Source organism: Chionomys nivalis, chromosome 7, assembly GCF_950005125.1.
Source record: "Chionomys nivalis chromosome 7, mChiNiv1.1, whole genome shotgun sequence".
Classification (NCBI taxonomy): Eukaryota; Metazoa; Chordata; class Mammalia; order Rodentia; family Cricetidae; genus Chionomys; species Chionomys nivalis.
In genome coordinates this window covers 12,468,883-12,604,451 of record NC_080092.1, presented here as the reverse complement: position 1 = coordinate 12,604,451, position 135,569 = coordinate 12,468,883, and the positions used below count along the sequence as shown (strand labels likewise).

Genomic DNA, 135,569 nt, shown 5'->3' with positions numbered 1-135,569 from the left:
AGGACAAAGGGACAGAAAGTAATAACGCAGTGAGCTTTGTATGGCTGTGAGAACAATGAAAATAGCCCTCCCGGAGACTGCTTCTGTGAGGCAACCGCTTTATTCCAGAATGTAGGGGGTCTATAGGATTGGGGACAGTAACTGGGGATCCCCAAATTTGCATTAAGTGGCACACTCCTATCATATAGCTGGGTTAACAGCAGCACACTCCTATCATATAGCTGGATTAACAGCAGCACACTCCTATCAAAATAGCTAGGGCATGGGCTGGAGAGATGGCTCAGTGGTTAAGAGCATTGCCTGTTCTTCCAAAGGTCCTGAGTTCAATTCCCAGCAACCACATGGTGGCTCACAACCATCTGTAAAGAGGTCTGGCGCCCTCTTCTGGCCTTCAGGCATACACACAGACAGAATATTGTATACATAATAAATAAATAAATAAATATTTTTAAAAAAATAGCTAGGGCATGTCATCTAACTACCATATGGGCAGCAGGGGAAGAACATTTTCAGGGCACTGTGTCAAGGATCACACTAGTGACATGTCAGGCATCCAGGTCTAGAGACATCCTCCAAATAAGGCTATATAGAGAACACGAAGCCTTTGCTGGGAGAAGGGAGTCATCCATATTGTGCCAAGCTCAGAGAGAGCTTCTAAGCCATGGTAGACTCCAATCTCTGACTAGCAGGGCTCCCAAAAGTGGTACACACATTTAAGTTCCAGCCCTCAGGGAGGGGTCCTGGGTGGGGTCCTACCACAGGACCAGGACATTAAGGAAGCCTAAGTTAGCAACGAACTTTGTTTTGTGATAACCAATATAAAGTTCTTATTTTTTTAAAGTTTATTTTTATTTATGTGTATGTGTGTACGTACACACGTGCATACACCAGTGTGAGACCATTGGATGCCCTGGAGCAGGAGTTACAGGCAGTCGTGAGCTGCCTGACTTGGGTGCAGGGAACAGAATTTGGGTCCTCTGGAAGAGTAACAAGTGCTCTTAACCCCTGAGGATCTCTGCAACCCCTAAAGCTGCTAATTATAGCATGTGTCACAGTTCTAATGTGACATCGGTAGCCGGGGACAAACAGTGAAGCCTGTGGAAACGTTGAGCTAGCGTCTCAAGTTTTCTGTTACTCTAAAACTGTTCTCTTTTTTATGTTTTTAGGGTCTATGTTTATTACAAAAAGCTCTTCAGAACCTTTTATCATTTGCTTGTTGTCTCAAACTATTCTTTAAAACAGCTTCTAGTTTTAAAGATTCTATTAGGCAGTTCTGACATGAATTGTATGCATAAGGCTAAAAATTCTGAGAGCCTACATGTTTCCTTAAGAATGTATAATGTACAATATACCAGTGGTGGCTCATGCCTGTAATTCCAGGTCATTCAAGACTGAGGCAGGGGGATTGCTGAAAATGCCAAATATAGCACAATGAGTTTTCACAAAGAGCATCATTTTCCATCGCTCAGCAAGGAACAGTCACGGGCACCCCAAAGTCCCCTTGTGCCTCTTCTCACCCTTTCCCCTGCCATGGTTAAGCACAGTCCTGACTACTAGTCCCAGGGCTTAATTTCCCCCATTTTTGAACTTGATATACATGAATCGTAGACTACCTTATATGACATTTTAATAGACACTGCTATTCTCATCGCTAAGGTTTTTCTAAACTTCCCAAATGCTTGCAGATGTGAGAAAAAGCCATTCTTTTACACTTCACTGTGTCAGACTTCCTTGGCGGAGTTTCCAAATCGCTGAGAGCCAGGAATCGTCTGCAGTTTGCTCTAACTTGGCAGGCATGCACACGGTTGGTCATGTCTATTTCATCTAATGAGAACTAAGGACAGAAGAGGGCCAGTGACCTGACCTAGCTGGTGAAGGAGCTTGTCCTACAAGCAAGCCAGGTTTCCTGACAACCTGAGGAATTCCCAAACCAGTGGTGGAAAAGAGAAATGGCTTCTGGGGTCCATGCACCCACACACTCTCTCTCTCATGATAATAATATAAGAAAATAAAAGTTATTGTCTCCCGGCTTTTTGAAAATATTACAAAACAGCCGGGAAGATTCAATTCATTCCATGTGATGTTTTGAAATTCATCCTAACTGTATGTCTGAGAGATGTGTAGGCTGGAGAGATCACCAAATCCAGAAGCTTCAAGGGTTCCCTTTTGATCTTCAGATCCACCTCAGTGCTCACCCAGCCCACAGCTAAGACCTCGGGAACTTGTTATCTCTCCTCTCTCCTCCTGAAACTTGGTGGAAATACCTCCCCTTGGCCCTCTCTGAATCCAGGTCTTCAGATGTGTGACATAGCCCGCCACCTGTGTGACATAGCCTGCTACCTTGTGACATAGCCTGCTACCTTGTGACATAGCCTGCTACCTTGTGACATAGCCTGCCACCTTGTGACATAGCCTTCCACCTTGTTGGGGAGTTTCTTGCTTGCTCTCCTTGCACAAGCGCTGGCTGGTGTGGAAATTGTTACACAGGCATGAACAGGACTTCTCTGTGATGACCTAGGCTACCTTCTTCTCATCTTTGGTGAAAAGGGGTCTGTTTTGGCAGGCCCCGGTAAAAGAGCTAAATTAAAATCTAAGGGATAGAAAACCAATCATGAATTTGCAAAGAATTTTTCTTACATCCTTTGAATAAGCTATTGGACTATATTCGTTTTTGTAGAAATAAAATTCACACTTGGTGGTGGTGGCACACGCCTTAATCCCAGCACTTAGGAGGCAGAGGCAGGCAGATCTCTGTGAGTTTGAGGAGGCCAGCCTGGTCTACAAGCCCTAGTTCTAGGAAAGGCTCCAAAGCTACAGAGAAACCCTGTCTCGAAAAAAGAAAAGAAATAAAATTCACTATGAAAACTACCTCTTCACTATTCTAAGTTTTGTATAGCCAGGTCGTGATGGTGCACACCTTTAACCCCAGCACTCAGGAAGTAGAGGCAGGTGAATCTCTGTGAGTTCGAGGCCAGCCTGGTCTACAGAGTAAGTTCCAGGACAGCTAGGGCTGTAACACAGAGAAACCCTGTCTTGGGAAGAAAAAAAAAGTTTTGTATATATACTGTGAAAATGTACTTCTTAATTCATGCTTAAAATTCAAGATTTAGGGGACTGAGGAGATGGCTCAGAGTTTGAGAGCCCTTGCTGCTCCTTTAGACCAAGTTCAGTTCTGAGAACCCTCGGCAAGTGCCTTGTAAAACTGATGGAAACTCCAGACTCAGAGGATCTAACACCCTTGTCTGGACATCACAGATATCCATGTACATATGCAGCACACACTTATACACACACACACATACACACAAACACACATACACAATTTTGAAAATTAAATGTTATTTTGGTACTTGAATCTTGCCTCATTGGGCCAGAAACTGGTCTGTAGCATGACTTCACTTATTGTTTTACAGAAAGTCTGTTTCCATGTGTTGACTCTAACTTCAGAAGACTGTAGAGTAGAATTCAGGACTCTTGGCCTTTGTTGGCGTCCTAGCTTACGATTTTCGTGATGTTTGGGCTGATTTGCTCACAGTCCCCAGCCTTAGAGCCAGCCGTGCCCAAGACCACAATGGTGAAGAAGTCCGTTGACTAAGAACAAAATAAGTCAACCGCATCGCTCACGCTGTAAACGTCTTTTCCTCTTTAATGGTCATCTTAGGAGTCAAGGTCACGGCTAGGACAAACTTTTATTGTGACTTGACAGATGGCTGCGTTTGCTCGGCATTGCACAATCTTCAATTAAATAAGTGGGAATGGACGCCACCTGGCAGCCCCTTTTATGATGTCAATAAAGCTCATTATAATTACCCTGTGCCATTGACGAATGGCCTGCCGGGGAGCCGGTGGATATTTTTAGGTCGCCCTCTCACAGAATGCCAACGACACATGAAATGGTTTCAGAGGCTTTGGCCACTCATCAATAAAGACCTCGAATGTTGTGTTTCCGTCCGTGTCACGCCAGCTCTCCAGTGAGCGGGACTTCGTCATTCTCTGTGCATCTGCAAGGCAGTCGAGAAAACTAAACGAAACAATGTTCTAGAGCAAAACTTGTGAACAGCAATCCACTCACAAATCTACTTTCTTCTTTTCTTTTTTTCTTTCTTTCTTTCTTTTTTTTTTTTGGCAGGGTCTCATAGAATCAATCAAACTCCCTATGTAGCCAGGATGACCTTGAACCCATGACCCTTCTACCTCCGCTTCTGGGGTGCTGGGATTACAAATGTACATCACTAAAACTGATTTATTGTCAGTGGAGCTGGAACTTGCAAAGTAGCAGAGGATGATGTTGAACTTCTGGTCATCCTGCCTCCACATGCCTGAGACAGGGACAACCACAGCCAGTGTAGGTGATGCTGGGAATCAAGTCAGAGATACACAGAGAAACCCTGTCTTGAAAACTGAAAAATCATAATAACAGTAATAGTAATAATAAACTTTAACTATTACAAGGGATGAGTGAAAGCAAAGACCAGCCCAAGGAAAGGAATGGGGTCCATGGTGATGGAGGAGGTCAGGCAGGACCCCTGCTGGCCAGTGGGTCTGGGAAGTGGAGTTAATACTGTGGACAGTGCTGACGTGCTTACAAGCTATCTATGCTAACTGCCAAGCCACTGTTCACATTAAAATGGTTAATGCTTAGCCAGGTGGTGGCGCTGGTCTTTAATCCCAGCACTCCGGAGACAGAGGCAGGTGGTTCTCTGTGACTTCAAGGCCGGCCTGGTCTACTGGTCTACAGAGGGAGTTCCAGGACAGTGAAACCCTGTCTCAAAAAACAAAAACAAACAAACAAACAAACAAAAAAGATGTCTCAAGGGTAAAGACACTTGCCACCAAGTCTAAGGATTTGAACTCAGACCCTGGGGATCCACATAGTGGAAGGAGAGAACCAACTCTTGTAATCTGTTCTCTGATTTCTCATATTTGCTATGGCTTATGCTTGAGCAGACTTGAGAGCACACACGATACATAGATAGATGATAGATAGATGATTGATAGATAGATAGATGATTGATAGATAGATAGATGATTGATAGATGATAGATGATTGATAGATAAATGATAGCTAAAAGATTAATAATAGATGATAGATATATAGATTTTTTTTTTCTTTTTCGAGACAGGGTTTCTCTGTGGTTTTGGAGCCTGTCCTGAAACTAGCTCTTGTAGACCAGGCTGGTCTCAAACTCACAGAGATCCGCCTGCCTCTGCCTCCCGAGTGCTGGGATTAAAGGCATGCGCCACCACTGCCCGGCGATAGATGTTTTTAAATGGCTTCAAAATAGAGGCTGGGCGTAGTGGAACTTGCCTGTCGTCCCAGCATTTGGAAAGTAGAGACAGAAGAATCTAAAGTTCAAGGTCATCTTCAGCTATGTGAGGAGTTTAAGGCCCACCTGGACCACGTGAGTCTCTGTCTCAAAATAAGGGATGGGGAGATAAAGTCAGTAAAGCGCAGTGTCCTGGGGCACTTCTGTGGCAGCCACCACTCTCCGCCACAATGGCCTTTCAGTAATGGTTCCTTGCTACTTTTGCAAATCTGTGTGAGTCTATGAACAAGAGACCAAGAACCTAGAAACTCCTGCCCAGACCTCTACCAGTAACAGGATGTCCAGTTGAATTTGGATTTCAGGAAAATAATGAGTCATTTTTAACATGTTTCTAGAAATTCAAGGAGCATGCTTATACTAAACACTTTTTTTTTTTTTGAGACACAGTATCATACATCCCAGGCTGGCCTCAAAGTCCCTGTGTGGCAAAGAATGACACTGAACTTTCAATGCCCCTGCCTTTACCACCTCAGTATTGGGATTACAGGTGTATATTAGCACATCTGAGTTACTTTTTGTTTTTTGTTTGTTTGTTTGTTTTTGTTTGTTTGTTTTATTTTTTTGGTTTTTCTCTCTGTAGCTTTGGTGCCGTCCCGGAACTAGCTTTTGTAGACCAGGCTGACCTCGAACTCCCAGAGATCCGCCTGCCTCTGCCTCCCGAATGCTGGGATTAAAGGCGTGCGCCACCACCGCCCAGATATATATATATATTTTATGTTTTAATTTAACTTTTATTTTATGTGCATTAGTGCGAAGGTGTCAGATCCCCTGGAACTGGATCTTCAGACAGTTGTGAGCTGCCATGTGGGTGCTGGGAATTGAACCCAGGTCCTCTGGAAGAGCAGTCAGTGCTCTTAACCACTGAGCCATCTCTCCAGCCCCCTCTGAGTTACTGTGTGTGTGTGTGTGTGTGTGTGTGTTTTGAGACAGGGTTTCTCTGTAGCTTTGGAGCCTGTCCTAGAACTAGCTCTTGTAGAACAGGCTGGCCTCGAACTCACAGACATCCACCTACCTCTGCCTCCCGAGTGCTGGGATTAAAGGCGCATGCCACCACCCCCGGCTCTGGATTACTTTTATATGAAGTTAGAGATTGAACCCAGGGCTTCGCACATACCGAGCCAGCATTCTGCCGACTGAGCTACATTCCTAGCCAGAAATTTTATTTCCTGCTCCTCCGAAGTTTAACTGGGAGTCTTACATTTTGTCAACCGCGCAAGCTCAGGATCCCCTCAACGCATCATGAGCCAAACTGACCCCACCTCTCCTCCCAGCCTCTCTTTTCACTTTGAGTTCACCAAGCCCAGCATTCCAGGTTTCCTATAGGAAACTAGGAACAGTTCGAGTTGCTTCCTACCCCACAGCCTTTGCACGCCTTACAACTCTATATCTACACGCCTGACTCCCTCTGAGCCACAGAGTCTCTGTTTATGAATTTCCTTCCTGCGGGCTGGAGAGATGGCTCAGCTGTTACGAGCACTTGCTGCTCTTATAGAGGACCCAGGTTCGGTTTGGGTGGCTCACAGCCCGACATCTGTAACTCCCACCCTCTTCTGGCCTCCATGGGCACCAGGAATGTACACACATACCTGAAGGAAAAACAGTCATTCACATAAAATAAAAATAAACAAATTTTCTCTATTAGGTTTTTTAGGTTTTAGGGTTTCTCAATAGACCAGGCTGGCCTCGAACTCACAGAGATCCGCCTGCCTCTGCCTCCCAAGTGCTAGGATTAAAGGCGTGTGCCACCACTGCTTGGCAACAAATATTTTTATAAACACTCCCCCCGGCCAATCTGTGGCTCGGCAGCAGCTCTTCACCTCCCGTGATTTTGTGCGTTAATGACTTTATCGCATGACATTGGTCATATAATCATTTGGGTTATCAATTTTTGAATTTCTATATTTATCTGCTACCCTCTTCGAATACCAACAATGGCTATTTATTTTGCTTTTCATACTCAATCTTTTTTTCCCCTCAAACAGGGTCTTGGTCTCCTGTAGCCCAGGTTGGCCTTGAACTCACTATGTAGCCAAGGATGATCTCAAACTTTTTAAAGATTTATCTGTTTTTATTATTTCATGTGCATGAGTGCTTTGCCTGCATGTATGCCTGTGCCCACGTGCAGGCCTGGGAAAAAGCATCGGCTCCCCTGGAACTGGAGTTATGGATGGTTGTGAGTCCTCAGGTGGGTGCTAGAATTGAAGTTGGGCCCTCTGCAAGAGCAACAAGTGCTCTTAAACTCTCCAGTACAATCTTTCAGGAATTCAAAACCCAGGCAAGTCAAGTGTGGTGGTGGTGGCATGTTCCTGTGATCCCAGCACTCAGGAGGCTGAAGTTGGTATCAGCCATTAATCAATGGCACAATACTGTTGTGTTACCTGTCAAGGGTGCCACCCAAGGTCCAGGTCACAGCCTTCTTTTTTTTATTATTTATTTATTTATTTATTTATTTATTTATTTATTTATTTATTTATTATGTATACAATGTTCTGTCTGTGTGTATGCCTGCAGGCCAGAAGAGTAGGTCACAGCCTTCTCCAGGGCGCTCTGTGCCATGACTTTCTGGAACCAATTGCTCATTTTTTGTCCTCAGTGGAGGAAGCCAAGCTTTGTTCATGGGGCCCTGGGCTGTGCTAGACATGTCTGAGATTTAGTAGTATTCTTAAAATTAATTCAGGGACTTTTGCTGTAAGCCTTCCTATGTGACTTGTTGGAGGTATAATTATACACCATGATGAATTACTAAAAAAAAAAATTAAATTATGTTCCAATTATATTTTCCTAGGCATCCAGAACCTTCTACAGTGATTGCATGGTAAGGGAAACACCTCACTATCCTCCTGGCAATCCTCTTCTTTGGAAAGCCTGCACTGCCAATCACACTCCTAGCTAAAAATAAACACACCTTCCACACTCCTCAGAAACTCCTCTCCTCAGATTCCACACCTTCCACACTCCTCAGAAACTCCTCTACGCAGATGCTGAGTGAGCGACTTCCCAGGGCAAGGGTTAAAGTCAAGGCATTGTGTGCACAGAAAGAGGAGCAAAGGGGTTATCTGGAGAAATCAGAGTGGATGAAATGGGTTTGGGATCTGAAATTCTCTTTATTCTCTCTGTAGGGGACAAAGCTGGAGGCACATGTATGCAATGGGTCCTACACTGCTTGCAGTATATACATATACATATATATAATTTTTGGTTTTTTGAGACAGAGTTTCTCTATGCAACTTTGGAGCCTGTTCTGGAACTTGCGCTGTAGACCAGGCTGACCTCGAACCCATGGAGATCTGCCTGCCTCTGCCTCCTGAGTGCTGGGATTAAAGGCGTGCGTCACTATTCAGTGAGATGTATATATTTTAATTTGTTTGGGGACTGTTAGAAACAGTGTTTATTTCTGGGCATGGTGGAGCGTGACTTTAATTCCAGCACTGGGGGTTGGGGGCACAGGAGGCAGGCCGATCTCTGTGAGTTCTTGGCCAGCCTGATCTACAAAGTGAGTTCCAGGACAGCCACAGCTATACAGAGAAACCCTGTCTCAGGAAGAAAAAAAAAAGTGTTTATTATTCCTTTAAATAGCTCAGTTTTAACCAGGTATGGTGGCGCAGGCCTTTAATCCCAGAACTTGGGAAATAAAGGAAATTGGACTCTGAGTTCAAGGTAAACCTGATCTACATAGCCAGTTCCAGGCTATCCCATGCTACATAGTGAGATCCTGTTCCAAATAAATAAATAGTTTAGCCAGTTGGTGGTGGTGCACACCTTTAATCCAAGCACACAGGAGGCATAGACAAGTGGATCTCAGTAGTTCGAGGCCAGCCTGGTCTACAGAGCAATTTCCAGGACATCCAGAGCTACACAGAGAAACTCTGTCTCAGAAAAAAAAATTAATAAATCATTTAACTATCTCAACCTTGGGGCTAAGGACATAGCGCAGGGACAGAGGTGCTATTCTAGCGTGTATGAAGTCCTGAGTTCAGTCTCTGGCAATGACAGAAACAAAACAAAACAAGGTTCACAAACGGCTCAGGGGCTGAGGTTTTCTTTGTTTGTTGTTTGGATGTTTTAAAACTGTATTTCCTCTTTTCTGGTTCCAGCATTTCCTTCTTCTCAGAGATGTAGAGGTCTGGGTGGGAAGAACAGAGGGAGGCTGAGAGAGTTTAAGAGAAGACAGCAGGCTCACCAAATGCTTTGGGAATTGCCAGTCAGAAGACATCCTTGACCTCCTCTGCAATGCACAGGATAGGCCCTGCAAGAAACCCGTGGTCTGTCTCCCAGAGTTATATCCCCCTCGTGACTCAGATACGCTAGATTATGTGGCACTGTTGGATGTTGTCTGAGTCCATTTTCAGAGATCACTGCATGTGTGTGAGCTCTGCCCTAATGTATGTGTGTGCACCACATGCATGTATGGTGTGCATGGCGGTCAGGTCCCCTGCGGTCGAGGTTGAGCCACCATCTGGGCGCTGGGAATTGAACCCAGGTCTTCTGCAAGAGCGACAAATACTCTTAACTGCTAAGTCATCTCTCCATTCCCTATCTTCCACAGATATTTTCCAGGTTTTGTTTTGGCTTGCTTTGCTTGTTTGTTTTTTTCAAGACAGGGTTTCTGTGTGTAGCCCTGGCTGTCCTGGGACTCACTAGGTTGGCCTCAAACTCAGAAATCCACCTGCCTCTCCTCCTGAGTGCTGGGATTAAAGGTGTGCACCACCACTACCATCACCTAGTGATACTTCTCTCTCTCTCTCTCTCTCTCTTTTTCCTAACCTTTGAAACAGGGTCTTACATACTCCATGATGACCGTGAACTTAGTCTGTAGCTGAGGATGACCTTGAACTCCTGATCCTCCTGCCTCCACCTACAGAGTGCTGAAATTACAGCCTGCATCGTCACACACAAATTATTTGATGGACCCCAGTACTTCCTACATGCCAGGCAAATTCTCTACCCACCGAGCTGCAACTCCAGCCCTCTGCAGAGATTTCCTTGTAAGCCCAATGAGCAGGTCTTTACAGAAGAAATTCTGCTACGTCTGAGTTGTTTGGGCCAAGGGGATATGGAGCTGAACTAAAGAAATCTCAGCCCTGAATTGTTAGATCTTGCTCTGCCTGTTCTGAGAGCTCTAGAGCTGACCGCCTGGGCAGAAAGCAGCACTTCCTCTTTTGGTCCAGCCTCAGTGACCCGGCAGGGAGGAGAAGGGTGATGTCCTAGTTGGACACCTATTGCATGAAACACCACCACCAAAGCAACTTGGGGAGAAAATGTTCATTCAGCTTACACTTGCATCACTGAGGGAAGCCAGAGCAGGAACTCAAGAGGGCAGAAACCTGGAGGCAGGAGCTGATGCAGAGGCCATGCAGGGAAGTTGTTTACTGGTTTGTTCCACGTGGCTTGCTCAGCCTGCTTTCTTATAGAATCCAGGACCACAAGCTCAAGGATGGCACCACCCACAATGGACAGGGCCCTCCTACGTCAATCACTAATTAAGAAAATGCCTTATAGCCAGATCTTAAGGAGGCATTCTCTCTACTGAGGTTCCCTCCTTTCAGATAACACTAACTTGTGTCAAGTTGATATAAAAGTAGCCAGTGCAGGTGGGATGCACAAGTGTGTTCTCACATGTAACCAACACTGATGAGGATGTCTAGTTATTGGGGTGCTGATATTATTGATGCTTTATAAAGGTAAACGAGGCTGGGATATAGCTGAAATTAGCAGATATTTAGCTGGCATGCAAAAGGCCCTGGGTTTAATACCCAGCACTGCATGAATGATTGGGAACAGAAAGAATTATAAATAACAACAACAAAACAACAAAAACAAAAGTGAACCACTAGCCACTTAGCACTATCACTCTTTACTGTCTGGTCTGCAGAATGAAATTATCACAGCACAACTGAAGAGCATCTGGCTTGTGTTCTCCTTGGAAGCTATCCGCATAATCATGCTGTTTTGGATGATAGATTCTTATCAAATTTCAAAGTGGTGGACCTTCCACTCCCTCGACAACTTCAGGTTTCAGAGAAGGGACTCTCAGATCTTAATGCACCCATTCTATTCTGGAGATAGTCAATAAGACTAGTACCTGGGCAGTTACCCCTTTTGTTCCTTAAAAAGAAATGTTTGGTTAGAGCTTTCCCCACTGGTTAGAAAATGGCTCTACGGATAGGTGTCCTCTTGTCCATGAACTCAGCTGAGCATTCCCTGCTCTTGGGAGCCAGCGCCTGCTGGCCTTGAGGAACCTGGGGTGGAGAGGAGCCTCCCATGGCTCCAGGTGTCTTTCTTGGTTCCTGTTAGGCAGTAACAACGATACTAAGGAAAAAACGAGGGCTTGGCCTAGCACCAATTCCAACCTGCTTATCCTCCACAGAAGAGAGTCGCATTGTGGTAAGTGACATAAGACATAAGCCAGACACATGAAGACAAATGTCATGCGCTCTCCCTGGAGGAGAGAGCAGAATAACAGATAACGATTACTACAGCCGGAGGAGGGAGACAGGTGTTGTAATGTCAAGGCCAGCCATGGGTGAGGTCCTTTCTAAAAAATTAAATTTTTTTTTAAGTCTGAAGTAGTAAATCACACCTATAATCCCAGTTCTCTGGAGGCTAAGGTAGAATTGTTGTGAGTTCAAGGCCAGCCTGGGCTACATAATTAGACCTTGCCTCAAATAAATACATAAATAGAAAATTTAGAAGTAAAAGCCACTGAGCAGCAGTGGCGCACGCCTTTAATCCCAGCACTTGGGAGGCAGAGGCAGGTGGACCTCTGTGAGTTTGAGACCAGCCGGCTCTGTACTGTAAATATGTTTTATCTGGTATTAAAGAAGCTGTTTCGACCAGTGGCTTAGTAGAGTAAAGCCAGGTGGAAAAATTTGAACAGAGATATAGAGAGAAAGTAGGTGGAGTCAGTGAGACGCCATGTAGCTGCTGAAGGAGAAAATCGACGCCATCAGCCAGACCTTACTGTAGGCCATAGCCTCATGGTGATACACAGATTAATACAAATTGGTTAATTTAAGATTTAAGAGTTAGCTAAAAATATGCCAAAGCTATTGGCCAAACAGTGTTGTAATTAATATAGTTTCTGTGTTATTATTCGGGTCTGGGCAGCCGGAAAATGAACAAGCAGCTGCCATCTATACTGGTCTACAAAGTAAGTTTCAGGACAGCCAGACTTACATATTGAGACCCTATCTCAGGGTAAAACAACAACAACAATCAATCAATCAATAAAATACCAAAAAGTCTTCTACACAAGGACCAGGTTGTGCACTGATCAGTTGATGAAAGTGTTATGAGAACCCTCAACCCTAAAAATGACCTGAAAATGACCCTGAACTCTTGATCCTCCTGCCTTCACCCCAGAGTGCTGATATTCCAGATGTGTTCCACCACGGCCAGCTGTGCTATGCATCTTCCAGGTGTGCTCCACCACAGCCAGCTGTGCTGTGCATCTTCCAGGTGTGCTCCACCAAGCCAGCTGTGCTATGCATCTTCCAGGTGTGCTCCACCACAGCCAGCTGTGCTGTGCATCTTCCAGGTGTGCTCCACCACGGCCAGCTGTGCTGTGCATCTTCCAGGTGTGCTCCACAACGGCCAGCTGTGTTATGCATCTTCCAGGTGTGCTCCACCATGGCCAGCTGTGCTGTGCATCTTCCAGGTATGCTCCACCACAGCCAGCTGTGCTATGCATCTTCCAGGTGTGCTCCACCACAGCCAGTTGTGCTGTACATCTTCCCACGTGTAGGAACATCCAGTAGTCTTGTTATAGGGTCGATTCTGATTCTACAACCTGGGAGGAGCCTAGGGCCTGAGTCTGGCAAACTTCCCAGCAGGGGAGAAGCCAACAGCAGGAAGCCCTCCTTGCCCATAGGCCTCCCTCGACTGTTTTCCCAACGTTGTACCTAAGAGATTCCAGGTGTGATGTGCAGGAACACGGAGCTTGCCCCTCCCCGCTGCTTTTCCTCCTGGGCTCAGCCTCCTCTTCACTCCTCTTGAAAGACCTCTTTGACCCTGCTCTCTCCTCTCTTAGGACTCTCAAGCTTGAGGAACAGGCCCTCAGCCAGGGCTGCAGTGGGAATCACCCAAGAGCTTGAGAGGGCCACGCCACACCTAGACCAATCAAACCAGAATTTCTGGGGTAGGATCAAATATAGGCTTCTTGAAAAGTAGGTCACAGGTGTGCGTTATACAAAATACCTGTAACGTTTCACCAGCCTCAAACAACTCTCAAACCTGTTGGTAAGCATTGAACTATGCTGAACGCTTCCCAGTGTTACATAAAAAGCACCCAGACGACCATAGTGGCTCATTCCTGCAATCCTAACACTCAGGGGGCTAAAGCAAGAGGATGGAGATTTCAAGGCCTGTCTGGCTTATATATTATGATCCTGTCTCAGCTCCGCCCCTAAAAAAGATCAAAGGCAAGCCAGGTAAGGTGGCTCACTCCTGCAATTCCGGCACTTGGGAATCCAAGGCAAGAGAATTGTCATGACTTGAGGCCAGCCTCGGTTAAAGAGAAAGACTTTGTCTAAAATAATTTTTTAACATTTAGTGTGTGTGTGTGTGTGTGTGAGAGAGAGAGAGAGAGAGAGAGAGAGAGAGAGTATGTATGTGTGTGTGTGGTGTGTGTGGTGTGGTGTGTATGTGGTGTGTGTGTGGTTATGTGTGTGGTGTGTGTGTGTATATGTGTGTATATGTGGGGGGGTATGTGTGTGGTGTGTGTGTGTATGTGTGGTGTGCTGTGTGGTGTGTGTGTGTAGGTCAGAGGAAGCTTGTGGGAATCAGTTCTCTTCCCTACCACATAGGTCCTGGCGAATCAAACTCAGGTCAGACTTGGCAGCAAATGCTCTTGCCTTCTAAGCTATCTCAATGGCCCCCAAAACAACAAAATATTTATTAAACAAGGAGTTAAAGACATGGCTTAGTAATTAGGAGCATCTCGGAGTTCAAGACCATCCTGGTCTACAGAGTGAGTTCCAGAACAGCCAGGGCTACATAGAAAAACCCTGTATCAAAAACAAATAACAAACAACAAACAAATGAAAAAAAGTGGGAGGAATAGGGGCTCTTTTGACCAAGTGGTATTTCTTTCCAAGAGTCCATTTGGTTTATACTGCCTTGGATAAATAGAGCTGGGGTAGAATTTGTGTTTATATTTAATCTCTCTCGCTCTCTCTTTTGTTTTGTTTGGCTGTTTTGGAATTCTCTCTATAGGCCTGGCCGACCTTGAATTTAGAGATTCCCCTGCATCTGCCTCCTAAGTGCTGGGATCAAAGGCCTGCGCCACCACTCACTGCCCCGTTTATATTTAATTTCTTATCCTAATTGGTGTTTCTTTTGAGTTAAAAAAAATAAGTATTTCATGTTTGCTTTCTTTAGAATAAAAAGGGGGAAGGTAAAGATGGGGCTGATGAGATGGCTCGGCAGATGAAGGTGTCTGAAGCCTGGTTAGACCTGAGCTCAATGCCTAGGGCCCACGTGATGGAAGGGGACAACAAATACCTGCAAGTTAGCCTCGGTCTTCCACAAGTGGAGTACACACTCACACCCCGTCTCCTGCCCAATAAATTCACATACACACATGAGCATAGGCACAAATACATGTAAGCATGCAACTGTACATGCACACACATGTATGTGTACACACACACACAATTCAGCTCTTAGTCAAGCCTTGCCATAGGCTCCGGAGATAAACGACACAGACTCACGATCTCTGTCCCACTGCCTCATGTTGATGCCCTCAGGCTGTGGGGCAGAGGAACAAACTTCACCCTGCAAGAGGTCCAACACCCCTGAACCTGACTGGTAGAACAATTCAGGAATTGGGCTCAGGCACCCATTCGGTCACTGGCTGAGATGGAAAACCCCTGTGCTGTCATGAATGGGCAAAAACAAGCCTCATAACTGGAGATCCTGCCTCCCCACATGCATGGAGCCGAGCCATGGGAGAAAAACATTGCTTAATCGCTGGGCTGTGCCTCTGGGGCTGCATTTCTGTTAGCACTGTTTTCTTAAGTCATTTTACATGCCAGGGGAGAGTGAGGACAAAGCAAATATTAGCAGCAAAAGATATGCCCTGTGTTCTCTTTGCATAAGACCCAGGTGTGCATGGCAGAGCAAAGGCTACAAGGAGTGAGCTCTGCAACGGCACAGAGGATGACATTTCACAAAGGTCCCCAAAGGTGTAGAAAACAGGACCTGAGGGGCACAGATTCCAGAAATGATTGTCACCAATCAATGGGACATATGTTTTTGCTGTGCGACGGATATCTGGAGTGTTCGTTATAATTGGTTCCCAGTCAGCCATGCCTCCTCTATTAATTGCATACATTCCTTTTGACAAAAGTGACACGCTGGTGGCAGCGCTGTGGGCTCGAAGACCAGGGTGACTTTCCATCTAAAATCACAGTTGTGACCAGAGCCTCAGACAGGGAGCAGAGCCCAGAGGTCATTTCCCGCTCTCGTCCAGGGATATACGGATGGGGGAAGGACTTGTTGGAACTGCACGCATCATTGTGTCATCTGAACATGGCCATTTAGGTTTCTTGGGTCTCCTATATCACAGTCTCTTTAGAAAGACTGCCTGAGCCAAGCCTGGTGGCACAGGTCTAAAATACCAGCCCAGGGAAGGCTAAAGCAGAAAGAATCCAAGACCAAGGGCAACCAGGGCTGCAGAGTGAGGCCAAGACGCCCTGGGACAACTAAGCAATATCCTGTCTCATAATAACTGATCAGATGCCTGGGAGATGTAACTCAGTGGCAGAGTGCTTGCCTCAACAGTGCAAGTCCCCATGTGAAATTTCTGGCACTGCAGAGAGAGAGAGGCAAGGGGGATGGAGGGAAGGAGGGAGGGAAGATTTGGAGGGTCCTCTTCAGTGCAAGTCTCCAAGAGCTTACACAGAACTCAGACAGAAGCCTCAGCCCGCTGGTGAATGCTGAGTTCATGAATGACCCCTTAAAAGGAAACAGAACATGTGCGTTGCAGTGGAGCACAACCCCGCCCCCAGTGTTGTTAATCACAAAGCTTTAGAGATGGTGAGGGACCAAGAGGAAGGCGATCCGTGTAGACGCTCAAGCCTGTGCTCTGAGCACTTGGGAGGCTGAGGCAGAAGGATCCCTGCCAGCCGAAGCTTCAGATGAGAGAAAAAGGAAATAGGAGGTGTCTGGAGGAGAAAGCTGTGAGCACAGGAATAAGCGACAACAGCAACTTCACTTCCATCCCCAAGTCTAACATTCCTCCACAGTCACTACTGGCCTCTTGACTACGAAACTCCTTAAGAAAAAGTTGTGTTGTGGTTTTGTTTAATTTTTGAGAGAATCTCCCTACATAATCCTGGCTGATCTGGAATTGGCTATGAAGACCAGACTGGCCACATTCACAGAGATTCACCTGCCTCTGCTGGCTGGAATTAAAGGTGTGGTATACCAGCACACCTGGCTCTGTGTGTACGTGTGTGTGTGTGTATGCGTGTGTGTGTGCTTGTGTGTGTGTGTGTGTTTGAAGGGAGCTGGAGAGATGCTCAGCAGTTAAGAGTGCATAGTACTTTTGTAAAGAAATGTTACCAGGGGCTCACAAAAGCCTGTGACTCCTGCTCCAGGGTATCCAGCACCCTCTGCTGGTCTCTGGGTGTCTGTAGACACCCACATGCCTGTGGTGTATACTCACACAGACACACATTTGTAAATGAAACAATGTTCTTTTTCTTTTTTCTTTTTTTTATATATTAGATCCCCTAGAACTGGAATTACAGACAGTTGTGAGCTGCCATGTAGGTGCTAGGAATTGAACCCCGGTCCCTTGGAAAAACAGCCAGTGCTCTTAACCATTGAGCCATCAATCTAGCCCTCCCCCCCCCACCAATGTTTTAAATCATAAAGTGTAACAAAAAAAGAGAGAGAGAGAGAGAGAAAAGCTTAGCCCCCTCCCCCACCCCTGCAGCCCCACAAGCTGGCTGCTAGGCTCCAGGAAGCGGCTCTGGGGACCCTGGCTGTCACTTGTCTTCCCCACATTTCATCCCTATAACTGTTAAATCGATAGCTACATCTTCATAGAGAACAATCGTGCTTGTGGTATTTTAATGGTCTCCTGTTCTGGAGTTGTCAGGAACATTGTCAGCAAAGCCAAGCCATTGATTTCCTGCCCATCCACTCAAGGCACAAAAGGACAAGCTCCCCTGCAGCCTGGACTCAAGGATCAGAATTAGGAAAACTTCTCCTGGGCCCTCAGCAAGGGTGTTTAAACATTCCCTTTTTAACACACACTTCCATTGCAGCTTAGCCACCAAAAGATAGAGGGAAACCCCCTTTTCAGTCCAATAGATCTTCCTGGGGGCTGGGAGAACAGCTCTGTGGCTAAAGTACTTGCCATGCAAACCTTTGTCAGACCACAGTACCCACACAAATGCAGGGTGTAGTGGTACACAGACATAATCCCACCACTGGAGGGGGGAGACAAGAGGATCCCTGGGGCCAGCTGAACTGGTCAGTTCCAAGTTCAATATATATGGTAAGATCCTGACTTAAAATATAAGGTGGATGGGGCAGGGGGATGCTTCCCTGAATAAAGGTGCTGTCCCCAAGCCTGATGACCTGAGTTCCCTTCCCAGAACCCACATAGAGGAAGGAGAGGGCCAACTCCTGAAGGTTGCCCTCTGAACTTTACAAGTATTCTGTGGCATTTGAGAACATACATATACACACATATACACACATACACACACACATATATACACATACACACACATACACACATACATATACATATACACACATACACACACATACACACACATCACAAAATAAGTAAGGTGGAGAGCAATCAGAAAATATATTCAGCCAGGCAGTGATGGCGCACACCTTTAATCCCAGCAATCAGGAGGCAGAAGCAGGTGGATCTCTGTGAGTTTGAGACCAGCCTGGTCTACAGAGTGAGTTCCAGGATAGGCTCCAGAACTACACAAAGAAACCCTGTCTTGAAAAACCAAAATACAAAAAATAAAATACACACATTAAGCATCAACCTGTGGCCGCAGAAAGCACATAGGCTTACTCTCAAAGAATCCTCCCCTCCAGGAATGAGAGATCAAGCCCAGGGCCTTTTGCATGCTCTGAACGTTGTCTTAGAACGTCATCGTAGCTTTCCTTGCTGCAGCGATTGGAACCTGAGCAAGAGCAGCAGACGGGCATTGTCACAGACAGAACAAAAGACAATGCAGCAAGTTACAGACTGGCAAGGAAACTCAGCCAGTGCTTTTTCCTGTGCCGCAGAGCACTGGACTGATAAATGCAGGTCTTCCCCTGACCAACTGTGAACTGTACCTTCCAATTGTGTGTTTCCATCCGTGCACAGAACATTGCGTGCCCTTAATTACTCTTAAAATAGAGCCTTGTGTGTGTGCACGCTGTGTAGGGGAGCATAAACAGTGCCAGTGCCCAGGGGAGCGGGGAGAACAAACAGAACAAAGTGTATAAGACACACTCTTCCTAAATTCAGCTTTCCATCAACAGCAGCCCCAAGGGACCTGGCAGCAGCTGGCTGGGCCAACCACAAATATTTGCACAGGTGAACTCCATCCAGAAATGGCAATCAGCTGCAGCCCTGGAGGAGAGCGAGAGAGAGGAACAACTCCACCTAGCTCCAGGCTCCGATAGCTGAAGTAGACGCAGTCCCATGCTCATTCATGGATGTCACATCCATCCTGGGGTGCCCTGCAAACCAGCTAAGGAAAGTGTGCTCCTTCTGTACAGCTCTTGTGGAACTGCCATGGCTTCGTAGGACGCACCATCATGTGTTTCATGAATATCCGAAAGCAAAAATGCCCAGAACGGCCCCACTGCCAACTCCCCTCCCTAATCTCCATCTGAGATAGGAGCAGCAGCCAGCAACTGTGTAAATCCAGCTACACATGGCTCCTCCCTGTTTCTGAGCAAGGCTCCCAAAGCATCTGTATCCTGAAAGATACAGGGGCACCTGCAGTCCTGCTGCTTCCCCTGCTCCCCAGAGCCACCCCCTAGGTGCTGTTGCTCTGTGGTGTCCGCTCTGGACCATGAGTCATGTAACTAGTCACCACTGTATATCTCATCTGTCCACAACAAGGATTCCACCCTCGCCAGTGAGTGAATGAGAGGTGACTGGACGGGGCTCCATGCCACTAAATCCACCTGACAGCCAGTGGGGTTTTGTTGCTCCTCTCACCATGGGACAGCTGGAGGCACCATTAGGTGTCCTTGGGGGAGTGCCGCTGGTCTCTATCAGGTAGCAGCTGAAGAAAGTGTTAAACATCCTTCACTGTGCAGGTTAGCCACAAACATCCACAGTGCCAAGGGTGAGATGCCCGCACTATACCGATGGGTTAACCCCAGTGCTGCCACCTCCCACCTTCTCCAGGGCCTTTCCCTTGGAGCCCAGGGAAGCACTCTCCCGATTGCTCCCCTGTTAGCTCCTGGCTGGCTGCCCTACTGCAGTATCTGACTCTCACTGAGGTGCAGGGGAGGGGCTGTTCAAGGATGCTGTATCTTCCTTTCTTCTGCTGTGTGCCTTCTCTCCTTGGATTAGAGACAACAGCTCCATGGTCCGTGGTGCTCCCAAGATAAAACCCAAGAAAAAAACCAAAAGACCGCCTCTCCTCAGCCATCAAGCTCCACTTCTGACTGGACACGTTATCTGGATGTCCGCAGAAGCAGAGCCAGTCCCTTCTGCCACTGTGCCCGCTCCTTCCACAGCTTCCCTGATGTGGGAAACGGTTCTCACTTCCTAATAAGAGCTCCTAACCCAGTTAATAGAAATGCCATCTATTTTACTTACTGTGTAAAATTTAGTGTTAACCTGGTTAGTTTTATGTCAACTTGACACAAGCTAGAATCATTTGAAAGATTGGGATTGAAAAAAAAATGCCCCACAAGATCTGCCTGTAGGCAAGTCTGTAGTGCATTTTCTTGATTAGTGATGGATGGGGGGGTGTCTGACCTAACTGTGGGCAATGCCATCTCTGGGCAGGTGGTCTTGGATTGCTGCTCAGCCTTAATACAAGGGGAGGTGTTTAGTCTTTAGTCACACTGCAACTTCGTGTGCCATGGCTGGTTGCTATCAATGGGAGGCCTGCCCTTCTCTGAATAGAAATGAAGGGGTGGGTTGGAGGATGGGCAGAAGGGAGATGTAGGGGAGGGGCTTGGAGGAGAGGAGGGAGGGGAAACTGAAGTCAGGATGTAAAATAAGGAAATAAAAAAGAACCTGGCAGTGGTGGCGCCTTTAATCCCTGCACTCAGGAGACAAAAGCAGGTGAATCCCTGTGAGTCTGAGGCCAGCCTGGTCTACAAGAGCTAGTTCCAGGACAGCCAGGACTGCTATACAGAGAAACCCTGTCTCGAAAAAAACACAAAAAGAAAGGAAGGAAGGAAGGAAGGAAGGAAGGAAGGAAGGAAGGAAGGAAGGAAGGAAGGAAGGAAAGCAATCTGAGTGAGCACAGAGAGAGAGAGAGAGCAAGCCATAGATAGCACCCCTCGGTGCCTCTCCTTTGGTTCCTAACTCCAGATGCCTGCTGAGTTCCTGCCCTGGCTCTCTCAGTAAAGGACTGCAAACTGTAAGGTGAAATAAACCCTCTCCTTTTCAAGTTGCTTCTGGTCAGAATGTTTTATCACAGCTATAAAAAGCAAACTAGAGCCAGGCAGTGGTGGCGCACACCTTTAATCCCAGCACTTGGGAGGCAGAGGCAGGCAGATCTCTGAGTTTTAGACCAGTCTGGTCTACAGAGCGAGTTCCAGGACAGCCGGGACTGTTATACAGAGAAACCCTGCCTCAAAGAACCAAAAAGAACGAAAGAAGGAAGGAAGAAAGGAAAAAGAAAAAGCAAGCCACTGGGACACCTGCCTACCACGCACAAGGCCCTTAGTTCCGTCACCAGAACATGAAAGGGAAAAGCATGAGGTCATTACAGGTGTGTCACAGAAGCAGAAATATTGCTAAGGTGGTGTATACTGTATGCCACCCTCCAAGGACACAGCCACGCTCTGCCATCCCATAGGGATATCACACCAGAGTAAGGGCATGGTCTGTGAGTTGGTTTGTCTTGTTATTTGTTGAGATAACTCACACTAGCCTTGAACTTTCTTTCCTGTGCTGGGATTGAATTCAGGGCCTCGCACGCACGTGCTGGTCGAGCAGCTCTGATCTGCCTCCGTTTCTAAGAGAGGACATTACAGGCATAAGCCTGAACACCCAGCTGAGGCATGGCTTTTCTTAGCCCTAGCCACCCTTCCTTCCAGCCAGGTGGCTCCCCGTGTGGGCATGTCTGCAGGGACCTCTAAAACACCCTTCCCGTCTCCTTCTGTAGACCAGGCTTCATCTTTTACAATAGGATAGAGAAGAAACGTTGGCTTCCAACCAGAAGTAATACTGAGCCGATGGGATTTAATAAAAACAGAACTGCACCTCTGTCTGGGGTCCTGCCCAGTGGGGCACCAGCTGGGAACAGTGTTGGGGGAGGTGTTGCAGGCAGGTGATCTGGGAGAGCCGTCACTATGTAGGCCCATGAACAAAAGCTACCGGCATGAAAGGATTCACCACCCAAGACTTTCCAGTTCCTCCCCACATCTCATCTCATCACTGAAGATCTGCTCTTTTTTTCCAGAACATTCTTCCTGGTTGGCTTACCCTATTGCTTGAGTTTTCTATGCTGTCTAACAAATGATCAAAAATTCAGACATTTTTGTTTTGTTTGCTTGTTTTTTTTTTTTTTTTTAAACAGCATCCATTTATTCTCGTTTGCTGGGGGGTCGTGAATTCTAGATGGCTGAATGACGTTTCCTGCTGCGGTCCAGGAGTTGGTCAGGGTTATGGTGACTATGAGGCTATGACTCTCTTCAGACTCACTCAGTTGAGGGAAGAATTTAATTCCTTGCACTGTAGGCCGAGAGTCCCTTTGTGCTTGGTAGCTGATAGTCCTGAGCCTCTTTCTGCTCTTAGAAACTGACTGCTTCCTCTGGGCCAGCAGATCTCTAACACCTTCTGCCACTTTTTAGTTATTTTTATACAGGCAATAGTCGTATTACATAAAACTAACCACTCAAGAGTGCACGGCTCAGTGGCATTTAGTACAGTCACACTAGTGTTCAAGCGTTACCCCTGAAAGTCCCAGAACATTCTTACTGCCCCCAAAAGGAGACTCCCTTAGAAGAGCACACCTCATCAGGTAGGCTTGCCTGGGAGCTGCTCCCTTAGGAGGAATTCAACAATCAAATCGCTTGAGTGACAGCCATCAAATGTGCAGTCACCCACATTCAGGGGCAGAGTATTTTACAGAGGTCCTGCTGTTTTACCTCCTACATCTATGCCCTGGAGAGCTTGACCCAAGGGATGCTCTCTCCCTCTGCTCCACAGGGCCAATATGCGTGCATACCGTGGATAAATAAACCTGAGTAACTTGACCCCTTCTCGCCCTTGGCTTACTCATTCGTAATTAAAGGTGCTAGCATAGTTACTTGACATAAGTACCACTGACTGAGCATCTGTGTAGCACCAAATGTTTTAAAAGCATTCAGTGGAAATTGTCACCACTACCATAACAATCACCGTTATCACTACCATCACCACCTTTGCCATCATCCGAATCTTCATCAATAAAAATCATCACCTCCTCATTGGGTTGGTTCCTCCCGTCCTGGGGTTTATTTCTGCAGATACCATGAGGATCTAGTAAACTCCTTAAGATTGGCACTGTCTGGCTTCAGGTCCCGTGTCTTGCCCACCATATTCCTATCTCCATGTCTCTCCTCTCTCTTAACCCATACAGGACTAGCTAGTGAAGAAACATGAGAGCCTCTTCTGTCATTCCTGCTAAAGCACCATCCCTGCCCCCCTTTCCAATTCAAGTCCAGACAGTGAGACCAAGGGGCCAGACAGTCTCCGGATGCTCCCCCACCCCAACCGTTGTGGTTGGCAGAATCCCCCCCTGCTGTACAGCCTCTGAGTTCCTCTATGAGGGACAGGCTTTCCCCGCGGCAGTCAGAGCCTTTGTCTCGGGATCAGCTTCCCATCAGATATCCTGTCCTCCCTCATAGACGACGGAAGAAGGAAGATAGGATCTGACCGTGGGAGGCTGTCAAGTCAGACCAGCTCTCTCTTCCAGTGAGGGGCCCGGTGCAGAGCTCTGGGAGCAGAAAGACAGCGAGAACAAGATCTCTGATTGTTCTCAATTGCCTGACTGGAGATCTCGTTTTCCCCTTAATCAGAAGGCTCGTGTATGAAATGCTTCTGGCAACAGTTTTGCATTAACTGTTTTGGTTGACTGACTGTTTCTGTACTGCTCTTCCAGCCAAAAGCACGCACAATGTGGCTCAGATTAGGCAGTATGAAAGGAATTCTCGGCCTCGAAGCCAGAAGTTTGGTTTTAAACTAGAGATGGGTCCTTGCCTTATGTCCCAGAAGCCTCGACCAGAGTCTGTTGCTGGGCACCACATTTAGATAGGCTCATCGTTTCTGAAAAGCCAGGGCCAAATGTCCCTTGGCAGCAGGCTGTGCAGCAGGGCTTAATGGCCTGCATCTACCTGAGGGTCTTCCCAGCCTCCTTGGTGGCAGAAACAGCCCAAATTCCCAAAAGCCAGGCCTTCAGCTGTGCTCCTGGTTAGGCCCTGCCCACAGCCCATCTGGAGAAGAAGCATGTGGTCAAACTCGACAGAGGGTGTGGTCCTGCCTCTGAACCCCAGCAGACTGGCTAGCCTCCAGAGCCATCAAGAGCCCTGCATAGCCTTCCCATCCTCAGCCCACTAGGATTTTGAGCAAACCTTTTACCCAGACCAGTTTGTTCTGGATCTCCCACGGATCTGTTGCTGAAGAAGGAACAGTACCTGGAGTGAACCACTGTCCTTGGAGGTGCTACAGCACCTACCAGTGGGTCTTAGCACCACACCAACACAGAGCTACTGCAGGCTGGGACCCAGAATGAACCAGAACACAGCTTGCATCTGAGGCAAGTCCCAAGACAGGACGGCAGCTGCACAGTTTGTAGACGGGCTGGTCTATAGTGGGAAGAGCCTTTGCCTGAAGCCTAAGATGAAAAGCCCATACTCTCATTCTCTTAGACTCTGTTCTTGTCTTATTTTGTGTTTGTTCATCTGTTGAGACCGGGTCTCGAGTAGCCCAGGCTAGCCTCAGACTATTTATGTAGCTGAGAATGATCTTGAACTCTTGTTTTTTGGGTTGTTTGTTTGTTTGTTTTGGGTTTGGGTTTTCGAGACAGGGTTTATCTGTGTAGGCCTGGCTATTCTGGAACTCACTCTGTAGACCGGGTTGATCTCAAACTCAGAGATCCAACTGCCTCTGCCTCCCAAGTGCAGACACTACCACTACCTGGCAACCTTGAACTCTTGATCCTCCTATGTCCACCTCCCAAGCGCTGGGAGTGTAGGTGAGTGCCACCACACCTCTCGCTTCTTCACATACAAGCATGCGCACACACCGTACAGTCATTTGTTTCTCACACACCTGGAGTTCTCTCTGCTCCCACTTTTGACCAAGATGGAATGACAAGGACTGGCCTGGCCTTTCTGCTTAAAGCAAGCAAAAAGCAAAGTGAGGGAAAAGGTGAAATAAGCTTTCTCCTGCCACGCCTTTCTAAAAATCTGAGATGTGCCAGGAGTAGTGGTGCATGCCTTTAATCCCAGCACTCAGGAGGCAGAGACAGGCAGATCTCTGTGAGTTTGAGACTGGTCTGGTCTACAAGAGCTAGTTCCAGGACAGGAACCAAAAACTACGGAGAAACCCTGTCTCGAAAAATCCAAAAAAAAAAAAAAAAATGGGTTAATTTAAATGTAAGAGCTGGTTAGTAATAAGCGTGAGCTATTGGCCAAGCATTTGTAATTATATTAATTCAGAAGTCAGTTATTTGGGAACAGGCAGTCAGGACAGGAAAATTGCTACTTTATAACTATAATTTTGGGGCTGGAGAGATGGCTCAGAGGTTAAGAGCATTGCTAGCTCTTCCAAAGGTCCTGAGTTCAATTCCCAGCAACCACATGGTGGCTCACAACCATCTGTAATGGTGTCTGATGCCCTCTTCTGGCCTGCAGGCATACACACAGACAGAATATTGTATACATAATAAATAAATAAATATTTTTAAAAAATAACTATAATTTTGCTATCGTTATGAATAGTAATATAAATATCTATGGTTTTTTTTTTTTTTTGGTTTTTCGAGACAGGGTTTCTCTGTGGTTTTGGAGCCTGTCCTGGAACTAGCTCTTGTAGACCAGGCTGGTCTCGAACTCACAGAGATCCGCCTGCCTCTGCCTCCCAAGTGCTGGGATTAAAGGCGTGCGCCACCACCGCCCGGCCAATATCTATGTTTTTTGATGGTCTTAGGGGACCCCTGTTAAAGGGTCATCAGAGTTGAGACCCATAGGTTGAGAACTAAGGCAGTCAGAACAATTCTCCCTAGGTGGCACTCCCTACTCAGGTGATCCTAATCTATGGCAAATTGACATTAAAACTAACCATCGCCCTGCCCAAAGCTGTGCCAGGACCATGCTTTTATCTCACCCGCTAATCTCCACTTGGGGTCATCCAATTTGTGAGGAACCTCCTAGAAATGGGGAGCCCTGTAGGTTCATTGTGATGGCTAAGGAAAACTCCATTCTGTGCTGGACACAAAGTTCCTAAAAGATAAGCTCCTGGCAACCCGGACTCCTGACCGCCTCCCCAGGATTGTAAACCTGCTTACCGCTAGGGATCAGGGGGTGAGAGCGAGCACCTCACCAGCTGAGGGGGGCAAAGCGGTTTCTCACTCAGCTGCATATTCCAGAAAAACGAGATGACTGTCATCTCCACCTTAAAAACAAACAAAAAACCCTCAAGCTCCTTCTGCATGGTTGCACATCTTTGATTTGGCTTTAAGGCTGTCCTGCTAACAGTAACAATAAACTCATTTCATTGTGACTTGGATGAGTCTGTGGTCTTTTCCATAGATTCAAAGTCTGTAACATTCAAGATGGCAGCATAGTCCCAGTCCTCCCCAGTCCTCCCCACACAGTGCCAGGAATTGCACTGAAAACTTCAAGGGTGGCTGTGCAAACTAAAGCATCAAAGGCCTTCACGCTGGCCCCGGGAAGGCCTTTGACCCTGGGAAGGCCTTCATGCTGGCCCCGGAAAGGCCTTCACACTAACCCCGGAAAGGCTTTCTCTCTGGCCCTGGCCTGTCTTCAGCTGCACTGAAGTGCTGTAGAGACTTCTTAGAAAACAATGGAGAGATGACTCAGCGGTTAAGAGCACTGGTTGCCCTTCCAGAGGATCCAGGTTCAATTCCCAGCACCCACATGGCAGCTCCCAACTGTCTCTAACTCGAAGATCTGACACCCACTCACAGACATATTTAGACATACTTACAGGGAAAACACTAATGCACATAAAAATAAAATAAATATAAAAAATATTTTTAAAAAAAGAAAGAAAGAATCCCAGCACTTGGGAGGCAGAGGCAGGCGGATCTCTGTGAGTTCGGGACCAGCCTGGTCTACAAGAGCTAGTTCCAGGACAGGCTCCAAAACCACAGAGAAACCCTGTCTCGAAAAAAAAAAAAAAAAAGAAAGGAAGGAAGGAAGGAAGGAAGGAAGGAAGGAAGAAAGAAAGAAAGAAAGAAAGAAAGAAAGAAAGAAAGAAAGATCACAATATGGCGGCAGCTCCCTAGCAGAAGCAAACACCCAGGGCAGGCTGACTCGGGCATAGGGATCCTGGACAGTTGGGGAGGTTGAATCACTCAGGTCCTCTGAGGGTGACCTCTAGATCAGACTTGTACACCATAAGCCACTAGAATGTCAGCTGTGAGGACCAATAGAATAAGACCTGTCCCCAAAGCAGCCCTCCACCTGGGCTGCAGGGACTCATAGGTGTTCCCTCAGTAATGAAAGGGGCACAAATTTGGCTCCTCCTTTCTTTCCTAGCCCTGCCCTGCCCTTGGGAGGAAGCAAGCCAGGGGCTGCCTCCCTCTGACCCTCTAACCGTGCCCTGACCACGGAGGCTGGCCCAGCCCTTTGAAGAGAGACCACCCACAACTAGAGACCTCAGGCTCACCTCACTAGCAGGAGGGAGGGGTCATGGAGTACAGCCTTGCTCTGTTCAGAGAACTCCCAGATCCTTTCTTGGCCTTGACCCACTCCGGAATGGGTGAGATGGTAATGGCCCTTCCAGGAGACTGACAAAGGAGAAGGGTGGGCAAGGTGCCAGCATTTTGTAGGTACCCGAGGATAAGTAAGGAAAGTGTATCCAGGCAACAGAGAAGTAGGTCCAGGTGCTGTCTCTCCCTTCCCCCGCCTTGACCTTGGGCATTAAGGCCAGCGTCTGCTCAGGATCTCAGTACCTGCTGTATACAATACCACAAAGTCAGGAGCAAGAACACTGGGCTGGCCTAGCAACCCCTGCTAGGTATGGCCAGGAAACTGGGGCAGGATGCTCCTACAGATAAAAGCAGCCTCATCCCAAGGTGTCTCCAAGCCCATTCTTGGACCCAGGGCAGTGGGGAGCCCTGTCCCCTCCTACTCCAGCCTTGTCTAAGAGCTGGAGAAAGGCCACTTCTCCCCTGGTCAAGACAGGAAGAAGGTAATTGAATCAGCACTTCTCTCTCCATCTGGAACATTCCAACATGGAAAACCCACAGAGCAGCTGGGGAAGCAATTTAGGGACTTTAATTAAAGGCTGATGACTCCCCCCAAGGAGCTCCACCTCCACACAGCCTGTAAGACCCACCACATCTGCCCACAACGTGTTCTGAGGCCCAGCTGGGCACCTCACACTGGGCGTTGGCCCTCAGGCTAAGTTTCCATTGGGCGGGTGTGAGCAGAACACACCAGTCCAGCTTTCTCCTTGCTGCATCTAGAAACGGTCCTTAGAGCCTGGGTCCAGGCGAGCAAGTGCCCTCCTCACACTGCACCCAACAAAGCTCCATGGAGGGAAAATACTCACCTCAGAGGCCTCAGACAGAGAGCTCTAAACATGGGGAGAGAAGCAGGAAAACCAGACTGGGGGGATAGTTGCCCAGCTCAGGGCTGTCCCTGACTCTCGTGCCACTCGGCTTCTATCTGATTCATCTGCACAGAGGCCATGGGGCCGAGAAAACAGTAGATCCAAAGCCTGGGAAGGTAGAAACAGCATAACAGAGAGTTGCAGCTGGCAGGGGCAGGAGGGCAGGAACTTAGAGCTGAGGAGGTTCTAAAGGGTTTTAACAGTTAGCGGTGGTGGCACACGCCTTTAATCCCAGCACTTGGGAGGCAGAGGCAGGTGGATCTCTGTGAGTTCGAGGTCAGCCTGGTCTACAGGTGAGTTCTAGGGTAGCCAGGGTTACACAGAGAGACCCTATCTTGACAACAAAAATAAGGGGGGCTGGGGTGCAGTGCTGGAGAGTTGAACATCTGCAAGTGAGCTTCTAGGCCTTATCCTAGAACTCTAGAAGTAGTGGGGCGGGGCTGGGAATGAGAACAGTTTAAAATCATGGGATCTTCTGAAGACACCATTCCAGTAAAGGACAATAGTGGATCAGGGTGATGGTGAGGGTCCTGGGACTGTCCAGGGAGAAACCAGATGTGAGTGCAATGGGCTGGCAACTGACCCAGGAGCTAAGGGGTTTCCTGCCCTCCTTCCCACCTCTGGCCCAGGAAATAAAGACAGTCACCAATCTCATTAGGTCCCATCCACCAAGGCCAGGTGTGGACTATAGCTCCCTTCACCCACGTCACCCTGCGTCCGGAGGAGACTGTACATTCCTCTCATCTGCATCTAGACCAAACATCTGTCCAGAATATTGCCATGGTAGCTGCCCTGTAGGTACTGGAAGGAAAGCCCAGTACCAGCTCCCAACCCCACTATCCTGGCCCAGGGCAACACAGCTGGAGAAAGCACCAGCCCCTCAGGGCAGCCCCAGCCAGGAGTGTGAGCTCAGAAGCACTGGAGTGAAGGCAGGGCCCTGCAGCCCTGAGCCTCTTTTTGGCAGAGACTTTAATAGACCCTGTGTCCATACTGCCGATGGGGTCATGTGACCCGCAGAACCTTTGCTTCGCAGTGAACCTTGACACTCAGGTGAGGCAGATGCTAACAGACTATCCTCATCCCCAGGAAATCTTTTACTCCCTAAGTATCTCTGAGAGGGAAAATCCAAGGACAGGCCCCGAGACCCAAGGAGTCCCAGATGCAAAGGCCATAGCCAGGCCCTTAGGCAGGCCTGGGACAGTAGAGGTAAGATGTGGCTTAAGTGGCCTCTGAGGTCATTATCAGGACAGCTGGGCATCTGGAGTGCGGGAGAGTACCTGGCCTCTTTTGGCTAAGAATGAGCAAGGGCTACTGATGGGCACTGGTTCCTGCTCTGCCCTGCTGAGGGTGTGTAGAATAGAGGCAGGAGATCTGGAGAGCAGGCACGGCATTGTGGGAGTGGCGCCCGGTGGGCAGTGCCAGAGTGTGGCTGCACTGGAACCACGTGGTGGCTGCTAGAAGGACTTGCTCACCGGCTACCTACTACCCAGCCACACCATTAGGCTCCCAGGTGGGGCTAAGGACCACACGAAGCGGTGGTTACGGCACACACAGTTGGTCAAACCAGCTTTGTCTTGCTCTGTCGCTCAGGAGCCTGGAGCCTGTTTTCAACCTAGACATAGGAGCAACCCTCCTCAGCCTCCTAGGGCTGAAAACAGTAGCTGTGGACACCCTCCAGAGCCACCTGTGTGTCACTGGGCAGGTGCTCAACCTCGCTAGGCTCACACGGTCATCTGAGACGTGGGACCGAGGACACTGACTGCCTCCCAGGGCACGACGCCATTCAAACAGTGTCCACCCCCACCCCCAACGTCAAGCCCAAGTGGAAGAAAACAGATCTGGGCTTTATTTCTTAAATACTCTCTCAACACAGCATGTGTAGCGCCTGCTACGGCCAGGCAGACAAACATAAATTAAAGTTACTGGGCGTCCAGAGAAAGGCTGAGCTGGACGTTCATCAGTCCCAGCCAAAGTCCTGGCCAGTCATCTGGTAGAACTTGCGGTTGAAGGGCCGGTAGAAAGCCTGCAGCCGCTGAACCACAGCCTCCGGCACTCGGGGGTGAGGCCGGCCCTTGGATTTACCCAGGCAGCGGGGGCGACCACTGCCCTGGGCCTTTTTGAGGCAGGGGAAGCCTTTGGTAGCATTGAAGTAGAAATGCTTGTCAGTGACCACCCGCTTGAGGCCCAGGAAGTCCTGTACCCGGCCCACTTCACCGGCTGGATCAGTGACCAGGCGCTCTCCACTGACAAACAGGAAGTGGGACAGAGGGAAGTATCGAAGCCAGTTGTCCAAGTGCTGGGCATAGAGGCCAATACGCACAGCGCTCCAGGCTGTGTCCACGGGACCCAGGCCACGGCGGAAGGCCAGGGCACGGAAGCTAGGCAGGCCTGGGGTCTTGGAGAGTGTCTGGGCATAATCAGAGATGGCCCGGGTCACAGGGTTCCGCACCACCACAATCAGCTTGGTGTCTGGGGACATGCTATGGATCCGGCGGGGAGCCTCCTGAGTCACAAAGTAGCTGGGGGTTTTCTCCATGGTGATCTGCCCATCCAGGGTACGTGGCATCAGACCCCTGTGGAATGGCAGAGAGTAACTGAGTGATCGATCATAACACACACTCTTCCAAAGCCATTTATTTCCCTTCCCAGATAGCTCAACCCTCGGGGACCAGGCAACCTCTCCTCCTCTGAGAGAAGCCCAGGCTAAGGTGGGCTATCCTTCTCCCCTCTTAGATTCACCCTCCTGAAGTCCTGGGGTACCCAACCCAGTGTGGGCCTGCAGTGGAGCCCAAAGCCAGGGCTGCCCTAGTCAGTACAGCTCTAGGGTAAAAAAAAGTGACAGCCCCGGAGGGCAACGGCCACTAAGATATTCTTCAAGTTTTATGACCCTTCTCCCTGAAGTTTCGCCTCGATGGAGTCCAAGCCAGTCCCACACCAGAGACCAACCCACCCCTTTCAAGGCTGCTCTGCCTATCCTTGACCAGGCACCCCGAGGCTGGCCAGCACAGACCCTTCAGGCCTCTTTACTGTAATCATTGACCATGAACTAGGTCATCGATTATGCAGCTACCAAAGTCTGGCCTGCCTCCCTCCCTCCCTCCCTCCCTCCTCTAAATTCAATTACTTCCCCTCTTGACCTTCAGTTGTCTCTCTGGACCCAGTGAAGAACACCAAACAGTCACCAGCAGAGTCTAGCATCCTTAAGAAAGTCGGGGATGTGGCCTGATCCACCTGGGGCCTATCCCCAAGTCCTGTAGTAGCCTCAGGGTGCCAAGAGCCAGCGCTTCTGAAATTTCCTTCATTCTGGAGAAAGAGTGTTGGCCTAATCCAAATATTCAGAGAAAGTCGGCAGACTAGAGTCAAGCCCGAAACTGAGGGGAGCCCACACAGAGCCCAGGCAGGCCCAGGCACCCTGAGAAGTGGCCTCAGGCTGTGCCTGCCAGCCAGTTAGTACACAGTGAGGTAGGGCAGGGTGGGGCGGGTAAGTTAAGCAAACAGCTCTAAAGAAAAGCCAAGAACTGGGTCAACAGAGGCAGAGGCAGCGGGGCTTAGAGAGAGAGACACCTGTCCAGTCGTGACTCCCATCCTCTTGGGGACACTGTCTACCCCTCACTGACCACCCCTAGAACTCACTCTGGTCAAGCTGACACACTGGACTAAGCCCATCTTTACTGAGTCACAGGTCTTCATTCTCCTCTCTCTGTTCAGGCTCCCAGGCAAATACAGGCAATGCACAGGTGCCATGCTGGGGTGCTTGGTTTGGGGGTGCTGATAATGGACAAGGGATATGTGCATCTACCCCATTAGACAAAAATGAGATCAGGCCTAGATATGGTGGTACATGTTTATTATCTAAAACTCTGGGGACTGAGGCAGACAGGATAGAGAGTCTGAAAACAGGCTAAACTATACAAGATCTTGTTGGAGAGAGAGAGAGAGAGAGAGAGAGAGAGAGAGAGAGAGAGAGAGAGAGAGAGAGGAGAAAAAGAGGGAGAGAGAGAGACCCCCAGCAATACCAGGCTCCTGACATCATCCATGACCAAAGCTGAGAGAGGTGAGTGACATGTGGGAAGCCCTGCAGAGCAAGGATCCAGGCAAAGCTGGTCCGTAGAAGTTATAAGGATTTGTGTCTCGGTCCTCCACCTGGATGACAGGGTGAACCGGGAAAACTCCCCCATTTGATAGGAAGGAATCTTACTTAAGACTGAGAAAGAACAAGAAGGACTGAGGAGAAACAAGAGGCCTCAGGCCTCCTCCCGGCCCACCTTGGATTCCACAGGATTTCTGTTCCCAGAGTCCCTGTCCCCAGTACTCTGTCTTGTACAATCAGGATCCACATACTGTCAGGGGAAGTTCAGTGAGCTTAGGCTACAACTCTAAGGTCTGAGAACCAGTCCCAAGCCCTTCTGCAACCTGACATCTTAGGCATCAGTGATCCTCCGTGAGCCTCAGGAGCGAGTGAGCGTGGAGAGAAGAGAGCAGTGTGTTTGGAAGGTGAGGTCGAGCAGAGCAGAGTTCTGTCAAGCTGCCCTATAAACCTTCCCTCTCTCCTGTTGCATTCACCCCATCTGGTCTGCATTTCTCCGTGGCTCCCAGCCAGCCTGAGACCACGCCCCCTGTTTGCCCAGCCCCTCCAGAACCACCACTGTATCCCATACCTCATTTGGGTCAGTTCCAAGGGGACCTTATCCCAGTGTTAGAGAGTGCTAGGAACCAAGTCCCCAGTCACAGGAGGGAAGACAGCTCAGCTCCTCCCCCTGCATACCCAGGCACACCCACCTATGACCTGATCTTAAACCCCAGGAGCTACAGGGATTCCCCTACCTGTATCCCTCCTTACCCTTTCTTGCTTTTTCAGAAAATATCACTGACTGACACCCCAAATCTTCAATAAATGAGGGAGAGTGGGCTAGTAAATGCTGCATGGTTTTGAGAGTGGCCAGGGGCCATGGCCCCCAAGAGAAAAGACCCTGAAAAGCCTAAGAAGCTAGGAATGTAACTCAGTTGATACAGTATTTGCCTAATGTGCACAGGTCCTGAGTTCAGCTCTTAGAACCGCATACAAACCAGCCATAGGCTGGGCGTGGTGGCATTCGCCTGGATCTCTTTGAGTTTGCAGCTGGCCTGGTCTGCACATCTGCACAAGTTCTAGGCCAGGCAGAACTGCAGAAATGGGACCCTGCCTCAAAAAATAAAAACAAAAATAAACAAAGTAAGTCCTCTTGGTTTGATGACATGGCTCCGCAAGTAAGGACACTTGCTGTGCAAACCTGGTGACTAAATTCAGTCCCTAGATTGGGATTGGGAGGAGAGAAGACTCCTGAATTAGCCTCTGACCTACATGCTCATAGCAGCATTCTCTCTCTCTCTCTCTCTCTCTCTCTCTCTCTCTCTCTCTCTCCTCTCTCTCTCTCCTCTCTCTCTCTCTCCTCTCTCTCTCTCTCTCTCCCTCTCTCTCTCACACACACACATGCACATGCGCGTACACACACACACACACATGCCACAGTGGTGCCTGTACTAGAGATTCCATTAATCATTCCCTACACTCATGAGGTATAGGCAAGAAGTTCAACATTATCCTTGGCCACACAGGGAATTTGAGGCCAACCTGAGCTACAAGAGACCCCAAAACAACAACAAAGTCAAAGAAATGATCTAATGGAGAAGCAGGGAGAGGCAACCCAGGCCCCCTCTGCTGAGTCCAGGGGCTGGTCAGGTCACTGCCGGAATGAGGCAGCTCACAGCCCAGTGCGAGCAATATTCCAAAACCTCACCAGTGCCTGCTCCTTTCCTCAACCCATACCCGGACAGAGTTCTGCAGGTTCTGGGGGCTCAGCCCAGGTCCTGTGACTGGAGATACTGAGTCAGAGGTGCTCATTCTCAGAGGCTCGGTGGTATACACGAGAACACTACCTGAGGAGCGGTTACTAGAGAGGACAGCAGCCCTTGTGAAGACGCTAAGCTGCACAGTCCCGAAGCCCACCAGGGCTACTCTGCTCACCCCAAGCTTCTGATTAATGGGATGAGGCCATGGGTTCCACTCCTCCCCAGCATCCTATGCTTCCAGATGGACTCTACAAATACGGTATGCTGTCCTCACACTCCCTACAACTATGCCAGGAACATCCGTGTTTCCGAGAGCCTCTCCTCAGGTAGTACAACCCTGCAGAGCTGGGAGCTTATCTCCCAAATCCAACAGTCTCAATGCAAGTTAACAAATGGAAGGAAGGAAGGACCTGGGAAACAGAAGCTGGTGTGCCTGGGCCACCCTCACTAATCCTCCAGGTGACTTTAACTCAGCACGGACTTGCAGATGAGGCAAGCCAATCCGTGAACCCTCATTTTCCCACAGGACGGGAAGGGGTACCTAGAGGCCTGCAAAGTTGCAGGAGGCAGTGGGTGGGGCCTGCCTCCAGCCTCTAATACCAAACTCAGCAGGGGAGGGGCTGATCATCCACCAGGACCTATTGCTGGGGCGGTGCTCCCCACATTCCACTGCTGCACCCCAAGTCTGTCCTGGGTGGAGAGAGGACAGCTACAGGAAGCTGTATGCCAATATTCCAATCCCCACCCTTGGGCTGCTCTGAAGGGCAGGGTCTCCCTCTCCAAAGACCAAACCTAACTTTCTCCAGATTCCAGCAGTCAAGAAAGGCTCACCTGATGAAGGGTGGGGGAGGTTCGCGGGGGTAGGAACTTTCTAGAGAGCGTCTAGAAACCTGAAGATCCTTCCTAATATACTTGACTAGTGGTCAGATAATTACCCATACTTACTCAGACTTATAATTGGGGGGCGGGCACGAAGGGATGATAAGGTGCCTAAACTCCAAGTATTTCTAAGGCTCCCAAATAATCCCACTGGGGCTATATTATATATTAATAGTTTAGTGGTGGAATACTTGTTTAGTACATATGAGGCTCCAGGTTCAGTCCCCAGTACCCGACCCTTTAAAAAGGCAAGTCTCACTGGCTTGAAAATACTTCCCAGCTAGGATCACACCTTGCCGAGTCCCTCAGCCCACCCAACAGGAGAACGGGGTTTTCCCTGAGGTTTTCTAATCCCTGGGGCCCTTGGCTATAAAAGGCCTTTCTTTGGGCGTCTCATCCACGAGGTCAAGTTTGTTTCTCTAACAGGCTTATTTCAGACCCTATTTGTCCTGGGTTCCGGGATCGCACGACGCCCCTGAGCTAAAAGCACAGTCCGTGGCGCACACAAACGCTGAAGGGGCAGACCAGCAGGGGCGCTCACCGGTACCAGGCGAGCCCGCGTTCGTAGCACCTGTCGAAGAAGTGGGGTTCAGAACCAAGTGCACGGACGTCAGGGTGTAACCGCAGGAACTCCAGCAACGCGCGCGTGCCGCCTTTCTTCACACCCACGATGAGCGCCTGTGGGAAGCGCCGGCGCCCCGGGCCGCTGGCCACCGGCAGATCTGGCGCTCCCAGACGGCGGGAGGAATGGTGAGGCTCGGCGGGCGCGGGAACCGGTGCAGGGGCACGGGCGACAGGTGGACAGCGGCCCGGGAGGGCAAAAAGGCAGTAGGCGCCTAGCAACAGAGCTACGAACGCCAGCGGAGCACGGGGAGCACGCAGTGCAGCCCCCTGCCCCGACCCGGCGCTCTGGAGGTCCCCAGCTCCCCCGCCTAGACCGCCGCTACCTGCCATCGGGTCGCGCGGCGCCCAGGTCTGGGAGCGGGGATAGCAGACAGGAGCGCATCCCGGCTGTTGCACGCTCAGCCCGTGGGCTCCGGGCTTCTGGGTTGAGCTCAGCAGCCCAGCCGCCCGAGAGTTGGAGAAGGATGGGGGCGGGGCGGGGCCGAGATGCCCCTCCCTGTCCCGAGCTCAGGCCACGCCTGGAACTCGCAGACTCCCGCTAACTTCGAGCTCGACTGGATGCCATTCGGGCTACCCCCAACACTCTTAAGCTGGTCTCCGGCTCACTTGACTCCAAAGTCTTCGCTCTCAGACTACGGGAATGCGGTGGCAGGGAGAGACACAAAGCAGCGACAAGGACTTGGCGAATGAGAGATCCAGGGCGACAGGTGTGCGGTCTCAACCCTGGTTTCCTGAAGCCGGAGCCTCATCGCTGGGCGAGTCGGCAGACACGGGGTCCAGGATTCCGCCCGTGCTGGGAGAATGAAGCCCGGCGGGCATCCGGCGCAAAATGGGGGGTCCCCAATCCTGAGCTTGTGGCAGGAATGCTCACTCCTTGCCGGCAGTCCACCTAGCCATCCACCAGAGTGGGAGCCCTGCTCCGGGGAGAGAACTTATTAAATGGTCTGGTGACCATTTCAGAGTCCAGGTGACAGATAGAGCTGGGCTCCCCAAGATGTCAGTGATCCCCTCGAGAAATTGCAAAGTGGCTCCCCCAGAAATTGGAGAGACCTGTACTCGGAGGCAGAGAAGGCAGGCACCTAGCCTCTGTCTGTGGAGCTTCCTCTAAGTATGGAGAGGTCCCTGGGCTCCTACATGTGTGGAACTTGTCAGTCGAAGACAGTTCTCCCCCATCTCCTGTTCCAGGTTCACCAGGTGCTTGCTAGAAAGGCGGCGGGGAAAGGAGACTCCAGGAGGGTGAATAAGTCATCCCGACCCAGGGGAAGGGTAACTATGCCTAGGGCTTCTTTCTGCCTTGGTCCAACTTCCTGGCTGCTAGGTCCAGTCCCTGACCCCACCAAAGAACCTCAGCCCCATTCCCCAGCCTCCCTGGGCCTCGAGGCATCTGAAAGTTTCTCATCATTGTGGGCTGTCTCTGAGGGGGGCAGAGAACTTCAAATGACCCACAGACATTTAGTTCCCACACCCAGGGCAGCTGGGTCCAAGGAGTCACCCAAATCCAGTCCCAGACACCAGGCTACCTTTGCTTGTCAGGGCAAGCTGGTGCCAGCAGTCCTGTGGGCGGGTTTTTAGCCCAGCACTGTCTGGGAAGCGTGTCAGTACATGCAAGATCCCAGGAAGTTCTTCTTCAGGTCTAGCTGTAAATGGGATTTGTTGCAGGCGTGTTGGTCCTCAGAGCCCTCCTAGGGAGGTCCCACACTGCAGTATTGCACCAACACAGTCCAAACTGTCGCCACTTGGGACTCTAAATCCCTACACTCATTCCCAAATGTATTCCCTAGTAACTCTCCATCTTCCCAGCACTGGCTAAGTTCCCACCTCCTGCCCTTGGTTCTCCTGTTTCCTCTGCAGGGGGCCTTTTCCATAGGGCTGAAGATTTCCCAGGAGACACTGGCCCAACAGCAAGATGAGTTGAGCATTTGGAAGCTGACCCCCTTCTCTACTTTCTCTCTGGCTCTGTTGGTGGAAATGGTACAAATCTGGGAACATCCTGGGTGACACGAATGGCCAAGGTCTCCCAAGCACCTAATGTGGATCCTAGCGCTCAATGAGTACTTAATAAATCTGATTAGTGAGGAGTTAAGGAAGACTTTCCGGGGTGAAGGCAAGGAGGTAAATACATTCCAGGCAGAAGAGAGAGTGAGGTGGTGGTAGGTGTACAGGCTCCACAGTGGAATACATCTGAAGGAGACCAGAAGTGGGCATGCAAACTCATCCTTTAGAGAAGTAGGGGAGGGCCTACTTCCTCTAGCCTTATGGCCACAGACTCTGGCTACCTCCAAGATCCTGACCCAGGGTCTTTGGGAAAACAGCTTTATGGAGGTACAAGTCACATACTATCCAAAGCCAGAGGTCACTGACTTCCAGTTTTTCATCATGCTGTGCAATCATGACTATCATCAATTTTAAGTTTTATTCTGTTTTAACTGTATGAGTGTTTTGCCTGCATGTATATATGTATGAGTACTGCATGTGCCTGGTGCGTGAGGTCAGAAAGTCTGGTTCCCTGGGACTGGAGTTACAAACAGTTATGAGATACTATGTGGGTGCCAGAAATTAAGCCCAAGTCATATGGAAAAATCAGTCATTATCTTTTGGGGAGTTGAGGGGGGTTGTTTATTTCTCAAAACCAGATTTCTTTCTTTTTTTTTTTTTTTTTTTGGTTTTTTCGAGACACGGTTTCTCTGTGGTTTTGGAGCCTGTCCTGGAACTAGCTCTTGTAGACCAGGCTGGTCTTCAAAACCAGATTTCTTTGTGTAGCCTTAGAGACCAGGGTGGCCTCGAACTCAGAGATCTGCCCCCCTCTGCCTCCAGAGCGCTGGGTTTAAAGGTGTGCGCCACCACCGCCTGGCTGTAGTCAGTGCTCTTAACCACTGATCAACTCTCACTTTTATCCAGCTTTGAACATTTTTATCGCTCTCAAAAGGAAGCCTAGACCCGTTAGCAGTCATTCCGCGTTATCTCTTCCCAGATGTGCCTGGTGGCAAGCCACCAAAGCATTTCTCCTCTCTACTGGCGGGCCAATCGGATCATCGTTGTCTGTCAGTTTGCCTCCGTCTTCTCGCGGGCTCTTCCACTGTGCTGCACACTGGGGCTCCATCCTGCAGGGTCTTTCAGTTCCTTCGTGTGGGAACTTCATATAGTTCCCTGTCTCCCTTCGACCACTGCAGAACCCGTGGATAGTGTCCACTTTCTGGATATAACTATTTCTGGTTATAAACAGCCATCTACAAGGTCTTGGGATTTTGCTTTGGAGGAGAATTTCTAGGTCTTAAGGTAACTCCATTTAATACTTTGGGAAGAGTCTCCTACTTATTTTTCTTTCCTTTTAAAGATTTATCATTTTAATTCCGTGTATGTGTGTGGACCTGTATGTGAATCTATGTGTGTGTCAGTGCCCAAGGAGGCCGGAGGCATTGTGTTCATCTGGAGCTGAAGTCAAAGGCAGTTGTGAGCTCCCTAACATGGGTTCTAGGACCTGGATTAAGGTCCTCTGCAAAAGCAATTATACACTCTTAACTAATGAGCCATTTCTCTAGCTCCAAAGAACCTCATTTTGAAAAACCTTCTTAATGCTGGGGAGTGGAGGCGCACACCTTTAATCCCAGCACTCAGAAGGCAGAGGCAGGTGAATCTCTGAGTTCAAAGTCAGCCTGGTCTACAGACAGATCCAAGACAACCAGGGCTATAAAGAGAAACAAAACAAAAAGAAGAAAGAGAAGAAGGAAAAGAAAAGCTTTATTTGTTTGTTTTGAGTGTGACGACTTATTGTGTGCACATATGGATGCCAAAGAACAAAGGCATCTTTTGTCTTTCAGCCTTTACATGGGTCCCAGGGTTTGAACTCGGGTTACTAGGCTTGCACAGAAAGCACCTTTACCCACTGAGCCATTTTGACAACCCAGAAATGCCTCTTTGAAGGTAAAAGTTGATTCCAGAAACATCCTCTGTGTTTCTCAACAATATGATTACCCGCCTCCCTCCCTTGGGACGTCAAGGCTGGTCCTCGGCCTGGCTCCTGGCCTGCTTTGCTGCCAGGACCCAGCCCCAGATCTTTGCTGCCAGGTCCCGGACCCAGCCCCAGAACTTTGCTAACGTCCTCCTGTGTGACCGACCTATGGACAGTGGATCCCACCTCTCAGCCGTGGAGTCCTGGGAGGGTGACTTGCTTCCTGCTGTCTGGTTCTACCTCTTTTGCTCAGAATTAAACACGAAGTTCCTGAGGAGTCTTCATCTTAAGAGTCTCACACATAATTTCAGCACCTAGGAGGCAGATCATCCCAGGCCAAGGCCATACCCTCTCTGAGGAGTGGACGGGTTGGGAGGGTAGAGGGGAACTGGGATTGATATGTAAAATTTAAAGATAAAATTTTTTTTAAAAAGATGGAGGTAGAGGTTGAGCAGTGTGTCTGCCTTTAGTCCCAGCACTCGGGAGACAGAGGCAGACGGATCTCTGGGTTTGAGGCCAGCCTGGTCTACAGAGCGAGTTCCAGGACAACCAGAGCTACACAGAGAAACCCTGTCCCCCAAAAAAGATTGGCGATAATGGGAGAAGGCTCAGTGGCTTAGAGTGCTTGCTCCTCTTTCAGAGGACCCAAATTCAGTTCCCAGCGCCCACACTGGGCGGCTCATACCTACTGTAAGTCCAGCTCCAGGAGACCCGATGCCCCTCTTGTGGCCTCCATGTGCCCTCACCCACACATGTAGCCTATACTTATACACACACACCATATAAATATAAATAGATCTTTTCTTTCTTTTTTTTTTTTTTTTTTTTGGTTTTTCGAGACAGGGTTTCTCTGTGGCTTTGGAGCCTGTCCTGGAACTAGCTCTGTAGACCAGGCTGGTCTTGAACTCACAGAGATCCGCCTGCCTCTGCCTCCCGAGTGCTGGGATTAAAGGCGTGCGCCACCATCGCCCGGCTCAGATCTTTTCTTTTTTAATGGAGGTAATGGCAGACTCTCTTTCTGGAGCAGTTCTGAGGATTTATTGATAGAAATGAATATTTACAAGAAATAAAGTGGGATAATTGGGAGTCCAAGGTCATCCTCAGGTACATAGTGAATTTGAAGTTATCGTGGATTACATGAAACCCTGTCTCAAAAAAAAAATACTCAGGGTGTGGCAGAGTTCCTACATAACCCAAGCTGGAGGGAACCCATGTTTCGCTAATTTTGTCAAGGCAGGACAGCCAGGCAGGTGGTAGGTAGTGTAGGTAGTCTCTGAGACGTGGGCCAGCCAGCGTGTGGGTAGTTCAGCTTGGTGTTGAGGATGGAAGGGAGAGGCCTAGGACGCAGGCCCGTGAGCATGCCCCTGGGGAAGAAAACTGACCAGGGCAGTCATGGACAGATGGAAATGCCAGCCACCTACCTCTGCCTATGCTCCCATCAGAGACTGATTAGTTCTTTGTGTGTGGTTTGTTTTTCAGTGCTAGGGATAGGCTTTGCCCATGTTAGCCAAGTGTCCTGTGAGTTACACCTCATCAAGGTTTATAGGTAATTCTGACCCGTTTACCTTGACTTCACAATCAGTTCCAAAAGGCAGAAATGAGCATCGTCAGGACCCCTTTGGGGCTCCAAACCTAAGCATGGTGGACACTCGTCTGTGCTTTTAGTGTGACTGTGTGTCTTTCTGTCTGATTTGTCAGCCTCTTTTGCAGTCTGGACCCCTCTTCACAGTGGGTACCCCTAGTCTGGGCCCCCACAGCAGCAGAGCTGCCCTGCCCCTCTCTGGAAGATGATTAATAACATTGCTCAGTCTCTCCCTCCATGGGGGACTGCTGGGGGCATTGAGCACATGTGAGAGCCCCAAGACCTCCTCCCTTCAAACCACACCCTTCACCCCCAGATCCACTCTTGCAGCCTGCAGAGCCCAAGCCTGAAGGGAGTGATGGGGAGGGGCTGAGACCAGAGGGTGGGCCCAGATGTCCTTGATTTGTGTGGGGTTTTTCCACTTTGGAGGCCGGATATGGCTCCATCCCAGGGAGGAGCCCTTGAGAGAGACCCACCCCATCCACCCAGCCCTAGAGAGTTCGCTTTAGTTCACCCTGGTGGGAAAGGAGGCCAGGCAAGAGCCCACTCTGGGGACAGAGAAGGACAATGCTGACAATACAAAGTATCTAGGAGCTTTCTCTGCCTTTCCCATAGGTGACCTTGACAGAGATTCAGCCCCCTGAACCTTCCTTTCCTACTTTATTAAAAGAGAACTCTAGCCTGCTGTGATGGCGCAGGCCTTTAATCCCAGCACTCAAGAAACAGAGGCAGGTGGATCTCTTTGAGTTCGAGGCCAGCCTGGTCTACAGAGTGAGTTCCAGGACAGTCAAGGCTATACAGAGAAACCCTGTCTCAAAAAACAAAAAATTAAAACAGACAAAAACAAGATCCCAGCCCCCACTTGGCTTCCAGTCATCAGAGGGTGGAAGTGAAAAGCACCTGCTTTTGCTCTGATCAGCCAAGTTCCTCATTTTCTTTATTTATCTTCAGACAGGGCTTCCCTCCTGGTTCCCAGAATCTATAACTAGGAACTATAATTGCTTCTTGCAATTAAAAAAAAAAACAGATCATCTTGGTTTTGTTGTTGTTGTTTGTTTGTTTTTCAGACAAGGTCTTACTGTGTAGCCCTGACTGGTCTGCAGTGTCCTTTTGTAGATCCGCCTGCCTCTGCTTCCCAAGTGCTGGCGTTAAAGGCATGTGCCACGGCATCCAACCCAATCCAACTTTTAACAGTGTAGTGCTTCCAAGTTTTCAGTACCGACTCAGAGCAGTGAGACTGGTGATCTTTAGATAATTAGGTTAGGGTTAGGGTTAGGATGGGTGGATGATCGGGAAGAAGGGGATTCTCCCCGCCTACTCCACTCTTCCAGTGTCCTAGCCCCACCCATGTTGCCATGGATACCCTTCAACACCATGGGAGGGCTGAACATATCTAAAGGATTTCACAGCTGACTACTCTATGACCCAATCTATCCACCTATCTATCCCCAGCGATGACCCCAAGGATTAGAAGGTGAACAACAGAAGCAAGATACCTGGATCCACGCTCTGAGGATGACACGCTGTTACCAATTCACTGACTTGGGTCCTCTGGCTCTAGGGGTAGAAATGGACAGAAACTGTGAGACATCAAGAAGCTAGTGCTTGGGGGCTGGAGAGATGGCTCAGAGGTTAAGAGCATTGCCTGCTCTTCCAAAGGTCCTGAGTTCAATTCCCGGCAACCACATGGTGGCTCACAACCATCTGTAAAGAGGTCTGGTGCCCTCTTCTGGCCTGCAGATATGCACACAGACAGAATATTGTATACATAATAAATAAATATTTCAAAAAAAATCTTTTAAAAAAAAAAAAAAAGAAGGCCGGGCGATGGTGGCGCACGCCTTTAATCCCAGCACTCGGGAGGCAGAGGCAGGCGGATCTCTGTGAGTTCAAGACCAGCCTGGTCTACAGAGCTAGTTCCAGGACAGGCTCCAAAGCCACAGAGAAACCCTGTCTCGAAAAAAAAAAGAAGAAGAAGAAGCTAGCGCTTCACGGGCAATCAGGGGCCAAGCACTATAGTCCTCCGAATTTGACAGCAGGGAGCTGTGTGAACTAGTGGCGCCCTCTAGTGTTAGCTCTTGCTTACTTGCAGCTTGTGGGTAGGCATTCCAGTCCTCTCCTTCAGCCCTTGCTTCACTCTTCCCAGGGCAACCGGAGCTGCCTTGACGCTGTCTGCTGCCGCCCATGCTGCCCTTTGAAAAGCAGCTACTGCTAGACTCTTCCCTCCTGTTTCTCATGTTTTAGCTGAAGTTAGAGTTGTCAAGCAGCCTCGGCCCCTCTGCTTCTGCAGCTCGGGCTGCCACGCCTCTCTGCCTTTGCTCCACTATTCCTGCCACTTTCTCTTCGTTTTCAGCTCAGCCTGCACTGCTAACTGTGAGCAAGATAAGACAGCAACAGAAGCCTCTTGTTGGGCCTCATGTAGTAACACTAAGGCAAATAGCACAAGACTGAGCCTTCCAGCCAATTCGCTGAGTGGAACGCCTTGCTTATATAGAGCAAGAAAGTGTACCAGTCACAGCACACCTCCTGTGCAAATGACAATTTGTTCTTGCACCAGTCACAGCCTGCTTCTCTCTTAACATTTTGTGCTCATATTTATTACACGTGTTTGAGTGTATTGCGCCGTGTGCTTGTCTGGTGCCCATGGAAGTCAAAAGAGGGGACTGGATCCCCTGGCCACCGTGTGGATGATGGAAACCAAACCCAGGTCCCCCGCAAGAGCCACAAGTGCTCTCAGGCACTGAGTCATCATCACTCAAGCCTCTGCCTCCTGTTGCTTAGCACCCATCACTGCAGTCCTCTGCATCCCTCTGCCAGGCCACCAAAAGCAGCTCTCCTTCTCTGACCTGGGTATAAACAGTTGTAGGACCATCTAGAATCTAGAGGTTGGTGACAGCAAAATGTCTGGTGTGAACTGTTTCAAACACCCTTAACTGAAGCCGAGCCTTCAGGAGCCTGGAACAATCAACTTTGATCATCCTGGAGTTTGCTCTAGACAGTCACAGAATGTTCGAGACAGCCAGTGCTGGTGTAAGGACGGTAGTCTGACAGGCTATTTGTCTGACAGTCCTTTTGCTCAAGGCAGCCAGGGTAGCAAGGGAGAGCCCCATAGCTGCCAATTAGGGGGTCAATTAGGAAAATTATAGGAACACAGACATGAGAAGATGTACTTAGGCCAAGGACTCATGGTTAACACTAATAATAGTAGCTTTTCAGAGTTTAACAGTACTGAACATCTGTTCAGTGCTCCAGGCAAGGAGCACCTGCTGGAGGCTGAAGAGGGTCAGAGGTCCTGCGCCAAGGTACACTTACCTCTCCCTCAATATAGAAAACCCAGAGCATGAACTCTCCCCTCCCCCAATATCAAGACTGGGACCATTGAGGCCATTGAGAATGTCAAGTCTCAGCTGATCAGCAGATAGCATCATCAGAGAAGGCACCACCTCCTGGGGCATCTCAACAGTGGGCCAGACAGGCACAGCAGTCAGTTTTAGTAATGGGAAGCCCCAAGCCCAGTCTCTCCACACAAATGCTTCAAACTCCTGCAGGCCTGGACCCTGCCAGACTCCTCCAAGCTTCAAGACCATCAACCCTGACCTACGCTGCCTTCCCACAGACTGAGGAATCTTCCTCCTGGCTCAGAGGCAGGTGAGCGAGGTCCACCTGTTCCTGAGACTCTGGGCAGGTGTTCGCCATGTTTACGACACCCTTTCCCTCCTGCTGGATTGCCTCGTCCAAGCCTTTATAGGAGGGTTTGTGCTTACTCTTATTGCATCTTGTCACGCTAGGTTAGGTTGATATCACTAAGAGGCCTGCTCATTTCTGAAGGGAAATGCAGGGGCGGTGGATCTGAGGGAGGGGGGAGGTGGTCGTGACGGGCACCTGAGAGGAGGGAGTGGAGGCTGCAGTTGGAATGTATGAGAGAATAAAGAAGCACCCTGTTTAAATCAAGTCAAGAGTGGCGGCACATATAATCCTAGTTCAACCCCCAGCACTGCAGTAAATAAATAAATGTAGCAACCAGTCCAGGCTTCATGTTTATTGATTTCCAATTGATTACTCCAGAAAGGATTCAAGATGGGGTGAGTTTCAGCATCACCCATGCTCCCAGATGTCAAGAGCTCCCAAGCACATACAGCAAGGTACAGTGGCTTTATCTCAGGAAGGGACACCCCTGCAGGTATGAACTGGAGGGAGCGATGAGATCAAGGCCCCTGCTACACTGGTCAGGTAACGGGTCAACAGCCATTTTCCCAAGTCAGAGTGAGGCAAGATGGATCCGGATTGTGAAACAGAGTTCTGCTTTCTCTGCCAGAAGACAAGGGTCCAAGAGTCCATGACATCAGCCTTGGTCCACTCCCCTCCCTGAAGGTCACAGGTCATCACGACCCTGGCTGACTTAGGATTTAACCAGAGCAGATCATGCGGTGACCAAGGTTGGAGTAGGTGGCCAGGGAAGCCCCAGTGTTATTCCATCTGCTGCATAGGCTGGAGGAGATAGGCACAAGCTTTAGTGAAGGCCACACTCAGAACTGAGCCCCATAGGGGTGACTGTGGACAGCCAAGAAGATGGATAGCAGGATGAGAGCAAGAGAAGGCTTGGGCACTGATGTTGGAGGTCCTTCTGTATATGTGTTGCTTTTATTGGTTGATGAATAAAGCTATTTCAGCCAATGACTTAGCAGAGCAAAGCCAGGCAGGAAATCTGAACAGAGATTGATAGAGAGAGTAGGCGGAGTCAGAGAGACACCATGTAGCTGCCAAAGGAGCCGGTCACCAGAACTTTACCCAGTAAGCCACAGCCTAGTGGCGAGACACAGAAAAATAGAAATGGGTTATTTTAAGATATAAGAGCTAGCCAATAATAAGCCTGAGATAATAGGCCAGTGTTACAATTAATACAGTGTCTGTGCAATTATTTGGATCTCAGTGGCCAGGAAACAAAAGAGCAGTCTCCAAATGGAGTGCCAGCATGGGCAACTACAACCACACAAAACCTGAGAGAGAGTGAGAAGGAATTCTGGATACAAGAGAACAGAGGTAAGCACAGCTTCTTGATAGCAGCATTTTCTCAGGTGCACTCTGTTTGCTGGTGGCAGGCAGAGGCGTGGCTCCTTTAAGAGTTTCCTGACTCGGCACTAGCAGCAAAAACTGTGCTTCCTGGTTCCTGCCTCTGGTCCTACACATAAATGGGGTCTGTGAGCAGCATGCTACTAGTTGCTTAAGGGCGACAGAGACCTGCTGCATCCCTGGAGCTGGGGTAGTGAGCATGGCTCACAGAGGCGGTGAACATGCGTCCGCCTTGTTGGACTGAGCAGGACCAATAGGCAGGGCCTCTGAATTGGTCCTAGCCATGCCCAGTTAGCATTTAAAAACAAAAAAGAAGGGGGCTGGAGAGATGGCTCAGCGGTTAAGAGCATTGCCTGCTCTTCGAAAGGTCCTGAGTTCAATTCCCAGCAACCACATGGTGGCTCACAACCATCTGTAATGAGGTCTGGTGCCCTCTTCTGGCCTGCAGGCATACATATTGACAGAATATTGTCATACATAATAAATAAATAAAAGAAAAAAAAAACAAAAACAAAAACAAAAAAGAAGGAGGCACTCCTGGTCAGAAAATGATTATAGATAGGCATAAAGACAGTTCAGATAAAAATAAACCTCTGAATGGGTCAGTGTTAGATAAATGTACATAGGCTTAGGAGAGAGAAGAAAAAAAGAGTACAGAGAGTTATAAAAAGAAAGAGGTTTTTTTGGGTTTTGTTGTTTTTTGGGGGGGGGGGTTTCGAGACGGGGTTTCCCTGTGTAACAGTCCTAACTGTCCTGGAACTAACTCTGTAGACCAGGCCTTGAGCCCTTGAACTCACCAGTGATTCACCTGCCTCTGCCTTCCGAGTGCTGGGATTAAAGGCGTGAGCCACCACTGCCCGGCAAAATAAATAGTTTTAAAAAATAAAACAAAGTCTTTAAAGAGACAGTAAAAGTTAAAGTAATATAAAAGAGTACAGACCGTCACAGATTAAAGGAGTAAAGAGCCGGGCGGTGGTGGCGCACACCTTTAATCCCAGCACTCGGGAGGCAGAGGCAGGCGGATCTCTGTGAGTTCGAGGCCAGCCTGGTCTAGTTCCAGCACAGGAACCAAAAAGCTACGGAGAAACCCTGTCTTGAAAATCAAAAAAAAAAAAAAAAAAAAAAAAAAGGAATCCTGAGCTAATAGGCCAAACAGTGTTGTAATTAATATATTTTCTGTGTGATTATTCAGGTCTGGGTAGCAGGGAAACAAAACAGCAGTCTCCGCCTACAGGGTACAATGTCATTCAGAGATGAGCTAAACCCAGAGTCTCTTACAGACTCAAACAGCTAATGGTTTAACGCCATCCCCAGGACCATCATGGTAGAACAGTAGACTTTCCAAAGGTGCTCCATCTAAGGTGATTCCATTCAGAGCCAGGGCACTGGGAGCCTTCCTGATGCTTCAACCACCTCCTCCCAGCCTCCCAGTCTGAATGTCCAGGGTTCCAACACTAAAGTGGGGCTGCCCGACAGTGGGCATGCCCATCTGGAAGGACAGCTGCTCACCTTGTGCCCCTGGGGAGCAGGAGTTTCTCCGCCTGGAAAAGAGAGGAGAGAAAACACATCATTGTTAAGTCAAGCTTCATCTGGTGTGATGGTTCCTAGCTGCAAGCCCAGCATTCCAGAGGAAGGAGGTTCAGGAGGCGCGGTCAGAAAGGGCTGTATGGTAAATTCCAGGCCACTATGGGCCACAGTGACACCTATCTCGAAATATTAAAACCTATTAGGAGACTGAGGCAGTAGATCTCTGTGAACTCAAGGATAGCCAGGGCTATATAGCAAGACCCTGTCTTTGTTTTCTCTGTGAAACAGCCCTGTCTGGTTTGGAACTCACAGAGATCTGCCTACCTCTGCCTCCCAAGTACTGGGATTAAAGGTGTGTGTCGCCACTGCCCAGCACAAGATCCTGTCTTAAAAAACAAAAACCTGGGCTGGAGAGATGGCTCAGTGGTTAAGAGCATTGCCTGTTCTTCCAAAGGTCCTGAGTTCAATTCCCGGCAACCATATGGTGGCTCACAACCATATGTAATTAGGTCTGGTGCCCTCTTCTGGCCTGCAGACATACACACAGACAGAACATTGTATACATAATAAATAAATAATAAATATTTAAAAACAAAACAAAACAAAATAAAAAACCTGCCAGGCGGTGGTGGCGCACGCCTTTAATCCCAGCACTCGGGATGCAGAGGCAGGCAGATCTCTGTGAGTTCGAGGTCAGCCTGGTCTACAAGAGCTAGTTCCAGGACAGGCTCCAAAACCAAAAAAAAAAAAAAAAACCTAAAACCAGGGATAGATAGTTCAGTGGGTAAAGGCACTTGCCATCCAAGCCTAAGACCCTGAACTTGATACCCAGGTTGAAAGTGGAAGACTGAGAACCAATTCCCGTATCTGTCCTCTGATGGCCACACATGTACTGGCATGTACACACCCACAAGTACACTAAGTGAATAAACTAAAATGTATTTTTGTCAGGGAGCTGGAAAGATGGGCTGCTCATCCAGAGGACCCAGGATCTGTCCCCAGCCCCCACATGGCGGCTAACACCATCTGTAACTCCAGCCCCAAGGATCCAATGCACTCTTCTGGCTCCTCCAGCACTGTACACACATGGTACATAGAAATACGTGCAGGCAATGGATGGAAATAGAAAACACTATCCTGAGTGAGGTAACCCAGACCCAAAAAGATGAACATGGGATGTACTCACTCATAGTTGGTTTCTAGCCATAAATAAAGGACATTGAGCCTATAATTTGTGATCCTAGAGAAGCTAAATAAGAAGGTGAACCCAAAGAAAAACATATAGTTATCCTCCTGGATATTGGAAGTAGACAAGATTGCCGGGCAAAAATTGGGAACTTGGGGGTGGGGTGGGATGGGGGTAAGGGGAAATGGGGAGAGAAAAGTGAGAAGGGGAGGATGGGGGGAACTTGGGGGAATGGGATGGTTGGGATAAAGGAAGGGTGGATATGAGAACAGGGAAGTATATATCCTAATTAAGTGAGCCATCTTAGGGTTGGCAAGAGACTTGACTCTAGAGGGGCTCACAGGTGTCCAGGGAGATGTCCCCAGTTAGTTCCTTGGGCAGCTGAGGAGAGGGAACCTGAAATGGCCCTATCCTATAGCCATACTGATGAATATCTTGCATATCACCATAGAACCTTCATCAGGCGATGGATGGAGATAGAGACAGAGACCCACATTGGAACACCAGACTGAGCTCCCAAGGTCCAAATGAGGAGCAGAAGGAGGGAGAACATGAGCAAGGAAGTCAGGACTGCGAGGGGTGCACCCACCCACTGAGACAGTGGGGCTGATCTATTGGGAGCTCACTAAGGCCAGCTGGACTGGGACTGAAAAAGCATGAGATAAAACCGGACTCTCTGAACATGGCGGACAATGAGGGCTGATGAGAAGCCAAGGACAATGGCACTGGGTTTTGATCCTACCACATGAACTGGCTTTGTGGGAGCCTAGACTGTTTGGATGCTCACCTTCCTAGACCTGGATGGAGGGGGGAGGACCTTGGACTTCCCACAGGGCAGGGAACCCTGACTGCTCCTCAGACTGGAGAGGGAGGGGGGAAGAAGTGGGGGGTGGGGAGTGGGGGGAGGGGGGAAGGAGTGGTGGGAAGGGGAGGGAAATGGGAGGCGGAGAGGAGGTGGAAATTTTTTCAATTAAAAAAAAAAAAAGAAAGAAGGCCGGGCGATGGTGGCGCACGCCTTTAATCCCAGCACTCGGGAGGCAGAGGCAGGATCTCTGTGAGTTCAAGACCAGCCTGGTCTACAGAGCTAGTTCCAGGACAGGCTCCAAAGCCACAGAGAAACCCTGTCTCGAAAAACCAAAAAAAAAAAAAAAAAAAAAAAAAAGAAATACATGCAGGCAACTGCCCATATACATAGTATAAAAGTAAAAAGAGAGCGGGGGGGGGGGGGGGTAGTGGCACATGCCCATGCCTTCCCAGCACTTTGGAAGCAGAAGCAGGTGGCGCTGATCTCTGAGTTCAAGGCCAGCCTAATCTACAGAGCAAGTTCCTGGATTAAACACACACACAAATAAATAAGTGAAGGAAAATGTACTTTATGTACTTTTTCTGAAAAGTCCTAAGACCAAACATGAGTCAGCAGACTCCAGGCCAGGTGGAAGGCCCAGGGAGCCAGCACAAAGGAGTGTGCGCACTGCTCATTTCCTGAGATCTACAGGACACACAGTCTCTTCTTCCTTCACCAGACACAGAGAACAAAGAGGACAGCAGGGTCACAAATATCACCATAGCTCAGTGTGTTCCCGGCCTTCCAGACTGCCATTAACCCCGCAGTGAAGACTGTCAGCTGCCCTCAGCCTTCCAGACTGCTCACTAACCACTGCCCCCCCCCTGCTCCATTTTGCAGATCAAGAAACTGGATAAAGGGGGCTGGAGAGATGGCTCAGTGGTTAAGAGCACTGACTGCTCTTCCAGAGGTCCTGAGTTCAATTCCCAGCAACCACATGGTGGCTCACAGCCATCTATAATGAGACCTGGCGCCCCCTTCTGACTTGCGGGCATACATGGAAGGAATGCTGTACACATAATAAATAAATAAATATAAAAAAAAAAAAAAAAAAGAAACTGGATAAAGGGTCTGGCCCTTGACCACTACTGAAAAGGTTGATAAAGGAGCAGTTTTATTGAGTTGTTACTATGTGCTAGGCCCTAGGGGTACCATATCACATTCAGTTGTCCCAGCAGTCCTGGGATAGAAAATATGCTACCATGGCCACTATGCAGAGGAATGATAGGCACTCAGGTTCAGAAGCAAGCCTTTGGTCACATGGCCCACCAGGTCCTCAGCCTTCACCCGCCCCTACAATCAACCGAAGATTCCAGGCACATGGAAAGGCCAGGCCTTGTACAGAGAGAACCTCACGCCATGCTCTCCCCGAAATGGGCCCGTATGAGACACCCTAGACGCTAGCCTCCTAGTCCTGTCCTTCAGCCAGTTTTTGAGGTGCATTTTGCAACAGTCGACAGACAAACCTCCACCACGTGCCTCCCCGCTGCATCTTCCTCAGTGACAACAGGATGTCCCCGCCACTAAAGGTGCTCACCTTTAGGGATGAACTTCAACGAGCTGCTAAATATTCAGAATCGGGATTGTCCTCGCTTGGGGCCATCATTCAGGAACTCGTGGCCCAACCCATTGCCACACTTACCACAGGACACCTGGGAAAATCCAAACACAGTTAGTGGCCCTGCCTGCTGCAGATAAATAATGCTTCCACCATCTGCCCGTTTCCCAAGCTAACTATAGCTCTGAGGGGTGGGGCCTGTGCAAGGAAGCTGTCCTAAAGCTCACTCTCTCTCAGATTACAAGCACTCTCAAAATCCACGTGTGGCGACTTTAGTCCCAGCTCAGGAGGCAGGGGCAGATGGATCTCTGAGTTTGAGGCCAGCCTGCACTACAGAGCAGGACAGCCAGGGCTACACAGAGAAACCCATGTCTCAAACAACAACAAAAAAATCTTAGGCGCCAGCGTCCCAGCTGAAGATGGAGACTTGGAATAGCCTGAGGGAGCAAGGAAGAAACGGGTAACTGGTTCCAAGACCCTCCCTGGCCGGCACTCACCAGGACGATTGCACCCACCTTTAAAGCTTCGGGTCGGTTCTTCTCAGGGCACTTGGTCACACTGTCTGCATAGACGGTTTCAGTGAACGCTGGCCATGGGGAGGAGTGTGCATACTTGGAGCGGCTGGAGAACAGCTCATAGCCACACTTGGCGCACACATAGACGCCTGCCGCAGAGGAAGAACAAGCACAGAGTCACCCGTCAGTTCCATCTGTCTGTACAGTTTTCCTTGTCTTTGGACCCAGGAAACGACAACACTAGCACCGTCCCATCGTGGTGGTAGAACACCCGTCCCCATGTACCCCTACTCATAGCCTATTGATTGGCTCTGGGAGACCCAGCAAGGCCTGGCTGAGTCACAGGAGACGAGGAATCATTCTCTGGGCTCATTTCTGCTACTCTCCGTGGCCCCGTGATGAAATCTTTAACCTTTTAATTATTTAGTTTCGGATGTTTTAAGACTTTACTTTATGCATATGGCTATTTTGCCTGCATGTACTACATGTATGCAGTGCCCACAGACACTGGAAGGGTCAGATTCCCTGAGACTGGAGTGAACCATCATGTGGGAATAAAACCCCGGCCCTTTTGCAGCCCCCTTGGGGGTTTGTTTAGTTTGTTCTGAGACAACATCTTGTGCAGTTAATTTGTGTGGTCAGTTTCTGTTAACTTGAAACAAACTGGAGTTGCCCAGGAAGAGGACTCCAGACGAGGCCTTACCTGATCAAACTGGTCTGTGGGCATGTCTACGGGGGCATTTTCTTGATTAATGACGGCTGTGGGAGGGCCCAGCTCACTGTGGGTGGTACCATCCCTAAGTAAGTGGGTCTAGACTAGCTATAGAAGAAAGGTAGCTGAGGCAGGTGTGGTGGTGCACACTTTTAACCCCAGCACTGGAGAGGCAGAAGCAGGAAGATCTCTGAGTTCGAGGTGAGTTCCAGGACAGCCAAGGCTACAAAGAGAAATCCTGTCTTGGAAAAAAAAGAAAAAGAAAAAATGAAAAGGAAGAAAAGGAAGGAAGGAAGCTGAGCAAGCTAGGGCAGCAAATCAGTAAGTAGCATTTCTCTGTGGTCTCTGCTAAGTTCCTGCCTCTGGGTTCCTAACTTGGCTTCCCTCGATGATGGACAGTGACTTGCAAACTGAAATAAACTCTTTCCTCCCCGGACCGGTTTTGGCCAGTGTTATCACAACAGAGATACAAACTAGGACACGTCTCACACTGTAGCCCAGGCTAGCCTGAAACTCTGTAATCCAGACTGGCCTCAGATCTAAGGCAATGCCCTGGGTGGTAATGGCGCACGCCTTTAATCCCAGCACTCAGGAGGCAGAGACAGGTAGATCTCTGTGAGTTTGAGGCCTACAGAGAGAGTTCCAGGACAGGTTCCAAAGCTACAGAGAAACCCTGTCTCGAGAAACTTAAAAAAATAAATAAATAAATAAAGGCAATGCTTCTGCCTGAGCTTCCTATACCCTGGGATTACAGATGTGAACCATACTTGGCTGACATATCCATGTATGGGCAAGAAGATGGAAGGCTGGTGTTGCGGACACACAATAAGGTATGTGGCCAAGAGAGAACCCTAAATACCTGATGATGGCCTTCCTTTACCCCTGGATAAGATCCACGCAGCAGGGCCCCTAACACTGCCAGCGTAACCATTTGGTCTCCCTCGAGTGGGCATCTCTGCTACTCTACAAAGTTTCAAACTGGATACCCAGCCATGGGCCTGCTCTCTGAGCAGGAACAGACTAGCCTTAGGGAACAGTCTTCCAAGCCAAAAGGGAACCCCATAAGAACAACTGCTCAGAAGAAAGGTTTCAACCTGTCCCCAAAAGATCACCTGAGTGGAAGGAGTCTTTAAGGTTACAAAACTGAATTGCATAACTACTTGAAAGACTAAAAAATGGGAAGTTGCAGGGTACTGAATCACCCACCACCCACCCCTTGAGGGGTGTGAACTGTTCAGACTGTACCGGGAACTGGAGAGGAGGCAAAACATAGTGGAGTATTCAGCTTGCCAGGGCAGCCTGGGAGCATCTGGAGTCCTGCAGCCAAGATGGACTCAAGGGAGTGGCCCTGTATTACAGCTGGCATATACAGATGCCCAGTGTCACAGCTCAGCCCTCTGGAGAACAGACATCCAACAAATTCCGCCCCGGGAATGCCAATGCCATAGTTTTACCAAATTAGTCGCGCATCAGCAGAAGGGGACTCACCAGTCTCTCCCAGCCTGGGTCTACTGCGCCTAGGCTGGACGGGTTACACTTCACTGACAGCTAACAGAGAGGTCTGGGAGACACCCGGACAGGCACATTCAGGACTTAACGGAAAGTGCCGAACGAGTCCAGGAAGGAACACACAACAGGGAACCTTGGACCACAAATCCTCGTAATCCCGCTCCACTCTGAAACCATATGGATAGTACCACCCCAAAGACTCGGCCCAGAGGGTCCCCAGTGAGATCTACACAGAGGTTCAAGGCCTGCCCCCCACGAAAACAGATATTACTGGAATGCCCCTTCTCCTCTCAAGTCCTCCTGCTCCAGCCCTCGCCAACCCCTTCTCCTAGTCCTTCTTTCCCAAGCTCGCTTCTCCTCAGCAGCCACGGTCGCCCCATCCTGGCTCGGGGACTCCACCACCATCCAGAAGGCGATGCCTGCTTTAATGCCACAGGCTGTACCTGGCTCGAAGTGATTCTGGAAAACCTCGCCCCCAAAGAAGCTGCAGAACGACATGGCCGCAATGGGACAAACCAAAGCACCGCTCCGGAACACGAAATCCCTCAGCTCTAGACGCAAACCCGCCCCCTTCCTAATGACCAATCACGTACAGGTCTGCTCTAAGCCCCGCCCCTAGAGGAGAATCACTCCAGGATTTCCCACCCCTAGAAGCCCCGCCCTCAACCTGTCTGTCTTTCCTCCGGTAGGTCCTAAACCCCACCCGTCCAACCAATCCCTCCCAGGAACCAGGTTTCCCACTTCCTCCTCCCGGAGGCCCCGCTCGGAGATCCTCTTCCGTGGAGCCTCTCTCCTTCAGCAGAAGCCGGGGTTAAGCCAGGGCTCCAGTAGACCTCAGGACCCCAGTGGTAATGGCTCGGGACTGGAGTGGAAGCACATCCACCCAGCTGCATGCCTAGTCCGCCGTAATCTGGCCGTAAACCTTGCGCCTTGAGACATCGGCCCGCCTTTTGGCGCCCCCAACACCACCCTGCAACCCTCTGACCCAGGTTTAAGTGTTGCCTCAGTACTTTATTAGATAAAAACGACAGGACGCGCAGCAGAAGCACTCCCTAGTGTGCTCCATTCCAGGCATCTTATATGTTTCCCGAGGTCTCCCTAGTGTGCTCCATCCCAGGCATCTTATATGTTTCCCGAGGTCTCCGGCTTCTCTTTCTCCAGATGCTTCTTTTGGGGGCCCTGGTTCAAGTGGAGGGACAGAAGGAGTGTTAGTCATGAGAATCAATCAAGAAATACTCCGGGGCCGGGCGATGGTGGCGCACGCCTTTAATCCCAGCACTCGGGAGGCAGAGGCAGGCGGATATCTGTGAGTTCGAGACCAGCCTGGTCTACAGAGCTAGTTCCAGGACAGGCTCCAAAGCCACAGAGAAACCCTGTCTCGAAAAACCAAAAAAAAAAGAAATACTCCGGGCGGTGGTGGCGCACGCCTTTAATCCCAGCACTCGGGAGGCAGAGGCAGGCGGATCTCTGTGAGTTCAAGGCCAGCCTGGTCTACAAGAGCTAGTTCCAGGACAGGCTCCAAAACCACAGAGAAATCCTGTCTCGAAAAACAAAAAACAAACAAAAAAGAAATACTGTCTACGATCGTCACCAAGGCTACCAAGGGCCTCTCTGCTAGACCTCTAAAAGCGCCCTTCTCCCAGCTCCTCGCCGAGCAAGCGGGGTATGGAGTTTTGGGACCCAAAGAACAAATGGGACTAGCTCACCATGAAGGCTCTCTTCTCCTGCGCTGTTTGGAAGCGTCCATAGCCAAACTTGGAAGTGGTGTCAATGAACTTCAGTTCGATATTCTCCAGAGCTCGGCGGCTGTGGTGCACTAGGAGGGACTGGGGATCCAAGAGAGACGTCAAGGATGGAGAGCCCCAACTCCCCCGTACCCGCGCTCCACACCAGAAAGGACTCAGTTCAACACTCGGGAGGCAGAGGCAGGTGGATCTCTGTGAGTTCGAGGCCAGCCTGGTCTACAAGAGCTAGTTCCGGGACCGGCACCAAAGCTACAGAGAAACCCTGTCTCGAAACCCCCCCCCAAAAAAAAAGAAGGACTCAGTTGATCACCTACCCCTGCCAGACCCCTTCCTCCACTCTCCCACCACCCCACCCGCCGCAAAGCAGGCTACAGGACAGAACAGGCTACTGGATGGAGCCCTGGACCCCGCTTGCCATGCTGCGCTTACCTTCCTCAGTGTGATCACCCTCTTCTTGGTGCCTGCAATGCAGCCCTTTAACATGACAAAATCATTGTTCACTTCCCCATAGTGGGGGAAGCCACCCTGCCGGGAGACAGACAGATCAGGCGACTAACGTGTAGGAGCCCCATGCCCAGACCCCAGGGTGCCTCACACTGGACCACTTGTCGGGGTAACAGCATTGGAGCCCCGTTCTTGGTATTCTTCCTGCTTATCTCACTTAACATTAACATGCCTTTTGTGGGGGACACTGAAGCTCAGAAGTTTGGGGATGCTGAGCACGGTAGTGTACCCTTATAAATCTAGCACTTGAGAGGCCGATACAGCAGGATCACTTAAGGCCAGCCTGCACAACAGTGAGTCCCTGGCTCCGTAGCTCAGCTGGAAGAATGCTAGCTTAGTGTTTACAAGGCCCCAGGTTCGATCCTGGGCCCCACATTAAAAAATATGGTGTTAATTGGGCATGGTGGAACATGCCTTTAATCCCAGAACTTGGGAGGAGGCAGGAGGATCTTAGAGTTTGAGGCCACCCTGGTCTACAGAGCAAGTTCCAGGACAGCCAGAGCTACACAGAGGAATAAGTGGTGTGCGGCCACATGCTCTCAGCACTCAGAAAAAGGTAGAAACACAGGATCAGCATTTCAAGGTCATCCTCAGCTGTATAGGGAGTTGGAGGTCGACACGGGCTACATGAAATGCAGTCACATGCTTAGGCTCCATGGCTGTTTCCCTCTAGTTCAGAGCTGGTTCCTAGGCCACCACAGGAACTGCTGTATGCAGCTGTATGCATGTCTCCTCTCAGCAGGTATAAAGGGTGCGGGAACAAACAAGGAATGGGGCTTCCAAGTGGTTGCTCACTGGCATATCAGGCCTCCCATCACTGACTTCCTGCCAAGACCCTAGGCCTAGTCTGTGTGGCGGCCTATATCCAGTTGCGAAGCTTACATAATGGAACTCTGGGGGGTGCAGGGTAGCACCTCCTCAGGTATACCCCCCCAACCCTCATTAGATCCCATTTGCCAGCCTCACCAGTGGTGTGATAGACTTGTCAGTGATATCATAGCTGGTGGACGCATTGTTTTTGACCATCTTCCCATCTTCCATGTGCAGCCCCCTGCCAATTCGGTAGATCTGCCCGGAAAAGAGCAGTAGGGACCAGAGGTGAGTTTGGGGCTAGCAACACGGCCACACACATCCCCAAGCACGCATGCTCAGACTCTGGAACTAGTAATGATATTTCATGAACCCAATCAGAGTTTGACTCATGCCGTCCCGCTAGATAACCCTCAGAGCTATGGACACACCTTCTTGTTGAGCTCTGTACGGTGGTGGTAACCCTTCTGCCCAGCCCGGGCGATGGAGTAGCCTACTCGGGCAGGGTGCCAGGCACCAATGCAGGCCACCTTGCGCAGGCCTTTGTGGGTCTTCCTTGGCAGCTTTTTGGTATGCCAGCGGCTAGTGACCCCTGTAGAGAGGAAGGGAGGCTCAGAGGCCACTCTGGCCCCCACTAAACACTCTTCCCTGGAGCTACTGTCTCTACCAGGCCTTACCTTTAACACCCCGGCCCTTCGTGACAGCAATGACATCAATGACCTCACTCTGGCTGAACACACTGTGTACGGGCACCTGCTTTTCCAGCCGTGCCTGAGCCCAGGCCACCTTCTCAGCCACGGTACCACCATTCAGCTGAATCTCCATAATGTGGGCCTTCTTCTGCCGAAAGGGCAGCAACTTCATCTGCAGACACAGCGGGAATGTCAGTTCACAAGCCCCCCCCACACACTGCAGATGGCTAGACCGCTGGTAACCCGAAGTCTTTCCCCTTTGTGTTTATTCAGACATTATTGTGCTCCTGCCACATTCTGGGTGCTGGAGGTACACCACAGATTGAGGCGGGCAGCATCCTGTATCTCAGGGAGTCCCACCATCTCCTTTCAGAACAGATTAAAGCCGAGTAAACTCTTGGAGAGGGCTCAGTGTTCTGCTAAACAACAGACAGCACCTCAGGTAGAGTGATCAGGAAGGGCCTCTCTGAGGAAGTGACCAAAACCAGCAAAAAGTTACTACACGGAACTCCACGTGAGTTTACAAGGATGTAAGCAGCTCGTGGAAAGGCGTTGTGTTAGGAAAGATCTTGGAAAGTTGCTGGGACCATCTGGCCAGAACAGGTAGATGTAGGAGTGGGTTCCAACTTCCTTCCAAGTGTAGGGTGCCAACTAGACCATTCGGCAAGGCCCTGGCTGCTGTGAGCTTCATGTTCTAAGAGGATATACAAGTGTAAACACACCAGTTAGGTCACAGCATAGTATTTATAGAGCTCCTACTGTATACCAGGCTATTATGTATACTGTATGTCCTGGGGCTCATGGGGGGATTAAATGAGTGTGACCCTTGCCTCCATGGTCCCTGGAGGGCAAACTGGCAAACATCAAGCCCTGACTTGCTTCCCCATGAGCTGCAGGTGTGAGAGTAAACAAGAGCCCATGTTCACAGAACAGGGGAGGCGCCCAGGAGGGGTGAGGATAGGGTTGCAGCCAGGGAATACTTCTCTGACGACAAGATGTGTAGGAAAATTCCAGAGCAAGTGTTCTGGTTAAATTTCAGTCAGCATCAAGCTGAACCCCAGGTACAGCCAGTTCTCCATGCTGGACCTTTGACTGAAGACTCAAGCCTCTCAGGACAGTTGGGCACCTGAGTCGTCCGTGGGGCACAATAGCTGTTGACGACACTGGCATATAACATCACATGCCAGTGACCTCTCAACTCTGGGACAAGAGTGGCTAGTGAGGTAGCTGGCCAGATCTTGAGCCTGTTCCCAGGGCTGGTGCTATTTTTAAGCTGACATTTGTCAGGGCTCTTCATTTGGAGGTGGGGGGATGGGCTGGAGGTGGGGGCTGGGCTGACCTGGGTGTGGACAATGACCCGAATGACCTTGCAGTACTTCTTCAGGGCGGCAAAGTCCTTCTGGATCTGCTTCTTGCCGTCAGCGTCTCGCCAACTCTTGCAGGCTTTGGTAAAGGCCTTCTTCTTACTCTTGTGCCTGAGCCACACACAGAGCACTCAACACCCAGCCAGGTAGCTCTCTGCGTCGTCCCGCCTGCCTCGCCCTACCTGCAGCCCACCAAGCAAGAGGCCTGGCCCAGGCCCTCCCGAAGAGCCTGGGATGTTTCCAGGCACCATTGGTGATCACGTCCTCTCCCTCTGTCCCTCCTTCCCCACTTCTCCTCTTTGTATGTGTGTGGGTGTGTGTGTCTCAAGAGGGTCCCACTATGTCATCCAGGCTGGACTAATACTCCAAATCCTTCTAAAATGTTAGGATTCCAGGTGTGTGTCCAGCAGTAATCAGACCTCTAACCTCCCTCAGACACTGTGAGCAAATGCTGTCCCTCCAGTTAGGCAGACACCCTTCCCACCCCTCAATGGGGCTCTAACACCTCCCTCAGACACTGTGAGCAAATGCTGTCCCTCCAGTTAGGCAGATACCCTTCCCACCCCTCACTGGGGCTCAGGTAGAATGATGAGCCCAATCCTAGAGATGAAGAAGCCACAGTTCCCAGAGGCTAAACTCTGGATGAAGAGCAAATTCATGGTACAAACAGTAAAATCGGCATCCTTGATGCTCACCAGTCACTTTGGGGAGGGGGGTGCGCATTCTACACCCTTCATCTAGCCATGCAAGGGACTCAAGATGCCAGCCATATTGCTTTGGTCATATAGACCTGCACTGTGTGTGTGTGTGGGGGGGGGGTGTTTTTAATTTGTTTGTTTGTTTTTAGTTTTCTGAAACACGGTTTCTCTGTGTAGCCTTGGCTGTTCTGGAACTCGCTCTGTAGGCCAGGCTGGCTTCCAGTCCACGCATGTCAATTCTGAAATTCCATCCAATTATCGCCATGAATATAATGACTGGTGATTTTAAACTTTTTGCACTTATTTTGATATATTGTATGTATATATTTACAAACACCACCGTGCACATGTGGTAGTCAGAGGACAACTCAAGAATCAGTTCTCTCCTCCGCCGTATCCCAGGTATGGAGCACAGGTTGGCAGGCTGGGCAGCAAACACCCAAGTCATCCCACCAGCCCAACCCTGAAGATCTGAATATTTGATTCTTCCTATCTATGGATTCCAATGTCCTCTCCAGCTCTCTGATACTTCTTTCTGAAGGCACCACATAGACTCTCTACCTGGGCAAGGCTCCCCTCCCCCTCCATTGCTCTAGCACAGAGACAGGGAGAGGCTCTCACCAATCCTTGTAGAAGCGTCGGCGGCACTCATCACTGAGATGTTCGGCAAAAATGGTCTTGAAGCTCCGAAGACCTCGAGGAGTGGCCACGTAGCCCACCACGCCCACCACCACCAGCGGTGGCGTCTCCACAATGGTCACAGCTTCTACCTCCTCTCGTTTGGAAATTTCTGTTTGGACCAAGGAACGAGAGTTGAGGGGGGAAGGGAGCACGAGGGTCAACTACACAAGGCAGCCCAAGAGACAGCTGTTGCCAGGCAGACTAATTAGACCACCAAAATCTTATTTTACTTTTAATAATTCTAAATATAGTGTCATAAGCACCAGGGAAACCAGAAACTCATCATTTCATGGAGAGTCTTAAGCTGCCATGGATCTCATCATGGTGTTTTCTTTTGTTTAGGTTTATTTTGGGGCATCTCCTGTAGCCCAGGCTGGCTTTGAACTTGCTATGTAGTTGAGAACAGCCTTGGATTCCTGATCCTCCTGCCTCAACCTCCCAAGTGTTGGGATTATGGGCATCCACCACCATGCCCAACTGAAGTATATGTTCTAAAAATGAAAGAAGATGGGAAATTGGGAGAAAGGGAGGAAGAAAGGAGAGAGGGAGGAGGAAGGAAAGGAAGGACACTGAAGGAGAGAGAAGGAAGGGAGAAAGGGGTGGAAGGAGGGAGAGAGGGAGAAACAGAGGGGGAGACCCAGACAGCAGAAAGGAAACAAAGGCACAGAGGGAAAGTGAAAGCGGGGAAGGGGCCACGCCCACTTCCCACAGTGGAGGAGGGGGAAGGCTCCTCTATAACAGGAGGGTAGAGAGAGCATTGCTAAGGGGCTGGAGAGGGCCAGAGTTAATGTGGATCTCTAAGGACAGCCTAAGGCACAGCGGGGCAGGGATGCCGGGCATCTGGACTGAGGTAGCATTCTGTACTGATTCCTCCCAAATCAGTGGTTCTCAATCTTCCTCGTGCTGTGCCCTTTAATATAGTTCCTCATGTGTGGTGACTCCCATTGCTACTTCATATCTGTAATTCTACTGCTGCTATGAATCATAACTCTCTGATCTGCAGGATATCTGATATGCAATCCCTGTGAAAGGATTATTTGATCCCCAAAGGGGTCAAGGCTCCCAAGTTTAGAACCACTGCCCTAGATTAAAACCTTCCATTTTGGAGTCAGGCAGTGGTGGCGCACACCTTTAATCCCAGCACTCAGGAGGCAGAGGTAAAAGGATCTCTTTGAATTTGAGGCCAGCCTGGTCTTCAAAACGAATTCCAGGACAGCCAGAGCTATTACACAGAGAAACCTTGTCTCTAAAAACAAAACAAGCCAGGTGGTGGTGGCACACACCTTTAATCCCAGTACTCGGGAGGCAGAGGCAGGTGAATCCCTGTGAGTTTGAGGCCAGCCTGGTCTATAAGAGCTAGTTCCAGGACAGCTAGGACTGTTACACAGGGAAACCCTGTCTCCAACCTCCCACAAAAGAAATAAAAAACAAAAAACAAAGTTTCCAATATATGAGCTAGCTAGGGTGTGGACTGCCTTTAATCCCAGCAGGTTGACTGTGATTTCAAGGCCAGCCTGGTCTACAGAACAGGACAACTAGAGCTATACAGAGAAACAGGTCTCAAAAATAAAAACCCGGCTAGAGGGAAACTTCTTTTTTGTTGTTGTTTTGTTTGTTTGTTTGTTTTTTGAGACAGGGTTTCTCTATAGCTTTGGGGCCTGTCCTGGAACTAGCTCTTGTAGAACTCGAACTCCCAGAGATCCGCCTGCCTCTGCCTCCCAAGTGCTGGGATTAAAGGTGTACGCCACCAGCGCCCAGCAAGAAACTATTTTCAACAAAGGGGTCAAAGCACAGAACATCCCAAGGGAAGGTGAGATACTGCAAGTAAGGTAGTAAAAGCAGTAAATAAACAACTCAGAATAACTTCATGGAGTCCTGAAACTGACCAGATCCGCTGGGACCCTCACTCCCCAAGAGTATGGAAACATCAAGGATGCTAAGCATCACATGAAGACACGGCAAACTCTCAGACAAGCCCAGCCAACTGGAAGCAGCTGAGACCAGCCCAAACGCCTGTAAGAAACAGAGTAGCTGAGCTGCCCGGAAGAAGCTCAAACCGACTGAGTCACCTGGAAAGACCACCTTCCAACCAACTGAGCTGCCTGCAGGCTGTGTACTCCAGGTTCCCAGCTTTTGTGAGCTGTCACCATGCTGGGATGGATCTGAGTAATGTGGGTGTCTTTGAGTCATTTCAGCTCTTGTGTGTAACCCCTCACCCATATTCCTGTAGTAACTCCAGTAGAACTCTTTGAGTTCGTCTGTTATGGGCTTCCTATCTAGAGTGAGTAGATGTGTGTGTGTGTGTGCGTGCGTGCGTGTGCGCGCGCGCGTGTGCGTGCATGTGTGTGCATGCGTGCGTGCGTGCGCGCGCGTGCGTGTGTGTGCGTGCGTGTGTGCGTGCGTGTGTATTGCATCTTCCTAGGAAAAGTCTGTCACACACCAGGTAGCAGGTACACAAGTGACACATAATTGCATGCAACAGAATTTAGGCAAGCTGAGTGGAGACAGTATACACGCCTGTAACCCCAGCACTCAGGAGGCAGCAGCAGGCAGATCTCTGTGAGTTCGAGACCAGCCTGGTCTATAGCATGAGCTCCAGGACAGCCAGGGCTACACAGCGAAACCCTGTCTCAAAAACAAAAACCACATAATGCTCTTTCAGAGGATCCAAGTTTGCTTCCTAGCACACGTGTTGACTGGCTTAGTGTTTCCTGGTGATGTAATAAAGCATGACCAAAGAAACCTGAGAAAGAAAGGGTTTCTGTTGGCTCTCGGGTTCTACTCCGTCGCTGGGGGGAGTCAGAGCCGGGCTCAAGCAGGACAAGAATCTGGAGGCCGGAACAGAGCAGAGGCCATGGAGGAGCCCTGCCTACTGCTTGCTTCTCAGCCTGCTTTTTAGCACCCAGAACCACCAGCCCTCACACATCAATCAGTAAGTTTTAAAAAATGCACCACAGGCCATTCTTATGGGGGCATTTTTTTTCAATTTAGTTTTTTTTTCTTTCCATATGACACTACCTTGTGTCAATTTGACATAAAATTAGACAGCACAACCACATGTAACTCCAGCTCCAGGATCTCTACCACCCCCTTCTGGTCTCTGCAAACTTGCGCTCCTGTGTGCATACGCCCAGAACAAACAAACACATGCATAATTAAAATTAAGTCTTTTAACATCAAGCCACGGCAAACAGTATGAGGGATTGAACTATATCTTTTTAAAATTATTTTATTGGTGTTTTAGCCTATATGTATATCTGTGTGAGGGTGCTGGATCCTGGAGTTACAGACAGTTGTAAGCTGCCATATGGGTGCTGGGAATTGAACCCTGGGTCCTCTAGAAGAACAGTCAGTGCTCTTAACTGCTGAGCCATCTCTCCAGTCCCTGAACTATACCTTGTGTGACAAAACTTTTTCTGGGGAGATACTACATATCTTCTCCACAACAGGTCAAAGTATGGCTACCACCAAAGTTCAGCTGTGGACCAATAGAATTGTACTGGTGTTATTTCAGGAATATGGTTGAGGGGTTATTTACATAAGTAGAAATGGCTCAAAGACAGATGCCTCACCAAAACCCACTCCAGCATGGGGGACAGGTCACCAAAACTAAACCTGGAGCACAATGCACAGGCCACAGGCAGTTCAACAGGTTGTCCTTTCCAAGTGACCGGTCTAAACCTCTTCCTCATCTTAACCTCTTCCAGGCAACTCCACTGGTCTCTGCTTCTTCCAGACTTCTGAGAGTTTCTTGGCGGGCCAGCTCCGGCCCTCTGAAGGGGTATGCTTGGCTTTTATTGCTTACTCCTGCAGGGAGAGGCCTAGTAAATCTGGTCAATTTCAGGGACTTTCTGGAACTATTTTGAGTTGTTACCCTCCCTGCTTAAGGAGTTTTCCCTGCAAGACAGAATGTTTCAAACTCACGGAAACTGTCACACAGCAATCCACATCTGTATACTAGTTCTAAAATATGTGTTCTAGAGTTCTACAGAGACACTACACGGGAGGCTTTAAGGAAGATGGGTAACCCACTTTTTAAATTTCTGTTATATTATTTTTAACAGTACTGGAGATTGAACCTGGGACTCTGAGTATACAAGGTAAACCTCCTACTACTGAGCCACATTCCCAAATCTTTTTTTTTTCCTTTATTTTGAGACAGAGGCTAACTAAGTTATTCAGGCTTGTCTTAAACTAGTGATCCTCCTGCCTCAGTATCCCAAGTAGCTAGGATTACAGTCCTGAGCCCCACAAGGGTGGCCATCTTTGAACTCCAGTAGCTCTGTTTACTACCTACCTGGGGTCACTCTTCTAGCCTCTCCATGCCTCGGTCTTAAACGGTAATGGTAATTACTGTTAGAAACCCTTCCCTCGGGGCTGGAGAGATGGCTCAGCAGTTAAGAGTACAGGCTGCTCTTCCAGAGGTCCTGGGGGATAACTCTTCAAGGACAGGCAACTGTGGCCTGATGAGGGTCCTGTTCTCAGGCCACAGCCAGAAGGAAAATCTGAGTCTGGTAAAGAGGTCTCCTGCCCTGAGAGTTGTAAGCTAGAGCTCTCTATCACCATGACTGAGTTCAATTCCCAGCAACCACATGATGGCTCACAACCATCTGTAATGAGATCTGGCTCCCTCTTCTGGTCTGCAGGCAAAACATCCAGACAGAATGCTGTATACATAATAAATAAATAAATCTTAAAAAAAAGAAAGAAAGAAACCCCTCCCTCCGGGCATTGCTCATGGTCAGGGCTTGACAAAGTTCAGCATGGATCCTACCATCCTAAGACAATTTCCATGCACAGACCATCATCTTTTGTGGAACTGTGGCTCTGCTTGGACCACAAGAACAGTTTCTGGCTCCTGTCAGTTGCAAGATTCCATTCCCCACTCTGCCCTGTGTCCCCCGCAGTGACTCACTGAGTCCAGGGCGGTGCACTTCTCGAAGGGTGTGGGTCATGCCAGCCTTGTAGCCCAGGAAAGCCGTGAGGTGCACAGGCTGGCTGGGGTCATCCCGAGGCCAGCTCTTCACCTTGCCCCTGTGCCTCCGGCTCCTCTTGTGGGGCAGGAAGCCCAGGTGTCCATGTCGAGGGGCAGAGAACTTCCGGTGGGACTAGGGGTAGGATAGGAGAAAAAGGAGTTCAGAACTGGGGTCTCCCTGGGGTGGCTTCAGGGTGATCCAGGAGACTCAGCACCCCCAAATACAATGTGGGCTAGAGGCCTGAGGGAGGGGTCCAGGCAGTCCTCCATGCTACCCCATCAAATTATGCAAATGATGCAGGGTTAGGGACGGGGTCTCTTTAAAATCACAGACTTCCTACCCTTGTGAACTCAGGCTGGCAAGGCCTGGATGGATCCAAGACAGTAGTGTGTCAAGAGCAGGTGACTACCGCGACCTCTCCTTCTCACGCCCCTTCCAGACCCAAAGCACGGCCCCTGGCCCTTTGCTATCTCTTCAGACCCATTCCTCACAGCTCCAGGGCTGCCCCTTCCCCCTCCCCCGGAAGGTCAGTTTGTTCAGGAGGTAGCCCCAGCCCACTGACCATGGCCGGTCCCTGCAGGTCAGGAAGGGGCCTCCCCACCAGGCACCGGAGGTAGAATGACAGGGCCAGAACACTCAGCTGCCACATCCCAGATTTAGCACCTGGCAGGCTCCTTGGCCGGCTCCTGTAGCCAGCATGGCCTTTGGTGCCAGGAACAAACCTGGGAGGGGCATTAGATGGGCAGTCTACAGTGGTAAGAACACCTGGGACCAGGGATTGTATTTTTTCTTCCAGGGGCCTGGGGGATAACTCTTCAAGGACAGGCAACTGTGGCCTGATGAGGGTCCTGTTCTCAGGCCACAGCCAGAAGGAAAATCTGAATCCGGAAAAGAGATCTCCTGCCCTGAGAGTTGTAAGCTAGAGCTCTCTATTGCTGCAATAGAAACACCATGTTTGATTCTGGAGCGATAGCTCAGCAGTTAAGAGCATTAGCTGCGCCGGGCGGTGGTGGCGCACGCCTTTAATCCCAGCACTTGGGAGGCAGAGGCAGGCGGATCTCTGTGAGTTCGAGACCAGCCTGGTCTACAGAGTTAGTTCCAGGACAGGCTCCAAAACCACAGAGAAACCCTGTCTCGAAAAACCAAAAAAAAAAAAAAAAAAAAAAAAGAGCATTAGCTGCTCTTCCAAAAGACCCAAGTTCAATTCCCAGCACAGGGGAATTGTGTGGCGGCTCACACTGTCTTTAACTCCAGTCCCTGGGGATCTGGCATTCTCTTCACCACCATGGACACTGCAAGCATGTACGTGGGGCAAAAACATACATGCAGGCAAAACACTCACACACAAAATAAAACTTTTTTTTTAATTTTTTTTTATTTTTTTTAAATATTTATTTATTTATTATGTATACAATATTCTGTCTGTGTGTATGTCTGCAGGTCAGAAGAGGGCACCAGACCTCATTACAGATGGTTGTGAGCCACCATGTGGTTGCTGGGAATTGAACTCAGGACCTTTGGAAGAGCAGGTGATGCTCTTAACCACTGAGCCATCTCATCAGCCCCCCCCTTTTTTTTTAAAAAAGCAATATTTATTTATTAAGTATACAGTATTCTGTCTGCGTGTATGCCTGCAGGCCAGAAGAGGACACCAGATCTCACTACAGATGGTTGTGAGCCACCATGTGGTTGCTGGGAATTGAACTCAGGACCTTTGGAAGAGCAGGCAGTGCTCTTAACCTCTGAGCCATCTCTCAGCCCCACAAAATAAAACTTTAAAAAAAAAAACTCACCAGGCAGTGGCAGTGTACGCCCTTTCATCTCTGCACATCAAGAGGAAGAGACCAGCAGATCTCTGTGAGTTCAAGGCCAACTTAGTCTACAGCGCAAGCAAGTTCGAGGACAGGCTCCAAAGCTACAGGGAAACCCCCTCTCAAAAAAATAATAAATTAAATAAATAAAGGCATCATAATCAAAAGCAACTTGAGAAGGAAAGCATTTATTTGGCTTACATGTCCTGATCACAGCCCACCATTGAGGGAAAACTGAGGCAGAACTCAAGTCAAAAATTTGAAGGCAGAAACTGAAGTAGAAGACGGGGTGGTGGCGCACGACTTTAATCCCAGCACTTGGGGGAGGCAGAGGCGGAGAGGTCTCTGTGAGTTCGAGGCCAGCCTGGTCTACAGAGCTAGTTTCAAGACAGCTAAGGCTATACAAAGAAACCCTGCCTTGAAAAACCAAAAACAGAAAGAAAGAAACCGAAGTAGAGGCCATGAAAAAAAAATGCTGCTCCCTGGCTTGCTTTTCATGACTGCTTCAGCCTTTCATATAGAACCCGGGACCACCCACAATGGTCTGGGTCCTTCCACATCAGTTATTAATCAAGAAAATGCCCTACAGCCTATCTATAGGCCAGTATAATAGAAGCATTTTCTCAGTTGAGGTTATCTCTTCCCAGATGACCCTGGCTTGTGTCAAGTTGACATGAACCTAGCCAGAACAGGTACTTTTTTTGTTGTTGTTGTTTTGTTTTTTTGTTTTTCGAGACAGGGTTTCTCTGTAGCTTTGGTGCCCGTCCCAGAACTAGCTCTTGTAGACCAGGCTGGCCTCGAACTCCCAGAGATCAGCCTGCCTCTGCCTCCGGAGTGCTGGGATTAAAGGCATGTGCCACCACCGCCTGGCCAGAACAGGTACTTGAATGAATTTGTTTTCATGTTTCTTTGCTTCTTTGTTTCAGGATCTTCTGCATCACAGGCTGGCCTGGAACTTAGTATATAGGTAAGGATGACTTTGAATTTCTGATCCTCCTGCCTCCACATCCCAAGAGCAAGTGTTGGGATTATAGTTATGTATTACCATGCCTGGTTTACACTGTGCTGGAGATTAAACCTAGGGCTTTGTGCATGCTAGGCAAGCACTCTATTAACTGAGCCACACTCTTAGCTCTGATATTCTTTCTCTCTTCCTTTCTCTCTTCCTTTCTTTTTTCCTTTGGTTTTTGGAGACAGTCCTTTTTTTGTGTAGCCTTGCTTGGCTGTCCTGAAACTTGCTCTGTAGACCAGGCTAGCCTCAAACTCAGAGATCCATCTGCCTCTGCCTCCCAATTACTGGGATTAAAGGCATTTGCTACCATCACCCCGCAAATTATATAAGTCTTTTTGGTTTTTAGAGACCAGGTTTCTTTGTGTAGCCTTGACTGTCCTGGAACTAGTTCTATAGATCAGGCCGACCTTGAACTCAGAAATCCACTTGCCTCTACCTCCCAAGTGCTGGGATTAAAGACGTGCACCACCACTGCCTGGCTCCCTTTTTTTTAAATTAAATTTTATTTTATGTGTATGGGTGTTTTGCCTACATGTACGTCTGTGCACCATTTGCCTGCCTGGTGTCCTTGAAGGCCAGAAGAGGGCATCAGATCCTCTGGAATTGGATTTACAGCCGGTTACAAACTGAGTGGTGGATATCAAACCCACGTTCTCTGGAAAACCTCTTAACTGCTAAGCCATCTCTCCAGCTCCTTCTTTTTCTTTTGAGGAAAGGTCTCACATTTTAGCCTATCTGGCCTTGAACTCTTGGCAATCCTTCTACGGTGACCACCAAAATGGCAGGCAGGTTTACAGGCTCTCCAAACTGGTCTTGAACTCCTGGACTCAAATGATCATCCCAACTCAGCCCTTGTGTAGCTCCTCCCACAGGTTTGTGCCACTGTGCCCGCCTCTGCCTCCAGAGTGCTGGGATTAAAGACGTGTGCCACCCCCCCACACCCCCTTTATTTTTCAATCCTGAGAGTCTATTATTACAGAATCAAGGTTCTATAGTTGTAGAATCACTGAGTCCACCAGGCTTAAAATATCCTCAGGGACAGCGGTTTTGCATTAGGTACTAAAATTCTATTCTACCAGCCGGGAGTTGGTGGCACACACTCTTAATGCCAGCACTCGGGAGACAGAGGCAGGTGGATCTCTGTGAGCTCAAGGCCAGCCTGGTCTACAAGAGCTAGTTCCAGGATAGGCTCCAAAGCTACACGGAAACCCAGTCTTGGGGGGGGGGGGAGATTCTATGTCTATGCTACCAAAATGTTAAGATTTGTGGGTCTGACTTTAGTGTCATAAACTGATTTTTGTGTAATACTAGATTTGGTAAGTCACCGCAGCTGATAGCTCTATGTTCTTAGTCCCCAACCCTGGCAGGAGGTGACCAGCACCAAAGATGACAGGTAAGGATTTCCACTACCCAGGCTGCAAAACCAGTTCTAAACACGTAAACTCAGAGTTTGGGCAATGCAGTCCTGGACAGTGGACAGCTGGGGGCACAAGAGCTGAAGACTAGAGGAGAACCCCAGAAGCAGGGAAAGGTACTCCATACCTAGGGTAGGAGACCCTTTTCCCCCACAGACTACAATGGGACAAGCCTCCTTTTCAGAGAAGCCCCCAGGTTCACTGGCACCCACTGGGCAGTCCAGAGTGGCTTCCTGGAGTAGTGAGGGCGTTTGCTGTTTCTATTACTCGTTGATTTGTGTGTGTTCTCTTGCCAAGTCGTGTTCAACTTGCTCCCTGCTGACTTAGCTGGTAGTTCAGGGAAGAGCACTTCCTAGCGTCTGGTGAACTTTGCCCAAACTTGTGCAATAGCGCTGGGAACCACAAGGTGGTGCCCGAGAGGCGGGCCACGATCCCGTGGTGCCCCGCGGCTACGCACTGCGCAGGCGCGGTGCCTCCTTTCCGCGCAGGCGTAGAGGTCTCCGCGTCCTCAGGCCGAGCAGGTCCGGACGCGGAGCGAATTGAAGGTCTGCGGGGAAGGTTTGCTGCAGCCATGCCGGACTCTTGGGACAAGGATGTGTACCCCGAGCCCCCGCGCCGCACGCCGGCTCCCTCGCCACAAACCTCGCTCCCTAACCCCCTGACCTACTTTATGAAGGCCTTCGATCTCGTCGTGGACCGGCCCGTGACCCTCGTGAGAGGTACAGGGTCTAGGATTGCGCCCGCTCAGTAGCTCCTGATCCCCCACGGATCCCACGTCCAGTTCCCGTCCCCAGGAACCACCACCCGATGCACGTTCCTGTCACGCATCCAGAGCCCCCGAGTCTAAATCGATTTTTTTTTCCTTTTCCAAATTGTCTCTTAACCTCCCCAGTGCACTTATGACACTGAATCTGAGACATCCCGGAACCGAGCCGTCACCTTTTGTTTCCCCGCTGCACCCCAGACCACTTCCCAGGCCCTCCCGTCGCCCCCGCGGAATAGTCCCCTTTGCAGGACTACACCCTGCCCATAATTCTTTCTGCCTTCAGCAGAACCCTGACTACTCTCGACCCTGGTCGCTCTTTTAAACGGTAGTAGCGGGAAGCTGGGCGGTGGTGGCAGGGTACATACAGGTGGTGGTAGGGCCGGTGATGAGTTCGAAGCCAGACTGATCTAAAGAGCGAGTTCCAGGACGGCCAGGGTTACACAGAAAAACCTGTCTTGAAACCAAACAAAACGGGAGTGGTCAGGAATATAGCCCACTACCAGTCATCTCTGTGTCACGGGTGGCCGGTCAGTAAGCCCTGGTTGAAATGGACAGTGTTGTCCATCTGCATGGTCAGGGTGTTCATTCGTTCTTTTGGGGTCACAGCTTCACTTGTGCAAAGTTTGTGTTTTAAATGACTGCTGTTTATCCCTGGTCCCAGAGAGTGCTCCATTCAACCCTTGATGGTCCTGTTTGCCAGCATGGTAAACAGTTGGGACATGCTGGGACTATGTCCAGTCGACTAAGCGGCTCATCTGTTAAGCATTTGGGGTACAGAGCATACTCAGGTGGTTATTTTTGCTTTTCCCTCTTCATAAGTGTTGAAGCTCTGCTAAGGTAGATTCTTTGATACAGCACCTTCATTATTGTCCAGGACAATAATGTCCCAGACAAGTCACTGCCCCTGGTTTACACATGGTCCTTGGCTTAGGAAAAGTAAGTTTTCAAGCCAGTGCAAGGTGGATTACTGCATTAAGGTCAGCTCATTTTTAGTAACATCTAAATGCGTGTGTGAACCCTGTGCTTTTTAACTTACCAATGAAAAAAATTGGGTCCTACTGCTGAATTCCCAATGGAGCTTCCTTGCCTATTCAAACCCTATCTGTACTGTGGGGCACATAGGCTCAACTGTGTTCTCAATACCCAGCTATGTCTCTTGTCTAGAAGGACCTGCCCTCTAAGGTGGCTAGGGGCAGATCTGCCACTGAAGGTATCCGTTACTGTAAAACCTTGAGTTTGAGGTGTTCTCTTTGCAGAGTTTATTGAGCGACAACATGCCAAAAACCGAACCTACTACTATCACCGGCAGTACCGACGTGTGCCAGACATCACAGAATGCAAAGAGGGTGATATCCTGTGTATCTTTGAGGCTGAGATGCAATGGAAAAGGGACTAGTAAGTTCACAGCAGGGAACAGTGACTGGATACCCCCTTCCTATAAAGAACCCAGACAAACTGCCTGGGACTAGCCTACATCCTTTCAAATTCTTGACAGTCACTGCTAGCCCTTGTTCTTTCAGCAAAGTTGACCAGGAAATTATGAACATCATCCAAGAGAGACTTAAGGCTTGTCAACAGAGAGAAGGCGAGAGCTCAAAGCAGAATTGTGCCAAGGAACTGGAGCAGTTCAACAAAGTGGCTAAAGCCTTCCATGACCGCTGTGAGTGACCCTCAGCTCTTTCCAGGGTTTGGGTTCTTAAGGCTTTTCCTAGACGCTAAAACCTCACCCAAATTCCCATCCTTTAACAAGCTCTCTCCACCCCATCTCTTCTACAGATTATGACCTGGGAGCCTATTATTCTGCCAGAAAGTGCTTGGCGAAGCAGAAGCAGAGGATGCTGGAAGAGAGAAAGGCTGCCAAGCAATCGGCTGCTGCCTAGGACTCTAAGAACTCCGTTACATTGCTGAAATAAAGTGACTGGGTGCACCATACCTATCTTAGTGTCCACTAAATAAATGCAAATAGAGACAGATGTTAACAGACTTAATTCACTTTTATTTTCCTTGCATAAAAACCCTTATGTGGTGGCCACAGCTGGAGCCTGGGTCCTCTGAACAGAAACTCTGGTGTGGGTTTTCACAAGATGGTCAGTGAATTCCTAAAAAGAGAAGTAGAATATTAATACAACACATTCCCTACTCTTGAAAAAAGTCAAAGCCAGCCAACACAACACCAGCTGAATCAGTATACCTGATAAGGAGACTTGGTGAACACAGTCTCTTTCCAGAGGTCGGGGGTCAGGTAGCTATAGGTCTTAGAGATGGCATCAAAGGTGGCCTTGGCTGGAAAAAAAAGTGAAAAGGGTTGGTGGCTTAATTTCTGAAGATAAAAGTCCCTCCCACTAAGGAGCTGTTGCACTCCTAGGAGCGGAGTCAGTCAAGTCACTTTGGTGACAGGTCTGCTCTCCATCCCTTAAAAACACACCAAGCACCCATGGCCTGTGTGTGATACACCTACCAAAGTTGCCCAGGGTGGCAGTGCAGCCCCTGGCTGATGTGTAGCAGTCATCAATGCCAGCCATCATCAGCAGCTTCTTGGGCACAGGAGCGGAGACTATGCCAGTGCCTCTGGGGGCAGGGATGAGACGCACCAGCACAGAACCACAGCGGCCTGTCACTTTGCAAGGAACAGTGTGGGGCTTGCCAATCTTGTTCCCCCAGTAGCCTCTCCGCACAGGGACAATGGAAAGCTTGGCCAAGATGATGGCCCCTCGGATGGCAGTGGCTACCTCCTTGGAGCACTTGACACCGAGACCTACGTGACCATTGTAGTCCCCAATAGCGACAAAAGCCTGTAAAGAAGAGACTTAGGTGGAATGGCTGGTGGTGTTTCACAGAACCAGCATATCTCGACTAGGATCTGTGGTGCTCCTCTAGGCAAGAGAGGCCACTGGGAGGCCAATCCAAGGTACTTGAGGAACTCTTTTTCTCTCTCTCCCGGTACGAAAGTCACACGGGTGAAACCTAGTGTAACTATGCAGAGTGAGAGAGTTTTGCTCAACCCCACCATTTAATCACCTCGCCAAAGAACAGACTTGAATACCTTGAACCTGGTCCGCTGGCCTGCCCTAGTCTGCTTCTGCACGGGCATGATCTTCAGAACCTCATCCTTTAGGGAAGCTCCGAGGAAAAAGTCAATAATCTCAGACTCCTAAAAGAGAAAGTTTGTGGGAAACATGTCAAGCTCGACCTGTCACTAGACAGTAAAAGAAGCTATTGCCAAGTAGTCTCACCCCGATAACGGATGTGGCAGTAGAGGTTCAAGATAGCAACCTTCCCACCCCAAGCGACGTTTCAGCACCGAGGTGTTTGTACCTTAATGGGCAGGGAGAACAGGTAGATCTCCTCTAGGGACTTGATTTTCATGTCCTTAACCAGGCGGCCCAGCTTGGTGACGGGAATCCACTGCAGGAAGACGCCAGTCAAAAGGCTGCCTCACGCAAGAGCGCATGGCCCGGCCCGCCCCGCCCACGGCCCAGACCTACCTCCTTGTCTTCAGCTTTACCTCCGCGAGCCCCGCGGCCTCGTCCTCGGCCACGGCCTCGACCACGGCCGCGGCCCCTCAGACCGCTGCCGAATCCCCCGCGGAAGCCGCCACGGCCTCCTAATCCTGGGCCCCCGGGTCCTCCGGGCCCTCCCGCTGCACCGGCGTCATCCGCCATTTGCTAGAGACAAAAGGAAGCAACTCAGCAGGACCCTAAACGCCGCGGTCGCTTGGGGTTCCGAAGCCGGTCTTTCCGGCTAGAGGTGTCTCGCTCCGGATGTCCACGGATTTCCACTGCCCAGGGCCCACGCCCGCCCCAGCCACGCAAACTCACGTGTTTCCAGAAGAAGAAGAAGAACGAGGGTGCGCGGAAGGGAGTTTTTATAGTGTACCAAGCGCCGCGATATCTCGACTGCTGGCGCAATTCATCCCAAGCTGTAATTGGCTGTGTTATTCCCCCACCCCCGCCACGTTCTCTCTGCGCCTGCGCGTTTTCCCTCGCCGAAGCCGCGACGGGCGCCAACGGGGAGGAGGGACTATAAAGACCTCGCGCGGGCGCCTCTCGGGCCCCGTCGTGCTCAGGAGTGTGTCGCGCCGCGCTGTCTGCCAGGTAGGTTGCGCCTCACCGGCCTCTAGCCGCGTTCGCTGTTGTCCCCGTAAATGGGCGTTCGTTGAAAATCATCTTCGGCATTGGCTGTGGCCGGAGGTGAGATTCGGCGCCCAGAGCCACAGGGGCCTCAGCTCACCGCCCGCTGCCCCAGTGTGGGAGGGTGAAACCCAGGCCCCTACACTCCGGATCGCCTCGCCGCCCTGGCGGCCTGGCTAGTGCCATCCATCCTGACCACGTCATTTCTCCGCAGGTTCCACCGGATCTGGAGACGGCTACCGCCGCTTCGCCCGCGAAAATGGCAGAGTTCCGGCGTCCTATTAAATAAAGTGGCTTAACTTTCCGTGTATGTATTTGTGTTTTGGGGTGTTCCTTTCAGTTTAAGTGAGATAATGCATTCGTGGCCAGGTGTATTGGTCCCAGCAGTCAGCATCTGGGTGGCCGACGCAGTCGGATCTCTATCAAAACCAGCTTTTTAAAAATGTGTTTTTAAGCCGGGCGGTGGTGGCGCACGCCTTTAATCCCAGCACTTGGAAGGCAGAGGCAGGTGGATCTCTGTGAGTTCGAGACCAGCCTGGTCTACAAGAGCTAGTTCCAGGAAAGGCTCCAAAACCACAGAGAAACCCTGTCTCGAAAAACCAAAAAAAAAAAAAAAAAAAAAAAATGTGTTTTTAGCCGGGCGGTGGTGGCGCACGCCTTTAATCCCAGCACTCGGGAGGCAGAGGCAGGCGGATCTCTGTGAGTTCGAGACCAGCCTGGTCTACAGAGGGAGTTCCAGGATAGGCTCCAAAGCTACAGAGAAACCCTGTCTCGAAAAACCAAAAAAAAAAAAAATGTGTTTTTATTTCGCCTACATATATGTATGTGTGCCATGGGCTTCCCTGATGCCCATGAATAAGACATCGGATCCTGTGGAACTGGAGTTTCGTGTAGTTGAAAGCGTCCATGTGGCTGTTGAGAACCAAACCCAGGTCCTTTGAAAGAACTCCGGTTCTAAGCCATCTCCAATGTTAGGTTGGGAGCTTAGGTCCCAGCCCCCAGGCCAGGTTCTGACCCCTCCCCAGGGTACTTATGTGATCCCCCTTTCTTTCTCCCGGGGGTCGCTTTTCTGCGGCTACCCGTTTCCCCCTCTGGGCCACCGGAGAGCGCAGATCTTCCATTAAACCTGGATATTTCTTAATTCGGCTTGTTTTGATTTGGCTTGATTGGGAATTTTTGCGTCGTCAGCTCACTTAGGAAATATTCCTAACATCCAACCCCGGGCACAGCTTGCTTGCTTGTTTGTGTGTTTGGAGGGCAGGTCTTAGTCCGTATTCAACGAAGGTATGGAATTTAACAGTCTTGCTTCAGCCTTCCAAATGCTCAGATTACACCTGGGTTTCCAACTGTTTCGGACATTATACAGGTATAATTAGCGAGTTTATGTGACAGCTTTAAGTCGGGTTATATTCTACGTATTTTTTCGATTTTCGAGGCAGGGTTCCTCTGTGTAGCTTTGGAGCCTGTCCTGGACCTTGCTCTGTAGACCAGGCTGACCTCAAGCTCAGAGATCCACCTGCCTTCCGAGTGCTGGGATTAAGGTGTGCAACAACACCACCCGGCTATTTAGAAAGTGACCACCTAGGGACTAAAGAGGTGGCTCAGGCTTAAGAGCACTGGCTGCCTTTTCAGAGATCCCAAGTTTAATTCCCAGCAACCACATGGTGGTTCACAGCCATCTGTAATGAGATCTGGCGCCCTCTTCTGGCATGCAGACAGAACACTATATAATCTTTTTTTTTTTTTTTTTAAAAAAAAAATGACTGACCTGACCACCTGTACAAAAAGTGATCTTGAAGGACTGTGTTGGCATCTTTTTCCCTAGGGAGACACCTGTCCACCCCAAATCGAGCCCCAGTGATGGCCAAAGTGTGTGACTCCTCTGAACTTAAGCTTTGTGAGCCAATGTTCATTTCATTGAGCATATGCAGCCCCAAAACAGCAGTCCTGCCCCATCAGAGATGACCTAGAAGCTGCACGGTGGAGTGACCTTTGTAGTTATTTTGTGTATGCTTTGGAATCTCCCAAACCTGCAGCTGAAGGAGCGGATTGTCCATGTCAGCAGCTCTGCTACTGTTCCCGTAGGCCTACTTTGTATTCTGCTTAGTTATGGTTATTTGGCCAGTGTGACCTCTATACTAATATGGAGACTGTTATAGTAAAGAAAAAACTGCAACACATATACTAAAATTTATTAACCAGGTGGTGGTGGTGCATGCCTCTAATCTCAGCACTTGGGAGGCAGAGGCATGTGGATATCTGAGTTTGAGGTCAGCCAGGGCTACACAGAGAAGCCCTGTCTCCAAAAAACCAAAGCCTTTTTTTGTTTCTTGGTTTTACAGTTAAGTTGAAAAACCTGGGCTCTTTCACAGGATGGCCTAGTCCTTGGGAAGGGATGTTAATGGAAGAGATTTCAATCCCTGTGATCCTGCTGGCCTTGGGGAACTAGAAGCTGTCAGCCAAAACCTAGGCGGCAAGGGAGAGACCATAGACTACCCTGAGTTGAGGCTACTCTACCACCCACCTTCAGAGGGAAAGGGTAAGGTGGCCCTGGGTCAGAGCTGTGATTGGCCAAAGCTAGACAATGCCACTGTGATGTCAATCCCCATGTGCTGTGAAATGGAGACTCCTGACCGCTAAGCCTCAGTGGAGCTGCCGTCCAGACACAGATCATGGTGAGCCCCGGGTCTCTTCCCACCTGCCCTGATGCCATCAGGAATCCATGCTATCTCACGCTTGAGAATGAATGCCAGCTGCTTTATGGGACAAGAACACCTTTCAGAAAGCTCTAGGTGGTATAGCCTGAGCTATTCCCAACCTCTTCAGTCAAATGATGTCAAATCTTGGGGGAGTCAACTCCCACAGATTCACCCTTGAAGTGGGGTCTGGTCTCTGGAGGCTCTGTAATTGAGTTTCTTCTTGTAGCCTGCCTCCCTACCAAAAAATCGCTGAGGTGTCTTGTTGGTATGAATGCTTGGGGGCGGGAGGCATGGAGCCTGGTCTCACCCAGGCCTTAACACTGACCTGGCCTTTGCAGAGTGGTGGGTACGATCTCAACCTCTTTACCAGCCCTCCTGACTACAACTTCCTGTGTTCCGTCTGCCATGGGGTTCTCAAGAAGCCAATGAGGTTGCCATGCAGTCACATCTTCTGCAAAAAGTGCATCTTCCAGTGGCTAGCCAGGTGCCACTGGGAATCCAGGAGGGCGGGGGGCAACTCCTGCAGCCAAGAATGGGAAGGGAAGGGCTATCAAAAACTGGGTTCCAATGGCTATAAGACTCAGCTGCAAAATCTGGGACACTCAGAATGTGTGTGCCTCCCTCTCTGGTGTCTGAAGTCCCACATCCTCACTCTAGCCCCACCCCCATTATGTCTCCTCCAGCTAGAAAGGAGGGACTAGCTGGGTTGCCCCCATGAAGGCTTGCTCTGGCAGTCACATGACTTTACCACTTCCAACATCACACTGATACCTCTTTCCAGACAAAACTCCTGTCCATGCTGTAGACAAGAGGTGAAAAGAAGAAAGATGGTCCAAGTGAATAAACTCCGGAAAACCATTGGCCGCCTACAAGTCAAGGTAGCTCAGGGCATCCATCCACTCCTGTCCTGGGGGGTGGAGCAGAGCCAGAAGAGTTGTCAAGAAGCCCTTTGTCAGAACTGAGTAGAAGACAAAGGTCATAGACCTGGTTAAAGACATGAATTAAGGGTCTACCATTTGCTGTGTGACTGGACAAGCTGCTTATTCTTCCTGGGTTTCTTGGAACTTCAAGTATAATGTGGGAATCATAAATGAATTTCAGAGATAAAGTGCCTGGTCACTAGCCCTTACTCTTCAGCCCTCTAACTTACAAAATGGTGAAACTTGGAATCGGAATCACAAAAGTTAGCAGGCAGCAAGGTGTGGTGGTGCACACCTTTAATCTCAGCACTGGAGAAGCAGAAGCAGGCTGATCTCTGAGTTTGAGAGGGCCAGCTGGTCTACAGAGCAAGTTCCAGGACAGCCAAGGGTACACAGAGAAACCCTGTCTCCAAAAACCAATAAAAAGTTTATGAGGCAAGCCGGGCAGTGGTAGCGCACGCCTTTAATCCCAGCACCCAGGAGGCAGACACAGGAGGATCTCTTTGAGTTCGAGACCCCTGATCTACAAGAACTAGTTCCAGGACAGGCTCCAAAGCTGCAGAGAAACCGTGTCTCGAAAAACCAAAAAGCAAGCAAACAGAAAGCATAGGAGGCTCCAGAGTTCACGTGTTTCCCTGTCAGGGAATATCATAGATTAGGGATTATACAGGAGCCCCACGTGACAATGCCTTAACCTAGTTTAATTCACACTGAGCTTTCTTATACTCCCTAGTGCAAGAACGCTGCAGCTGGCTGCCTGGTGACATGCCCTCTGGCTCATCGCAAGAGTCACCAAAACTCATGCCCCTTCGAGCTGATGACTTGCCCCAATGAGGGCTGCACTGCACGGATTCTGCGTGGGGTCCTGGATGAACACCGCCAGCATTGCCAGCAGGATGGCCAGCAGCGCTGCCCCTTAGGCTGTGGAGCCACTTTGGCTGCCTCGGAGGGTGAGCAACACAACTGCTACCGTGAGCTCCGTGATGCTTGGGTACAGCGCCACGAGCGCAACCGGACCCTGCTACTGAGCCTGCTGAAGCGTGTGCGCCGGGTGCACCGCACCACCAACTTCATCCGCCGGCAGCTGGCACAGCTGGGCGACTTCCTAGAGGATGACTCCCTGCTTCTGAGTTCCAGGGCACAGGAAACTGAGGTTGCCCCGGAGGCTGAGATGTGGGGTGTGCAGGGCCAAGGTGTCTTATAAAGGAGTTATATAGACGCTAAGCCCAGGCCTAGCCCACCTCATATCCTGTGTGCTGTTCTTTGTTGTCCTTGTCACCTCTGCTAACCTTCCATACCAGACAATGGCATTTTGCTCCCCCAGACTTTTTTTTTCTCTGACTGGATCTACCCCTGAGTAGACCCTGCAAAGTTGTTCCCTTCTTCATGAACTCACTCTTCTTCCCACTTTTCTCTCGGCCTAATAGCTTCCTACCTAGTTACACAAATAACTCGAAACTCTAAATCAAGAGTAGATGCCAGGGGCTGGAGAAATGGCTCAGCGGTTAAGAGCATTGCCTGCTCTTCCAAAGGTCCTGAGTTCAATTCCCAGCAACCACATGGTGGCTCACAACCATTTGTAATGAGGTCTAGTGCCCTCTTCTGGCCTGCAGGCATATACACACACAGAACATTGTATACATAATAAATAAATAAACAATCTTTAAAAAAAAAAAAGAGTAGCTGCCATGTCATTCAGTGGCAATACATACTTTTAATCTCGGCACTCGGGAGGCAGAGACAGGATGATCTCTGAGTTTGAGGCCAGTCTGTCTATACAGATAAACCCTGTCTCAAAAAACTAACAGGGGGCTGGAGAGATGGCTCAGAGGTTAAGAACATTGGCTGTTCTTCCAGAGGTCCTGAGTTCAATTCCCAGCAACCACATGATGGCTCATAACCATCTGTAATGAGGTTCTGGTGCCCTCTTCTGGCATAGAGGAGTACATGCAGGAAGGATGAGTACGTGCAGGACGAACATTGTATACATAATAAATAAATCTTTAAAAAAAAGAAAAAACTTTTTTTTTTTTGATTTTCGAGACAAGGTTTCTCTGTAGCTTTTCGTTCCTATCCTGGAACTAGCTCTTGTAGACCAGGCTGGCCTCGAACTCACAGAGATTTGCCTTCCTCTGCTTCCCGAGTGCTGGGATTAAAGGTGTGCGCCACCACCACCCAGCAAGAAAAAAATATTCTTAAAAAAAAAAAAAAAAAACTAACTAACTAACAAAAAAAACAAAACAAAACCACTGGCTGATCTTCTAGAGGACCTGGATTTTATTCCCAGGTTTGATTCCCAGCATCCAGCTGTTAATAACATCTTTAACTCTAGTCCAGGGGTCCAAGAGAACTTATGCTTTCTTCTGGCTTCCACAGAAATGCAAGGAAAAAAAAAAAAAAAGGTTGCCGGGCGGTGGTGGCGCACGCCTTTAATCCCAGCACTTGGGAGGCAGAGGCAGGCGGATCTCTGTGAGTTCGAGACCAGCCTGGTCTACAAAAGCTAGTTCCAGGACAGGTTCCAAAACCACAGAGAAACCCTGTCTCGAAAAACAAAACAAAACAGAAAAAAAAAAGGTGTGGTCCAATTATTGACCCATCATTATGTGGGTCAGTATATCCTGTAAGGTGGTCCGACATGCTTTTAGAATTTGTGATCTCTTTCCAGAAGACAAACTACGCCTCTGGAGGCAGGATCTCTATGCTGTCCTAGCTGTACTAAAACATTATGTAGACCAGGCTGTCTCAGACTCACAAGGATCCCAGTCCCTCTTCCAAGTCCTGGGATTAAAGGCATGTACCACCATGCCTGGCCACAAGTAGCTCTGTAGATTGACTTCACGTTTATCAAAGTTTTTTCTTGTTTTGACACAGGATTTCTTTGTGTAGCTCTGGCTGTCCAGGAACTCACTCTGTAGACCAGGCTGGCCTCAAACTCAGAGGTCCACCTGCTCTGCCTCCTGAGTGCTGGGATTAAAGGTGTGTGCCACCACCACTTGGAGTGTATGAATGTTTGTATGTGCATTCCTGGTGTCCTAGAAGTCAGAAGAGGACATTGAGTACCCTGGAAATGGAGTTATGGATGTTTTTGAGTCACCATGTGATTGCTGGGAATCAAACCCAGGTCCTCTTCAAAAATGAGTGTTCTAAACTGTTGAGCAGTGACCATTGGGAAGGTCCAAGAATCCAGTAGATGGCCAGGCAGTGGTGGCGCACGCCTTTACTCCCAGCACTCGGGAGGCAGAGGCAGGCAGATCTCTGGGAGTTCGAGACCAGCCTGGTCTACAAGAGCTAGTTCCGGGACGGGCACCAAAGCTACAGAGAAACCCTGTCTCAAAAAAAAAAAAAAAATCCAGTAGATGTTCACTCCACGAAGCTGATGTCTCAGATGGTCTTCAGTACACACCAGAATCCTGAGGAAGTAGGAAAGGAAAGGGGAAAGAAAAAAAAAAGGAAAGGAAAAAGGACTGGCCAGTGAGACCAGCAAGCAAGCAGGCAAAGAGCAAGCACCCTTCTTCCATGTTCTTTTTTTTTATTTAATATTTTATTTATTTATCATGTATACTACAATATTCTGTCTGTGTGTATGTCTGTAGGCCAGAAGAGGGCACCAGACCCCATTACAGATGGTTGTGAGCCATCATGTGGTTGCTGGGAATTGAACTCAGGACCTTTGGAAGAACAGTCAGTGCTCTTAACCTCTGAGCCATCTCTCCAGCCCTTCCACGTTCTTTTTATAGGCTGCCAGAAGATGTGTCCCAGATCAAAGGTGGATCTTTCCATCTCAAAAGATTCAGATTAAGCCAGGCGCTGGTGGTGCACACCTTTAATCCCAGCACTCAGAGGCAGAAGCAGGCAGATCTCTGTGAGTTCAAGGCCTACAGAGCAAGTTCCAGTACAGCTAGGACTGTTATATAGAGAAACCTTGTCTCAGAAAACCAAAATAAAAGAAAAAAATTCAGATTACAATTGGGTAGTAAGCCAGGCAGTGGTGGCGCACGCTTTTAATCCCAGCACTCGGGAGGCAGAGGCAGGCAGATCTCTGTGAGTTCGAGACCAGCCTGGTCTACAAGAGCTAGTTCCAGAACAGGCTCCAAAACCACAGAGAAACCCTGTCTCGAAAAACCAAAAAAAAAAAAAAAAAACAATTGGGTAGTAACTTCAAATGATTTAATTAAGAAAAAGTTTCTACCCTGTCTCAAAAAAAAAAAAAAAAAAAAAGTTCCTCAGGAAAGTCAAGAGCTGAAAGACAGAGAAACCCTGTCTGGAAAAACCAAGTGAATACACAAATAGATAAATAAATAAAAGCTTTCAACCAGGAGGGTGGTGGTGGCTGCCCACACATTTAATCCAAGCACTCAGGAAACAGAGGTAAGCAGACCTCTGTGAGTTTGAGGCTAACCTGCTCTTACATAGTGAGTTCCAAGACAGTCAGGGCAACACAGAGAAGCCTTGTCTTGAAAAACAAACAAACAGCTGGGCGTTGGTGGCGCACGCCTTTAATCCCAGCACTCGGGAGGCAGAGGCAGGCGGATCTCTGTGAGTTCGAGGCCAGCCTGGTCTACAAGAGCTAGTTCCAGGACAGGAACCAAAAAACTACGGAGAAACCCTGTCTCGAAACCCCACCCCCCCAAAAAAAAGAAAAAAGAACCTACTTGGTTACAGATGTAGTCAAGTTGAGAACCAAGAATACCCATCACCACGGGATAGTGAACTTCCAAGATAGCTGCCTTCTTCCTCACCCTCCTGACCTAAGATAAACCCCTGGCAGTTTAAAACAAAAGCTTTGTGGATTTTGTTTTGTTGTTTATTTATTTATTTATTTTTGGTTTTTCTTTTCTTTTTTTTTTTATTTATTTATTATGTATACAATATTCTGTCTGTGTGTATGTCTGCAGGCCAGAAGAGGGCACCAGACCCCAATTACAGATGGTTGTGAGCCACCATGTGGTTGCTGGGAATTGAACTCAGGACCTTTGGAAGAGCAAGCAATGCTCTTAACCTCTGAGCCATCTCTCCAGCCCCTATTTATTTGGTTTTTCAAGACAGGGTTTCTCTGTAGCTTTGGAGCCTGTCCTGGAACGCCCTTTGTAGACCAGGCTGGCCTCAAACTCACAGAGATCTGCCTGCCTCCCGAGTGCCGGGATTAAAGGCGTGCGCCACCACCGCCCGGCTAGCTAGCATTTTATTTTTTAAAGATTTACTTATTATGTATACAACTTTCTGCCCCCATTTATACCCACACGCCAGTGGAGGGCGCCAGATCTCCTTACAGATGGTTTGGAGCCACCATGTGGTTGCTGGGAATCGAACTCAGGACCTCTGGGAAGAGCAGACAGTGCTCTCAACCACTGAGCCATCTCTCCAGCTCGGCCAGAAGCATCTTAAAGAGCAGTAATGGAGCCGGTCGGTGGTGGATGCCTTTAATCCCAGCACTCAGGAGGCAGAGGCAGGCGGATCTCTGTGAGTTCGAGACCAGCCTGGTCTACAAGAGCTAGTTCCAGGAAAGGCTCCAAAACCACAGAGAAACCCTGTCTCGAAAAACCAAAAAAAAAAAAAAAAAAAAAAAAAAAAAAAAAAGAAAAGAAAAGAAAACAGAAAAAAAGAAAAAAAACAGTGACGGTACACCACAACGTTTGGGAGGCAGAGGCAGATCTCTGAGAGTTCAAGGCCAGCCTGAGGGAGTTCTAGGACGGCCAGAGCTACACAGAGCAACCCTGTCTCTAAATGGCCTGGGCCAGAGATGGCTAAGTACCTGCTACTGTAGAACTTTAAGACAATTCTGAACACATTTCTGACAACTCTCAGTCTCAGCAGCAATACTTTCCCCTTGCTCCCTGGGAACCAAGGACCTAACAATTGCTCTCACACGTACTGAAATGTTGGGAACGTTCCATTATCTTCCTGAGTCCTTGTGAATATTCTCCAAATAGATCTCAGTTATTGAATAAGGGGCAAGATAACCCTTAGGTATCGACTTGGTGACTGATGTTTTGACTTAGGCCCTAGGAAAGAGGCAAAGTGACCCTCAGATGTTTTCCCTTATCTCATCTGATCTGGCAACCGCTCTCCAGCCAATTATTGGTAATAGCCCTTTTGAATAAGCCAATCATAATAGTTAAAGAACAACCCCCAGACACCCCTTCCTTCTGTGGTTTTTCCTTTAAAAATAGCCTGTACCAGGCATTCAGGGTCTTCTAGCCTCCCGACTGCTGGAGAACCCTGTTATGACAGAATTAATAAAATCCTCATGCTTTTACATCAGCTGTGATGTGAGAGATGGTCTCTTGGGGCAACTCCTCCTCCTCAGTAACTGGACGCTAGGGACCAACACTACCAAGTCTGATAATCTGAGTTTCATTCATGAGACCTACACAGTGGAAGAAAAAACCTACTTCCATGTCTTCTATCTCCACACACACAATGGAGAGTGGGAGGTCAGGTGGCATACACATACACACTTAATGATAAAGTGAGGGTATGGTATTCAGAGGCTGAAACAGAAAGATCTTGAGCCTGAAGTCAACCTTGACTACCACAGAGTTCCAGACCAACCTAAAACTAACTGAATACATAACCAGAATTTTCCTTAAGTTAAATTGTTTTGTTTTTCAAGATAGGACTTCTCTGAGTAGTCCTGGAACTCACTTTGTAGACCAGGGTGGCCTTAAACTCAGTGATCTTCCTGCCTTTGCCTCCAAGTGCTGGGATTAAAGATGTGTACCACCACTTCCTGGCTTAAATTAAATTTTATTTATTCATGGTTTTTTGAGTCAGGGTTTGTCTGTGTGTAGCACTGTCTGTCCTGTAACTAGCTCTGTAGACCCAGGCTGGCCTCGAACTCAGATCCACTTGTCTCTGCTTCCCGAGGGCAGGGCAGTAACAGGGTGCACCACCACCGTCCGGTTTAAAAAAAATTTTTTTTTTTTTTAATGAAAAGAAAACAAGATAGCCTGGTGTTGGAGTGTTGGTAGCCCACACCTTTAAATCCCAGCACTGGAGAGGCAGAGGCAGGAGAATCTCGTGAGTTCGAGACCAGCCTGGACTACAGCGCTAGTTCCAGGACTGCACAGAAAAACCCTGTCTCGAAAAAGAAGAAAAAACAAGACAAAATTAAAACAAATAATAAATAGAAAAGACAAAATGAAAATAAATAATAAATAAAAAATAGTAAATAAGTAGTCAAAAAATGCAAGACGTGCCGGGCGGTGGTGGCGCACGCCTTTAATCCCAGCACTCGGGAGGCAGAGGCAGGTGGATCTCTGTGAGTTCGAGACCAGCCTGGTCTACAAGAGCTAGTTCCAGGACAGGCTCCAAAAGCCACAGAGAAACCCTGTCTCGAAAAACCAAAAAAAAAAAAAAAAAAAAGCAAGACGTTCAGCAAGTTGGCCGCTGCTTTCAGCTTCCACTCCCGGTCGCCACAGCCGGTACCTATAGTAGTCTCCCAGGGCGCGTGCTTATGACGTCAAAGTAGTTGCAGCTCGTGATGTCATCAGAACGTGCCATGAAGTACAGAGCAGCGTGTTGTCTGGTTCACGCGGCGGAGGGCTGCTGAGCTTGTAGGCGTCGACTGCACTCGGACATGGCCGAGCCTGCGGCCGGAGTGAGCCGCTTCAAAGCCAAGTAAGCACTGGGCGGAGGCGCCGGTGGCGAAGGGAGATGGGTTCGCTGTCCGAGGAACTGGGAAGAGCCAGTTTAGGAGGGCGTTCACGGGGGAGTTATACAGGGGGCTGTGCTCAGTCAGTCCCTCTGGCTGTGTGCAGCTCTGTTTAGTGCTAGGATGGGAACAGGCTCTGCCTTTATTCGTAGTGTAGAGTTTCCACACAGTTTTTACCCGTCGCTGAGTAGATTAGATTATTGTTAGCAAAGAAAGCACCTCTGTTGGTGGGTTCCCGTGCAGAGCACGGGAGGCTGGTTTTATCCTGATGGGCAGACTTCCAGGGAGTGGACTTGTGGCTGGGGGCGTTGCGGGAGGTGAGCATTGGTTTTGGGAAGCCCAGCCCAGCCTACATTCAGGATAGAGGAGGAAGACCTGTCACAGGACCTGGGCCAGGAACAAGTTGACAGTTCAGAAAGATGGGCAGAAGTCCTTCCTGGGCAGGGGCGTGGAAGCACGTGAGACGAAGGGAAGCTTTGAGCACTGCTATGTCACCCATCGGGCTGTTCTAAAGGGCACTAGACAACAGAGATGGAAGGGTAGGCAGGGCACCCAGTGAGGAGGAGACTGGTAAGGCCACTTCCCTCACCCCCAGGAAACTGCAATGGCTTGGCTTGGACCAAAACAGTGGAGAAAATGGGAAAGAGGACAGGTAGTTGGGGAGAAACCAAATGAGGCTGAGGCAGGAGGAGGGAGACTTGGTAGTGTAGTGGCATGCTGGGCCTCACTGGTGAAGACCTCGAGAATGTGTTACCTTTTTCTGGCCTCCCTCAGCTAGCAGGGAGCCCAAAAAAGCCTCTCTTCCGAAGCCTGGTCTGTTGCCTTCACCTTATTCAGGCCCACTTCCTCAAGTTATATGACGACCCCATGAGGGCCAAGAGGCATGATCACCAACTAGCCTTGGGTCTCAACTTTCTGTAAGGTGATGATAGCATCTACCCTCTGAGCTGTTAGGGTTTTTTTTGTTTGTTTGTTGTTGTTTTTTGTTTTTTTTTTTTCGAGAAAGGGTTTCTCTGTATAATAGTCCTAGCTGTCCTGGAACTAGCTCTTATAGACCAGGCTGGCCTCAAACTCACGGAGATCCACCTGCCTCTGCCTCCCAAGTGCTGGGATTAAAGGCGCTCGCCACTACTGCCTGGCTGAGCTGTTAGTTTTTATCTCTAGGTTCCTGCCGCTGCCTAGGTACTCTGCAAGGATTTGACTCATCTCTGGGAGAACACACAGCACAGGGCTTGGAATGGGGCGAGGGACTTGGGCAATCACTCAGTATCGTATTCTCTTTCCAGCTATGCTGTTGAGCGAAAGATTGAACCTTTCTACAAGGGCGGGAAAGCACAGGTAACTATCTCCATGGGCAGTTAGGGGGAAAAGGGATAGGGAATGCTGAGTGGTTCCTTGACTGAGACCCCTTTGTCCCTAGCTGGACCAGACCGGCAATTACCTCTTTTGTGTCTGTGGTACCAAAGTCAACATCCTAGATGTGGCCTCAGGGGCTTTGCTTCGGAGCCTGGAGCAGGTGAGGACAGGCTAGGCAGGTGTGAGGGGCTTGAGGGGAAGGTAGCATATTCTTACGGTGCTCTGTATTCCCATTCTTCCCTTAGGAGGACCAAGAGGACATTACTGCCTTTGACCTCAGTCCTAATGATGAAGTATGATGGGTAGGGGTGGTGGGTAAGCGCTGGTACCTCCCTTCCACACTGAATTGGCAAATGTGTCTTATCCTCTGGCTGTACTGTCTTACCATCCCCCAGGTCCTGGTAACAGCCAGCCGGGCACTGCTGCTGGCTCAGTGGGCCTGGCGAGAAGGCACCGTCACTCGTCTGTGGAAGGCGATACACACAGCCCCTGTGGCCTCCATGGCTTTCGACACCACCTCTACACTGTTAGCCACAGGTGGGACCCCAGCTAGGTGGGGGCGCTGGAGGGCACAAGGGCAAGGACTCTGTACACCTTTACCTCAAACACATTCCCACAGGTGGCTGTGATGGCGCCGTACGTGTCTGGGACATTGTGCAACATTATGGGACACACCACCTCCGAGGCTCCCCCGGTGTCGTTCAGTGAGTGGGTTGGTGGAGGAAGGGTGGCTAGAAGTACCGCCCTTGGAAGTAGGGCTAATTCGTCTGTCTTGCTCCAGTTTGGTGGCCTTCCATCCAGACCCCACTCGTCTGCTGCTCTTCTCCTCAGCCGTGGACACCTCTATCCGTGTGTGGTCCCTGCAGGACCGCTCATGTCTGGCCGTTCTGACCTCGCACTACAGTGCCGTCACATCCCTCTCCTTTAGTGAGGACGGCCATACCATGCTCAGGTCAGCGGCTGGCCACACAGGGCTCGGGTGGAAGGGGAGGCCAAGGCTGAACCTGGAACTGAGGGATCTGTTTCTCCCCAGTTCTGGCCGTGATAAGATCTGCATAGTCTGGGACCTTCAGAACTACCAGGCCAAGAGGACAGTGCCGGTGTTTGAGGTATGGCCTGACAAGCCAGGGCCAGCGAAGGGGGCAGGGATGAGAGTCCTGGCTGTATAGGCTCTGACCCAGCTCACTCATCCACAGAGCGTGGAAGCTGCTGTGCTGTTGCCCGAGGAGCCGGCACCTGCGCTGGGTGTGAAGAACTCAGGCCTACACTTCTTGACAGCTGGTGACCAAGGTGTGGGGAGGCTGGCCACAGGTGCATGAGGGGCGGGGAGAAGCCTGTGGACCTCCTCCCCCAACAGCCCTGGCCTCCTACAGGGATCGTCCGTGTGTGGGAGGCTGCTTCTGGGCAGTGTGTGTACACCCAGCCACAGGTGCCAGGACTAGGGCAGGAGCTGACCCATTGTACCCTGGCCCGCTCTGTGGGCCTGCTCCTCACTGTCACCACTGATCACAACCTGCTCCTTTATGAGGCACGTTCCTTACAGCTGCAGAAACAGGTTAGCACTTCTTCCTGCCTGGTGTAGGGATTGGGAGTTAGGCTTCCTTTCTTACAGGCCCTCACTATGACCTCCCTGTCTCCCGCAGTTTGCCGGCTATAGCGAGGAGGTGTTGGATGTTCGGTTCCTTGGGCCCAATGACTCTCATATTGTCGTGGCTTCCAACAGCCCTTGCCTGAAAGTGTTTGAGCTGCAGACTCTGGCCTGTCAGATCCTCCACGGTCACACAGGCAGGTCATGCCCTCTGACATCCCTGGCACCTTAGCCTGGCTTTGACAGCTTCCCTTCCCTGCCTCCTTTGTATAGTTCATCTCTGACCACTCTTCCCCTCTCTTCCAGACATTGTCTTGGCCCTGGATGTGTTCCGGAAGGGGTGGCTTTTTGCCAGCTGTGCCAAGGTGAGACTCCATACGAGATACAAAGGAACAGGCCTCCCAAGTGAAAACAAAGACAACGGCCCCATGACCCATCGCCTTTCTTCCATCCCTACTGTCCGCAGGATCAGAGCATACGCATCTGGAGGATGAACAAGGCTGGCCAGGTGGCCTGTGTTGCTCAGGGCTCCGGACACACACACAGCGTGGGCACCATCTGCTGTTCTAGGTACTGGATCAGGACCAGACCTGGGGGTATCCAAGGAGGTAGAGGCCCAAGCCATTGTTTTCTAGCCCAGGGTGGAGAATGGTGTGCTGGTTTGACCACACTCTGAGGCTTTTACAAGAATGTAGAACAGAAAAGAGGCCCAAGGAGACTCAGGTGCCACGGCAGATTTCTTGGAAGTGGCCTTGGAAGGTGGACAACATAGGAAGGACTTGAGACAGAACAAAGTCCTTCTGGAGGAGGTGCTTCATTAAGAGCTTGACTCTGGTGTGTGGTGACTGTAAGGATAGGTGGTGCAAGCAGAGGCATTGGGGGCGATGTAGACCAATCTACATCCTGAGACGATCCCTCTGATCCTGATGATGGTCTGGAAGGCCAGAGCTTGGTATACTGCAGACAGTGTCCTTGGACCTGAGCAGTGTCTCCCTTTCTTGTTGGCTACAGGCTAAAAGAATCTTTCCTGGTGACGGGCAGCCAGGACTGCACTGTGAAGCTATGGCCCCTCCCTGAAGCCCTGTTGTCCAAGAACACAGCTGTGGACAGTGGCCCGATGCTTCTGCAGGCCCAGACCACCCAGCGCTGCCATGACAAAGTAGCTGCACATGGCCTCTGGGATGGGGTGTGGCTGATCCCTAGCGTGGAGTGAGTGTCTGAGTTTTACCCCCTACTCTCATCACCAGGACATCAACAGTCTGGCTGTCTCCCCCAATGACAAGCTGTTAGCCACGGGCTCACAGGACCGCACAGCTAAGCTCTGGGCCTTGCCTCAGTGCCAATTGTTGGGTGTTTTTTCAGGCCACCGACGTGGCCTCTGGAATGTCCAGTTCTCACCCACAGACCAGGTGCTGGCCACAGCCTCTGCTGATGGCACCATCAAGCTCTGGGCACTGCAAGACTTCAGTTGTCTCAAAGTAAGTGTTCCCCCTTGTCCTGTTTCCCCCTCTGGTAACATTGCATACTCATGAGGCTTGGGTCCCTCTCTGTCTCCCCTGCAGACCTTTGAGGGCCATGATGCTTCTGTGCTGAAGGTGGCCTTTGTGAGCCGTGGCTCACAGCTGCTGTCTAGGTGAGTGGGCTAGGAGAGGGCTGGGGGTGTGTAGTGGGGGTCATGCCTCTAAACTAAGTCCTTCCATTTTCAACCTCAGTGGTTCTGATGGGCTTCTGAAGCTGTGGACCATTAAGAGCAATGAGTGTGTGCGGACACTGGATGCTCACGAGGACAAAATCTGGGGGTTGCACTGTAGCCGACTAGATGACCATGCCATCACCGGGGGCAGTGACTCCCGAATCATTCTCTGGAAGGTTGTGAATTCTAAGGGGTGGGATGAGGCAGGGCACGGGACAGCACTGGGGCTTGTCTGATCCTAATTTGATCCCAGGATGTGACAGAGGCCGAGCAGGCAGAAGAGCAGGCCAAACGGGAAGAGCAGGTGATCAAGTAAGTCTGGGCTCAGTAGCACCCGCTGCACACCCTCAGCAGACCTTCATGCCCACAGTACCCTTGCACGTCGCCAGCATAGCATCTCCTAGAGCCCTCAGCAGCAGTAGCTCCTGTGATCCCTGCTGTGAGGCATAGGAAGCAGGTTGAGGTAGGGCTCACACCTGTGGCTCTTGGGCCCAGCCAGGGTCTCCGATTGATGTCTTTTTCCTCTATCCCACCAGGCAGCAAGAACTGGACAACCTGCTGCATGAGAAGCGTTATCTCCGGGCACTAGGACTTGCCATCTCCCTGGACCGCCCCCACACTGTACTGACTGTTATCCAGGGTCAGTACCTGCCCCAGTGCAGGCTGGGGTTGGGATAGCCCCAGGGACCAACAAACCCTTTCTTTAAGTTGACTTCCCTCTCACAGCCATCCGGAGGGACCCTGAGGCCTGTGAGAAGCTGGAGGCCACTGTGCTCCGACTGCGACGAGACCAGAAAGGTTGTGGGCAAGCTGGAAGGGATCAGCCTGGGGAGGGGGTGACGTGGTGGGCAGAACACAGTGGAATGGCCCAACAAACGGGGTGTCTGTCCCTATACTCACAGAGGCCCTGCTGCGCTTTTGCGTCACGTGGAACACCAACTCCAGACACTGTCACGACGCCCAGGCCGTGCTGGGTGTGCTGCTGCGGCATGAGGCACCAGAGGAGCTGCTGGCCTATGACGGGGTGCGGGGTACACTGGAGGCCCTGCTGCCCTATACCGGTATGGGACATGACCTTAGATCCTGGGACGCCCCTGGTGGGTTTGCAGACAGCCCTCTCTTCCCCCAGCCCCAACTCCTCTGTCTTCCTCCAGAGCGGCACTTTCAGCGGCTTAGCCGGACGCTACAAGCAGCCACCTTCTTGGACTTCCTGTGGCACAACATGAAGCTGTCCCCACTCCCTGCTGTTCCCCCAGCCCTGTGAGACACATAAAAGTTGCACTTTTCTATCTCGGTTTCTCATGTGAATCTGACCAATCTCCCCCAAAATCACTGGCCACATTGGTCCACCATAAATTTCAACTGTAGAAGTTCAAGCCCTCCCACCCCCCACCCCATTTCAAGCCCTCACGGCACAATGAGATTAGGTGAAATCATTCCACTTTTATTTAGAGAAAATGGGAAGTTGTGGCCCCTTGGCCCTCTCACCCATCCAGCCCCACCCTATCCTGCTCTCTTGGCAGGTCTGGATCCCTGCTTTGCTTGTGGTTGGGGTTGACAATACAACCTCTCTACAGGGCTACACAAATCCTCAAAGGGGACCCAGGGTCCTTTGGTCCTGTTCCAGTGCCCTGCGGGTGATGGTGCAGCATCGGCTCTGAATGGCACTCACACAGGGGCGAGTTGGTACTACAGGGGTAACAGGCCTGTCTGCAGCCACCTTGTCTTCCCTGCCATCTGGGAGCCCTGGCCTGCCCAGGAGGGAGCCCAGCCCTTCAGGCTGCAGCAGCACTGCAGGAAACAGACCTTCCTGGCCATTGTACCTACAAGAAAGGCAGGGCTTGGTTAAGGATTTACCTGATATGTCCCTCCTGCCAGGCAGCACCTGCCACTGCTATAACACACGCACGCACACACGTGTGTGAGCACACTCACTGTACCTGCACAGCCACCAGCCACGGTCTGAGGGTTCCAGCACATGCACGCGTGCCCCTGCAGGCACTGATAGCTCATCAGTACGACTGCCCTCATAGGCCTGAGTAGCACAGAACTGCATCCCTAGGGTGGGTGTTTGGGGGTCACTGGAGAACTGTAAGGCCAGAGTCCTGACCTTTCTCCTGGTGCCCCACTTTCACTTCCCTCCTGAGCTTGCTCTCAGCCTTGCCGCAGGTCCATTCTTAGTGGTGAGCTTATGGTAGGGATGGGCTCATACCTCTACGTTGCAAAGCCAGGCCTGATTCCTGGTCTTGGCCTAGGGCTCCCTCCTCCAGGTAGGGAGCTGGAAACCAGGCTGTCTGTTGATCCTTATTCTCCACCAGCCACCAGCCTGTTCAAGAGGCCAGGAAAGGGCTTAGATGCCAAGGCCTGCACCCATCTTGGTCAGAGAGCAGATGTTTTGTTTCTTTTGTTTTTGGAACTCACTATAGACCAGACTGGCCCTGAACTTCAGAGATCCACCTGCCTCTGCCTTAGGTGCTTGGATTAAAGGCATGCGCCACCATCACCCAGTTGTCCCCAGGTTCTTAATACTGTGGCCCTACCTGACGGATGTCGAAGTAATACATCCAGAATTTCTTGAGCCTGCGTGTGAAAAGGCCTGTCTCTTGTGTCATGGGTGTAGAAAGGATGTAAACAGCGCATGCTCTGAGCCTCCAGACTATGAATGGTAAGGCTGCTTGCGGGTTGAGATAACGGCTCCTCTGGTGTGGGCAGGATCACCAGGCTGGGCAGGGCAGCCAGCATGTGTGAAAAATGAAAAGACAGGATGGGAACCCCTCTCCCCATCTATGCATAGGCCAGCCCAGCCTTCTCATCTGCCCTTCCAACAAGCGCATGGACTGGGAGATGGGTGTATATTAGTCACCTGCCGGGAGGCAGCCTAGGCTCCAGATCCAGAGGTCTGGGTGTGAAGAAGTCGCTGAGCGCCGAGCTCCTCAATACGTGCTCGGAGGTTGCCAGCAGAGCCTGTACGTAGGTCTTCAGCAGCCGCAACCGCACCAGGCCTCGGCCAGTATGCCCCCGGCACGTCAGCAATGGAGCATCTGCCCGGGTACCACAGGAACACACTGGGACCACGCTCTCACGCTTGTTTGCCAGACCTCCCGTGACCACCCTGTAACCCCTGTAGGCCTGACCAGGAAGCTTGGGAAGAACGCGGTCAGATCTCCGGAGCAGGCCCGCCTCCACCGGGAAGATCTTCTTAAGGCTCTTCTGAGGGAGAGAGGCAGGCATCAGTCTCCCAAAGTGGAGAGAACCCCAGGGAGAGGGAGGGAGGGTCCCTGGAAGAGTTCCTACAAGCAGGCAGGGAGGTCGTGTATCTAGAGGCCTCTGGATTGGGGTGTGAGCACCCGATTTGAAGTAGTCCCAGTGTTACTCACCTGGAGCTGCCTGAACTCATCCCAGCTCCTGCGAACAGAGGAGTCACTGTTGTCCGACCAGCGCACGGAGAAGGCAAATGTCTGCGCGAGGAAAGGTGGAGGTGCCATCTCCCCTCAGACTTCGTCACCTACCCTTCTGCCTCTTCGGGCAGGGGAGGAGGGCGGGCCGTGTGGTCCTACCTGGAGTCGCTCCACCTGCACCAGGGCTACCGCATGCGCTGATACCGGGTGTCGTGGACCTGCCATTGTGCCTTCTGCTGGGTGCAAGGGGCTCAGAGCAGCCGGAAGAAGTGAAATGGAATTTCCCTGCACTGCCCTAAACCCGAGTCCCTGCAGAGCGTTCACACCTGGAAACTTCTCAGTTTCCTGGTCGTTCTTCAAGCACAGAATCTAAGGATTCATCACTGGAGGACTAGTGCTGGGGGGAGGGGCAAGCCGGGGCAGGTGGAAGGATAAATGAAGTCCTTTGTACTGGAACTGCCCCCGGGGGCCTCTCCTCCCCTAGCCAAATGAAGAAAGGAGGTAGGCAGCTCCTTGACCAAGTGCTGCCTCAGCCTCACCTGCCGCCTCGGCCACTTCCCCGCCCTGCTGTTACCTCCTCCCAAGGTGTGCCTAACAGCATGGTTTTTAAATTTGCCTGTGGAGCCATATGCTACTGTCCTCCGAGCCAACTATTTCACCCCTGGGTCCTTTTAGGTTTGTTTTTTGTTTGTTTGCTGTTTGTTTTGGAGGGGGGGTTGAGACAGGGTTTTGCTAATTTGCAAAGGCTGGCTTTAAACTTGCGATATTCCTGCCTCAGTGTCCTGAGCAGCTGAGGCTCAGAGCTGTGTAACAAGGCCATGGCCATGAAACCTACCTCTTTCCTTGGTCAAGTCTTGGCATCGCCTTAAGCAACTGGTTCTTTCAGAAGCATTGGAAGACGGAAGAGCAACAGGAAAGGGCTGAGTCGCCACCAACCCTAACCACCCTCTCTACTCAGCCACCACAGCCGCTGCCCCCTCTCACATAGATGCACACGGAAGAGCCCGACTCTGGCAGAGGTTCCTCACAACTGGAAAGGTGGGTCAGATAAGAGCACTGGCTGCTCTTCCAGTGGACCCAGGTTCAATTCCCAGTGCCTACATTGGCAGCTCACCACTGTCTGTAATTCTAGTTCCAGGGAATCTGACATACTCACACAGACATACATGCAGGCCAAACACAAATGCACATAAAATAAGAAAAAAAAAAAAAGCTGGGCTGGGCAGATAATTACAGGTGGTGCACACCTTCAATCCCAGCACAGGAAGGGAAGCAGAGGCAGGAGAATCTCTTGAGTTTGGGGTCAGCCTGGTCTAAAGAACAAATTCCAGGACAACCAAGGCTACACACACACAATCACTCTCACAAAATAGGAGAAATACTGAAAAATAGAAATGGGGATCAGGTCAAGACAGCTTTGTCCCAAATTGCCCAACGTCTCCCACTGTTTTAGAGCAAATCCCAATTTCTAGCATGGTGGTGGGCTATTGCCCAACTCTGAATCCTGGCCTCCATCTGCCTCCCGAGTCCTGCCCCCAGTGGCCCAGTGCTTCTGTAAAATGCAGATAGCCTGAGCTAGCCTTCCTACAGGCCTGTGCCTAAGGGTCTCCAATGTAGGAGAGCTATGCTTCCATACTCTATACATGGCTTTCACCAGTTCGGAAATAAAATTTATTCCAGTGACTGGGTTTTCCCCGTCTTTACCCCTGGTCAAAGGCCAAGGAGGCTAGGGACAGAAGCTTGTTCCTTGTTCTGCTCAGTGCCGGAAGCAGCGCTTGGAGCAGGGTACCACTGTACAAATATTTGCAGATGAATGAACACATGGAGGCAGAGGAAGGAACTCTTCCTGTGATGACCCAGGCTTTTAACTCGAGTTCTTGAGGAGGTGCTGGTGGTGGCAGAAGATTGAAGAATTTAGCATCATCTTCACTCAACTACATAGAGTTCGAAGTTAGCCCAAGTCACATGAGACCTTGTCTCAAAAGAAAAAAAAAAAGAATACCTGCGTCTGAAATAGGCATAATAACTTTTTATTTCCAGGTTTTAGGTTGGGGACCCGCCCGCAGATTCTCCTAAGGTTCCAGGCCCCAATTACTAGGGCAAAGGTCGACCCTGGCCCCTGGCGCTGTCTGGTCCGTGAGACCACGCCCCGCCCTGCGTTGCCAAGGCACCCGGAAGCGTGTAGGTGGGCGCGTCCTACGGCAGAAAGCCCCAAAACTTGGCCGCTGGTTACGGTGTGAACCTAGCGATGGGGGCGACGCGAGAAGCATCTCGGACCTCGTCTCAGCCCGAGTTCTCAGCGGGGCCGCAGCGCACCTCCCACAACCCACTACACTTCTGCTGGAGGAAGCCCGAGCGCCACCATGGACCACGCGCGCCCGGCCCGCGGCGGGCAGCCAGGCGCAAGAGCACCAGCCGAGCCCGAGCCGCATCCCCCTGTGCCGCCTCGGCCCCTGCCTCCCGCCCCGCCTCCTCCCGCTCCCAGGCCTCCCGCTCCGCCCCGACCGGGGCCGCCGCCTCGGCCCCTAGCCCCGCCCCACCGCCAGGCTCCGCCTCCCGCCCCAGCGTGAGCCCAGCCCCGGGCCGCGGTTCCCGCTCCTGCCGCCGCGCACTGGCTTTGGCGTGCGCGCTGGCCTGGCCGACCTTCCGGAGCCTCTCTTGGCCCTGCCGTCCGTACGCCTGCAAGATGGCGGCGCCCAGCGAACCCGCGGGCTTCTCTCGCAGCGGTCTCTTCTCCTTCCTGCCCGGCGGCGCGCGCTCCCAGATGACCGACGACGACTTGGTGACTGACGCGCGGGGCCGGGGCGCAGGGCATAGAGACGCTGCCGCCTCCGCCTCGGCCCCGCAAGGTTTGAAGCACGGGAAGCGGCCGTGCCGGGCCTGTGTGGACTTCAAGTCGTGGATGCGGACCCAGCAGAAGGTGCAGATGCCCCACCTGGCCGCCCGGTCGCGGTTCCCCGCCCCACACCGGGTTTCTCAGGGTTGGCTATGTCTAAACACGTCCATCCCCTCACCCCCACACACCGCTAGGCTCGAACTTTGAGCTTTCAGCCACCGGCTGGCCGGATCGATTTAGTGGGCTGCCAACTGAAAAAGGGAGCATTCTTGTTAATTTTATTTTTTTTTTGGTGATACTGGGAATCGAACCCAAGTCCTCTGGCGTGCAACGCAAACAGTATGCCACTGGGTTGGAATTTTGTGGGCTTTTGGTTGGGGAAGAATGAACTGACCCTTAGTCGGCCTACTTCTGCAGCGGGACATCAAGTTTAGGGAGGATTGTCCACAGGATCGGGAGGAACTGGGTCGCCACACCTGGGCTTTCCTCCACACGCTGGCCGCCTATTACCCGGACATGCCCACCCCAGAACAGCAGCAAGATATGGCCCAGTTCATACATATATTTTCCAAGTTTTACCCCTGCGAGGAGTGTGCGGAAGACATAAGGAAGAGGTAAGTGTGCTGCTGTATCTCTGCCAGTAAGGCCGCTGATGGGGGCCTGGCAGATGCCATAAGAGGGGCCTAGGAAAATAGTTGCAGAAGTAACAGGTTGCAGGAGGGGTCACCAAAAGGGATGTTGGGTCATGGGAGCCTTCTCCTTTCTCCTCAAAAAGCCCAGTTCTATGGATCGTTATCCTTAAGGTTTTTAGAAAGGGCTTCCTTCCACTTCCTAATGATTGACTAAGATTCCACCTTGCCTAACTTCCCTAATCCCTCAGCGTGGTTACTGATTTTAAAAACGGGAATGAACCGGGTGGTGGTGGCACACGCCTTTAATCCCAGCACCCAGGAGGCAGAGGAAGGTGCTTCTCTGAGAGTTCAAGGCCAGTCTGGTCTTCAAAGTGAGTTCAAGGACAGCCAGGGCTACAACCCTGTCTCAAGAAAACCAAAAACAAACAAAAAAACAGGAATGAAATAAACTATCACTCTCAATGGCGTAACCTCTATTTCTTTTTTTTTTGTTTGTTTTTCGAGACAGGATTTCTCTGTGGTTTTGGAGCCTGTCCTGGAACTAGCTCTTATAGACCAGGCTGGTCTCGAACTCACAGAGATCCGCCTGCCTCTGCCTCCCGAGTGCTGGGATTAAAGGCGTGCGCCACCACCGCCCAGCTCGTAACCTGTATTTCTAGGTTGGACCTGTTGGGCAGTTCTGCTTGCTATTTGAAGCCTGGACAGTTAGGAATGAGGGTGATCTCTTGCTAACTGGGCCCATAGTGCTATGAAACACTCTCTTGTGCCAGGCCCCACCTGTCTCTACTCTGCCTGGGGCTAGAGACCAGGGGACCATGCTCTCTGATTGTTACAAGGTTGTAAAGTTACCTGCCTCAGTCAGTATATCTTTCTCTGGGCTCTTGCCAAGTCAGGTGAATGAGTGAGCAGCCCTGGAAGTTGCCCAAGCCCAGGAGACTCCAGAGTCAACCCTGCTCATCATCTGCTTGGAACACGAATGCATTCCCAAGTTTAATTCATAGCAGTGCCCCAGCTCCCTGTCTCCAGGCACTGGCAAGAACAGAGTCAACACCTCCTTACCGTCTTCCTGTGCTTCTCTCACAAAGGATAAGCAGGAACCAGCCAGACACAAGCACTCGGGTCTCCTTCAGCCAGTGGCTGTGCCGTCTGCACAATGAGGTGAATCGGAAGCTGGGCAAGCCTGACTTTGACTGCTCCAGAGTAGATGAGCGATGGCGTGACGGCTGGAAGGACGGCTCCTGTGACTAGAAGATTATCAGCAGAGCATGTGGGGCATCTGGCCAGGATCCATGGGCAACCTGGCTAGCGTGGGAGGGACAGCCCATTGATTAAAGTGCATCTGAGCCAAAGCTTTTCTTCGGTGGGGTGGTCCCTAGGACACTGCCAATGGGAACCCTACCCACAAGATTGAGAAGTGGAGGTACCCACTGTGGCCTCCTCAGCTAAGGTGCCATGGGACTGAAGATGAGAGGCATCTTTCTACAGGCTGCCCCATATCATTTATAATACAGCCTCTTGCCCATTACACATTTGGGACATGGCTGCCCCATAGGAAGACAAGGCTAGACCATTGCCATCCTACTGCATTGCCAGGGGTGCCTACAGAACTATGACTCTGGCAGCTCTGTGCCATTTCACCGAGCTGTCTATTCTGCACTCTGTTCCCAGCTCTAGGAGGGTTCTTCTCTGAGGGCGTGCCCACCATACTGCCCACTGCCTGCCTGGCACATGTTCTTCCACAGCTGTGACATGCCTTTCAGCAGATGATCCTGAGTATCTGCTCCCTTAGGAGTTTGAGACCAAAATAAAATGAAGTGACGTAGGGCCTGGTCTTTGTGTGCTTTGTACTGATGGACGGGCCTGCTTTTGCTTTTCTGTGATTGGTTGGATCATTTTGTACTGGCAGAAGTCACTATGGAGCGACTGAGACAAGTCAGAATTCCCAGGGTGAGAAAGAAGCTGAAGATGACTAGGACACTATGGGATACAAATGGGGAGCGGCCAGAGTGTTGGCAGCTAGGAATTTGGGGTACACCCTCCAGTTGGGCTCCTGGATCTGCTCAGTTCAATCTGTCCTTCGGCGAGGCTCCCAACTAGAGCATCCCAGCAACAGTGCGTAAAGATACTATTCTTTCCTGTTTCGGCCCTTCTGTGGGTGAGGACTATCTGGGTATGACTTCCTTGTGCTGGCTGGTTCTCCAGCACCCATGTAATGACTCCAGTCCCAGGGGATCCAATACCATCGGTACCAGGTACAAAAGCCCATACAGAAATACATACAAGGGGGCTGGAGAGATGGCTCAGAGGTTAAGAGCACTGACTGCTCTTCCAGAGGTCCTGAGTTCAATTCCCAGCAACCACATGGTGGCTCACAGCCATCTAGAATGAGATCTGGTGCCCTCTTCTGGCATGCAAGCATACATGGAAGGAATGTTGTATACATAATAAATAAATAAATCTAAAAAAAAACTTAAAAAAAAATACAAGGGCAAACACTCAAAACACATTTATTTGTTGTCTGTGTCTGTTGGTCCCCCTCCCTGCTTGTTTTCTCTGTGTAGCCCTGGCTGGTCTAGAACTCTCTGTAGACCAGGCTTGCCTTGAACTCACAGAAATCCACCTGCCTCTGCCTCCTGAATGATGGGATTAAAGGTGTGCACCACCACTGCCTGGTTCGAAACATTACAAAAAGAAAGGGAAAAGAAAAGCCAGGTGTGGTGACACATGTGCCTTTGCCTTCAACACCAGTACTCAGGATGCAGAGGTGGTCAGATCTCTATGAAGTCTGAAGCCAGCTTGGTCTACATACTGAGATCCAGGTCAGCCAGGACTACATAGATCCTGCCTTAAAACAAAAGAGGGAAAACCAATAACTCGATTTATTTTTAAAAAACTCAAAAGTGGGCTGGAGAGATGGCTCAGAGGTTAAGAGCACTGGCTGCTCTTCTAGAGGTCCTGAGTTCAATTCCCAGCAACCACATGGTGGCTCACAACCATCTGTAATGAGATCTGGCACTGTATCCTGGGAAGTGTATATATAATAAGTGAATAAATTTAAAAAAAAAACTCAAAAGTTGGGGCTGGAGACATGGCTCAGAGGTTAAGAGCTCTTCCAGAAGTCCTGAGTTCAATTCCAGCAACCACATGGTGGCTCACAACCATCCGAAATGAGGTCTGGTGCCTTCTGGTGTGCAGAAGATACATAGAATGTTGTATATATAATAAATTTTTGTTGTTGTTGTTTTTTTAGAGACAGGGTTTCTCTGTGGCTTTGGAGCCTGTCCTGGAACTAGCTCTGTAGACCAGGCTGGTCTCGAACTCACAGAGATCCGCCTGCCTCTGCCTCCCTAGTGCTGGGATTAAAGGCGTGTGCCACCATCGCCCGGCTAAATCTAAAAAAAAAAAAAAAAAAAAAAACCCTCAAAACTTTCATTTTGTCCCTGTTCACAGGGCATCCAGGTCAAGACAAGTGAAGCTATAGTGTAAAGGAAGGTTATGGTCTGAGCTGTCAGTGGTCAGCACATAGAGAGGCAACACAGGAACAGGAGCCCAGCGTGGTGGCACACGCTTTAATTCCAGCGCCGCATAGTGAGACCCTGTCAACAGAGGGATCGCAAGCCTATAGATCTGGCAAATGGAGGACAGGAAAGGGCTTTCAAGAAGAGGCTCACGATGGCTAGGGATGTAGCTCCAAGGGGAAATGCTTGCCTGGCATGCATAATACCCCAGGTTCTATTCCCAGCAATGGAAAGATAAAAAGGCTATGAGATAGACGTTGGAGGTGTGAGCTGTGTGAGGAGAATCAAGCTCGATTCTGAGATGGCAGGCGGAGGTGCCCGGCTAGATGCAGGGTAGGGACTTAATTATATTGCAGGTACTGAGGGAAGAGGGGAGGGAGAGGTACTAGAAATAGATGGGCGAGGGCTGGAGAGATGGCTCAGTGGTTAAGAGCATTGCCTGCTCTTCTAGATGTCCTGGGTTCAATTCCCGGCAACCACATGTTGGCTCACAACCATATGTAATGAGGTCTGGTGCCCTCTTCTGGCCTGCAGACATACACACAGACACAATATTGTATCCATAATAAATAAATAAATAAATTTTTAAGAAATAGATGGGCGAGAGCCTGAATTTGCTAAGGGGAACAGAAGTATGAGCAAAAGCTGTTTATTTGGTGATATTAGGAATTTAATCTGAGACATCCACCCCATGCATGCAAGGCAGGTATTCTGCCTCTGGGCTATATACTCAGCCCAAGAACTGTTTTTCAGAGAATGTGCTGCATTTTTTTTTTCCTGAGTGCAGATATAAATGATGGAGGAAAGGGGGAGAATGGATGATAACACAGATCTGCCCACAGCTAAAATGGGATTCAAGGTATCAGGGAGTTGACCAAACTGGTGGGCTGCACCTGCTCTGTTCACCTGTGTCCCAGAAACAACTGGTTTCCTAGGGACTGGACACCACAGCTACCCTTTCCTCTGAAGAATGAACAACAGGTCACAGTAAAGTGCTTGGCACTGCACAGTCTTAATGTGTGTAAACTTTGCTTATATCTGGCTCTGTTCCCAGGGAAGACAGAGACAGACAACTGGGGACCTCACCCATGATCTTTTACTATACCCCCGCTTCTGCAGTGACCATGAAGGTAGAGTCATTCAGTCTCCTACCAGCCTGGCACTGGAAGCATGAAGTGGGTCTGTGGGATTCCCAGCAGTGGCCAGGGTAACTAGGTAACATCTGGAACAAGATCGTATCTCTGCTGCTTCTCCCCTCCTTGAATTTAGGATTAAATAGCCACAGATCAGTCCTGGAGATCAGAGATGGAGAAAGCTTATGGAAGACATGACCCAACCAAGAGGAGAGGAACAGAGATATTCAGCCTTCACTCCTGCTGGCCACAGTGGTCTCTGCCTCCCAGACAAGTGTCCTTGAAAGTAAAGGCCACTCTTCTCACCTGACCCTGTTAGGAAGGTACAACCTGTGAAGGAGAAGTCAGAACGCAGTGGGGATGTTAGCCGCAGCAATACAAGTGTGTACCACATTTCTGAGCTGAGATTTTCTTCTTTCTCAGTCAGAAAGAGGTCAGGGGCTTCTTTCCTTACATGTTCTTTGATTTTTTTTTTCTATAGCGATGAAAGGGCTAATGAGAAAGGCCCCCAGTGACTTACCCCCGGTCTTCTGAGACTAGGGGCTGGGGACTGGTTGTCTTTCCCTGAATTCAAAGGGCAAGATGCTAGGCCTCAGTTTCCCCTATATACTCACCAAAGGGCCTCCTGATCAGAGAAGCACGTTAATGATGTCCTCATCCTTCTGTCAATGATCTTGGACATGATAAAATCTGAGTTCAGTCCTTACCTTCTCTTGCCCACTTCTAAACCCCATGAGGACCTCGCTTTGTCTTTCCAGAGAACGTCCCCATCTCCGACTTTGTCATGCAGGGGACAGTGAGCAGGAAGGACGCAGGGAAGGGCTTAGGTCCCCGGCGCGTGGACCCTGTCGGGGGCGCTGGCTCGGCCCCGCCCCGCGCGCCCCCGCCGCAGCCGACGCGCGCTCCCGGGCGGCGGTGGTAGCGGCAGCATCCGTAGCATCAGCAGCCTCAGCAGCAGCCCCGGGCGGTCTCGGGCAGGGTAGACCGGCGGGACAAACGGACAGAAGGCATCGGTCCTGCCATGGAGGGAGCCTCCTTCGGCGCGGGCCGTGCGGGAGCTGCCTTCGATCCCGTGAGCTTCGCGAAGCGGCCCCAGACCCTGTTGCGGGTCGTGTCCTGGGTGAGTGGCCCCAAAGCAGGCTCCTTCCTGGTGCCCCATCTCTCCTAGCATCCCTGTCTCCCACCCTCACCCGCCCCCTGCCCATAGCCCCTCACCCTCCTCTCCGTCGGCCCCTCCCCCCCGACCGCAGGTTGGGGTGACGTCACATAGCTAGGCGCGCCCACCTGCGGGCGGGGGAAGGGCCGGCTGTTACCAATAGACCTTGAGAGGTCACCGCTGGTCTCCCCCTGCCCTCAATTCCTCTTTAGGTCTAATCTAGTTCCCTTCCTCAGCATTCTCTTTATTTTTCAGGTTCCCAAAACCTGGAAGTGGGCATAGGGTTGCGGATGTGGTTCTCCGAGGGGTTTAGTGACTAAATTCCAGATGGGAAAAGGGGCATGGGAGCACAGTTCCTTCCTTTGCTGGATCATAAATTCACCAGGTTCATTTAAAGGGAGGTGGTCCTTCCTAGACCCCTTAGGTCTCAGTTGAAGGAGGGCAAGGGGGCTCCTGGATGGTGTAGTTAGAAGGGGCTCATCCGGGCAGGCTTCCCGGAAATGGCATGGAAGCTACAGACTAGGGGTAATCTATCCCATTGAGCATGTTTTGCCTGTCCTAACCCCTAGGGCAGAAGATTTAGGAAATGGGTGCCAAGTTCTGGATTTTGTCCAGATGACACTCGTCTAATTTCCATGCCTGTCTTGGAAGAGGGCGGTTCCCAGGGTGGGGCATCCCCTCCCCGCAAGATCTCACGAACTGAAGCAAGACTCTTCAGGTCCTGACTTGTGCATTGCTCTCAAGGGACTTGTCCATGCTGTGGCATTTTCCATGGTTACATTATCAAGGAGTTTGGGTGAGAAAGGAGTGAAATATGATTTGAGACTAGAGGACATTTCTTGGAAACACAGGACTGCCTAGACTTAGTGTGTGCTTCCATCCTGCCTCGGAGAACTGGTGGGCAGGAGGTACTGAAGTCAGACTAAACCTTGGGAGTCAGTGGTCACCAGGCAATGGTGGTGCTCGCCTTTAATCCCAGCACTCAGGAGGCTGAGGCAGATGGATCTCAGTGAGTTCGAGGCCAGCCTGGTCTACGAAATGAGTTCCAGGACAGCCAGGACCATTTCACAGAGAAACCCTGTTTCAGATAACCAAAAAGAAAAAAAGGTCAGTGTTCAACTTTAGAGAGCCCAATTTTCTAAAGCTTTAGAATCATTGCTCTTGACTGATTTTTTTTTTTTTTTTTTTTTTTTTTTTTTTTTTTTTTTGGTTTTTCGAGACAGGGTTTCTCTGTAGCTTTGGAGCCTGTCCTGGAACTAGCTCTTGTAGACCAGGCTGGTCTCGAACTCACAGAGATCCGCCTGCCTCTGCCTCCCGAGTGCTGGGATTAAAGGCGTGCGCCACCACCGCCCGGCTTTTTTTTTTTTTTTTTTTTGAGACAGGGTTTCTCTGTAGCTTTTGGAGCCTGTCCTGGAACTCGCTCTGTAGACCAGGCTGGCCTCAAACTCTGATATCTGCCTGTCTCTGCCTCCTGGGTGCTGGGATTAAAAACGCGCACCACCACCACCCTGCTTTGACTGATATTTTAACTGGTTACTCACAGGAGTCATTTCTGGTGTCCACTATTGCTAGTGGACACTCTTGGACCCAGCATTCCTAGCCAGGTCAGTTTACTTCATGTGGTACACTAAGGAGCAGACACACGCAGCTCCCATGTGCAGAGGTCCAGTTCAGAAGGCTGGCATACTTGCATATTTCCCTAGACAGCTGCCCCTTGGCTTTACCCTCAACAGTGCCCTGGCCTACCACAAGCCCAGAAGTCACACATATAGGTGAAGGCTCCTGTCTTCACACTTTTAAGTAAACTCTGGGAGGCCATAGGTTCCAAGACCTGCAGAGGAGCCAAGAAGCTATGGCTCTTAGCAGTCATATGACCGACTTCACCATGGGAACTCTAATATGCCTCCTCTAAAGTGGATAGGAAGAGTGGTGTCTCAGATATTTTATGTTTATGAGTTTTCCTGCATGTATGTCTGTGTACCATGTGTGTGTTTGGTACTGGCAGAGGCCAGAGAGGGCATCGGATTCCCTGTCACCAAGTTACAGTCTTGAGCTTCCACACGGGTGCTAGGAATCAAACCTAGCCAGTGCTTTTAACTATTGAGCCATCTCATTTGAGCTCTGTATTATTGTTTTATTAGTGTCTTATGTCGCCAAGGCTGACTTCCTCTGATCCTTCTTACTCCACCTCCGGAGTGTTGTGATTACAGACATACAGTATTACCTCAATGCAAACCTAAGCAAAGTAGCGGTTTTATTTTTATTTTTTTAAATATTTATTTATTTATTTAGTGTACAATATTCTTTCTCCGTGTATGCCTGCAGGCCAGAAGAGGGCACCAGACCTTATTACAGATGGTTGTGAGCCACCATGTGGTTGCCGGGAATTGAACTCAGGACCTTTGGAAGAGCAGGCAATGCTCTTAACCACTGAGCCATCTCTCCAGCCCCAAAGTAGCGGTTTTAGCTACTCTGTAAATGCCTCTTTTTCTTTCTTTATAGACCAGGTTGACCTCGAACTCGACATTTGCCTGTCTCTGTCTCCTGAGTGCTGGCATTAAAGGCGTGTGCCACCCCCCACCCGGCTTCTTTATTTTCAATAATTCCTCACTATGCAAGAGGGTGGGAAAATGGGTTAGATGCTCAGGAGAACTCTGGGACAGGCATAGAGACTTGGGGCTTTTGACAGGGGCAACAGATGCCTGGGGCAGTGGCATGAGGAGGCCTCATAGCCCTAAACGCAGCCTGCTGCTGGCAGGTTTTCTCTATTGCGGTGTTCGGGCCCATAGTCAACGAAGGCTATGTAAACGCGGACAGCGGTCCAGAGTTGCGTTGCATCTTCAACGGAAACGCGGGCGCCTGTCGCTTTGGCGTCGTGCTGGGTCTCGGGGCCTTCATCGCCTGCGCTGCCTTCCTGCTGCTGGACGCGCGTTTCCAGCAGATCAGCAGCGTCCGAGACCGTCGCCGCGCTGTGCTTCTGGACCTGGGCTTCTCAGGTGGGCGTGGCCGGCGGTGAGAGGCGTGGCCTAATGAAGAGTGGGGTGGGGCGGGATCTGGTGCGTTGAGCTGAAGGGGCTTGAAGAGGTACAGTCTGACTTAATCGGGGAGATCAAAGGGTCGGGGAGGGGAGGCGCATGACTGGCCCTCTAAACAATGGGACCGGGCATGGGGACTGCCGCGGGGCTTCTTCCGGGGAATGTAGCAGGTTTCCAGATGCGCCTCAGGATTTTGAGCCCGTAGGACCCAACCACTTAGAGGTACGGAGGGAGCCCTGTGTTGGGAGCGTCGGGGGTCTCAGGGTTTATGGCTAACACAGTGAAAGGAAAGTCTGACGCAAGGTGCAAGGGTGAGCTGCCAAGGGGCGGGGTCTTGGAGGTCATGTAAACAGGGATTTTCCGGGACCTTCTCTGAATGGTTCAACTAGACCACAGATCCTGGTGGTGGAACACCATCTGATCACCAGTCCCCACCTGCAGGTGTCTGGTCCTTCCTGTGGTTCGTAGGCTTCTGTTTCCTCACCAATCAGTGGCAGCGCACAGCGCCAGGACCAGGCACTGCACAGGCTGGGGATGCGGCGCGTGCCGCCATCGCGTTCAGCTTCTTCTCCATCCTCAGCTGGGTGAGTGCGGGTCCCGTGGGTAGTGGGGCCTGGAGTGTCTCCGGGTTTGCCCCAGCTGACCCTGGCTCTCTCACCCAGGTGGCACTCACCGTGAAGGCCCTGCAGCGGTTCCGCCTGGGCACCGATATGTCTCTGTTTGCCACAGATCAGCTAGGTGCTGGGGCTGCCCAGGCCTACCCAGGCTACCCAGTGGGCAGTGGTGTGGAGGGCACAGAAACATACCAGAGCCCGCCCTTTACCGAAACCCTGGACACCAGCCCCAAAGGGTACCAGGTGCCTGCCTACTAGTAGCTGTTACACTTCGGCCAGGGCTGGAAGGCCACTTCACCATCGTAGGCCTCGAGGCCTCCTGGGACCTTTCCTGGGTCCTACCGTCCCAGTGCCAAGGACAGAGAAAGTGGCCACTGTGGGTCTCTGGGACCAAGGGGAGTAGCCTCCCTAGGATTCCTGGACTGTCCCCACAAAGTTTCCCCTAGTTAGAGGTCCCAGTTCTAAGGCCCTCTGAGAAGAAAACAGTACTGCCTGAAGTGGGCTGTCCTGGGAAGCATTCCTTTCATGGGCCAGCCAGCCACGGGCTCACCTGTCCACTCTAGGGTCAGATGTCCAGCGGCCTTCCAGGGCAGGGTGCAAGGGCTTCTGAGGACCAGGGAGAGGGAGTCTATTTGCACCCTTAGGTGGGGTTATGGCCCTTGTTCCCAGTACCATGTCTCTGTGGACAGTGACTGCCCTGGCTCCTATCATTGTGGTCCACCCTGACCAGAGCCCCCCCCACTTCCTCTTGCAGGATTCCCCAGAGTAGCTCAGCCCTGTCGGTATTGTGATTGTGATTAAGTCTTCAGGTTTCATCTCATAGTGCTCCCATAAGCTGCCCCCTCTGTGTGGCTCCTGCCCAGGTGTGGGTGCTTCTGCCCAGGAAGGCATAGACAGCTATGGGCCTGGGTACCCACTCTTCAGTAAGACCTTCCCTAGGGAAGAGTGAGACAGCTGGGTACCTGGGTAACAGGCAAGACAAGCCTCTTACAAGATCTCATCTGCCCAGGGTGTTGCTGAAGGATCATTCCTGTAAATGGCTTAACCTTGCTTCCTGAACCAGTTCCCCCTATTCTATTGTCTGTTCCTTTTAAGGCCCAGACCAGGTCCCTGTGCGTAGCAGACTACTCATGCATTGCTTGAAGCTGGCTTTTCACATCAAGTCAAACCAAATGCGTTGCCATATCTCATTCTTCCAGACAAAATGCCTCCCTGTGGAGTTGCAGTTGAATGACAACCCTGTACGTTGTAGCATAAACCAATTATGTGGATATTTAAGTGATCATGTTTACAATTTTTGTATATATGGATCTATTTCTCTCTCTTCTGAAAGAACAATCCGTGATTGTGTATTTTCAGTGTCCCCTGTTGAAACTGCAACTTCTTTACAATAAAGACTGTAAATGCATTGACCACAGCTAAGGGCTCCTAGAATCATTTTCACCCTATCCCTGCTGTGCTGGGGTCTGGGGTCTCAGGACATCGGGACCCAGAATTTGGCAGGGGATAGGAAGATGGAAGTTAGGCTGACTACTGGGTTTTAGAGAAACGACCACAGGACTATGATCCCTTAATAGATCACATTGGTCTGGTGAAATGTGCTACTCAGTGCAAGCTCTCTGAAACGCTGGAGACTGCTGTGGAGTATTAGCTGAAGATGTGTTACATTCGTTTATGCTGTGAAACCTTTGTTTAATGATACAAAGATGTGTTGCATTTGTTTAACTCTGTGAAGCTGTGTTACTTTGCCTGTCTAAAACACCTGACTGATCTAATAAAGAGCTGAACGACCAATAGCTACACAGGAAAGAGAACTAGGCAGGGCTGCCAGGCAGAGAGAATAAATAGAAGAGGGTGAAGCGAGAAAGAGGAGGATACCAGGGGCCAGCCACACACCAGCAACAGAGTAAGAAGTAAATACACACAGACTAGAGAAAGGTAAAAGCCCAGAGGCAAAAGGTAGGCAGAATAATTTAAGAAAAGCTGACTAGAAAAAAGCCAAACTAAGGCTGGACATTCATAAGAAATAAGTCTCCCTGTATTTAATTGGGAGTTGGGTGGTGGCCCCCAAAGAACAAAGAGTAAAAATAACCAACTACAGGAGATCCTTTCCTCTTTTATCCCTTTTCTTGTTTCCTTTTGTCTTTTTTTGCTGTAGTGTGTGTACGTCTCAGTGTTTTGTTTTGTTTGAGACAGGGTTTCTCTTGTGTAGCTCTACCTGTCCTGGAACTCTGTAGGCCAGGCTGGCCTAGAACTCAGAGATCTGCTTGCCTCTGCCTCCCAAGTGCTGGGATTAAAAGTGTGTTTGATCATGCCCTGCCCACCCTTTAAAAAAAGATTTATTTTCGTTTTTTGTTTGTTTTGAGACAGGGTTTCTCTGTAGCTTTGGAACCTATCCTGGAACTAGCTCTTGTAGACCAGGCTGGTCTATTCAGAGATCTGCCTGCCTTTGCCTCTATGGGATTAAAGGTGTGCGCCACCACCGCCCGTCAAAAAAAGATTTTCTTTTATGTGCATGTGTATGTGTCTGTGGGATGAATGTATGCCACATTTATGCTGGTACCCATGGAAACTAGAAGAGGGCTCTGGATTCCCTGGAACTGGAGCTACAAGCAGTGGTGAGCTGCTTCATGTGGGTGCTGGGGACTGAACCTGAGTTCTCTGCAAGAGCAGAAAGTGCTTTTAACCACTGGGCCATCTCTCCAGCTCTCACCCCCAATCCCTTTTTGAGACAGTCTCTCCATATAGCCCTGACTGTCCAGGTACTTGCTATGTAAACCAGGCTGGCCTTGAACTCAGAGCTCTAGCTACCTCTGCTAGGATTAATATATAATAAGTCCATATTTATATATTTAAATTCCATACAAATGGAATCACACAAAATTTTTTTTTTCCCCTTGAGATAGTCAGGGTCTCCCTATATAGTCCTGGTTGGCTTAGAAATTGATGTGTAGACCAGGCTGTCCTCAAATTTGAGATGATTCCCTTGACTCTGATTGCTAACTGCTGAGAGTACAGGCTTGCATCAAGCACATCAATCACCACACTTGTTTCACATGCTGCTAGAGATTGAACTCAGGACTTTGTGCAAACACTTTCCAAATTGAGCTACATCTAGTCTCAATACAAACAACCGTTTTTTCTTTTCTTTTCTTGGTCTTTTAGACAGGGTTTCTCTGTAGCTTTGGAGCCTGTCCTGGAACTAGCTCTTGTAGACCAGGCTGGCCTCAAACTCACAAAGCTCTGCCTGCCTCTGCCTCCCAAGTGCTGGGATTAAAGGCATGCGCCAACACCGCCCGACCTTCTTTTTGGTTTTTTCGAATAGGGCTTCTCTGTGAAGCAACAGACTGGCCTGGAACTCAGAGATCCTCCCGCCTCTGCCTCCTGAAGGCTGAGATTAAAGGCATTCACCACCACTGCCAGGCTCAACGTCTTTTTCCCCCCACTTTTAAAAATGTTTATCTTGCTTTAGTAACTAATTGACGTGGTTGGTCCAGGCGGCTCCTTCCATTGGGTGACTATCAGTTCTGTTTTAGATCTTTTAGATGTTAGGGTGCTATTCAGACCTGGCTCATGTGAACATCCCAATGTCCAGTCTGATACAGGATTGGTGGTAAAGTGTGGAGGGTATATGGGTACCTGGGACATGAGCTTTGACCTCATTACTTTCTGGGGTCATTTTCCTAAATCTCTGACTTTATTTGATCTCTGTAGTACTTTCTAGTTCCCTGGGGCTCTTTCCTTAGTCCTGTTAAGAAAGCTAGACCAACAGAGGCAGGCAGATCTCAGAGAGTTTGACACCAGCATGGTCTACAAAGCAAGCTCTAAGACAATCAGGATTATGTAAAGATCCTGTTTCAAGAAAGAAAACAAAAGAAAAACTCAAAAAACTTTTATGTATGTGTGTGCATAAACATTAGAAACCACCTTGTAGGAGCTGTCTCTCCTACTGGGTAGGTTCTAGGAGATCAAACTCAGGTTGCTAAGTTTGGCAGCAAGCACCTTTACCCACTGAAACATTTTGCTGGCCCCGCACATCCCCTTATTTATTTACTTACTTGCTTATTTATTTAACAAGTTTTACTCATTCGTTTTATTCACTCATTTATTCATTTATCGAGGCAGAGTTTTTCTATATAGCACTGTTATCCTGGAACTCACTCTATAGACCAGGCTGGCCTTGAACTCAGAGATCACCTGCCCTTGTCTCCCATGTGGTGGGATTAAAGGTATGTGCCACCACCTCCCAGCTATGTAACCCTATTTTTTTTGTTTTTTTTGTTTTTGTGTGTTTTTCGAGACAGGGTTTCTCTGTGGTTTTGGAGCCTGTCCTGGAACTAGCTCTTGTAGACCAGGCTGGTCTTGAACTCACAGAGATCCGCCTGCCTCTGCCTCCCGAGTGCTGGAATTAAAGGCGTGCGCCACCACCGCCCGGCGTAACCCTATTTTTGAAAGGCACTTTCATCGATAATCAATTGTTAGGTCATGCACGGCCAGGTTTGTTCTGGGAAATCTGGGCAGTGCCTTAGCTCCATGTGGGACCCAGGGCTGCCAACCTCTTCCTGTGAACAAACCCCTGCTGCCAAGCCACTCCTCTAGGCCTCCTTGCACCCCAGCATACATAGTGCATGTATCCAGGCTTCCTGATACACTCAGAGGCAGAGATACTCAGGACACCACCTATGTGCAGTACTGTAAAATAAATTTATTTGAAGATAAACTGTCTTTTATAAAATGTCAGAGGCAATTTGAGATCTTAGTTTAACTTGTCTCATAAAAAGATTGAACTTCAAGTAGCACAATTTTGTGTGTGGTTTTAATCTGGAACATTCTCTCTGAAACAACCAATTGTCTACACAGCACACTGACTCTGACTCCAGCACCAGTACACCCGAAGCTGTCAGCTGTGGGCTCGACTCAGGAGGGCTCTTCAGGCCACTGAGACATCTAGCTATGACCACAGGTTCAGGTCCCGACATCCTAGTCCTTCCCTCCCCTGGCACATTCCAAAATCCCAATACAAACCAAGATTGGCTCTCTTCCAAGCAGGGGACAGAACTTAAGTGATGGTGCACAGGGTAGACCTTCCCTGATGCCCTCCTGGCAGGCCTGGATAACCAGGAGGCCTGAGCCTCAGCCTTCCCAGGGCCCAGCCTAGCTGCCTGGCAGCTGGGAGGAGGGAGGAAGCGCTAGGGTGTGATAGCTCTTGCCCTCACCAGCAGGAGCTACGTAATGATCCTGGCAATGGCTTGAAGGGAGGGGAAGTCATCGTCCCGGGCAGCGTGCAGTGCCTGGTGGCTGCTGATGTCACCGTGTGCCAGTACCTGCTGGCAGGTGGGGCACACGCAGCAGTCCAGGCCCAGCTGTTGGGTGCTGGTCTGCCACACATTCTTCTTGTTCTTCTTAGACTTGGAGCTGGGAGGCTTCTCACGACTGCAGAAGTCAGTGTGTGCGGACAGCAGCTCCTGTTGTTTGGCTATGTCTGGTAGGAGCGCCAGTAGCTCACTGAAGATCTTCTGGAAGTTCTCCCCAAGCAGGTCTCGGCAGCTTTTGTAGTACTGTGCCGCAGAGATCATCCCCTGCCACCCAGAGAGCCACAGCCAGTCATTTTCACCCTGGGCAAAGACAGGCCAACCTCCCAACTGCTCTCACCTCACCTGTCTGAACTCCCCTGAATGGCTCTTAAACTTGCTGAAGCAGGCCTCACTCTGCAGAAAGTCCTTGATGGACTGGATGAGCTGTAGGTTCCTCTCCCGGAAGTTCTCAGGAACTAAGTAGGCTCGTGGCGTGGGTGTTAGCCGGGGTCTGAGGTCAGATGAGGAGGCTTGAGCATTTAGGGTGACTTAGGTTGCACCCTCCCATGAGTACCCAGTGACCAGTGGCAGAAGGTCAGAAGGTCAGGGAGCCCACCCCACTTACGCTTTCATGGTGGTGGTGGTGGGACTGGGAACACAGGCTGAGTGGGAACTGGGCAGGAAACTGGAGAAGCCAGGGGGTGGCTTGCTGACGGGAGGCACCAGGCCTGGTGGGAGCGGGGGTGGAGACGGTGTACTCTTCAAGAGCGCCACGGTGTTAAAGCCTGCAGGGTGACAAGAACCTCAACCTGGTCCCAACTGGTCCAGTTTTTCTGAGTGCCCAGCCCTGTAGCAGGTTCAGGACCAGAACCCTATGTGGGGGACTCACCACTGTAGGGAACTCCCTGCCCTACAAAGCACTAAGAAGTAGTTAGCTGTGGCAGCTCAGGGTGGCTCCTGCATCCAGAGTAGACACAGCAGCACGCAAGTTTCCTCTATGGGAGAACTGGGAGTCCACCACACATTCCCACCGTGGGTTGACCTCCTACCTAACCCTAGGACGCTAGCACTTCTCCGAAACCCGAGGAACACATACCTGGGGGAGGAGGCATCCTGGGTGGACAAGGGCCTCCAAGTGCTGGGAAGTCCTCCTGTGGTATGGGGCAGGGGAGGGGACCCAGAGGCCTCGGAAGCCCTGGAGGCTCCTTCGGGGTGCTCCGGGCCAGGGCTGGCCCCTCCGAATGTCCATTGACAATGGTTACTGGCACTTCAGCTTTGCTTAGAGAGGAGTCAGGGGCCTGCTCAGCCCCAGAGGGCTTTGGGATGTGATCAGGGGGCAGCAGTGGGGACGACGCAGCTCCAGTCTTCTCAGAGCCCACCTTCTTCTTCTTGCCAACCTTGGTAGAACTCTGGTTGGCAGTTGGCGCCAGCAAAGAAGAGACAGCCACTGTGGTGGGCACACTCCGAAGCTCCTGCACAGTGAGGCCACCACCCTCCTCCTCATCCACTGGGGCTGGGCCACCCTTCCGGCCACCCCTGCTCCCCTTCCCTGCCTTCCGGGGAGGCTGGCTGCCACCAACTACAGCCTGGGCCCCTGGTGTAGGTGGGTTCCCTTTCTTGCTGCAGCTGCTGTTCCAAGCTGAGATGAGGCTAGAGGGGGCACTGCTGGGCTTGGGTGCCGAGGAAACCAAGGCAGGGAAGTCCTCTTCCTGGAAGGTGTTTTTGCCCCTGGAAGGACCAGGATAAGCCAGTGCCAGGCCCACAGAGCCTGGGGTAACCGCTGTGCAGCAGGAGGAAGTGGAGGCACAGAGACTGGGGAAGTCTTCATCCTTGAGCTTGGGGTTAGGTGGTGGGAGGGTGCTGGATCCAGGGAAGGGAGAACTGGTCAGTGGTTCATCAGCGGGACTTGGTCAAATCTGTCCTGTCTATCATAGACACCACACCCTCCTTCCCAATTCCCAAACATACTTTGAGGGGGCAGCCACTGGTCCTGGGCCTGTGGTTGGGAAGGCTTCTTGGCTTACAGGACCGTTTGTTGAGGCTTCCTTGGAGCCTACAGACATGAAATGAGTTCAGAGAAGTCTGAGAACAGGCTTGGGGAAGATGAGATGTTGACTAGGAGCTGGCAGCTTTTCCTGCCCAGGCGGGCTGCTGTTACCTGTGCCTTCACCCTGAGTCCGAGGCAGGCGCCGGGAGCCACGGGGCTCCTCAGACCCCCTGGCTGCTGCATCCTCTTTCTTGGGCCTGCTACCCTCTTCCCGGTCCTCAGCCCTGTGAGTGTCCTCTTGCTGTTGAGCAGCCACGGAGGCCCGGATAGCAGCTGCCACTTCTCGGTCTTCTTCTTCCCTAGGACGGAGCAGGGGTGGGGGAAGACATCAGACTGAGCAAGACCCAAAGGCATAGCCTCAGACAGGCAGTGTCTGGGCTCAATCCCTGCTGTAGCCTGGGCACATCGTTGCTTTGCAGGTACTTCTGACACAACTGCACCCTGCTTCTGAGTGCCATTCCTCCCCCCTTTATCTAGCAATAGATAAAGAAGAAAGAACATTCTACTTGCTGAGCAGACATTGTTGCCACCCTCAGGACCCCAGGAACTCTGGCTGGAGCCCACTGACCTCATGCCTATTCCCAGCTTGACTGCTGGCAGCTGCCACCATGTGGAGGTGGTGCCAGGAGAATGTCAGTGGTATGCAAATCCTCCCACCTCTTGTACCTCCAGCTTCCCCGGCGGTTCTGCTGGGCTCCACGCCCGCTGGCCCGGCCAGCTCGGCCCTGGCGGTTGTACCTGTCCACCTCCTCGTAGTCCTCACCACTGACGACTCCTGTGGTCAGTACATAGCTTGTCATTGTCCCAGATTAACAGAGCAGCAGGACCAAAAAACTGCTGTCCAGACCATACTGATGGCCATGCTCCTGTCTGGATGGCAGAGGCTTCCCCACCCCCAAAACTTATTATCTGCAACGATAGGCCAGACACTGCAGAATCCAAACCCGCCATGACCTTTAGAAACTGGTGCCCAGTTAGTGCAAGGACAGGCCTAGTCCCTACCTTAGGAGATGGGAAATACAGAGTGGGCCTCAGTGATAGTCTCCTGAGGCAGAGAAGTAGCCTAGGGATTCCAGAGCCAAAGATGCAAAACACAGGAGAGGAGTATAAGTGGACAGGAAAGGAACGAATTCTCACTAGGTTTAGGTGCTCAGACAGGCTGAGTGGGTGCCTCCAGTGTGTCTCAGTTGAGCAGGGGTCTAACTGAGACCTGGATCTGAGGTCTGGAAAGCAAGGACTCACAGAAGGCCCCAGCAACTAAGCCTAGCTGAGCCTATAGGCACTTAGCTCACCCTCATTCCGGCGTGAGTGCCGTGGTGCAAAGCTAAATTGAAGGTCAATCTGCCGGTTCTGGCGTGCCTCAGCCCGGCTGCGGCTGTGGCAAGCTGTTTTATGAGCCTTGAGGTCTATCTCAGTGCGGAAGGCATGGGTGAACTGTTCAGTGCTGCAGCGGCCCTCCTCACACAGAAAGTGCTTCTCCCGGAAGTGTTCACGCAGGTATGCATAATCACTGTCAGACAGAGTCAGCAGAAGCCAGATCATCTACTGCACAACGGGTAACTCCCAGAAAAGTCCTAGGAGCATCACCACTACCTTCCCTGCAGCATCCCAGGTCCTGCCCACCTATAGGACTTCCAGGCTCCACCCCCTGAAGCAGCCCTGGCTCACCCACCTATAGTAATCCTGGGCCCCATCAGAGTCACAGAAATGGCAGAAGTAGTGGTCACGGCGCAAGTGCTTGAGCAGCTCATCATTGTCCAGGTAACGCTCATCACAGAACTTACAGAGTGGATGTCCCCGATGGGATGTATCATCAGGGTCACCCTGCATGCGGTGACGAGCCAGGTCCTTGCGTGAGTACCACTTGCGCTCATAGGTGAAGATCTGCAGAGAACACAAGGCTAGACACAGGGTTGGGGCTCCCAAGCCTCACAGTGGAGCATCATGGACAATGAGAGGACCCTGATAGTATCAGCTCTGCCCTAGAGCCAACTGAAAGCTGGAGGATCCTTGCAGCCACCAGGGGCCCCTTCTTGCCCATTCATAAGCAATGTAAGGCTCTGTAGGGGCCTGGGAGTTTCTGGGGATTCCCCAGGGCAGCCCCCTCATCCTTAGGGCACACCTTGAGGTGCTTGAGACACAACTTGCAGCAGAAGAGCTCATGTTGCTTCCGCATGTGCTGCTCCAAGTCTCCGAAGAGGCCAAAGGATGGCAGGTGGGGGCACCGTGGGCATTCATGCTGCAACAGCTGCCTGGGGAGACAACAGAGTCACCCACCGTGCTGGGCGCTAAGTGTTACTGTCCAGAACAGAGCCGCATGCCAGGCCCCCACCCAGGGAGACAATGACTGTGCTCACAGGACATAGGATCCAAGTCTGTGGTTCTAGCTAGCCTTTTTTGGAGTTTTGGGGACCCTAAATTAAATATCTGTTTGCATACACTTGTGTCCCTCAAAAGGCTAAAACAGCTAACACCCCCCCCCCATTTCTACTGCCACCGTGGTGGAGAGCAAGGAGCTCCTTGTCTTGCAAGATGGGCCTGAGGTCACTAGCACCAAGTACTCCCCATTCCTGATTCTGAGGGGTCATACAGATGCAAGGTAGCTGCCACCCCTCCAGCTGAGGACCCCTCACCTGTACAATGCAAACACCTTTCCATCTGCAAAATAGATGTCATATTTCTTCTCGTGCTGGAGCTGGTGGATGGGGATCATGGCAAAGGCAGGAAGCTTCTTCCCAAAGACCACCTGGAGAGATAGAGTGGCGAGCAGGAACTGGATGGGATGGCCAAGGACCAAGCAGAGACAGAAGAGGAGCCCTCAGAGTAGTAAGTGGGCAGCAGCCACTGGTTCCACAGATAGCCTAGGCTCCTCTCACTGGAAGCAGCATACAAGAACTAGAGAACAGATGTGATATCCAGGCTCTCCACCAGGAGGCAGCCATGCTTCCTGTAGGCCTGGTATCTGCCCTAAAGGCCCGGAGGAGAGCAGAGTACTGAACTTCCACTGGGTGGCGTGGGGTTGGAGGGCATGCACCCTAGAGAGCAGCTACGGAAACAGCAGAAGTTATGTGGGAGCTGTCAGCTGACCAACACCTGGCTACCCTGTCCATGATGCCACAGCAGAAAAGGGCTCTCACAAGACGGGCACCTGGACCTGACCACTCCTGTCAGAGTCCCATGCTTCTGCTTGTGTAGGCTGCCTAAGTCCAGGCATGAGCCACAAACATACTGCAGCCACTGGAGAAGGGGCCTAGCGGGTACACAGAGTGCCTGGGAGAGGGACACTAAAGCCTTCCCCTGCATGCCCCCTCCCCCAACTGACTCCAAGGCTCCATCTCCTCCATGAAGCTCCTCCACGTGGTGACTTACATTGCCAACCACAGGGACCCTTGTTATCACACCTCTCTGACTCAAGGCCTTGCCAGGTGCCTCTCTGCCATGGCCCCCATCTGGCACTGGTCACAGGTTTCAGCTCAGCCTTTTCAGTACATCCCTGCTGGGAAAGGTCACACCAAGGTCACCTGTTACGGCTAGGCTTAGCCCAGGAGGGGATTTTGAGCCAAAATATACAAGAGTTCAGGCAGCTGAGGAGTGACGGGCAGTGGCTCCACCCACACATAGGGCCCCAAGCAGCAAAACGTCTGGTTCTCTGGAGGAGCTGGGGGAGAGGCCAGCTCCACTTTGTCATGATATACTTGGAAATGGCACACAGACAAGAATCTATCCCTTGTCAGGAGTCAAAGGAACCTCCATGATCTAGCCACACCCAGTTAGGGATGGGAACAAGTCAGCAGAGGCCTAACAAACCTCACTGTCATAGCTGGTAAGGCTGGATACAAGTAGGCAGTACTTGGATGCAGCTATACCCTCAACATCATCTTTAGTTTTTTTTTTTTTAGACAGGGTTTTATAGAAACCAGGTTTGCCAGAAACATGCTGTGCTGCCATAGTTGGCTCTGAATTCCCAGACTCTCCCTGCCTCCACCTACCAAGTACTAGGATTATAGGAGTGTATCACGTACCTGGTTTAAGACCATCTAGACTTTTATTTATTTAGACAGTATCTTAATAAGTAGTTCTGACTGACCCATTTAAAAAAAAAAAAAAAAAAGCTGGGTGGTGGTGGCACCCACCTTTAATCCCAGTGCTTAGAAGGCAAGGACAAATGAATCTCTTGAGTTTGAGAGGCTAGCGTGGTCTACAAAGCAAGTTCCAGGGCAGCCAGGGCTATAACACAGAGAAACCCTGTCTTGAAAAAATAAACAAAAACCAATACTGCCTCAGCTTTCAAAGTTTCCAAATTTAGCCGGGCTGTGGTGGCGCACGCCTTTAATCCCAGCACTTGGGAGGCAGAGGTAGGCGGATCTCTGTGAGTTCGAGACCAGCCTGGTCTACAAGAGCTAGTTCCAGGACAGGCTCCAAAGCCACAGAGAAACCCTATCTCGAAAAACCAAAAAAAAAAAAAAAAAAAAAGTTTCCAAATTTACAGGCATGAGCTACAATACCACGTTACAGATGATGCTTAAATGGCAGTCACAGCTGTGCCCTCCTAAAGGCAAACCAATGAAGGCTCACAGTGGGGATTCCTTACATGGCTGTGCTGCCCCCTCCATAATGCAGCTTTCCTGTCCCCTGGAAGCATTTGGGAGGCAGAGGCAGGTGGATCTCTGTGAGTTCGAGGCTAGCCTGGTCTACAGAGTGAGATCAAGGATGGTCAGGGCTACAGAGAAACCCTGTCTCAAAAACAAACAAATAAGAAGAGCTCAGGACCATGAACCATGCAGAGTGCTGGTAGGAACAGCTAGAAAGCTCCTCAACACAAGCAAACGCACCAGGCACAGCCACACCCCCACTTAGCTCCTCCAAGACGGGCAGAAGAGCAGTCTGAGGAAACTCCCTGAAGCTGCCAAAAAGCATCCAAGCCCAACAGACGTAGCGGAGGATCAACTTCCTTCCCTAAAGGAAGCAGCGCCAGGGACGCCCCCGACATTGCTACCAGCTCCGGGGACCTCTCTCAGCTGTGCACTTGGATCTACTCTGCGTGGCATCTCAGGCTATCATGGAAGAGGTTGATCTACCTTGGGGCTATGGGCACAGCCCCTTGAACACCTCTGTTGGGCAGCTAGCGCCAAGACATGCTGAGCAGAGCACTTCATGTGTGCTAGCCACCTCTCGTCTTGTGCGTTCATGCCCTACACATGCTGGCTTGTTGCTCAGCCACAGTACATCTCCGTGAACAGCCTGAGGTGCCCAGAGGAGAGGCAGGGAGATAGCACACATCCTGTAATGAGTACGACCAGAAGCCAGACAGAGTTCTTATGAAGGGCCTGGCTGGCAACCAGAGGACTGGGATGAGGGTGCAAGGGAACCAGAGATCTGCTTTACCTTGTGCCACCGAGGCTAAGAACCAAGAAACATGATTATCAACTGCAGGCAGAAGTGATGTCAAGGGACCACTGAGCCAAGTCTGTATGGGGAATGGGGTGTGGATCTGCCAAGCAGAAACAGAGGGCCATCAAGGCCCAGGCATACCAGTTTGGTGGAGGTAAATCTAATCTACATACACCTGGGTCAGGCTGAGAGGTAGGGGAGGAGACAGGGCTGACTCAAGAAGGGAACGGAAGTACAGGAAAAGGCCTAGGAAGAGGTTCATGGGCAGGGTAGGCCAAAGGCTGGGTGTGTTGGGTCTGATGCCAGCAGGCCTGGAGCTCTAGGCGAACAAAACCTGTCCTTTTCCAGGCAGAGAGACCAAAACTGTTCATCTAGACTGCCTCGGTGGGTGACAGAAGAACAGGGCATCCTGGGGCATCCCCAGCAGCAAGACCTTCCCTTCCTGTAGACATCCCTGTGAGGCTAGGCAGGGGCAAAGGAGACAAAAACAAGGTGTTAGGGAGAGAAGAGTCCTAGGAAAAGGGTCACGATCTGAGGAGAAAGCTTAGGCCAGGTCAAGTCTGGGTGTGAGGCTAGGTTACTCTGGGGAGCCCTGGGCTAGGCAGCATAGGGTCCAGAGGTCAGGCAAGGATGCTTCTGAATCAGCCATGTGGGATTGGCAGCCCAGTTCCAGGGGAGACTGAGGGGGTGGGAAGCTTGCTCAGGTAGTGGCTGCCAGAGGACCTTGCTCCTCCTAACTTCCAGCATGCTAGGTGTGTGTTAGGTAAAGAGAAGATAAAGCCGGGCGGTGGTGGCACACGCCTTTAATCCCAGCACTTGGGAGGCAGAGGTAGGTAGATCTCTGTGAGTTTGAGGTCAGCCTGGTCTACAGAGTGAGTTCCAGGACATACAAAGAAACCCTGTCTGGAAACCCATCCCCGAAAAAAGACAGGTGAGACATCATGCATCAAGAGTGTGCAATGGGGGGGGGGGGTAATGGGATGGGCGGGACTGGACTGGAAAGATGGTTCAGTGGTTAAGAGAGTTTGCTTCTCTTCCAGAGAACTTGGGTTCAGTTCATGGCACCCACATAGAGGCTTACAACCATCTGTAACTCCAGTTCCAGAGGATTCAACATCTTCTTCTGGAATAACATGCACACATACACATAAAAGAAAAATAAATCTTTTAATTAAAAAATTATTTTATGTGTATATTTGCCTGCATGTATGTTTGTGCACCACGTTCATGTGTGGTGCTCACAGACGACAGAAATGGATGTTAGATCTCCTGGTGGGAGTCCAACTGGGGACAGAAGCAGAGATAACTTTTGGAAAGACCAGGATCACCAGGCATAATGGAACAGACGTTTAATCTCAGCACTCAGGAGGCAGAGACAGATGGATCTTTATGAGTTCCAGGCCAGCCTGTGTATACAGTGAGACTGTCCAAAGAAAGGAAGGGAGAGTGGGAGGGATCACAGATGGCAGACAACGCATCCACAACAAAAAAATACCCATGAGTCATCAGGTACGGCCTGCTGACCTGGGCCTTGCAGCAATCCTGGGAAGGCCTTCAACATTCCCCTCCCACCCACCCCCACCCCCGCTTGTGGGCGGGGTGTGGTCTGTCCAGAGATGTGACAAGCAACAGGGTAGAGAAAATGGCTCTGGAGAGATGTGTCCAGAGGAACACAGAAGCTCCCAAGGGCTTAATCACCAGGGTGTGCTGGTCTCTCTCCCCAGTGCTAAAGACTGAGCACAAGGCTCTCCACCACTCAGCGTTGGATCAGTTTTGTCCACCACCTCCACAGCCTCACACCAGATGTCAGGCTACCTAAGCTGCTGTGCTGAAGTCAGGACGGCCCTGGTTCTTCACCAGACGCAGCTTCAAAGTTGTGCACTGTCTCTCTGCTATACTTGGACGCTACTCCAAAGTCTGTACAAAGATGATCAAGGTAGACAGAATCACCCAACAAAGGAAGCTGGCTAGTTCCACATGACTTTTTCGAGACAGGGTTTCTCTGTGTCGCTCTGGCTGGCCTCAAACTTGGAGGTCCGCCTGTTTCTGCCTCTCAAGTGCAGGAATTAACGGCTCCATACAACATCTTACACACATCCCTCCTAATTTTCATTTAGTCACATTAAGGGAAGCCAAGGGCAGGGTTCAGGAACTAAGGGTCACTGTGAGATTCTGGGTAGGAACACAAGTCATACTCAAGGTAATGCAGAACTCAGGAACAAGGAAGCTACAAGGTTACAAGTGAAGAAGCCGTAGGATGAATGAAGAGACTGAGTTGGACAGTATCACCTCACCCAACTCCCCAACAACTCTTGCTGCCCAGCATGGTAGTGCAAACCCACGAGGAAGCCCAGGCTTGGCCAAGCAAGCCACGCCCCAGCCAGGGCAAGCTGACAGCTCACATCAACAGCCCCTGCCACAGAGCTTAGAGGGTGTGGGGCCCACAAGGAATGAGGGAGGGCAGACACTGGCTATAGCTGACACATGTATGTGTTCACTAACTTCCTGAGTGAAATCCAAAGCCGGGCTAGGATTACATATGTAAAGACCCCCGAAACGTCTTCCTTCCTAGAAGGAAGCTAAAGGCGGGCTGGAAAACCCCAGTGTTTTGACTTTCCCATCAGTATATGATGCATGGCTGGCCAGCAAAGCAAGGACCTCTGGGTAGGTCACCAGCCAAAGGCTTCCTGGAATATTTCTGAACCTCAGATCTCACCCAGAAAGATAAGGTTCCTTCCACCACATTACAGACCGAGTTCTTCCAGTTGCTCTTCCCCATCTGACGTAGGCAGATGCTTAGGGAATGCTCCAGGGTTTCAGCTGACTCCTTTAACATAAATATTAACAAAGAAAAGCCAGGCATAGTGGCACACATTCTTGATCCCAGCACTCAGGAGGCAGAGGCAGGTGGATCTCTGAGTTCAAGGCTAACCTGGCCTACAAAGGTGAGTTCCAGGATAGCCAGAGCTACGTAGTGAGATCCTGTCTTGAAACAAAACAGAAAAACATGTGGGACATGGTGGTGCACGACCAGCACTCAGGAGGCAGACATAGGTAAATCTCTGGTTTAGAGGCCAAACATGGCCAATATAACAAGTTCCAGGCCAGCCAGGACTACATAGTGAGACCCTGTCTGAAAAAGAGCCAGGGCAGAACTCAAATCAAAAAAATTTTTTTTTTTTTTTTGGTTTTTCAAGACAGGGTTTCTCTGTGGTTTTGGAGCCTGTCCTGGAACTAGCTCTTGTAGACCAGGCTGGTCTCGAACTCACAGAGATCCGTCTGCTTCTGCCTCCCGAGTGCTGGGATTAAAGGCGTGCGCCACCACCGCCCGGCTTCAAATAAAAAATTTGAAGGCAGAAACTGAAGTAGAAGTTGGGTAGTGGTAGCACATGCCTTAAATCCCAGAACTAGGGAGGCAGAGGCAGGTCAATCTCTAATTTGAGGTCAGCCTGGTCTACAGAGCGAGTTCTAGAACAGTCAAAGCTATACAAAGAAATCCTGTCTCAAGAAACCAGAGAGAGAGAGAGAGAGAGAGAGAGAGAGAGAGAGAGAGAGAGAGAGAGAATATTCTTAGCATTATTGCTATCCCTGCATTACTTCTAAGAACAGGAAAGCGAGATGCCCTGGCAGATGCCACTAGCCAAAGCCTTCCATGAACCAACCAAGGTAATTTCACAATGCTGGAAGTAAACAGATCTCTAAAGGCAGCAAACCAAAGGAGTCCAGCTGGACACTGCTCACCAACAGCTGGCATTGCTGGAGTGTGGGGGAACACTCCATAGGCCCTCTGACACCTTCAGGGGTTTCCAAGTCGTAGACAATAAGAAGCATCTCCTTCCCTCCACTTAGGAAGGAACCCCCAAAACTAGAACTAGTAAGAAGGAGGAAAACTTCCTAACATTGTGGACTGCCAAGCACCTGGGAATCAAGTTCTGGCATCACCCCCACTCTACAAATGGAAACGCCGTCTCAGAAGCTAAGGGTCACCGGTGGGGCCCAGAAGCCCGACTACTCTGGAAATGTCCAGTTTAATCCTTTTTTACAGAACAGTCAGCTTCCAGGATAGACAGTCCCTGGAGGTTCCTTCCCCCTGGCTGTCTCCTCTACCTTAGTGACGATTCCGAAGACATGAACACTCACAGACCAAGAGAGCTCTCGACCTGACCCTGCCCTTCCCGCGGAGGGTCACAGACTTCGAGTTCCCACAGGCATCGCTCCTCCTCCCCCGGCCCAGACGCCCGTGGCTTCCCCAATCCCAGGAGGCCCGGCAATCGCATGCCGCTCGGACCGACCACCGGGCCTCCGGCGGCAGCTGGCGCGGCCAGGCCGCGGCCGAACACCGAACGGGCAAAGCATCAGAAGCCCGCCCTCTCCGCTCCGCTCCCCGTCGCGTGCCCCGCTGGCGCGCACCTGGCGCAGCTCCTCGCGGCACACGGCGCAGTAACGCTGCTCGCACAGCACCCGCATCTTGGTAGAGCACCGGTAGCACACCGGGTGATCGCAGCGGCCCAGCGCCGTAGCCTCCAGGTCGCCGCAGCACAGCACGCAGCTCCCGCCGCCCCGCTCAGGCGCTGCCACCGCCTCCAGAGCCGCGCGCCGCCCCTCGGCGCCAGCCGCCGCCGCCATGGCCGGGCTCCGGCCCCCTCCCGGCCGGCGCGGCACGGCGCGGCCTGGCTCCCGACAGACCCGCCCCTTCCGTCGACGTCACTGCCCCTCCAGGCAACCACCCCGCCTGGCGGAAGTACGCACTGCGACTTCCTCCCGGGCTTGGTAAGGTGTAGAGCAGGATATGCTCCGGCATTCTATCCTGTGACTCCTAGAATCTTCCTGGTCATTTCGACGCGGGGGTCTCTTCTCTTTCTCCCGGCCCTAGTTCTAGAGACGCCGAAGGAAGCTCAGGGAATCCTGTATTTCCGATAAACTACGAACAGAAGCTAAGTATCACACAAACACTGATGGGACGTACTTGGACGTGTTATATTCGTATCTGATATTCAAATTTAACTGGAGACTTACTATGCATGAGGCTCTGGGTTCCATTCCTAGCACAAACACACACACACACGCTATATATAGCTAGTAATGAATAGATCCAACAACCTTTTCAGGACCCTACTTTCTATAGCCTGGAACATAAGCTTCTGACAATGCTCTAACAAGCTGCAAATCCTTACCAGGAAAGATGTCATCCAGCACCCAGTCCTGCTAGAGAAGGGACCTCGTGTTCTTTTGGTGTAGGACACACCCAGCCTGGCATAGTACCTGGAACAGGGAAGCACCAAGAGCTTCATGAATGGCTAGTGGTGAACGTTAGGCTTCAAGTCTCTGCAACTGGTGTGAGGTCTCTCTGATGAAATAAAATGGGTGCAAATCTGTGCCCTTCTAGAAAGAGGCAGCTTGTTGTAGCATTTTGTGTATGGGAGGTGGTGTGTGTGTGTGTGTGTGTGTGTTTGCCCATAGCTAGAATCAGAGATATGGTGCTGGGCGGTGGTGGCGCACGCCTTTAATCCCAGCACTCGGGAGGCAGAGGCGGGTGGATCTCCATGAGTTCAAGGCCAGCCTGGTCAACAAGAGCTACTTCCAGAACAGCAAAGACCTTGTCTTGAAAAATTAAAAAAACAAACAAACAAACAAAAAAAAAAAAAAGAGCTGTGGACTGGAAACCCCAATTCTGGTATTTATGTACTTGAGCTTGGTCGGTCTACTGAAGCCTATAACTTCCTCATTTGTAAAACTGGATCACTGTTACAATTTTAAAAATGGCGAGAAAGAGAAATATACCATGAGACAGAGCTCAGGTGAAGGGGTTTTTTATTGGGGGAAGGGAATTGGAAAGGGAAGGGAGGAGACCAGCCTCTGGGGACAGGAGTGGCAGAAGAAGAGAGAGAGGCAAAGAGAGACAGACAGACTGCCAGGCGGGAGGTGGGCAAGGCCCACCTTTTATAAGGGAACATAGTGAATGTGCGCAGGAGGTGCTCTCAGTGTCTGCAGGTGAGACTTCTCCTGTCAGGACCCTAAGAGCAGGCCAGTACAGATGCCTGAACACTAATAGTCACCATACCAATTAAGTAAAGTGAACCGGGCTACATACAATTTCCATCTTCAGACAAATGATGGGGATTTATCTCCTCTTGAACAACTAGACAGATGTTAAGTATTGTTAAAATCTATTGAAATGAAGCCTGTCCATGGTGGTGCATGCCTTTAATCCCAGCACTCCAGAGGCAGGGGCAGGCAGATCTCTATGAGTTAGAGGCCAGCCTGCTCTATAGAGTTCCAGGACAGCCAAGGCTACACAGAGAAACCATGTCTCAAAAAACAAAAATCTGTTAAAATGATTGGGTGGCACACACTTTTAATCCCAGCACTCATAGGCAGAGGCAGGCGGATCTCTGAGTTTGAGATCAGCCTGGTCTACATAAAAAGTTCCAGTGCAGCCAATGCTACATGGTGAGACACTGTCAAAAAAAGAAAGAAAGAGCCAGGCGGTGGTGGCGCACGCCTTTAATCCCAGCACTCGGGAGGCAGAGGCAGGCGGATCTCTGTGAGTTCGAGACCAGCCTGGTCTACAAGAGCTAGTTCCAGGACAGGCTCCAAAACCACAGAGAAACTCTGTCTCGAAAAAACCAAAAAAGAAAGAAAGGAAGAAAGAAAGAAAGAAAGAGAGAGAGAGGGAGGGAGGGAGGGAGAGGAGGGGGGAATGGAGGGGGGGAGGGAAAGAAAATCAGCCTGGCGGTGGTGGTGCACACCTTTAATCCCAGCACTCTGGAGGCAGAGGCAGATGGATCTCTATGAGTTCGAGGCCAGCCTGGTCTACAAGAGCTTGTTCCGGGACAGGCTCCAAAGTTACAAAGAAACCCTGTCTAAAAAAAAAAAAATCTGTTAAAATGGGGGGCTGTTCTTGTAGAGGTCATAAGTTCGATTCCCAGCACCCACATGAAGGCTCACAACTATCTGTAACTTCAATTCCAGGGGATTTACTATCCTCTTCTGGTTTCCTGCTCTCTAAGGGCACCAGACACACATGTGGTGCACAGGCATGAATGAAGACAAAACATCCATCCATGTAAAATAAAAATAAATTCATTTTATTTATTTTTTTATTTTATTTTTTTCCGAGACAGAATTTCTCTGTGAAGCCCTGACTGTCCTGGAACTCACTCTGTAGACCAGGCTGGCCTCAAATTCAGAGATCTGCCTGCCTCTGCCTCCTAAGACTTGCGCCACTACTGACTGATTATAAAAATAAATTTTAAAAGATGAAAAAATTCTGTTAAAATAACAATTGAATGTTAATGGGAAGCTCTTTAGATTCTGATAATAAGTATTATGTTGTTCCTATTTCTTTTTTTTTTTCTTTTCTCTTTCTTTTCTTTTTTTTGATTTTCGAGACAGGGTTTCTCCGTAGCTTTTGGTTCCTGTCCTGGAACTAGCTAGCTCTTGTAGACCAGGCTGGCCTCGAACTCACAGAGATCCTCCTGCCTCTGCCTCCTGAGTGCTGGGATGAAAGGCGTGCCCACCACCGCCCGGCTGTTGTTCCTATTTCTGAAAATAAGTGAAGACTGAAGGGTGGGACAATGTGACTCCTTAATTGGCAGCTTTTGATACTTCCAACAAAGGGACTGGTAGTAAAACATCCAATCACACTACCCACCTGCCACCATTTTGAACCTTAGACCTCCCTTGAGAAGACAATGCAACGTCAAAGTTGGTTATCCCTCCTCCCAAAAGCACAACCTCAAGCAAGCCCCAGATTTTTTTTTTTAAAAATCACAAACCACCGGGCGGTGGTAGCGCACGCCTTTAATCCCAGCACTTGGGAGGCAGAGGCAGGCGGATCTCTGTGAGTTCGAGACCAGCCTGGTCTACAAGAGCTAGTTCCAGGACAGGCTCCAAAACCACAGAGAAACCCTGTCTCGAACCCCCCCCCCAAAAAAAAAAATCACAAACCTTGAATTCTAGATGACCCTGTAATCATTGCAAGCCAGAATGGGGGAATTTCCCACAACAGTCCAGCAGGGGGACTACTGTGACTAAAGAGGCAAGGCTGTGATTGGTGCTAACATCGTTCTCTGGCGTGTAAACAGGCTGGCTGTCCCAGCTCTGTTGGTGGGTCATGGACGCTTTCCTTTGCTGCCCCTCCTGGTTTTGCCTCTAGATTCAGTAAAAGACTTCTCTACAGGGGTCTTTTCTTACCTACTTTTAGTAGGGCTGACTGAGTCGCTAGCACAAAGAAGCAGTAGATCGATAGCTGTGGCGTTGCGACAGTAGAACAGTCAGCGCGCGCAGGCCTCGATGGTCGTGCAGCCTGCTGTGTGACAGGTAAGACGGGAGCTACATGCAGATATTTAGCCTCACAGATTCATGAGGCGAGAATAAAAGACAAACGAATGTCAGGCAGTAGTGGCACATGCCTTTAATTCCAGCCCTTGGGAGGGAAGGTAGAGGCAGGCGGGTCTCTGAGTTGGAGGCTCTGGTTTACAGAGTGAGTTCCAAACCAAAATGAAAACCTAAAAACTACAGGGTAGCTCGATGGCTCAGTAGGCAACAGTGATTATCACATGGCTTAATGAGCTCGGTTTGGTCCACAGGTCCCATATAATGGAAGGAGAGACTAAACTATGCTGTCTGACCTCCAAGTGAGCACGATGACTCCAGCCCCACCCCTACTAAATAAATAAATGTTTTTTTTTTTTTTTTTTTTTTTACATTTTAACACTTGCATCCCAGAAAACAGCATTTAGTGGCTTGAAGACTGGGAATATGGTTTAATTGGTAAAAATGATGATTCAGTTCCTGGTACCACACACACTTGCAATCTCAAAACTTGGAAGATGGGGGGCTGGAGAGATGGCTCAGAGGTTAAGAGCATTGCCTGCTCTACCAAAGGTCCTGAGTTCAATTCCCAGCAACCACATGGTGGCTCACAACCATCTGTAATGGGGTCTGGTGCCCTCTTCTGCCCTGCAGGTATACACACAGGCAGAATATCGTATATATAATAAATAAATAAACATTTAAAAAAAAAACTTGGAAGATGGAGGCAGGAAGACCAGAACTTTGCGGTCACACTGGGCGTGCTGGCTCAGGCTTTTAATACTAGCTCTTGGGAAGCAGAGGCAGGTGTATCTCTGTAAGTCTAAGACCAGATTGGCCTATAATACAAATTCCAGGCTAGCCAAGGCTACACAGTGAGACCCTGTCTCAAAAAAAAAAAAAGAAAGAAAAGGAATTGATACAATCATTAGACATATGTTAGGTGTGTTATGTCTCTTCAGAAAGGCCACCATTAAAAACGGAACAGTTGTCCAGGCATGGTGGTGTGTGCCTATGATCCCAGTACTCAGGAGACCGAAACAGGAGGGTTACAGTGATTTTTAGCCCAACCTGAGCTCCATAGCAAAATCCTGTCTCAAAACAAAAACAAAGAAAGAAAAGCAAAAGATGGAAAGGCAAGAATTTGCCTCAGAGAGTCAAAATGCTAGCTAGCCACAGTGCTAGGTGTCATATGTCCCACAACCTGAGTTCAACCCCCAGGACCCACATGAAGACCCACATGAGTGGAAGAGCCGATTCTTGGCAAGTTGTCCTCTGCCCGCCACATACACGCTGTGGTGTATGTGTGTGCACGTTAAATACTTGCAACTAGATTTACAATCTGAAAAATTTAAAATCAATACTGGCTGAAAGAGATGGAAGCAGATTAGAAACCAAGCCTCTTGCTTTCTAATCGAATGGCATTTTGTTTCCTGATGAGCAACAAAATCTTTTGTTGCTAGGCCCTGGGCAGAAAGAGGGGGCAGGACACAGAGACCCCCTCTGTACCCTAATCTTCAGGAGAATCCTATGCCCTGCTCCTCTAACCCCACCTTGGGTTGCTTCTATCTGCCTTTGAACAGTTCAGCTTTTGTGCACCCCCTCCCTCTGGGTCCATGTCTTTTATCTTCCCCTTGTACCCTGACTTGTATCTTTTCCCTCCCTTGGACCACAGCTGCAGACTGAGGTGGCTGGCATTTAGGCTCCAGGAAGCAGCAGCACACTGAGTCAGGCATGTAAACTGCATTTTTGTGTCCATGACACAAGTGTGGAAGTCAGAGGACAGTTTGCAGGAGCTGGCTCCCTCCTTTCACCGTTGGGTCTCAGGAATTGAACTGGAGTCGGTAGAATTGGTGGCAATCACCTTACCTTCTGAGTTGTCTGTTTGGATCCTCCCTTCTTTCTTTGGAATTGAACTGAGGGACTCGCACGTGTTAAGAAGGGCTCTATCTCAGAACCATATAGTCAGCTCCTGCCCCTCCCCCCAGCCTTTCGTTTGTTTGCTTGCTTGTCTGCTTATTTTTCATGACAGGGTTTCTCTGTGTAGCCCTGGCTGTCCTGGAACTTGCTCTCTAGACCAAGCTGGCCTCGAACTCTCAGAGATCAGCCTGAGTGTTTGACTGCATGTATGCATGTGCAGCACGTGCGTACCTGGTGCCCATGGAGGCTAGAACAGGGTGCTGCGTTCCCTGGAAGCAGAGTTACAAATAGTTGTAAACTGCCAGCCATGCAGGTGCTGGGAACTAAACCTGGATCGTCTGCAAGATCAACAAATGCCCTTAACCACTGAGCCATCTCTCCAGCCTCCTACCCCTTTTTAAGTTTTTGATTGCAGACAAGGTCTTCCCCTAAGTTGTTCACACTGGCAACTTTCTATCTTTCTAATTCAGCCTGTCTAGTACTTGGGGGTCAATCTCAGGATGGACCACACAGTTGATATGGTCATAGGGAGCTGCATTTCCCAGGCTACCTCCAGGGGGCGCCCCACACTTTCCCTGCTCCATTGATTTTCCCTGAGGTCCCTGATTTGGAAGTGAGCAACAGCGCCTGGGGACCTTAATGGCCTGAGTCGTGCCTCGCCGCCGCCCACAGCACTCTCCAGGCCGCTCTCTCCAAGACTAGGGCTCCCATAGGAACACGTTGGTTGATGGGGGCGGCTTTCATTGACGCTTGTCTGGTCCCGAAGGTCCTCACGCCAAACAGCCCGCCCCCTCTGTATCCTCTGCCCACCTCATAGACGTGTTCACTTAAGCGTTCACTTTGACAGACCCGGAGCTGTTGAAGCAGCAACAGTAAAATCTCCCCTACAAGCGCCGAGTGCCTACTGGGTGTCAGATATGGCGCCAAGACCCTCACCTTGCAGATGTGTGTGTACTTTTTGTATTTGTTTGTTTAGATACGGGGTCTTACTAGCCTGAATTTGGCTGTGTGGGACATGGCCTGCCTCGGATAGAAATCAGGTCCTCACTATGTGACTCAGGCAGGCCTGGACCGCACCATCATCTTCCTGCCCCAGGTTCTCAAGTGTTTGGGTAGCAGAGATGTACTGTTCACACCTGGCATTATTTGTTTATAAATACAAGATGAAGTGGTCACCACCACCAGTCCTTTCATGTTTTTCTTTTTTCTTTCTTTCTCTTTCTTTCTTTCTTTCTTTCTTTCTTTCTTTCTTTCTTTCTTTTTTTTTTTTTTTGGTTTTTCAAGACAGGGTTTCTCTGTGGCTTTGGAGCCTGTCCTGGAACTAGCTAGCTCTTGTAGACCAGGCTGGTCTCGACCTCACAGAGATCTGCCTGTCTCTGCCTCCCGAGTGCTGGGATTAAAGGCGTGCGCCACCATCGCCCGGCTCTTTCTTTGTTTTTTGAGACAGGGTTTTTTTTTTTTTTCGAGTCAGGGTTTCTCTGTATAATAGCTCTGAATTTCCTGGAACTTCCTCTGTAGACCAGAATGGTCTTGGACTCGTGGAGATCCATCTGCCTCTGACTACAGAGTGCCTGGGTTAAGGTGTGCGCCACCACCGCCCAACAACCATTCCCTCATTTAAAAGGGGGAAACTAATCAGAGGCAGGCGAATCGCCGGATCATTGTGAGTTTGAGGCCAGTCTGGTCAACAAAGTGAGTTCCAGCACAGCCAGGGCTGTTACACAGAGAAACCCTGTCTCGAAAAACAAAACAAAACAAACAAACAAACAAAAAAAGGAAACTGACAGAGGAGACTGTGGCCTTCTCCACCCTCATAAGCCACCCAAATCCAGAGTCGAGTTCTCCAAGTGAGGGAGGCCTAGAGAACCTGCTAGGACCCCTGGGACCCTTCTGTCTCTGAAGTAGGTTCCTCCTTCACTCTCTTTTTAAAACTCAATCTTTAAAATTTTTATCATTTTGTATGTATGGGTGTTTGTATGTATATAGGGGTGTTTGTATGTATGTGTGGGTGTATGTATGTATGTATGGGTGGGTGGGTGTTTGCACATATGTATGTATGGGTGTTTGTATGTGTGTTTGTATGTATGTATGGGTGTTTTATGTATGTATATATGTATGGGTGTTTGTATGTATGTATGGTGTTTGTATGTATGTATATATGGTGTTTGTATGTATGTATGGGTGTTTGTCTTGAATGTGCGTCTCTGTGCTGCATTCATGCCTGGTGCTTGAAGAGACCAGAAGAAGCACTAGAGTTACTGACTGTTGTGAGCCACTATGTAGGTTCTGAGAATCACCTAGGTACTCCGGAAGAGCAGCCAGTTCACTTAACTGCTGAACCATCTCTCCAGCCTCCTTCCCCACTCCTTTTGTTTGGAGATCAAAATAAGGTATTTCAAGATGGGAATGGTGGCATACATCTGTAATATTAGCACCGGAGGTAGAAACAGGAGGATCAGTAGTTCAAAGTCATTTTAAGCTACATAGCACATTTGAGGCTAGCCTGGGCTACATGAGACCCTCTCAAGAAACCAAAAGTAGGGGCCTGGAGAGATGGCTCTGGGTCCGTGGTTAAGGTCTCAGATTGACTTCAAAATCTTTGTAACTCGGGGCTGGAGAGATGGCTCAGAGGTTACGAGCATTGCCTGCTCTACCAAAGGTCCTGAGTTCAATTCCCAGCAACCACATGGTGGCTCACAACCATCTGCAATGGGGTCTGGTGCCCTCTTCTGGCCTACAGAATATTGCATACATAATAAATAAATAAATATTAAAAAAAAATCTTTATAAGTCTTCTGCCTCTGGAGTGTTGGAATTATAGGCACAGGACACCATGCCTGTACAATGGCATATATATATATATACACACACACACCATATATAGGTATGTATATATATGTGTGTGTGTGTGTGTGTGTGTGTGTGTATACATGTAGTTTTTGTTTTTCAATAAAAGGTTCTCTGTACAACAGTATGACAGTCCTGGCTGTCACTTTGTAGCCCAGACTGGCCTCGAACTTACCGAGATCTGCCTGCTTCTGCCTCCCCAAGTGCTGGGATTAAAGGTATGTACCACCACCTCCCAGATTTATTTACTTTGTATACAGTGTTCTGCCCACATGTATGAGCACCAGAAGAGAGCACCAGATCTCATTACAGATGGTTGTGAGCCATCATGTAGTTGCTGGGAATTGAACTCAGAACCTTTCGAAGAGCAGCCAGTACTCTTAACCTCTGAGGCATATCTCCAGCCCCACAACGGCTATATTTTTAATGGGTGACCTTTCCGAAGAGGTATAGCGTACTTCAAGTTACTGTGCCCACCTCACTCCAGGGATATCTAACACTTATCGCACCTGCTCTTAAGCACACACACAATTTTAAAAAATACAAAAATAAAAGCTTAAAGGGTAAGCAGGGATATCCCAACCTGGAGCCTCAAGAGCGGTCCAGCTGGCGACCTACTCAGTGAGATGCTTCTAGTTGCCTGGGTTCCCTCTTCTCCCTCCCTCCCTCTCACTCTCCATCCCCCTCTCCCTTGGGTGAGCGTGGCAGGTGCCGCGGGGGCGAGCCGGGGCGTGGCCACTGAGAGACTGTAGTCGCACCGACTGACTAGTCTCCTCCAGCCTCCAGAGCTCCGACGTCCTAATTCCACTGCAGCTGGCCTACCCACCAAGGGGCCATAGACGTGAGCGCGCTGGCGCCGAACGGAGAAGTGCGGTGCCCCGGGCCGGGGGCTCCTGTGAACCGGTCCCTGCTGCCGCTGCTATTGCTTCTGCTCCTGCTGCCGCTGCCCGCCGGGGCCTGGTACAAGCACGTGGCGAGTCCTCGCTATCACACAGTGGGTCGCGCCTCGGGTCTGCTCATGGGGTTGCGCCGCTCGCCCTACCTGTGGCGCCGTGCCCTGGGTGGGGCCGTTGGACCGCTCTCCCCGGACTCTCTGGTCCCGGGGCGGGTCGCCGGCAGCGCTCCCCTCCTGCTTCCTTCACCGGTGCAGGAGGCACGACGCAGGAGCTGGCGGGCTGGCCCTCCCGTCTATGCGCCCCGGATTCCGCGGGACCTAGAGCGAGCCCGCCAACTGGAGCAGTCGCTGAGCCGCGGTTCCTGGATCTCAGAGGAGTCTGCTAGGTAAGCGGGAGAAGGGGGAGGCAGGGGTGGCAGCGGCCAAGGGAGTTTCCAGGGGTCTGTGACCATTAGTTCCTGCGTACTGGTTTTTTGTTTGTTTTGGGGTTTTTTTTGTTTGTTTTTTGCTTTGTAGCTCCTTCTGATCCTCCTACCAAAATGGTCGGATTACAGGTGTGCACCACCACACCGGTTTATGTGGTTCTAGGAATGGAACCTAGGACCTAAGCAAGCGCTCTGCTCAGAGCTTATCTCCAGCCCCTTGTTTGTTTTGTTTTGTTAGGGATTATTCTTCCCCATCCTCCTGGGTACTGATTTTGCAGGTGTGGCCACCACGCCCCCACACTCCCGTTATGTTAGAATTTCCCAGAGTCCTTTCCCTATCACCCTGAGGACAGAATGGCAGAATGGAGAGTTTTGCTCTTTTTTTCCAGAGTCCTGATCTGTTTTTTTTGTTTGTTTGTTTGTTTTTTGTTTTTTTTCCCTAGAGCCCTCGGAGAGAGGCTTCGCGCCCAGCCATGGTTCCTGCAGCACATCCTTATTGCCGACCGCGTCAGGCTCCAGGACCGGTCCAAGAATTTATGGCGCCCCCATGCCTGACCTGGGCTGGTGTAGTCATGGCTGTTTCCAGGGAGGGCAGCTTATAGCTTCAGCCAAGCCTCGTGGTCTGGTCTGGTCAATAAAACCAACCTGATTCCTGCGCCCCCGCCTGTGACCCTTTTTCTCCGTTGTGTACTTTGCGTCTAGCTTGAGGGTGCACATAGCCGCGCGCCCACGCCCTGGCAAATGTCAAGAACCCCCTCCCTGACCAGACCAGCTCATCAGTCAGTCCTTAGGGGCCCAGTTAGGCGGGGGGGGCGGGGGGGGGCAAGATGCTTCTGAGCCTTGGGTTGCTTCCTGCATAGTGATTCCTACCCTGATGCGAACTGATGCGTACATTAGTTCAGGGACCGGAATACGGTGACCCATCCTACAGACTCCCGCAATCCTCGGGGGTCCTGACTGTCCACTGACGCACATAGGAAGGAGAACCTAGTGAGTGGATCTCCAGGTGGCCCTCACGCTGCCCTCTGTCCAGACTGAAGAGATTTCACTACACCGTGAGCTTTCCTCTAGTCCAGGCAACCCACCAGGACCTTTGTCCTCTTCCTGGTATTAGTTTTAAGCCTGACTTTTCTCAACCCCCTCCCGTCCCCTCAGCACCTGGAGGTAAGCAGAAGGTGTCAGCTTCCTGTATAGTTACGCTTCCACTCTGGAGGGAAGCCCGCACTTCTCCTCCTCTGCATTTGCAGTCTTTGGTTCTGGTCCCACACAAATACACTTTGTCAAGCTGTGCATTGAGCCCCAGACTATAATCCTAGCCCTTTGCTGATTGCACTACCTGTGTGTGGTACACTTGCATACATGAAGGCAAAACACCCATTCATGTTTTTAACCTTTTAAAGGTGGGAAGCCCTGGCATCTAGGGGCCAAGTTGGGGAGAGGACATACCCAGTAGGTCAGAAGGAATGGCCAGAGTGG

General features: G+C 50.3%; 12 protein-coding genes and 2 non-coding genes across 22 annotated transcripts; 7 read left to right on the top strand and 7 right to left on the bottom strand.

Moving 5' to 3' along the window:
* Positions 1 to 30,171: 30,171 nt before the first annotated feature.
* Hs3st6 (heparan sulfate-glucosamine 3-sulfotransferase 6) lies at positions 30,172 to 36,081 on the bottom strand. Of its 2 annotated transcripts, none has more exons than XM_057775849.1 (2): positions 35,588 to 36,081; positions 30,172 to 30,911 (listed from the first exon to the last, which is right to left on the bottom strand). In XM_057775849.1, exons 1-2 carry the CDS (start codon positions 35,998 to 36,000, stop codon positions 30,296 to 30,298), a joined length of 1,029 nt encoding a protein of 342 aa, XP_057631832.1. In that variant the 5' UTR covers positions 36,001 to 36,081; the 3' UTR covers positions 30,172 to 30,295. The 2 variants fall into 2 exon arrangements, with proteins under 2 accessions (XP_057631832.1, XP_057631834.1); XM_057775851.1 differs by lacking the exon at positions 35,588 to 36,081 and adding an exon at positions 31,476 to 31,537.
* A 9,150-nt stretch (positions 36,082 to 45,231) lies between these two features.
* Positions 45,232 to 54,686, bottom strand: Msrb1 (methionine sulfoxide reductase B1). The gene is made up of 5 exons (XM_057775486.1): positions 54,566 to 54,686; positions 51,902 to 52,050; positions 51,366 to 51,480; positions 47,781 to 47,812; positions 45,232 to 45,689 (listed from the first exon to the last, which is right to left on the bottom strand). Exons 1-5 carry the CDS (start codon positions 54,618 to 54,620, stop codon positions 45,669 to 45,671), a joined length of 372 nt encoding a protein of 123 aa, XP_057631469.1. The 5' UTR covers positions 54,621 to 54,686; the 3' UTR covers positions 45,232 to 45,668.
* Positions 54,687 to 55,118: 432 nt separating this feature from the next.
* Positions 55,119 to 66,210, bottom strand: Rpl3l (ribosomal protein L3 like). 2 transcript variants are annotated; one of them, XM_057775853.1, is made up of 11 exons: positions 66,155 to 66,210; positions 65,532 to 65,724; positions 60,557 to 60,725; positions 59,213 to 59,348; positions 57,859 to 58,045; positions 57,613 to 57,773; positions 57,338 to 57,439; positions 56,297 to 56,392; positions 55,829 to 55,948; positions 55,261 to 55,301; positions 55,119 to 55,214 (listed from the first exon to the last, which is right to left on the bottom strand). In XM_057775853.1, exons 1-11 carry the CDS (start codon positions 66,155 to 66,157, stop codon positions 55,199 to 55,201), a joined length of 1,224 nt encoding a protein of 407 aa, XP_057631836.1. In that variant the 5' UTR covers positions 66,158 to 66,210; the 3' UTR covers positions 55,119 to 55,198. The 2 variants fall into 2 exon arrangements, with proteins under 2 accessions (XP_057631836.1, XP_057631835.1); XM_057775852.1 differs by having other exon boundaries at positions 55,119 to 55,301.
* Positions 66,211 to 70,307: 4,097 nt separating this feature from the next.
* Ndufb10 (NADH:ubiquinone oxidoreductase subunit B10) lies at positions 70,308 to 72,574 on the top strand. Its single transcript, XM_057776819.1, has 4 exons — positions 70,308 to 70,549; positions 71,853 to 71,991; positions 72,117 to 72,256; positions 72,373 to 72,574. Exons 1-4 carry the CDS (start codon positions 70,402 to 70,404, stop codon positions 72,474 to 72,476), a joined length of 531 nt encoding a protein of 176 aa, XP_057632802.1. The 5' UTR covers positions 70,308 to 70,401; the 3' UTR covers positions 72,477 to 72,574.
* Positions 72,573 to 74,509, bottom strand: Rps2 (ribosomal protein S2). The gene is made up of 7 exons (XM_057776818.1): positions 74,415 to 74,509; positions 74,082 to 74,261; positions 73,912 to 74,001; positions 73,640 to 73,747; positions 73,055 to 73,388; positions 72,788 to 72,879; positions 72,573 to 72,695 (listed from the first exon to the last, which is right to left on the bottom strand). Exons 2-7 carry the CDS (start codon positions 74,256 to 74,258, stop codon positions 72,615 to 72,617), a joined length of 882 nt encoding a protein of 293 aa, XP_057632801.1. The 5' UTR covers positions 74,259 to 74,261; positions 74,415 to 74,509; the 3' UTR covers positions 72,573 to 72,614.
* On the bottom strand, positions 73,455 to 73,588 carry LOC130878865 (small nucleolar RNA SNORA64/SNORA10 family). The gene has a single exon (XR_009057482.1). It is a non-coding gene; the product is annotated as a small nucleolar RNA SNORA64/SNORA10 family (small nucleolar RNA).
* Positions 74,358 to 79,963, top strand: Rnf151 (ring finger protein 151). Its single transcript, XM_057776969.1, has 4 exons — positions 74,358 to 74,690; positions 77,764 to 77,909; positions 78,207 to 78,303; positions 79,079 to 79,963. The coding sequence occupies exons 1-4, from the start codon at positions 74,358 to 74,360 to the stop codon at positions 79,547 to 79,549; spliced, it is 1,047 nt and encodes a 348-aa protein (XP_057632952.1). The 3' UTR covers positions 79,550 to 79,963.
* On the top strand, positions 74,747 to 74,873 carry LOC130878898 (small nucleolar RNA ACA64). Its single transcript, XR_009057511.1, has one exon. It is a non-coding gene; the product is annotated as a small nucleolar RNA ACA64 (small nucleolar RNA).
* Positions 79,964 to 85,844: 5,881 nt separating the features above from the next.
* Tbl3 (transducin beta like 3) lies at positions 85,845 to 91,944 on the top strand. Its single transcript, XM_057774980.1, has 22 exons — positions 85,845 to 85,965; positions 87,286 to 87,337; positions 87,420 to 87,515; positions 87,601 to 87,648; positions 87,751 to 87,892; positions 87,975 to 88,059; positions 88,137 to 88,307; positions 88,389 to 88,464; positions 88,552 to 88,645; positions 88,729 to 88,910; positions 88,999 to 89,140; positions 89,250 to 89,308; positions 89,410 to 89,513; positions 89,955 to 90,102; positions 90,191 to 90,421; positions 90,506 to 90,576; positions 90,656 to 90,812; positions 90,890 to 90,948; positions 91,173 to 91,276; positions 91,363 to 91,434; positions 91,539 to 91,697; positions 91,791 to 91,944. Exons 1-22 carry the CDS (start codon positions 85,925 to 85,927, stop codon positions 91,898 to 91,900), a joined length of 2,403 nt encoding a protein of 800 aa, XP_057630963.1. The 5' UTR covers positions 85,845 to 85,924; the 3' UTR covers positions 91,901 to 91,944.
* A 193-nt stretch (positions 91,945 to 92,137) lies between these two features.
* On the bottom strand, positions 92,138 to 95,025 carry Noxo1 (NADPH oxidase organizer 1). 4 transcript variants are annotated; one of them, XM_057775681.1, is made up of 8 exons: positions 94,194 to 95,025; positions 94,014 to 94,094; positions 93,771 to 93,846; positions 93,500 to 93,677; positions 93,177 to 93,358; positions 92,849 to 92,962; positions 92,577 to 92,694; positions 92,138 to 92,459 (listed from the first exon to the last, which is right to left on the bottom strand). In XM_057775681.1, exons 1-8 carry the CDS (start codon positions 94,257 to 94,259, stop codon positions 92,228 to 92,230), a joined length of 1,047 nt encoding a protein of 348 aa, XP_057631664.1. In that variant the 5' UTR covers positions 94,260 to 95,025; the 3' UTR covers positions 92,138 to 92,227. The 4 variants fall into 4 exon arrangements, with proteins under 4 accessions (XP_057631664.1, XP_057631665.1, XP_057631661.1 ...); XM_057775682.1 differs by having other exon boundaries at positions 93,771 to 93,843; XM_057775678.1 differs by having other exon boundaries at positions 93,500 to 93,846; positions 94,194 to 94,267; positions 94,870 to 95,025.
* A 1,576-nt stretch (positions 95,026 to 96,601) lies between these two features.
* Positions 96,602 to 99,315, top strand: Gfer (growth factor, augmenter of liver regeneration). 2 transcript variants are annotated; one of them, XM_057775163.1, is made up of 3 exons: positions 96,602 to 96,954; positions 97,321 to 97,484; positions 98,588 to 99,315. In XM_057775163.1, exons 1-3 carry the CDS (start codon positions 96,721 to 96,723, stop codon positions 98,748 to 98,750), a joined length of 561 nt encoding a protein of 186 aa, XP_057631146.1. In that variant the 5' UTR covers positions 96,602 to 96,720; the 3' UTR covers positions 98,751 to 99,315. The 2 variants fall into 2 exon arrangements, with proteins under 2 accessions (XP_057631146.1, XP_057631145.1); XM_057775162.1 differs by having other exon boundaries at positions 97,288 to 97,484.
* Positions 99,316 to 103,026: 3,711 nt separating this feature from the next.
* Positions 103,027 to 108,375, top strand: Syngr3 (synaptogyrin 3). The gene is made up of 4 exons (XM_057776935.1): positions 103,027 to 103,273; positions 106,068 to 106,305; positions 106,786 to 106,928; positions 107,007 to 108,375. Exons 1-4 carry the CDS (start codon positions 103,175 to 103,177, stop codon positions 107,214 to 107,216), a joined length of 690 nt encoding a protein of 229 aa, XP_057632918.1. The 5' UTR covers positions 103,027 to 103,174; the 3' UTR covers positions 107,217 to 108,375.
* A 3,268-nt stretch (positions 108,376 to 111,643) lies between these two features.
* Znf598 (zinc finger protein 598, E3 ubiquitin ligase) lies at positions 111,644 to 124,370 on the bottom strand. 3 transcript variants are annotated; one of them, XM_057775866.1, is made up of 12 exons: positions 124,101 to 124,370; positions 116,933 to 117,045; positions 116,422 to 116,551; positions 115,972 to 116,183; positions 115,592 to 115,809; positions 114,957 to 115,074; positions 114,411 to 114,598; positions 114,221 to 114,305; positions 113,349 to 114,112; positions 112,878 to 113,037; positions 112,616 to 112,763; positions 111,644 to 112,537 (listed from the first exon to the last, which is right to left on the bottom strand). In XM_057775866.1, exons 1-12 carry the CDS (start codon positions 124,314 to 124,316, stop codon positions 112,184 to 112,186), a joined length of 2,706 nt encoding a protein of 901 aa, XP_057631849.1. In that variant the 5' UTR covers positions 124,317 to 124,370; the 3' UTR covers positions 111,644 to 112,183. The 3 variants fall into 3 exon arrangements, with proteins under 3 accessions (XP_057631849.1, XP_057631850.1, XP_057631851.1); XM_057775867.1 differs by having other exon boundaries at positions 114,966 to 115,074; XM_057775868.1 differs by lacking the exon at positions 124,101 to 124,370 and having other exon boundaries at positions 116,422 to 116,547; positions 116,933 to 117,028.
* Positions 124,315 to 134,744, top strand: Npw (neuropeptide W). Its single transcript, XM_057776964.1, has 3 exons — positions 124,315 to 124,431; positions 133,576 to 134,054; positions 134,537 to 134,744. The coding sequence occupies exons 1-3, from the start codon at positions 124,315 to 124,317 to the stop codon at positions 134,646 to 134,648; spliced, it is 708 nt and encodes a 235-aa protein (XP_057632947.1). The 3' UTR covers positions 134,649 to 134,744.
* The last annotated feature ends 825 nt before the right edge of the window (positions 134,745 to 135,569 follow it).

Coding starts and splice junctions, on each gene's coding strand:
- Hs3st6 (XM_057775849.1), bottom strand. CDS start 36,000: ATGGCAGGTAGCGGCGGTCTAGGCGGGGGAGCTGGGGACCTCCAGAGC. Junction 30,912..35,587: donor CGCGGGCTCGCCTGGTACCG/GTGAGCGCCCCT, acceptor GCCATTCCACAG/GGGTCTGATGCCACGTACCC.
- Rpl3l (XM_057775852.1), bottom strand. Junction 59,349..60,556: donor CGACGCTTCTACAAGGATTG/GTGAGAGCCTCT, acceptor TGTGTGGCTCAG/GCACAAGAGTAAGAAGAAGG. Junction 57,440..57,612: donor GTACAGAGCTCAACAAGAAG/GTGTGTCCATAG, acceptor TTTTCCGGGCAG/ATCTACCGAATTGGCAGGGG.
- Ndufb10 (XM_057776819.1), top strand. CDS start 70,402: ATGCCGGACTCTTGGGACAAGGATGTGTACCCCGAGCCCCCGCGCCGC. Junction 70,550..71,852: donor GCCCGTGACCCTCGTGAGAG/GTACAGGGTCTA, acceptor TTCTCTTTGCAG/AGTTTATTGAGCGACAACAT. Junction 71,992..72,116: donor ATGCAATGGAAAAGGGACTA/GTAAGTTCACAG, acceptor TTGTTCTTTCAG/CAAAGTTGACCAGGAAATTA.
- Rps2 (XM_057776818.1), bottom strand. CDS start 74,258: ATGGCGGATGACGCCGGTGCAGCGGGAGGGCCCGGAGGACCCGGGGGC. Junction 72,880..73,054: donor TGCCACCCTGGGCAACTTTG/GTAGGTGTATCA, acceptor TTTTTTTTCCAG/CCAAGGCCACCTTTGATGCC. Junction 72,696..72,787: donor TCACCAAGTCTCCTTATCAG/GTATACTGATTC, acceptor TTCTCTTTTTAG/GAATTCACTGACCATCTTGT.
- Rnf151 (XM_057776969.1), top strand. CDS start 74,358: ATGTCCACGGATTTCCACTGCCCAGGGCCCACGCCCGCCCCAGCCACG. Junction 74,691..77,763: donor CGCGCCGCGCTGTCTGCCAG/GTAGGTTGCGCC, acceptor TGGCCTTTGCAG/AGTGGTGGGTACGATCTCAA. Junction 77,910..78,206: donor ATCTTCCAGTGGCTAGCCAG/GTGCCACTGGGA, acceptor ACCTCTTTCCAG/ACAAAACTCCTGTCCATGCT.
- Tbl3 (XM_057774980.1), top strand. CDS start 85,925: ATGGCCGAGCCTGCGGCCGGAGTGAGCCGCTTCAAAGCCAA. Junction 87,893..87,974: donor CTCTACACTGTTAGCCACAG/GTGGGACCCCAG, acceptor ACATTCCCACAG/GTGGCTGTGATGGCGCCGTA. Junction 88,060..88,136: donor GGCTCCCCCGGTGTCGTTCA/GTGAGTGGGTTG, acceptor GTCTTGCTCCAG/TTTGGTGGCCTTCCATCCAG.
- Noxo1 (XM_057775678.1), bottom strand. CDS start 94,259: ATGGCAGGTCCACGACACCCGGTATCAGCGCATGCGGTAGCCCTGGTG. Junction 93,359..93,499: donor CCTAGGCTGCCTCCCGGCAG/GTGACTAATATA, acceptor TGCCCTGCCCAG/CCTGGTGATCCTGCCCACAC. Junction 92,963..93,176: donor ATTACTTCGACATCCGTCAG/GTAGGGCCACAG, acceptor CCTCTTGAACAG/GCTGGTGGCTGGTGGAGAAT.
- Gfer (XM_057775162.1), top strand. CDS start 96,721: ATGGCGGCGCCCAGCGAACCCGCGGGCTTCTCTCGCAGCGGTCTCTTC. Junction 96,955..97,287: donor GGATGCGGACCCAGCAGAAG/GTGCAGATGCCC, acceptor CTACTTCTGCAG/CGGGACATCAAGTTTAGGGA. Junction 97,485..98,587: donor GCGGAAGACATAAGGAAGAG/GTAAGTGTGCTG, acceptor TCTCTCACAAAG/GATAAGCAGGAACCAGCCAG.
- Syngr3 (XM_057776935.1), top strand. CDS start 103,175: ATGGAGGGAGCCTCCTTCGGCGCGGGCCGTGCGGGAGCTGCCTTCGAT. Junction 103,274..106,067: donor TGTTGCGGGTCGTGTCCTGG/GTGAGTGGCCCC, acceptor TGCTGCTGGCAG/GTTTTCTCTATTGCGGTGTT. Junction 106,929..107,006: donor TCTTCTCCATCCTCAGCTGG/GTGAGTGCGGGT, acceptor TCTCTCACCCAG/GTGGCACTCACCGTGAAGGC.
- Npw (XM_057776964.1), top strand. CDS start 124,315: ATGGCCGGGCTCCGGCCCCCTCCCGGCCGGCGCGGCACGGCGCGGCCT. Junction 124,432..133,575: donor AACCACCCCGCCTGGCGGAA/GTACGCACTGCG, acceptor CCGACGTCCTAA/TTCCACTGCAGCTGGCCTAC. Junction 134,055..134,536: donor ATCTCAGAGGAGTCTGCTAG/GTAAGCGGGAGA, acceptor TTTTTTCCCTAG/AGCCCTCGGAGAGAGGCTTC.
- Znf598 (XM_057775866.1), bottom strand. CDS start 124,316: ATGGCGGCGGCGGCTGGCGCCGAGGGGCGGCGCGCGGCTCTGGAGGCG. Junction 114,113..114,220: donor CCAGTGGCTGCCCCCTCAAA/GTATGTTTGGGA, acceptor CCCTGGATCCAG/CACCCTCCCACCACCTAACC. Junction 112,538..112,615: donor ATTCAGGGGAGTTCAGACAG/GTGAGGTGAGAG, acceptor TCTGGGTGGCAG/GGGATGATCTCTGCGGCACA.